This window comes from Microcaecilia unicolor, chromosome 14, assembly GCF_901765095.1.
Source record: "Microcaecilia unicolor chromosome 14, aMicUni1.1, whole genome shotgun sequence".
Classification (NCBI taxonomy): domain Eukaryota; kingdom Metazoa; phylum Chordata; class Amphibia; order Gymnophiona; family Siphonopidae; genus Microcaecilia; species Microcaecilia unicolor.
Genome location: NC_044044.1, coordinates 47,673,220 through 47,795,115, shown reverse-complemented (window position 1 = coordinate 47,795,115; position 121,896 = coordinate 47,673,220). Strand labels below are relative to the sequence as shown.

At 45.0% G+C, this 121,896-nt stretch overlaps 1 protein-coding gene across 2 annotated transcripts; it reads left to right on the top strand.

The window, feature by feature from the left end:
• Positions 1 to 243: 243 nt before the first annotated feature.
• LOC115457637 (SLAM family member 8-like) lies at positions 244 to 58,737 on the top strand. 2 transcript variants are annotated; one of them, XM_030187148.1, is made up of 6 exons: positions 245 to 404; positions 30,392 to 30,745; positions 44,490 to 44,780; positions 47,487 to 47,609; positions 54,126 to 54,214; positions 57,775 to 58,737. In XM_030187148.1, exons 1-6 carry the CDS (start codon positions 329 to 331, stop codon positions 57,889 to 57,891), a joined length of 1,050 nt encoding a protein of 349 aa, XP_030043008.1. In that variant the 5' UTR covers positions 245 to 328; the 3' UTR covers positions 57,892 to 58,737. The 2 variants fall into 2 exon arrangements, with proteins under 2 accessions (XP_030043009.1, XP_030043008.1); XM_030187149.1 differs by lacking the exon at positions 47,487 to 47,609 and having other exon boundaries at positions 244 to 404.
• Positions 58,738 to 121,896: the final 63,159 nt, after the last annotated feature.

Below are 121,896 nucleotides of genomic sequence, written 5' to 3'. Positions count from 1 at the left end.
AAGAATTACCGCCAGGCGCGTGCGCCCCTTAGATTGGCTTTTCCAGCGCTGGAGTTCTGTGCATCGCCCCCTGGAACAGAATAGATGTTGCCTCTGCATAACCCGTTATCCTATCTCTCTCTCTCTCTTCTGCTTTAAGGCTGTGCTATGAAGGATTTTGGAGTTTCTGGTTTTTTGATATTTATGACATGTGTTACTTCCCTCCTCCTCCTCCTCCTCCTCCTCCTCTTCCTCTTCCTCTTCTCCCCTCCTCTTTTCGATGGGAGTCGTTGCCTCATCACGACCAGCAGTGAATCTTTCTTGCTCGGCTCTGTCTCTCCAGTAGAAGATGACGTGGAAGTCCTTTGGCGGAGACCCAGCTCCGTCTGCTTTCGTCCTTTTCTCGACTATCAGCTTCTTTTCAGGTAAGCCGGAGCAATAGGAGAAAGAGACGCCTTTAGTTCATGTCAGAATTGCATGGTGGGTCCTGACGGTGCCTCCCCTCTTGGTTCCCCACCGTGCTCGGACCCTCTCGGAACAGCCGCAACTCAACGGGCGATGCAGAAGAATCATTGGACGGACTTTGCATTTGCGAGTTGTTGGTCGTTCTTTCCCGGTGGGGAAATAGGTTTTGCATGAAAAACACGGCGCAAGCTACAGATCCTTGCAAAATTCAAACTGCATTTCACTTTGCAAGGGGAAACTTTAAATCAGAAATTCAAGCATAATTAAAAAAAAATGTTTTTTTAAAACGGGGGGGGGGGGGGGGGGGGGGGGGAAGAAGGTACTTATCTCTGTCGAAAACATGTCACCATAAGATGCCAGCTCTGTAGATGAGGAGGGGGGCTTGGGCACCACACCCCAGTGCTGGCCAGTCTCCTACAGAGAGAGACAGTTTGTGTTGAGTTAATCCGGCCCCTACCCTCCAGTTATTCTGAATAAGTTCTTATACTAGAAGCAGCCTGTCCTCAGCAGTGCTAAAACTGGTCACCAGCAACCAGAAGGATGTCCGGGGCTGTCTGGAGACTTTGCAGATAAGACAGGGCTTCCTCCAGATGGGCAAGGAGTCCAAATTAGTGCTGAGGAGGCTGTAGAAGGGATCGTCAAGGAAAGTTTATCTGTAAAGTGCACAGTTGAAACCATTTTTTTTTTAAAGGCAGCTGCAGATCCGCAAGCTTTTCTTTTAGGGTCTGTGTAGTTTTCAGGATGGGCTTAGAAAAAAGAGGAGAAAGTGGTATAGATCATTTCTTAAATGAAAATATGCGTTACAGTTAGAGGTTGTGTTGTTGCAGAATGATTAGTGTATATGTTATATGTTGTGTATGATATGGTGTAAGTGTTAATTAAAACAAAACTTGAAAGAGTAGGTGATGGGGAGGGTCGATCGATACATTCACTTGGTGTTTGCTTGATGAATACACTTTATGTTGTTCAGTGGGAAAAATAAATTCAGTTATTAGCATATCGAGAAGAAAAGGTCCTGAGGCCTAATTGAACTTTTCTCCAGCTGAAATGACTTCCTTTTCTGTCCCTGCTTTCCTGAATAAACGATAATGGTGCAGTGTGTGGAAATCCTAAATACTGTATGATAATGGTGTGAAATTTAAAAGCAGGGTTGGGTGAGAAGAGTAAGGTGACATTTATTATGGTGTCTATACATTTGAATGAATGGGCTGTGTTGGCATTAGCGTGCGGCTTAGTAAATCGGGGGGAGTTAATTAACCTGACAATTATTTAGAAGTTATTGAAAGTCTGTAGACAGACCTACAGATCTGTGCAACTTAGACAAAATAATTGTGGACCTTTTTGTTCAAAAAGTGGTCTAGGAGAGAACTTTACAGAAAAAGCTGTTCTGATTTATATTTTAAAAGAGCTAAATTAGGACTAAATGTCAGAAAATTGCATCGAAACATTATATAAAAACAAGTACACTTTAAGCAACCAATACTAGAATTTTTACAGTTACTTATGATGCGCATATATTTATTAGGATTTATTTACCACCTTTTTGAAGGAATTCACTCGAGGCAGTGTACAGTAAAAATAGATCAAACATGAGAAATAGGCAATTACAGCAGTAAAAATATTCAAATAATACAAAGTATGGCATAGTCATCTTAGACTTCTCCCTCTCCTCTGCATATATTCAGCAGACAGCTAAAACCTGTCGTTTCTTTCTCTATAATATCAGCAAAATTCGCCCTTTCCTTTCTGAGCACACTACCAGAACCCTCATCCACACTCTTATCACCTCTCGCTTAGACTATTGCAACTTGCTCCTCACAGGTCTCCCACTTAGCCATCTCTCTCCTCTTCAATCTGTTCAAAATTCTGCTGTACGACCAATGTTCCACCAGTGTCGTTATGCTCATATTAGCCCTCTCCTCACTTCACTAACTAACTACCCTTCTCCATTGTGAATACTGCCCATTTAACCCCACTCTCTGTTTCCTTGTCAAACGCCTTTTGAAAATCCAGATACACAATATCAACCGGCTCCCCTTTGTCCACATGTTTGTTTTCTCCTTCAAAGAATTGAAGTAAATTGGTCAGGCAATATTTCCCCACACAAAAGCCGTGCTGACATTACTGAGACCAAGTCAGCATGGCTTTTGTGTGGGGAAATCTTGCCTGACCAATTTACTTCAATTCTTTAAAGGAGTAAATATGTGGACAAAGGGGAGCCGGTTGATATTGTGTATCTGGATTTTCAAAAGGCGGTTGACAAGGAAACAGAGTGGGGTTAAATGGGCAGTATTCACAATGGAGAAGGGTAGTTAGTGGGGTTCCTCAGGGGTCTGTGCTAGGACCGCTGCTTTTTAATATATTTATAAATGATTTAGAGATGGGAGTAACTAGCGAGGTAATTAAATTTGCTGATGACACAAAAGTTATTCAAAGTCGTTAACTCGCGACAGGATTGTGAAAAATTACAGAAGGACCTTACGAGACTGGGAGACTAAATGGCAGATGACGTTTAATGTGAGCAAGTGCAAGGTGATGCATGTGGGAAAAATGAACCCGAATTATAGCCACGTCATGCAAGGTTCCATGTTAGGAGTTACGGACCAAGAAAGGGATCTGGGTGTCATCGTTGATAATACACTGAAACCTTCTGCTCAGTGTGTTGTTGCGGCTCGGAAAGCGACTAGAATGTTGGGTATTATTAGGAAAGGTATGGAAAACAGGTGTGAGGATGTTATAATGCCGTTGTATCGCTCCATGGTGTGACCGCACCTTCAGTATTGTGTTCAATTCTGGTCGCCGCATCTCAAGAAAGATATAGTAGAATTGGAAAAGGTGCAGCGAAGGGCAACTAAAATGTTAGCGAGGATGGGACGACTTCCCTATGAAGAAAGACTAAGGAGGCTAGGGCTTTTCAGCTTGGAGAAGAGGCGGCTGAGGGGAGACATGATAGAGGTATATAAAATAATGAGTGGAGTGGAACAGGTGGATGTGAAGCGTCTGTTCACGCTTTCCAAAAATACTAGGACTAGGGGGCATGCGATGAAACTACAGTGTAGTAAATTTAAAACAAATCGGAGAAAATGTTTCTTCACCCAACGCGTAATTAAACTCAGGAATTCGTTGCCGGAGAACGTGGTGAAGGCGGTTAGCTTGGCAGAGTTTAAAAAGGGGTTGGACAGTTTCCTAAAGGACAAGTCCATAAACCGCTACTAAATGGACTTGGGAAAAATCCACAATTCCAGGAATAACATGTATAGAATGTTTGTAGGTTTGGGAAGCTCGCCAGGTGCCCTTGACCTGGATTGGCCGCTGTCATGGACAGGATGCTGGGCTCGATGGACCCTTGGTCTTTTCCCAGTGTGGCATTACTTATGTACTTATTCCTATCCGTTTCCGCATACAGTTCAGACTCCTCTTATTGACCTATGTGCATTCACTCTGCAGCTCCTCAGTACCTCTCCACTCTCATCTCTCCCTACATTCCTCCCCAGGAACTCCGTTCACTGGGTAAATCTCTCTTATCTGCACCCTTCTCCTCCACCGCTAACTCCAGACTCCGTTCCTTTTATCTTGCTGCACCATATGCCTGGAATAGACTTCCTGAGTTGGTACATCAATCTCCATCTCTGGCAGTCTTCAAATCTAAGCTAAAAGCCCACCTTTTTGATGCTGCTTTTAACTCCTAACCCTTATTCACTTGCTCAGAACCCTTATTTTGTCATCCTCACTTTAATATTCCCTTCTCTCTTATTTGTCCTGTTTGTCTGTCCTAATTAGATTGTAAGCTCTGTCGAGCAGTGACTCTCTCTTCATGTTCAAGTGTACAGTGCTGCGTACATCTATTAGCGCTTTAGAAATGATAAGTAGTAATAGTAGTTGTGCCCTGTTTGCACTAACAGACTATGGTTAACTATGATAAAGTAAGAGGTCAGTTCAGCAGAGTTGGATCTGGGGTTTCCTGCGGCAGCCTATGGCAAAACGCGGTCTTCAAAGCTAAGTGTATTTGCAAAGCACTGTTTAAGGCATTCTGTACTTTCGATGAACTGTATTCTTAATTTGGCAAGTATTCAGAGTGTGAAACACACACACACACATATATATATATATATATACACACACACATTTGTTTTGATAACACAGTGCATTTTGGGGACAATTAATGGTAAACATTGCATGCGATGATTGAGAAATAGAAGAGCTTAATGACCTAGGGTATTCAACCTGTGCTGGTCTCTTCTGTTTTTTTCTGAGCACATTCATAATATTTTTAAATATTTAATTATATTTGCATAAGTACAGCCATACTGGGTCAGACCCGAAAGTCCATCAAGCCCAGCATCCTGTTTCCAGCAGTGGCCAATCCAGGTCACAAGTACCTGGCAAGATCCCAAAACAGTACAATACATTTTATGCTGCTTAACTTAGAAATAAGCAGTGGATTTTCCCCTAATTCCATTTTAATAATGGTCTATGGACTTTTCATTTAGGAAGCCATCAAAACCTTTTTTAAACCTCGCTAAGCTAACTGCTTTTACTACATTCTCTGGCAACGAATTCCAGAGTTTAATTACACATCGACTGGCTTTGTTTTTTCAGTATTGAAGATGCACTAAGAGACTGGTACCTACTTGGTCTCAAAAGCTCTTGTCCAGCTTGATTTCTTAATAATTGTTGTGTTGCTCCCGTTAAAGGTGTCCCAATCTGCAGTGAATTCCTTTCTCAACTTTTATCATGTACATCTCGCTACGATCGTGTTATACCATTTTTAATACAGTTTCATTGGCTTTCCATTGCCTTTCAAATCAAACAGATCGTAAACCTTTCTTTTAAGAGTCTTCGTACTGGCTTCTCTTATTTAGCCTCAATTCTCACTACTTATGTACCTAATTGACTCCTTTTTTATGGAACAACCTCCTTTCTACTTTCACTATGTTCTACCAGCTATTGTAATTCTAGTTATGATTATGTTTTTCTGTTATGTCTTTTATGTTGTTTTTAAATTGTAAACTGGTTTTATGTCATTTTTATGTGTAAACCACCTCGATTGCTATGTAGAAAAGGTGATATACTAAGTATTTAATAAACATAAACATATAGATGGTTTGTTAAGGTAAGGTATACACAAAAAAGTGACACATTTCTTGGGCAGACTGGATGGACCGTGCAGGTCTTTTTCTGCCGTCATCTACTATGTTACTATCCACCTTATAATTGAAAGAGAAAAACGCCTAGATTTCGACCCAAATCGGGAGATAGACGTTTATCTCACAAAAACGAATAAATCGGTATAATGGAAAGCTGATTTTGGACGTTTTCAACTGCACTCCATCGCGGAAGCGTACAAAGTTGACGGGGGGGGGGGGTGTCGGAGGCGTGGCAAAGGTGGAACTGGGGCGTGGTTATCGGCCAAGGAGAGATGGGCGCCTTTCGCCGATAATGGACAAAAAAGTATGTGTTTGTAGCTAGAATTTAGGGCACTTTTCCTGGACCCTGTTTTTTCATGAATAAGGCCCCAAAAAGTGCCCTAAATGACCAGATTACCCCCAGAGGGAATCGGAGATGACCTCCCCTGACTCCCCCAGTGGTCACTAACCCCCTTTTTATTTTCACCCTCAAATGTCATACCCACCTCCCTGGCAGCAATATGCAGGTCCCTGGAGCAGTTGTTAGGGGGTGCAGTGGACTTCAGGCAGGTGGACCCAGGCCCATCCCCCCCTACCTGTTACAATTGTGCTGCTTAATGCTTAGTCGTCCAACCCCCCCCCCAAACCCACTGTACCCACATGTAGGTGCCCCCCCTTCACCCCTTAGGGCTATAGTAATGGTGTAGACTTGTGGGCAGTGGGTTTTGAGGGGATTTGGGGGGCTCAACACACAAGGGAAGGGTGCTATGCACCTGGGAGCTCTTTTACCTTTTTTTTTTTTTTTTTTTTTGCAAAAGTGCCCCCTAGGGTGCCCGGTTGGTGTCCTGGTATGTGAGGGGGACCAGTGCACTACGAATCCTGGCCCCTCCCACGAACAAATGCCTTGGATTTATTCGTTTTTGAGCTGGGCGCTTTCATTTTCCATTATCACTGAAAAACAAAAACGCCCAGCTCACAAATTGTCGAATAAAACATGGACGTCTATTTTTTTCGAAAATACGGTTCGGTCCGCCCCTTCACGGACCCGTTCTCGGAGATAAACGCCCATGGAGATAGACGTTTTCGTTCAATTATGCCCCTCCACGTTATGTTAATGTTTCATGGAAAGGCTAGATAATACAAGCAGTATATCTAATGTTTAACGTCCTACAATGTTTTATTACTTAGATGGCAGATGGCAGGTGCTACTGGAATATTTGTTCTAGGAAAGGCAGTGGCAACATCTCACAATCAGGTTGTTATCATTATTGAATGGACTAGGGGAAAATACACTATTTCTGGGGTAAGCAGTATAAAATGTTTTGTACTTTTTGGGGATCTTGCCAGGTATATTGTGACCTGAATTGGCCACTGTTTGTTTATTTATTTTGTTACATTTGTACCCCGCGCTTTCCCACTCATGGCAGGCTCAATGTGGCTTACATGGGGCAATGGAGGGTTAAGTGACCTGCCCAGAGTCACAAGGAGCTGCCTGTGCCTGAAGCGGGAATCGAACTCAGTTCCTCAGGACCAAAGTCCACCACCCTAACCACTAGGCCACTCCTCCACTGTTGCTACTATTTGAGATTCTACATGGAATGTTTCTAGTAGAATAGAAGTCGGCCCTTGCAGATCACCAATGTGGCCGCGCAGGCTTCTGCTTCTGTGAGTCTGACATCCTGGACGTCAGACTCACAGAAACAGAAGCCTACGCAGCCTTTTACATGGAATGTTGCTAGTGGAATAGCAACATTCCATGTAGAATCTCCAACAGTAGCAACATTCCATGTAGAATCTCCAATAGTATCTATTTTATTTTTGTTACATTTGTACCCTGCGCTTTCCCACTCATGGCAGGCTCAATGCGGCTTACATGGGGCAATGGAGGGTTAAGTGACTTGTCCAGAGTCACAAGGAGCTGCCTGTGCCTGAAGCGGGAATCGAACTCAGTTCCTCAGTTCCCCAAAGTCCACCACCCTAACCACTAGGCCACTCCTCCACTCCACTTGGAAACAGGATGCTGGGCTTGATGGACCTTTGGTCTTTCCCTGTATGGCATTACTTATGAACTATATGTATATCAACCTGCCAGCATAGGAACTGGGGAACAGTCTGCCACCCCTCCCGGGGAGCTCTGCTCAATGAGTAGTCGCTGCTATCTGTCCCCTTTTCCTCCACTGCCAACTTCATTCCATTTCACTGTGCCGTACAGCTGGAATAAACTTCCTTAAACAGTACGTCATGCTCTATCATTGGCCCTGTTCAGATATTGGGTACAAACCCACATTTTTGAGTCTGCTTTGAATCTTAACTCCTTATACACCTATTAAGTACCCATGTTTTAATCATTCTCTTAATACAGAGACTTTCTAATCCCTTCTTTGTCCTGTTTGTCTATTTTGAATAGACTGTAAACTCATTTGAGCAGGGACTGTCTTATTTGTGCGCAGTGCTGTGTACATCTATTAGAGCTATAGAACTAAGTAACGGTACTAGTAGACTGCGTCTCAGCAGGATTTCGGTAAAGAAGGATACGGAATCGCAGTGATATAGATTTAACAGACTCTATCAACTAGGGTTGAGAAACACTGCTCTCCAATGGTTCACGTTCTATCTATCCAGCCACTCTTCCACAGTACAAGCCAGTAGTTCTCTATCAAATTCTTCTTCACTCCCATCCGAGGTCCCACAGGGCTCAGACCTAACCCCACCCTCAACCTTTTTCTTGCTCCGCTCTCAACACTTTTACAATCCCTCGACTTTACCCCTTTCGTCTTTGCCGATGACATACAGATACTATGCACACGACCCATCAGACCCTATGCATATCCACTGTATTAATAATAGATGGACCAAAGTAACTGACTGGCTTAATGAAAAAATGCTTTGCTTCACAAATCAGCCTACCCCAACATTAGCTACTCAACTTTGCTCCACCTCGGTACCCTTAGTTCAAAGTGCAAAAATACTGGGGGTTATTTTTGACTCGGCACTTTCATGCGTCGCAGAGATCTCTGCTGTAGTTAAAACACTCACTCTTCAAACTCTGCGTCATCCATTCTATTAAAACCCTTTTACATCCCCCAGCAATCAATATCCTCATACATTCTCCAGTAATCAGTCAGCTTGATTACAGCAACGCTTTGTATAAAGCACCATGTTAAGGATCTTCAACGCCTACAGCTTGTACAGAACACAGCTATCAAGTTAATCACCAGCCATAATAAATTCGATATGTCACCCCACTATTAAAAGCAGCACACTGGCTCCCATCAGAAAACCTACAAATGACTAGTTCTAGTTTACAGTGAACCAGCCTACTTATCTCATCTTCTCACGCCTTTCTGGCCCTCTCGCATTCTCAGTTCTTCCCAACAAAACCAATCTATTTTACCCTCCTTTTATGAAATCAGATATGACACTATGCAACAGTCCATCTTCACTGTTCAAGGCTCCGAGCTCTGGAACAACTACCGACTCATTTCCATCGATCATCTTCTCTACAAAGATTTAAGACTGACTTAAAAACGTTCTTATATGCTGATGCCTATAGCTAACTCAATATATGCTGACTCCATGCTCTGTGGGTCCAGTAGCATCCTGGACATCACACTCCCTTTTTGTACTTTCAGCTTTCCTATAAATATTGTATTTCATTCAAAGTAACGTAGTAGATGATGGCCGATAAAGACCTGTGTGGTCTATCCAGTCTGCCCAACAAATTACATTCATTACCTAAGGTATGATATGATACTTCATATGTATATGTCCTTGTTCTAAAACTTCTGAAGTTGTTTTTCAAAATAGAGGATTGATTTACCCATTTACAAGTTAGCACTGGCGTCCCTGAGGAAGATTTTGAAACAGGGATTCTTGTTGGACGTTGGGAGCATTCAATGAAAAAAACGATTCATTGATTCAAGATAAGTTCACTCTTGTTTGCTCCATATTTTGGTGCTTTGGTTATATATGTGCCCTTGAATATATAGGCGCTGCTGTTTTTCACATTAGTGAGTCCTCTTGAATATATGGATGCTTAAAAATGTGGGGACCTTGATAGAGAGTACCCATGATGTATAGAGCTAGTCTCACTGAAATCTAGCTCGGATGAATGATCAACCTATACTGAGCTCTCTTTTGTCCCCCTTCCTTTTAGTAAAGTCCCATACTTGTAGGGGTTCTTCTCTAGGCATCCATAGCATAGTAACATAGTAGATGACGGCAGAAAAAGACCTGCACGGTCCATCCAGTCTGCCCAACAAGATAAACTCATGTGTATACCTTACCTTGATTTGTACTTGCCTTTTTCAGGGCACAGACCGTACAAGTCTGCCCAGCACTATCCCCGCCTCCCAACCACCAGTCCCGCCTCCCATCAACGGCTCTGGCACAGACCGTATAAGTCTGCCCAGCACTATCCCCGTCTCCCAACCACCAGTCCCGCCTCCCATCAATGGCTCTGGCACAGACCGTATAAGTCTGCCCAGCACTATCCCCTCCTCCCAACCACCAGTCCCGCCTCCCACCACCGGATCTGGCACGGACCTTATAAGTCTGCCCTCCACTATCCTCGCCTCCCAACCACCAACCTCTCTTCCCCCACCTGCTCCGATACATATTCTTATATATATTCTTTTGGGATTGACTCCTTTTACTTTTTGATATAGTTTTTGTCTCTCCCTATTTGGGATTTTATTATTTTGGTTCCTGAAAATGGCAAGGACAAATCAAGATCAGGTATACATATGAAGGATCACATCATAGCTTATGTAATGAGTGTATCTTGTTGGGTAGACTGGATGGACCGTACAGGTCTTTATCTGCCTTCATCTACTATAGAGAGAGAGAGAGTGTGTGAGTGTGTGTGTGTGTGTGTGTGTGTGTGTGCGTGTGTGTGTGCGTGCGTGTGCGTGTGTGCTTGTGTGTGTGTGTGTGTGTGTGCGTGTGTGTGTGTGTGTGTATTTCTGGAGCGAATTTCTTTTATGAGGAAGTGGGAAAGATATATGAGCCAAAGGAGAAATCTGTAGGGAACAATTATCAGTGTCTTGTGCCCTGAAAACGAGGTTAGCTGGTTGGCTTGTGATACCAATACAGCTAAGAACCTCTTAATCAAGTGTAGGAGAAACTCACAAGTAAAAGGACAAGAGGAAAAGGTTGAGCTCAGCATAAAGGCACCCAGGAACCTATCTTATAGATTTCTTTGTATGATCAAATGACTTGTATTGTATTATTGTTAATGTTTCCTGTTAGCCACATTGAACCCAAACTTGTTTGGGATAATGTGGGATATAAATGTCTCAAATAAATAAATAAAAGAGAAAGGGAGTATGATGTCCAGGACGCTACCATACCCACATTCCCTTCCTCTCTCACAGTCTGTTGTCAGTACACCCTCACTCCCCCTTTTTAACTCTCTGTGGGCCTCTTTTACAAAGCCGTGCTACCGTTTCTCGGTGCGACAACTGAGAGGAAACTCATTCAGTGCCTATGTGCTTCCTCTCATTTGCCACGTGGGAATTGCTAGTGTGGCTTTGTAAAAGAAACCCTCTATTCTGTAAGCCACTCAGCTATTATTCGATAGGTGGGATATAAGCCCCTAATAAACTTGGAAACTTGATGAGAACAGCAAATATATTTACAGAAAGCACAGTAACAACCTCTGGTGGAGGGTTTTTGGGTGTTTTTTTTTTTTAATTCTATGGTAGGAAGTTTTTTTTTTATATTGTATGGGGAAATGTACATCTCTGATATTTTTGAATTTCCTCTTGTATTGTGCAAAATGCATTCGCTTTCTGTTTTTTTATTTTTATTTTTTTTACTTCTTGTGGTTTCCAGGTCTTTTCTGCATATTTCTAGTTCTAATTGTGGTCACACAGTCTCAGTTTGGTGAGGGTCTCTCTGTGTTTTGTGTGTGACCGAGGTGAGAAACTCTGAAGCGTGTACGTAAGTGCTGCCATACTGGGACAAACCGAAGGCCCATCAAGCCCAGCATCCTCTTTCCCCAACAGTGGCCAATCCAGGTTAGCTGGCAAGATCCCAAAACAGTACAATACATTTTATGCTGCTTATTCTAGAAATAAGCTTTGGGTTTTCCCCAAGTCCATTTTAATAACGGTCTATGGACATTTCGTTTAGGAATCCATCCAAACCTTTTTTTTTTAAAACCCTGCTAAGCTAACTGCTTTTACTACATTCTCTGGCATTGAATTCCAGAGTTTAATTACACGTTGAGTGAAGAAATATTTTCTCTGATTCGTTTTAAATGTACTACTTTGTAGCTTCATTGTGTGCCCCCTAGTCCTAGTATTTTTGGAAAGAGTAAACAAGTGATTCATGTCTACCCGTTCCACTCCACTCGTTATTTTATAGACCTCTATCATATCTCCCCTCAGCCGTCTTTTCTTCAAGCTGAAGAGCCCTAGCCGCTTTAGCCTTTCCTCATAGGGAAGTTTACTTTGTGTAGAGGTGGGTAGCAGTCCAGCGTCTTCCATTTTCCCAGTAAGAGGTACTGGTCTTTGAGGGCCTGGTGCCCAGTGTAATATTTGCATTGCTGCATTTTCATAGGTAATCTTGTTGGGTTTTGAGTGTTAGTGCTGTTTTGGTGTAGCAGATTGTCCCCCGGTTGACTGTGGCTTTGTGGCTCTGAGGGGTTGCAGAAGTGAAAATTAATTTGGTTTTGAGTCCTGAGGCGCAGGGGAAGGGAACATCTTCAAGGTCATAGTGTACAAACAACTTCTCATCACAAACATGTCTTCTGATCTAACTCCCAAGAACCCACTTCACAAAGACACAATCACTCCGCTTATTGTGGTTAATATAATGATTCTCTGTGTGAATTAAAAGGAATTAGTTCACTTGTTACTTCACAGACACAAGTCAGAAGAAAAGAATGGAAATACAAATTAAAAAACAAAGCAAAAATAGATACTGGATATTTAGATTATGACATAAGCTACAACTGCAAAACAGTGGCGTAGCCACCCACTTTGGGCTCAGGCCCACCCAGTAGCAGCACACCTATGCTGATTCCCTAGCCCCACCAGCTGAAAACTCCCAACTACTGTCCCTCCTGCATACCTTGTAAATAGCAGATGGCATGCAGGTGAGACAAGGAGAGACCAGATCACCTGTGCGACAGGGAGGGGTTCTTCTGCCCACCCATCTTGAGTCCAGGCCCACCCAAAGTTGGGTGTCTGGCTACGCCCCTGCTGCAAAAGGAGTGAGCTAATCCAAAATCCCTCCCCTTCCTCTTGATTTCGCTTGACTTAACATTACGGTCAAGCTCCTCTGTTCCTCTCTTGGGTGATCCTCTGATAGTCTCTTCTCTTCCTCTTTAGGGATCTGTGAAATTAGTTGATGGTCCCTGAAGATGATCTATAATTGGCACTTTCCCTGCAAAATAAGACAGCACTTCCTGAATTAGCAGCTCTTCATGGATTTCTAGGCTCCTATGCATATGCAGTATTTTACCAAGAGGGATTCTCTTGCAGATAATGGGATGGATGGGATGTCCCTCCTATTTTTACCACAGAATCTCTTTTTCTATTTTCCCCTCTTCCCAGTGGGCATAGTGAGGGTCCACCCTCAACAGGACCCGAGACTTTGACTTCTTAAACCACAGCCTGGATGTTCAGAGGTATGAAACAGGTAACCTTGGAACAACCTCTGTATCCTTGTCCTGAACCTAATCCAGTACGTGGGACCCCACCGACTAGGGAGCCCAGCATTCCTCCAGACACCTTGACAGAAACAAGGTGGCAGAAAGACACGATTACCTCCAAAACACCCCTCCCTAGAATCTCTTAGAAATCACTCCTCAACTGGCTTTCCATGGAGAGAGCCAGCTAAAACGTTGACGGCTTCCTGAAGGAAAAGGCCATAGAATGTTATTAAATGGACGTAGGGAAAAATCCGCTATTCCTGGGACAAGCAGTACAAAATGCTTTGCTCCGTGGATCTTGTCAGGTGATTGTGACCTGGATGGGCCACTGTCGGAGACAGGGTGCTGGGCTAGATGGACCTTTGGTCTGTCCCATTGTGGTGATGCTTATGTCTTACGTCCTTTTACTAAGACGTGCTGAAAATGGCTTGCGGTAGTGTAGGCATGGGTTTTGGCTGCACGGAATCATTTTTCAGCACACCTGTAAAAAAGACCTCACGTTATTCACGAAAATAGACATGCAGCAAAATCAAAATTGCCGCGCGTCCAGTTTGGGTCTGAGACCTTCCAGCCATAGACCTTGCGGTAAAGAATTTGGGCAGTAATGACCCACGCGCATCAGATGACACTTGCCAGGAAATAAAAAATATTTGTCAGACGCACGTAGCGGACGCGCACCAAAGTTGAAATTACCGTAAGGGCCACGCGGTAACCGGGTGGTAACTCCAGTTGGGCGCGTGTGGGCGCCTGCGCGACTTAGTAAAAGGGGTGCTTATACTTTTATATAGGGACGGGGCAAGCGGTACCTCTGCCAGCTAGATCACTATCCTGATTTATCATAGAGAGATATTTCACAGAGTACCACCAGGACCTGCTAAAGCATCAGGCAGACTAGGCAAAGGGCGGCAGCTTGAGGGGGGGGGGGGGGGGGGGGGAGAGTGGCAAAGAGCTGATGCAGTCAAAGCAAAACAAAAGATCCTGACAGCCACAAAGAACCATCATTGCATGTTTTTCCTACAGAAAGAGAGGGTCATTTTCTAATCGCCCTCTAATCACCTCATCGATTAAGAACTGTGGGGTCTTTATTTTTCCATGAGGATTTTCAGGTCTTAGTACAGGGACTGATTTTCACCCAGCTTGATTGTTGTGCTCTATATGCTGGAATACAGCATAAACGTCTATACAGTGCCGTAGCGAGGGTGGCTGACACCCGGGGCGGGTCGCCGCTGCGCACGGCGCCCCCCCCCCCCCCCGGCGCGCACCCTCCCCCCTCCGGCGCCATTCTTACTCTAATTGGGAAGCGAGGGGCGGGCGAGAGGGCCGATCCGCCCCCGAGTGCACATCTCTGGGAGCTGCATCGGCTCCGCTGGTTCCTTGCTCTCTCTGCCCCGGAACAGGAACCTGTTCCAGGGCAGAGGGAGCAGGGAACCAGCGGATCCGACACCCCCCCAGCGCGTGCACCCAGGGCGGACCGCCCCACCGACCCCCCTTCCTACGCCACTGCTTCTATATAAACTCTTCTTCAGATTAGAGCGGCAAAATTAATTTATGTGATCGGGCATCTCCTTTACTGGGTAAACTACATTGGTTGCCTGTTTTAGCTAGGGTGGAGTTTAAGGTGGCATGTTGAGTGTATAAAATTATGGGAAATTGTTCACCATCTCTTACTGAATTATTACCTTTCCCCTCTACGAAACCTAGTTCTCATTTTAATTCTTTACTTAAACTGGGATTTCCATCGGTTAAGAATATTAAACTGAAGCAATTTCATGTAAGCGCTTTTTGTCCTTTGTCTAACAAGATTTGGAATATGGTACCTTTGCAAGTTAGGGGCCCTGTTTTCTAAGCCATGCTGTAGGTGCCCTAACGTTTTTAGCGCGTGCTAAAAATATATTCCTATGGGTGTCTCTAGCGTTAGTGCGCGCTAATTTTTAGAACGTGCTAAAAACTCTAGCGCACCTTAGTAAACAGGGCCCTAGATATTTGTCTAATTATTTTCAATTTTGTAAGGATTTAAAGACCTTTATTTTTAGTACATTTTATGATTTTAATTAGTGAATTTTAATTTTGATCTGTTTTTTTTTTTTCTTATGGTGAATTAGCTGCTTTGGTGTCTGCTTTATGTTACCCCCTTTGATTCTTGAGTAGATATAAGCAGGATGTAAGCACCAGATATATATATATATCTCCTGAAGTCACTTCACTGGCTCCCTATCCGTTTCCGTATAAAATTCAAGCTCCTCTTATTGACTTATAAGTGCGTTCACTCTGCAGCCCCTCACTACCTCTCCACTCTCATCTCTCCCTACACTCCCTCCCAGGAACTCCGTTCACTAGGCAAATCTCTCCTAATTGCACCCTTCTCCTCCATCGCTAACTCCAGACTCCGTTCCTTTTGTCTCACCACACCTTATGCCTGGAATAGGCTTCCTGAGCCGTTACGACTAGCTCCATCCCTGGCCGCCTTCAAATCCCGACTTGTTTGATGCTGCTTTTGACTCCTAACTTGTCACTTGCTTGTCACCTTTATCTTGTCTTCCTCTCTTCAATAGTCCCTTTCTATGTGTCCTTCTGTCTGTCTTACCCTTATCCTTATTGGTCCTGTCTGTCTGCCCTGATTTAGATTGTAAGTTCTTTTGAGCAGGGACTGTCTTTTCTTCATGTTGTGAAGCGCTGCGTACGATTAGTAGCGCTATAGAAATGATTTATAGTAGTCGTAGTAGTAATCTTTAATAAAAGTGATTAATAAATCCCCGTAAATAAATAAAATATACAGATCAATAGAAATAGGTGAAACAAAGCATAACACATCAGGATTTATATTCTGTTATTACCGTCACAGTTTTAAGTGGATTACAAACTGAAAGAGGCCAGAACAATATCTGGGATTTACAAAATAAATTAGTGATCTTCTATAACAAAAAATATAAAAACTAAAGTGATGCTATTCTGTGTTCAGCACATATCAATGAAAGAGAATTGGTTTTGTCCCCCTCCTAAAATCTAAATAGCCGTAAGAAATCTGGGAAACCTCGCACACCTCTTTTCCCAATTTAGCAGCTTGAAAGGCAAATAGAATTCCAGAAATGTTCTTTCTTATTTTGCCTTTAATGAGAGGGAAACTAAATGGGTTACAGGTACTTTTCTCTACGTGACCTACTATGACTAGTAAATTTAAAATGTTCACAGAAGTAAAGAACAGCTAACCCAAACAGTATTTTACACTGAATACAAAAACATTCTATAAGAAGCCAGTGCAAAGATACATAAAATTGTGAAATACCGTCACATTTCTTCAGAGAGAAAAGCCGACAAAACAGCAGTATTTTGAATGGATTGTAATTTTTTTCTCTGATTGTTTACAGCAACTTATATAACCAATATTGCAGTAATTCAATTGTGAAAAGAACAACAACAAAAAAATGATTTTCTTTGCAACCTTCAACTTCTGTTTTTGACCCTTCTCTTTGCTTTGCATTGGCTACCCGTCAGGAAATGCTGTGTTTTTAAAACGCTCCTGTGATAAATTGCCAATTGCCTGGGCAACCACAAAAAAATAACTACAAACAGAACAATCTTATCACGGTTAGCAACTGTTTATTCTTACAAAATTAGCAGCCAAGCAGAAACTAGTTTCTTAGCAAGAATAAGCAGGGGGGAAATTGGATACATAAGCACAAGGGAAAAACAACGAATGACGCACTTACTAAGAGGCAGATGCAGCAACCAAACGTAAAAAAATCTAAATCGTTAAAGTCCCTAACGATTTTCAAATAACGAAAAATGCACCAAAAAAAAAAAAGTCACACATGCTGAGATCGGTATTGAAACGTACAATGTATCAAAGAATCACAATACACATCGTTAATCGGCCCCCAAATCATGCGCAGAGCAGTCAAGCGTTATGTTAGCTGCTCTGCGCATGCCACAAACAGTCAAAACACAGTCAAATCACAAGCACATGGCTCCCAAATCAAAACAAAAATTAAAAAAAAAAGGGTCGGGAGGGGCAAAGGCGCTGGTCAGGAGCGTCCTGTGTGGCCGTCCTTGCCCCCCCCCCCACCCGTGGTCGCCGTTCCCCCCGCCCCACTTCCCCCTGCATTCTAAATTAAAAAGCAAGAAGAAAAGCAAACGTACCTTTAGCAGCTCCGGCCCCCCTCCCTTCCTCACTACTCTGTCTCCCCTCAGCTCCGCCTCCCGACATCCTCCGCCCTGTGCCCCGCCCCCTCTTGGGGTCGTCACCGCCATTCCCCTCCTCCATCGGGCCCCCCTCTTTCTTACCGGGCCCGTGCAGCGCCTCTGCCCTCTGTCTGAAGGCGCTGCTCGGGCAAGAAGAAAGCTGATGCCTGCCTTCGCCCAGCTTCTGTCGCGCGTCTCTCTCCTCCTGGGCCCGCCCCTGTCTGACGTCGGTAACCTACGTAGGTTACTGACATCAGACAGGGGCGGGCGCAGGAGGAGAGAGACGCGCGACCCGAAGCTGGGAGAAGGCAGGCATCAGCTTTCTTCTTGCCCGTGCAGCGCCTTCGGACAGAGGAGAGAGGCGCTGCACGGGCCCGGTAAGAGGGAGGGGGGCCCGATGGAGGAGGGGAATGGCGGCGACGACCCCGAGGGGGCGGGGCACAGGGCGGAGGATGTCGGGAGGCGGAGCTGAGGGGAGACAGAGTAGTGAGGAAGGGAAGGGGGGCCGGGGCTGCTAAAATTTTGCTTTTTTTTTGGGGGGGGGGGGGGAGCGGCGGAAAGTGGGGAGCAGCGGGGGGGGGGGGCAAGGCCGTCCATACAGGACGCTCCTGATGAGCGCCCTTGCCCCCTCCCGATCCTTTTTTAATTTTTTTTTTTTTATGTGTTTTCTGACGTCCTTTGGACCAATCACAGCGCTTTTAGCTCTGCTAATGCGCTGGGATTGGCTCAAAGTTTGTTTATTTTTTCACTTAATGATTTTTCCTGGCACAGACCTGTCCTAACGAGAGGTCCAGACCTCTCGTTAGATTTCCTGCCTTTTTCCTGCGTAAAGGCAATCGGAAAAGGTTAGTGCATGTCGTTTCAATGGGGTTTTCACACTAATTGCTCATCTCCATTCCGTTTTCGTTAGCTGCTGGCTTCCTCGGTAAAAGCCCTTTGATGCATGCAACGGATCAAATTTTCCTCGTTGGAGAGTCATTAAAGGCTCATTTAGCTTTAGTGCATCTGCCTCTAAGTCTCTGGCTCCCCAGAGACCCAGGACTGTCAGTACCCCCTTTGTCTTTCAGACCAGGCATTTATATCGAGTTTCTCAGCTCAAAGCACAAAAAATCTTGTTTTTCAGAAATACATCCTCTAGGATATGACATAATTGCCAAAAAGGTAAAAAAATTACAGTTCCTTAAAGAATACATTTCAGTCCTTTTGTTAATTAAAAATCACACTCAGATCAGATTCACTCCATGAATCACGAGGATAACTCAAAACATCCAGTGAATCAAAATAGTAGCGCTCCCACTTAAAAAAAAATAAATAAAGGAGGAAAAAGGCCTCTTACAACTGTGGCAAACAACGACGCAAAAGCAGGATCGCTGTATCAGTGAATCCACGTGCACACAGTTAAAACATTAATCACGGGTCAAAAAACCTCCACTCCAAAAATGAACAAAATAGAGCAAAAACTCTCACATTCAAATAAATCTTCAACACATTGGTGCCATGCAATTACAGTCATAATATATGAGCACTTATCTTTATAGTGCTGTGTCTGAATACACGGCTGCTCAGTCTTGACAGGATAACAAAAAACAGTGTGATCCCGATGGACCCGTTTCGCATCCAGCTTCTTCTGGAGACCAGGACTCAGATGCACTAAACTTTATGAGCCAGTAACGAGCCATTAACGAGCAAGTAGTAAACCCTGGCATGCACTAAACACTTTTTTCCGACGACACGGTAGCAGCTAACGAAAACGAAATGCAGATGAGCAAATTGTGCAGAAACCCTGTTGTAATGAGATGCACTAACCTTTTCCGATTGCCTTAATGGTGGAAAACGCCGGAAAATCTAAGGAGAGGTTGTACCTCTCGTTGGGGCCGCGCTGGATTGAAAAACTGTCAAATATGCTGCCCGAAGATGTCGCGCCGCTCCCCCCCCACCCCCCCCCCCCCCCCCCCCCCCGTTTTTCAATCAGCTGATATCGGAGAGTGCAGTTGAAAGCGTCCATCATAAAAATAGCCTTCCATTTTGGCCATTATTCACACCCAAATAATAAAAACGACTTTTTTGGCTGTGCTTCAGTCAGGTGAGAGACCTGGAGTAGGGGCTGTAGGTCTCTTATGATTTTCCTGAAAGAGATATTCCCATCCCCGCCAGTGCTGGCCTTCTGACAGCCACCAAACTTACTTATTTCAACATTTTTTTATTGATGATTCCACAACATAACAACATCCCACAAACTCATTTTACAGTAAGTTGCAAACACAACATAAACATCTGAGTAAACACAATAATTCTTTTCCTCATCAATCATTTTTTAAACCTTTTTCCCCCTCCCCTTTTACCCAGGCCCCCCCCCCCCAGGCTTAACATTCAACTGCTCCGCGACACCTGCTCCGAGGAACCTGCTGACAGTTCACTTCCTCTGGGCATCGGCAGTACATTATTTCACAGGGTCATGGTATCTCCTACTTTGCCCAGCTTTATGATTCAACAAAGACCATTTCCATGTCCTGATAATATATAAATTTGAGTACGATAATAAGAAGTCATGCACTACAGCTCATCATCATCCTTTTAACCTTTTCCCCCCTTCCCCCACCAGTCCCACCCCTCCCCCCGCCCTCTCTATGCCCCCATCTACCCTCCCCCTCCCCCCTACCTTCCCTCAATGCAACGCTCGAAGTATCGTGCAGTCTAAACTACTTTTGCCAGGGGAGTTTGTTCAAAATTTGACTACGTGCTCGTGGCGAGATGGTCAGCCACCAAACTTAAAACACAAGCTGATCAGGAGTAAACTCCCAACACAGACTGAAGGTGAAGAGAAGGGCACATTTCCCTGCAATACATCCAGCTGCAAGCTATGCCAAAACATTTCACAGGACCCCACAGTCATTCACAAGGGAAAAATATTCAACATAAAGGAATCTTTCACATGCTCATCTTCCAAAATGGTATATATCATTCAGTGTAAAAAATGTAACGAAGGATGCTATATTGGAGAAACAGGCCAGATGCTTAAGACAAGATTCAATCTGCACAGACATCACATGAAAATAGCCGGTGCCAGTCAAGCCCCCACCCCTGTGGGCCAACACTTTACAAGACCAGATCACTGCACCAGTGATTTCACAGTAAGAATACTGAAAGGTAATTTTAAAACAATACAGGAACATAAGACCTTTGAAATAAGAATGATTGAATATTTTGACACCCAACAAACAGGACTTAATAAGGATCTGGGTTTTCTAACCCATTATAAACCATAAAGCTGTATTTCTCTGTTTATTTCTCTGTTTATTACCCTCCTCTCACCTACCAACACCCATCCTGTTAGAATTGCAATGAAATGCTTTGATGTCCCCATGCACACCCCCACCCTCCCACTCTGTCAGACTGTCAAAGTAATGCTTTGATGTTTCTCTTATATATACTATCTGCTACCACATTTGCTTATTTCCGATCTGACGAAGGGCAACCTTCAAAAGCTAATCAAGAAATGTATTAAGTTATGTCCAATAAAAAAGGTATCATCTTATTTTCTTTTCCATGTTTTATTTTGTTTGATTTCTATAGATTCTACATGGAATGTTGCTATTCCACTAGCAACATTCCATGTAGAAGTCGGCCCTTGCAGATCAGCAATGTGGCCGCGCAGGCTTCTGCTTCTGTGAGTCTGACGTCCTGCACGTACACAGAAACAGAAGCCTGCGCAGCCTTCTACATGGAATGTTGCTAGTGGAATAGCAACATTCCATGTAGAATCTCCAATAGTAGCAACATTCCATGTAGAATCTCCAATGGTATCTATTTTACTGTCATAGTAATGCTTGAATGTTTTCACTTATATACACTGTCAGCTAGCACATTTGCTTATTTCCGATCTGACGAAGAAGGGCAACCTTCGAAAGCTAATCAAGAAATGTATTAAGTTATGTCCAATAAAAAAGGTATCATCTTATTTTCTTTTCCATGTTTTATTTTGTTTGATTTGTATTGATAACCTTTAAGAGTGGACTAACACGGCTACCACACCTCTCAACCAATTGAGAAACTGGAATAAAGGAGGGCTTGGGAAGAGTGGAGGATTGGAAAGGATCAACAGCAGGGACAGGCCTGGGCTAGTGTGGGGTTATAACATAGTTTCACAGAAATGAATGGGACAATTGTTATGTTACATATTCTTCCTCCCATTTAAATAATGATTATTGTTTTTAAAAAGAGAGCTGGGATGGGTAATTCAGAGAGGCCCTAGAGCAAGGAGAAACAGCCTCCAGATTATACCTCCACCCAGTATTTTCAAAGCATCTTTTGTAGCTCTTCAGTTGTTTGTCTGCAAGGTAAGACAGGCTTCGTAAGCTGTTGATAAAGTTTTTTTTAAGGAGGATGGGAAAAGGAAGGTTTTGAATAGCGATTTCATTTGTGAACCACTTAGATTGTTTTCATTAACGTGTAGGTGGTATATATAGTAGTAACATAGTACATGACGGCAGATAAAGACCTGTATGGTCCATCCAGTCTGCCCAACAAGATAAACTCATTTACATGGTATGTGATACTTTATATGTATACCTGAGTTTGATTTGTCCTTGCCTTTCTCAGGGCACAGACTGTAGAAGTCTGCCCAGCACTGTTCTTGTACTAAGTTCTGAAGCTAACATTGCAGCCCCTTAAAATTTACACTCCAGCCCATCCCTATCTATTCAGTCATGATCAGGGCATAGACCTTAGAAGTCTGCCCAGCTCCCACTTTGGTTCCCAATTACTGGTGTCGCCACCCAATCGCCGCTAAGATTCCACGGAACCATTCCTTCTAAACAGGATTCCTTTGTGTTTATCCCACGCATGCTTGAATTCCATTACCGTTTTCATCTCCACCACCTCCCGCGGGAGGGCATTCCACATATCCACCACCCTCTCCATGAAAAAATACTTCTTGACATTAGTCCTGAGTCTGCCCCCCTTCAACCTCAATTCATGTCCTTTAGTTCTACCGCCTTCCCGTCTCCGAAAAAGGTTCATTTGCGGATTAATACCTTTCAAATATTTGAACGTCTGTATCATGTCACCCGTTTCTCCTTTCCTCCAAGGTATACACGTTCAGGTCGGCAAGTCTCTTCTCATACAGTTTGCAACGCAAATCCCATACCATTTTCGTAGCTTTTCTTTGCACCGCTTCCAGTCTTTTTACATCTTCAGCGAGATACGGCCTCCAAAACTGAACACAATACTCCAAGTGGGGCCTCACCAACGACTTGTAGAGGGGCATCAACACCTCCTTCCTTCTGCTGGTTGTGCCCCTTTCTACGCAGCCTAGCATCCTTCTGGCCATGGCCGTCGCCTTGTCACATTGTTTCTTCACCTTCAGATCCTCAGACACCAACACCCCCAAGGTCTTTCTCCTGAGTCAAGCTTACTAATCTCTCCCCTCCTATTCGGTATCTCTCTTTCGGGTTTCTGCACCCCAAGTGCATCACTCTACACTTCTTGGCATCAAATTTTAACTATAATAACAAATGTTCCACCAGTGTATGCTCCTATCTTGTATGCACTATCCAAAATTTTTTTATTTTTTAATATGCAGTGCTCAGAAATTGCTAATGTGCCATATACCATATATTATGGGGTCAGCCAGCAGCATCAAACCATCATAGCACTGACCCTGCCTGCCACCTATCATATAAGGCCACACTCTTGGGCCACAGTTCGTTATAACATTGATAATAAGTAGATGAAATCACTTATCTTTAGGTGGTCAGTTCACTATCAATGATGGGACTAGTGCCTTTGCTGCAGGACGACTTCATCCTTTTGCAATAGTGCAATTAAAATCAGTGTTCCATCATTCCTACCAATCTTTTGAATATCTTCTATCAGATCCTTGTCTAACTAACTACTCCGTTTGCGCAGGAGGTCTGTAGATAACCCCCGTGTGGATACAGGTTCCGTCTTCTCTTTCCAGGACGATCCATAAAGCTTCTTCCTTTCCCCAGGTTCCCCGCATTTCAGCCGCTCTGATATAGTCTCTCACATACAGAGCCACTCTTCCACCTCTTCGGCCCTCTCTATCCTTCCTAAAAAGATTATAGCCCGGTTCGGTCACATCCCATTCATGGGAATCGTTGAACCACGTCTCCGTAATAGCAACAATATCCAAGTTTTCTTCAAACATCAGGGCTTGCAAGTCTTGAACCTTTTTACTTAGACTACGAGCATTTGTGCACATAGCTTTCCATGTGCTTAGTGAGTTTAGGTGGTTTACTATATTTACATGACCTTTCCCTCTGCCATCATGTTTATTCTGGGGGTGACTTTCCGAAATCCCTTGTTTCCTTTTGTCACCCCCACCCTCTAGTTTAAATGTCTACAAACATATTGTCTGAATTTCTCCCCAAGGATCCTTTTTTCCCATCACAGAAAGATGTAGCCCATCATTACAGTACAGCCTGTTATTTTTCCACGTATTAACCCATGCTCCTATGCATCTAAAACCTTCTTCTTTACACCAAGACTCAAGCCACCTACTGAATTTCTCTGTTTTGCGTAATCTTTCCTCTCCCCTCCCCCATGTAGGAATTACTTCAGAAAAAGCCACAGTTCGAACCAAAGATTTCAGTCCCTCCCCAAGCTTCTGGAACGCTCTCTGTGCTGTAAACTTGTTGGCCAGGTCCCCAGGTGAATTACAACATCAGCATTTGAAGCCTTGCTCTCTTCTTGGATCACTTTCAGTATTTGGTCTGTACATCTTGTAGCTGAAGATCCTGGAAGACATTTTACTAGGTTGGGAACCCCTGAACTGTGTTCCTAAGTTAATGCCTCTGATAATGGAGTCTCCGTGCAGTAAGAATTTTCTGCTTTTCACCATTCTGTCATTATTTGGGGGATGTTTCTTGGGTTGTGCTGCTTTCATTGCCTCTGGTTCTCCACAGTACTTCTTTTTTCACCATCGTAATGATGCAACACTGCAAAAGAATTTGACAGGGGCAAAGCTTGGGAGGGCGAGTGTTTCTGTGTCACAGATCTTAGTCTACCAGAGCCTACTGTGACCCGTCTATTCCTCTGATGTTTCATTCTCTGAGGCAGTGGTGGTGATAAATTAGCTGGGAAATGAGTAATCCTGGATGCTTCTTTAATTGTAGCTAATTCCTTCTTGAGTTTGTTGATCTCTTCTTTCAAGGCTGACATTTGGAGACAGGACAAACTCTAAGGTTCCAGATAGTTTTTTTTTTTTTGTTACATTTGTACCCCGCGCTTTCCCACTCATGGCAGGCTCAATGCGGCTTACATGGGGCAACGGAGGGTTAAGTGACTTGCCCAGAGTCACAAGGAGCTGCCTGTGCCTGAAGTGGGAATCCAACTCAGTTCCTCAGTTCCCCAGGACCAAAGTCCACCACCCTAACCACTAGGCCACTCCTCCACTCCCCCCCAGTTCCCAGATAGTTTTATATAATTAAAGTTATCCTGAATAAAAGAGATTGTTTTTGGTTGTGAAGCTGTTTCAGACTGTCTTCTTTACAGGCTGTCTTACAGGCTCATACATGCTATCACAGGCCTGAGGGATTGCCTACCAGTCAGTTTACTGCTGTCTGTGTTCTAATTAACCCAGAGTGATTAGGACATTTGTTCCCCACCATCTGTCGTCCTTTTGTCATTCTTGTTATGGTTCCTGGTTACCACTTCTTCTCCCAGATCTCTGTTTCAGTTCCTGTCTGCCTTGTGTTCTTCTTCCTACTCTGTTTGCCTTGATTCCTTGGTGTCCCTTAGCTCCTGACATGAGTCTGTTTTGACCTTGCCTTTCCCTAAGGACAGTTTGCTTTTTTTCCAGCATAAAGCTTCTCAATTCTGCGGTGGTGGGTTCATGTCAACAGAGGACCTAAGAGATCTCCTTTTCTAGTGGTCACCGACATCTCAGCAGGGGATTCCCCGCCATTCAGGTTTAATCGTATGACAAAAATGAATGTACTTATTAAAAAATCTTATAATTATAAATAAGAATCCTACAATTATATGCGCAGACACAGTTTAAAATTTGTGAACTTTCCAATGGTGAATTTGATTAGTCCACTAGATATGCTCAAAAGATATATGAAAGAGATTTTGGAAATACCGGAATCTAATGTTCTTCCACTTCTTCAGTCCTATTATATTCCACAGAAAGAGAAAGTTGCACAAGAACCACAACCATCCTTGAATATAACAGACTTTATTGAAACATCAATTACAGAGCAGACAATGACAGCAACTTTGGTTGCAGTTGTAGCTCTGCTACCAGACAAGCAGTGGTTATTTAGACTTTTCTTCCGACATAAAGCAAAATTATTTTGGGGACATAAAGTATTATTGTTTCCTGATGTTGCCAGGGATACTCAAAGAAAGAGGAAGCAATTCCTTTTATTAAAACCAGCCGTTTTACATCTAGGAGGAACATTTTATTTAAAGTTCCCATGCAAATGCATTGTGAATTATAATTCCCTTAAATATGTGTTACTACTACTACTACTTAACATTTCTAGAGCACTACTAGGGTTACGCAGCACTGTACAATTTAACAAAGAGAGACAGTCCCTGCTCAAAGAGCTTACAATCTAATAGATAAGAGTGAGACAAATATAGGACAATCAAGCCATTGTGACATCACTGATGAGGTTGGCTCTTAGGCATTGGTGGAATGAGGCATTATGACATCACAATCTCAGCTCTGGATACCAGAGACTGAAACTCTTCACACTAAGGGGGGGAAGTGGGCCAAGTATAGGACAGTCGAGCCATTGTGACATCACTGATGAGGTTGGCTCTTAGGCATTGGTGGAATGAGGCATTATGACATCACAATCTCAGCTCTGGTTAAATCACTGCTATATGTAATACTACTACTACTACTTAACATTTCTAGAGCGCTACTAGGGTTATGCAGCGCTGTACAAAATAAACAAAGAAGGACGGTCCCTGCTCAAATGAGCTTACAATCTAAAGAACGAAATGTCAAGTTGGGTAGTCTAGATTTCCTGGGTAGAGGTTAGGTGCCGAAGGCCTGCAGGAAAAACCTGTACCATTTGAAAGATGTTTTGCTTTGTTCCTCTCTCAGTGGCAACTACTATCTGGATGAAGAGAACATTCTTGCCAAATAATTACAAATATGTTGAGTTTGCAAAACTATGATTGCACCTATGACATTCATCGCTCAAAATGTCTAACAGAGCTGTCAGTGTTCAGTTCTTTGAAATGACAAATATGTCTATTTCTAGACTTCCATCTTTCAATTGCTACTATCACCTGTGTGTGCTCAGATTAATTTTCAGATGGGTGTAAAAAGGGGTAAGTGTTACAAGTAGGCTGTTTGTTGGGGAAAATTATAAAAATGCTGTTTGGTGGTGATTAATGAATAAGGGTTTACACCTTCACATGTCAGCAAGTAGGAGATGTTGGGGTCCTTTCTTAGCTAAAGCTTGTTAGCAGACATAAGTGAAATGCAACTGAAATAGTGAATGAATATTCCAAGGATGCATACATTAGTTGTGAAAAGACCTTACTTTGACAACACTAACTTCTTATAAAGGAGCACTAGTGTTTAGCGTATGCTAGTCAGCGCGCACTAAAACCGCAAGCGTGCCTTTGTAAAAGACCCTCTCAGAGATGAATATTCAACAGAGAAAAAGATGAGAAAGTGCCCGAGCCAATTGTCAGCATTTGTGGCTTCAAAAAATGCTATTGGAGTTCAATGAGGATAGCTCTGAAATAGCTTTGCTGTATGCCTTATTTTCTTGGTGTTTTTTTTCCTTTTTCTCCTATTTAAATCTTGGAATCCTAGTAATGAGGACTTAAGTGTTATCACTTATTAATGATGATTACCTACTTATTATTTTTCTTTTTCTTAGAGATTGTGAAGTTATAACACTTTCCTATTCAAGTGTATTCTTGGAAATGTAATTTGAAATTGTTAAATAAAAAAATTAAAAAAGATTCCTATAATGATGCAAAGTATTATCTCCATGAAGATAAATCAATGAGAAAATTGCACACTCTTCAGAAAATGTATGTCACACCCCTGTTCAAATAGCCAAGAGTTTAATTGGTGTCCGCTCAAAACCATGATCTCTCAGGAATTTTTTTGGACTCAAGCTACTAAAAAAACATAAAGTACAAATATTTTATTGTGTCCACGTTTACAAGTGTATATTTTTCATATTTTTTTGAGTACAGTGGGTTATATATCTGAGGGTACTCAAAAAAATATGAAAAATATACACTTGTAAACGTGGACACAATAAAATATTTGTACTTTATGTTTTTTTAGTAGCTTGAGTCCAAAAAAATTGCTTCAAGAGGTCTATTTTCAAAAAGAAAGCTTGACTACACTGTTTGGCTAAACCAGTTGTGTGTATTTTTATTTGGCAGTTGCGATGATTTAAATTTTATAATTTTCTTTCTCTCTTTTAGTGCTTGTCTCAGGCTGATTTATTGTTTTTTTTTTTTTTTTTTTTTTTTTTTTTTTTTTTTTTTTTTTTTTTTTTTTTTTTTTTTTTGCTGGCATTATTAATGGAAATTTATTAATGTCCTTGACAGGTAGATTTTTTTTTAGCACATGTTAATTTAAACAAAACAGTAACAAGAATTAAAGGTAGGCAGAAAAATACCTCAGAGAGCTCAGAAGGAACAAAAACAATAACTTACCTCCATTATGGATCAGTTCTCTACCACTGGTCAATTAAAAAAAAAAAACTATATTCAGGTGCTCATATTTTAAGTTTTTTTTTTCTTTTTAAAGCATTTTATTAAAAATGTGCAACTGGAAATGGGAAGGGTTTAGTTTTTAGTAGACTAATGGTAGAGAAGTGACTCCATATAGAGTTAATAAGTTATTGCATTTATTGCATGTGACATCACTGAGGTCTTTTTTTTTTTTTTTTTTTTTTTTTAATTTAAGTTTTATTAATTGTTATAACAAAGGTAAACAACGTAACATATTCATAACATCATACATACCACGGTTAAACTATACAACATATAAAGTTCCTTCCCCCCCCCCCCCACATCCCCTCCAACCCCCCCAACCCCTCCTCCCCCCTAGTATATAGTCTCGGGAACCTTCTTACTGCTAACTGAGTGGTTACAAGTAAATGCATCAGAACCATGTCATACCATCCTCAATGAGCATTAATAAGCAAGCTTCTACCCCTTGGGCTGAGCACTTGAAGATAAGGCATCCATATCTGAAGAAATTGTTTCCTACGTTTAGGTGATAATTTTGAATCTCTAGCCTCCCAAGAAGCTAAATGGTGCACCTGATTGCGCCAATGCCAGTAGGCAGGCGCTTCCGGCGAGGTCCAATATTGCATTATACACTTGTTTTATTTTTATTTTTTTGTTATTTTTTAAATAACTGTTTGTGTTTTTCTTGTGACCCACAGATTGTTTGAATAATATGGGACAGAAATCTGATAAATAAATAAAAGAGAGTTTCTCCCTTATATGGTAGATAGGCCCCGCCCAGTGCATCCCAGGGATGAGGTGCCGCCATTTTGAAGATGACACTCCTGCCTCTCAGTTACAGAGGCAGGGAGGGCCTCCGGGGGGGGGGGGGAGCATTAGGCTACCAGGGAGTTTTTATTAGGGGGGGGGGAGACCACTACATTACCAGGGACTTCTGTGTGTGAGTGGGTGGGAGGGAGGGGGCCTGAGGGCCATTAGACCACCCAGGAATATTTTTTTTATTTAATATTGGGGCCGGGGCAGGTTGGCCATGTGATATTTTTTTTTTGTTTTCTTCTTTTTTTAATGTCAGCTTTCTTGTCAGTGGCTGAGTCAGTCACGGCTAATTTTTGCACTAAGTTCACGGTACATTCTCCACTGAACCTTTGAGCATCAGCCTCTCAGAGAGCTGCCCTGCTTTCAAAATCCCTTTGACTACGAATTTCTTCTTTTCCTTCTGTTTCTGAAAACCCCTTCCTTTGGGGGTGGGGGGGTTCAAAGATATTTATTAGATGGAATGGTTTGTCTTCTTTCTAACTTGAAGGCTGATTTCATTTAACAACATGCATGAAGACATTGTTTCTTTAAGCTTGTTCACTTCTAATCAAATCCTGCAGTCTCTGTTTTGTGTTTCTTCGGGATGTGGAGGAATAAGGTTTTAGTATTTCTTTTCCGGTACTGGAGAGCTCAGAAAAACTAATGTGTGGATTAATATAAACAGGAAATGGGCCTTTGGATGGCTGATGCATTTCCCATCCTTAAACATTTCTGATTAAAAATATCCCCTCCCTGACTGGATAAATCTCTGTGCATAGAATTGCAGGGTTCACAGATTTAGAGGGTTAAAAAAGGGGGCATCTCAGAAGGTGTCCCCATAAGGGGTTGGGTTCAGTTTAGCAGAGCAGCGAATATTTTCAGTACTAACCAACTAAATTTATGTGGAGAACTCTGGTCACACAAGTGGCTTTCCTAAATCATGTCTGGCTAAACTCAACAGAATTTTCATCCACAAATAAAGCTATCTAGATGTGGCTGAACTTTGGCTAAAAGATAATTATTCAGTTATACCCACTCAGGGGCTTTTGAAAATTGAAGCTTTATTGTGTTAACTTCTCAAATTTCTCACCTGTCTTGGTTGAATTCTCTGCAGGCTGTAATCCCTTTTATTGAACCAATCTATTATCTAAAGGCACTGATGATTCAAGGATTTTCCAGGCCTCATGTCTTGAGAGCTCATGTCCTACAGCTGCACTGCAGGTGTAATAAAAGGTATCACAGTCTGCAGAGAGTCCAGATTTTTCAGAATTTACCCAGCTACTGAGCAGTCACAATAAGCAGTGACAGGATCCTGTGGGTCCAGCTTTTCTAACAGAATAGGAGCCTGGGCTGAAGTTGAAAAGAGCTGGTTACTGTGATGTGGCCAACATGATGGCTTGTCCCCTTTTCTTGGTTCCACTCAGTAAGATACTGACCCGCTAATGTAATTCTGAGGTTCTGCTTCTTTCATTTCTTCCAGATGTGATTATCCAAGCACAGGATTTTCCTCCTCCTCCTCCTCCTCCTCCTCCTCGCTGGGTGAATGGGATTCTGGGAGGATCTGTCCTTCTCCCTCTGGATGTGACTCCAGAACATATTCTTAACATAGAATGGCGCTTTGGTTCTGGAGCACTAATACCACTTGGACAATTCAAAAACAGAATATTTAATGAATTCAATTTTAGTACCAGATTTCACCAGCGACTACAGATGTACAATGAGACAACGCTGAGGGTTGATGGACTGGAGATGAGGGACACGGGGACCTTTGAAGCTCATATAACATTTACAACAGGATATTTAGTAAAACAAGATTTTCACCTCACTGTTTATGGTAAGTGCATTATTCCAAACTATAATTTTTAGCTGAATTTTCTTCCTCGCTGAAACACAACCCATAATCCCAAGCAGTCTTGGAACCTAAGCAAAGCAAGCCAGCTGTCTGGTCAAGAGACTTTCTTCCATAGCTAAGAAAGTGGTCCCACTTTTTCCTTCTTCCTCTTTATCAGCAGGGCCGTGGAGTCGGTACACCAAACCTTCGACTCCAACTCTAACTCCTCTCATTTTCTACGTCCCAACGGCAGCTCCTGTTCATATTAGGTGTTAAGGGTTCCTTTTACTAAGCTGCGGGAAAAATGGCTCTGCGGTAGCGGTGGGGGCTATTTTTCCAGCACGCCAAGGCCCTTTTTACTGCAGTGGGTAAAAAGCTCCCCCCCCCCAAAAAAAAAATGGCCATGTGGTGGGGAGCACCATTGAGGTGGCAAAAAGGGCTCCCGTACTACCCTGGTGGTAACTGGGCACTGATTACCGCCAGGTAACCCCTTGCACTGAATTTTTTTTTAATTCAGCAGCGCTGGAAATGGTGCATGCTGGAGGTGGAACTACCACTGGTGGCTATATTGGTCTGGCGGTAGTTCCGGGTTGCTGTGCAACAAGCCCGTTGCCACACGGCAACCCTTTAGTAAAATGACAGAGAGAAAGTGAGAGATGTAAAATGATAAAGTTTCTTTTTTATTTTGTAGCTGGAGTTGGAAATACCATGGTGGATCAATTCAAACTTATCTTACTGACCTTTAAGTGTATCCATTCTGCAGCTCCCCCTTACCTCTCCACTCTCATCTCTCCCTACATTCCTCCCCATGATCTCCGCTCAATGGACAAATCTCTCTTGTCGTCCCCCTTCTCCTCCACTGCTAACTCCAGGCTTCGTTCCTTTTTCCTCGCGCCACCCTATGCCTGGAATAAACTTCCTGAGCCTGTACGTCTAGCTCGGTAGCTCCATCTCTACCTGTTTTCAAATCTATGCTGAAAACCCACCTTTTCACCACTGCTTTTGGCTCCTAGCTACTACTCAATTGCCTCCCCCCTTGTTCCTTCTCACCCAGTACTTCCCTCGCCCTTAATTGTCTTGTCTGTCTGTATTTTTAGATTGTAAGCTCTATTGAGCAGGGACTGTCTCTCTATGTCAGGTGTTCAGCGCTGCGTGTGTCTGGTAGCGCTATACAAATGTTAATAATAATAGTAATCAGGGCCGTGCCAATGCGGTAAGCCAGGTAAGCAATGCAGGGGGGCGCCTGCCTTCGAGGGGCGCTGCTGCCCTGCGGTCCCTGCCTTCCACTCACTTGCAAAATCTTTTAGCTGAAGTTGCGATCGCCCCTGCCCTCCTCCTTTTCATGGCAAACGGGAAGTGAAAGCAACAGCAGTATTCACTGAGGCAGGCAGGCAGGCTCTTCAAGTTATTTTAAAGAATGCAACCAAATTGCTATATATGCTGTGGTTTGGGGCTAATTCCTCACTCAGGGTGAGCTTCAGAGCTTGAACCGCATTCAAATTAAAGACAACCTGAAATTTTAAAAGTGCTAAAAATAAGTTTTAAAAGTATTTGTATTAAATCTAATCGCAGAATTCAGGTGCTGGGAGTCTGTACTTGGTTGTCATATGCTCAGATTTGTTTAAATCGTATGCAAATTAGTCCGTTTTTGGGAGGTTCTCATTTGCATATTTATGAATAAAAAAAATGATGGAAGTGTTTACAGCCTTAATGTTAGGGCATGGCTCTGATCAAAAGTGTGAAGTTTGGTCCAAAAACGAAGGGTTTATCTAGTGTTTTTCACTAAAAATTCCCATTACAGTGTCTGTATGTTAATCTGCATTCAAATAGAGCTCTCTGATTGGATGATCAGCTTTTGTTAGAAATCTGCCGGGAAGGGAACAGAGTGAGACTGGACAGCAACTGACTGTCGGTTTGGCCAAGAGAGACATGCAGCTGTGAGTTCCTGTGTGTGTTGACTGAAATTATAAAAGACTGCCAGATTATGTGGTAAATGAGAAAATATGAATGAAAAGAGGTTGGTGGAGATTGAAGTTTGAGATTTCTCTAGTGAAAAAGGATCTGAATATTTCAGGATTACTTGAAGTTTATGAAGAATAGAAAAGGGTGAATTTCAGTTTAAGAGTGTTTAAATCCTATAAGCTATATAAAGGCTAGGTAGATTTAAGTGACTGTAAGCAAGGAAACCTTAATATTTAATCTGAAATAAATATTTGATCTGAGATAGTTGATCAGAGACAAATGTTTGATCTGAATTATATCCTTTGGTGCAAAGGAGATTAGAAAAAGAATCGTTGGAAACTAAGAGGACTTTGCTCACATTTTGAATTAGCATTCCTATTTTGAGTTGGAAATCTTTGAAGTGTTACGAAAATACATTTTGCTTTAATGAAATTGCTAAACTTTAGAGTCAGAGACTTATCAATGAGGGATACATACAGTGCTATTTTTTTCCTGAGGTCCAGCTTACTTGCCTGCTCCCTTCTGTTCCTGCTCTGCTAGACGGAGGGGGTGGGGGCGCCAACTGATAGTCTGCAGGGGGGCACCAGAGACCCTAGGCACGGCCCTGATAGTAATACTTGGCAGAACTTAAATATACTTTCTCCTTTTTGAATTCATCCCTCTCCGAACCATTATTATTATGCATTCTTTCTTATTCACAACACATTACCCAACTTACACCCTCTTCCCGTTCCCTACCTCTACCACCTTACTCCCTTATCCTTTTTTAGTCCACCTCTTTATATACTATATTTAGTTGTTTTATCCATTTAGTGTTATCTTGTAAATTTGTTATATTATGTAAGCCGCATTGAGCCTGCTAACAAGTGGTAAAGCGCGGGTTATAAATGTTACAGTACAATACAATACAGTACAGCCCTGCTTAACGGGACAAATATCCACAGACATCAGATGCAGGAATATACAGTGATTGAAGGGATTTATTTAAGTAGATAAATGCAGTTTCTCTCCCTTCTCTCTGCTTCTGAACGTACCACACAGGCAGAAGTCTACTACAAAGCATAAACCCTGGCGGTGGCTGCGTGGTATCTGTTCATTGTGGCTGTTTGAATGAAATAAGCCATATAAATGCAAAATAATTTATCACATTGCTGTATCATAAAGTGCAAAAAAGCATGAATATAATGCACCAAACCTCATTCCAGCTCCAGATTTGACCAATAGGAGGATGAGCAGAGATAGATCCAGAGCCAGCTGGTGAGGGCCACGTGGCTGCCAAAAACCAAGTCCATTTAGTAGTGGTTTATGGACTTGTTCTTTAGGAAACCGTCTAACCCCTTTTTAAACTCTGCCAAGCTAACCGCCTTCACCACGTTCTCCGGAAACGAATTCCAGAGTTTAATTATGCGTTGGGTGAAGAAAAACTGTGTTTATGGTGCTGCCTCTCCTAGGTAGGTATTTGACTAGTTGCTCGACTCCTGTAAATTAGTGCTATTATATTCTGGTAGAATTGCTCTGTAGGTCCTGGGTGACATTTGTAGTGTTTTGTATTACTTCACTGTATGATAGATGCTAGATTTTGGATTTAGATCACACCATTCTTAGCAGTAGCTCAAGGCGAGTTACCTTAAGGTACAGTAGGTACTTTCCTGTCCCTGGACTGTTTACTGCCTAGTTTGTACCTGAGGTAATGGAGGATCAGGGGCTTCTTTTACTAAGCTGCATTAGCAATTTCTGGCGCAGCAAATGAGAGCAAGCCCATTCAATTCCTGTGGGCTTCTTCTCATTTGCAATGCAGGAATCGTTACAGGAGACAGTCTGGAGAAGCTGCTGAGCCGGACCACAGTAAGAAAAGGTGAGTCGGGACACGGAGGCACAGCCATGGCTGGGACACATGGACATGATCTGCATTGAGTCAGGAAGTGAGCAGCAGCATTTTGAACCAGCTGCAGAGCCTGAACAACATATACCAGCAGAGCAAGGTAAATTGCTTGCAAGAATCTAGACACATAAGCTGCAGAGAATGTAAAACCATCTGCAGACAGATACACTCTTCAGCGCCAAATAAACTGTAATTTATAAAATGCGGAAGAGACCAAATGGACAGTTGAGGACCCAATATTCAAAACACTTTAAGTGAGCTGGGGAAGCTCCTGCCCTGATCACCACTGGGCCACCACGGAACTTAAGGTAGACTCGGTGGAGGGGCCTACTGGCACACGGATGGGGAGTCCATGTATGGCGTCAGGATATGTTGGGGGAGTTACTTCTGTTAGAGGGAGTGCCTGGGACAGGGTATGGACACGTTTTTGGGGGGACCTCTATTGCTAGGACAGAAGGGGTGGATCTGATATTCCCTTATGCAGGTCCAGGCCAAATATTGGCTGGGACCTGCCTAACTGCCCATGGCCAGGACATGCCCAATGAGAGTCAGATATACAATGCCAATGTGTGGACGTGGCTTGGCATTGAATCTCCAGGTCTAATTTAGCCATTGAGAGTTGGTGTTTAAAAGATTGCTAAGTTCCGCCAGCTGAGCATAGACTGGCAAGGTTTTTTGTGCAGTGGTTGATATAGTTACAATCTCCTTTTTTCTCTTTTATACATTAATCTATCAGCAGGATGGAGCAGATGAGTGTGCTGACTTTATATTGCACAAGGAACCAGCAAAGAAGTTTTTAGAGGACAGGGGTAAGGTAAACATAGTAGATGACAGCAGAAAAAGACCTGCACGGTCCATCCAGTCTGCCCAAGAAGATAAATTCATATGTGCTACTTTTTTATTTGTACTGTCCTCTTCAGTGCACAGACTGTATAAGTCTGGCCAGCCCTATCCCCGCCTCCCAACCACCAACCCCGCCTCTCACCAGCAGCTCTGGCACAGACCCTATACGTCTGCCCAGCACTATCCCCGCCTCCCAACTACCAGTCCCGCCTCCCACCACCAGCTCTGGCACAGACCATATAAGTCTGCCCAGCACTATCTCCGCCTCTCAACCACCAGCCCCGCCTCCCACCACCGGCTCTGGCACAGACCGTATAAGTCTGCCCAGCACTATCTCCGCCTCTCAACCACCAGCCCCGCCTCCCACCACCGGCTCTGGCACAGACCGTATAAGTCTGCCCAGCACTATCCCCGCCTCCCAACTACCAGTCCCGCCTCCCACCACCAGCTCTGGCACAGACCATATAAGTCTGCCCAGCACTATCCCTGCCTCCCACCACCGGCTCTGGCACAGACCGTATAAGTCTGCCCAGCACTAGCCCCGCCTCCCAACCACCAGCTCTGCCACCCATTCTAGGCTAAGTGGCTTTTACCGAACCATGTTGCCCCTTTAAAAGATAGCAGTGGAAACTCTCCCTGTGGGATCTGGTCACACCTCCTGTCAAAAAAGATAAAGCGGAATGGAAGATACAGAGAAAAGTGAGAAAAATGATAAAGGGGATAGAACGACTCCCCTGTGAGGAGGGGTTAAAGAGGTTATGATTCTTCAGCTTGGAGAGGGGATATGATAGAGGTTTATAGAACTGTGAGTGGTGGAACCTTTTCTAGGATTAAAAGATACTCCATAAAACTAATTTGTTTGGAGGATGAAGTTTAAGAAACCAAACATAGATTTAAAAGGAGGTTTTTTAAGTTCTTGAAGAAAAAGTTCATAAGCATTTATTAGCCAAATAGACCTGGAGAAAACCACTGTTAATCCCAGTGTGTTGTAGATTTTGGCATCATCCATAAAAGCACAAACCTTTCTGGGCAGCTTGTCTGCAATATCATGTATGAAATTTTGGAAAGAACTGAAAAAAGAACCAATCCCTGTGGCACACCACTGGTAACATCCTTATTCTCTGAGTGAACTCCATTTACCACTACCCTCTGTCACCTTCCACTCAACCTCTTCCTAACCCAGTCAGTCACTTTAGGGTATTCAGTTTATTTATTAGTCATCTATGCAGAACTGTGTCAAAGGCTTTGCTGAAATCTAAAGGTTATCAATAGAAATCAAACAAAATAAAACATGGAAAAGAAAATAAGATGATACCTTTTTTATTGGACATAACTTAATACATTTCTTGATTAGCTTTCAAAGGTTGCCCTTCTTCCTCAGATCAGAAATAAGCAAATGTGCTAGCTGACAGTGTATATAAGTGAAAACATTCAAGCATTACTATGACAGTCTGACAGGGTGGGAGGATGGGGGTGAGTCGGAGGTATGCATGGGGACATCAAAGCATATCATTGATATTCTAACAGGATGGGTGTGGATACCTGCATACCTCCTACCCACCCCCATCCTCCCACCCTGTCAGACTGTCATAGTAATGCTTGAATGTTTTCACTTATATACACTGTCAGCTAGCACATTTGCTTATTTCCGATCTGAGGAAGAAGGGCAACCTTCGAAAGCTAATCAAGAAATGTATTAAGTTATGTCCAATAAAAAAGGTATCATCTTATTTTCTTTTCCATGTTTTATTTTGTTTGATTTCTATTGATAACCTTAAGAGTGGACTAACATGGCTACCACACTCCTCTACTGAAATCTAAATACACCACATCTAGCGCTCTCTCTCAATCCAACTGTCTGGTCACCTAGATAAAAAAATTAATCGGATTTGACTGACAAGACCTGCCTCTAGTGAAACCATGTTGCCTTGGGTCCTGTAATCCACTGGATTCCAAAAGCTTTACTATTCTCTGTTTTAAAAGCATTTCCATGAATTTACTTACCATAGAGGTCAGTCTAACTGGCCTGTAGTTTCCAACCTCATCCTTACTTCCACTTTTGTGATCACATTCTGCACACAAAGTTTAAAATTCTACACAGAATTTTTTGAAATTTCTGTGCTCTCTTTCTTTTTAAAATTGTGCGGTCTTTTTTGTAATTTTGTTTGTGTGGAGAAGTCCCTTGTCCTTAAGGCCAGGCTCCTTTGTGCCCCAGGCCTGACTTCTCCCCTCAGATTTGTCCTTGCTCAGATTCAGCCCCCTCCCCCAGCAATACCTCTTCCCCAACTAGTTTGACCCCCTTCCTGAACTTGATCTCCCTCCCCCACTGACCCCTGCCAGGTTCAGTCCCTTCTGCTCCCTTTCCAAGTTGGACCCTAGCTCTCTTTCTTTGTTTCCCTGGATGGGTGCTGCAAAGGATCAGGATGTCGGACAGCAAATACAGAAGAAAGCGGACCTCCGCAATGGAAAACCCAAGAAAAGAACACAGCAAAGGTGACAAGATGGATGATGCCAGACAAACTTCTACTGGACTCAGTAAAAGTTCACAGCAAGAGTTTATTCTTAAAAACCTGGACTCGACACGAGTCGTGTTTCGGCCGTTCAGGCCTGCCTCAGGAGTCCCTGTATGGCAAAATGCTATTAGTTCTCTTAAGGAAAGTCTCGTCCAAATGCTGGATTTTATTAACAATACCTTGAGAACGTGGAGAAAAGAACATCTAACCTTCTTGATACCAGTGTGAGCGTCACTGTTCTCGAAGTGTGAAAAAAGGATCAGGATGTGACTGTTACGTCTGTGTTCACCTCACCCTCTGGTGGCCAGAACCAGTGACTGCTGTGGACCGTCACCCGAGCCAGATTTCAGCCCAGTCCGGTCCGGATCTTCCAGGCTGTTTGAGCCTGCACAGCACCCGTAGCTGCCTGGTGATTGCAGCAGCTGAGTTCCAACTGCTTCTGGGCTTATCAGCCATCTTGGAACATTTCTGCATTGCGTCTAAGGTCCCTGGTTTGTTGGTGCTGTGCTGCACTTCTGCCTAGTCTGATTTCCTGATTCTGGCTTTGACTCTGCTTGTCTACTGGACTATTCTTCTGCCTGCCGCCTGCCTAGACCCGGATTGTTATTGGACTTTTCTTCTGCCTGCTGCCTGCCTAGACCCGGGTTGTTACTGGACTATTCTTGCTGCCCGCCTAAGAGACCTTGCCTGGATTTGCCGGTACGTTTGTTCTGCCTTGCTTCTGGTGTGAGGTGGTTTTGCCTGCCGCTGCTGCCCCTCAGAAGTGGCCCAAGGGCTCACTAACCTAGGTTCCAGCTTTGTAAACGTGACAGTGACACAGATGTCTTGCAGGATCTAAGCTTGTTCTGATGTGGTGCCCATTTTTGGGTTGCAGGAAAGACTCTGCTGCATGTTGAATATATGGGCAGTGGTGGAAACCTTCCTCAAAGCTCCCCATTATGAAATGCACCTGACCCAATATTGGCATCGTTCCTGGCAGGATATCTACCAGTCTATTCATTTGAATTTCTCTCTGTCTGTCAGAACCACATACGAAAAGCCTCACCAGGGCCATCGTTAAGAGGTGGCAAACAGGGCAATTGCCCTGAGCCCCATACCATAGGGGGCCCCAAGCCTGCCTCAAGCCGAAGGAGGCATAGGCAGAAGGCCAGCTTTCAGGCCCTCTCCATAGTTTCTGCCATGGGCCCCTGAATGTCTAACACCAGCCCTGAGCCTCACGTACACTTAACCTTAATACACTTACTTCGGGACTCCTTGGTTGGTGGTCCAGGTATTTGTTCCTTGGGGTGCCTTGGCGGGGGTGTTGGGGTCGGGTCTGCATCGGGAGCTGTCAAATGTATTTGACAGCTGAGTTGCAAACAGTGACCAATTCACAATGCACAAAGGGGGATCCGTTGTTCAATAGTCCATAAGTTAACATTTGCTTTAGACTGCAAACATTTTAGTGCATCAGGCCCCGAGTGTGTATTTTGGGTGGGGAAGGGTGTGCAGTATGTTCTGCTAATGCTTATATTGTACATAAAATTCTCTCTTTGTTATCCACTGGCCACAATTGTCACAAGCACAAAAAGTCAAAAAGAAAGAGATATAGGCAAACAGATACACACACACTACATCCCCTGTGGCTTTTCTTTGTGACATTTCACATACACACTAAATCCTCTGTGGCTTTTCTTTGTGACATTTCACTTCACACCCACAAGAACCAATGGTGGTTCTGAGGAAAATATCATTCTAACTGAAACTGTTCCTGTTCTGTTTCTGATTAATGTCAGGGGAACTGCTTATCTGTTGAACAAGGAGCAGACTCAGACTTGCTGGTTGGGGGAAGGTGGGAGCATTTAAAATGCAAGAAACCTGCTTATCAGCCACATGGACAGCACAGTTTTCAAAGTGGTCTGAAGTAAACTCAAAGGAAGAGTGGGACTCACTAAAATACATAAACTGACTGTTAAAATGAGGGAGGGTGTACATGTCTTAAAGAGCCAGCAGCAGGGTAAGAAGATCTTTGTGAAAGAGACCAGTGAACTTAACTAAAGAAGCAATAGTAAGGAAAAAATGTAATTGTTAGGAAAGTAAATAAGAGGAAAAAAAGAGACTGATATAGTTATCTAAACAGGTAGCTGAAAAAAACTCAGGGTAAAAAGATTAACAAAGGGTTTGGACAGACTATCTGGGAAAGCTGAAAGAAACAAGGAAGGTAGTCAGGATGGTGAAGGTGAGAGTGGAAGAAAAGATACTAAGATTTTTATTTATTTATTTATTGCATTTGTATCCCACATTTTCCCACCTATTTCAGGCTCAATGTGGCTTACAGAGTTTTGTTATGACATAGTCATTCCAGGATATCAGATACAATTAGTAATATACAGAGATTAAGAAAGGGAAGAGAGAAGGAAGGTGAGGTGGCGAGACCCTTTTCAGTTTTTATGAAAGGAGGAAAGGTAGAGGTGGAAAGAGGAACCAGGGAAAAGGATTTTTGTTAAACAAATACTTTTGTTCAGCATTGGCCAAACAAAGGACTGAGGAAGGGTCACCGATAGTTGACAGGGTTCATACTGGAGTAATATAAGAACATAAGAATAGTCATACTGAGTTAGACCAATGGTTCATCTCGTCCAGTATCCTTTTTCCAACAGTGGCCAATTCAGGTCACAAGTACCTGACAAAATCCCAGATAGTAGCAAGATTCATGCTACCTATCTCAGGAACAAACAGTGAATTTCCCCATGTCTATCTCAATAGCAGACTATGGACTTTTCCTCCAGCAACTTGTCCGAACCTTTTTTTTAAACCCAGATACACTATCCGCTGATACCACATCCTCTGGTAATGAGTTCCAGAGCTTAACTATTCATTGAGTGAAAAAATATTTTCTCCTATTCGTTGTAGAAATAGTACCATGCAACTCCATTGAGTGTCCCCTAGTCTTTGTACTTTTTCAAAGAGTAAAAAGCAATTCATATTTACCCGTTCTGAGTATTTTATACACCTCTATCATATCCCCTCTCAGCCGTCTCTTTTCCAGCTGAAGAGCCCTAACCTCTTTAGCCTTTCCTCATACGAGAGGAGTTCCATCCCCTTTATCATTTTGGTTGCTCTTCTTTGAACCTTTTCTAATTCCACCACATCTTTTTTGAGATACGGTGACCAGAATTGAAAACAATAGTCAAGGTGTGGTCGCACCACGGAGCGATACAGAATCATTATAATATTCTTTGTCTTATTTTCTATCCCTTTCCTAATAATTCCTATCATTCTGTTTGATTTTCTGGCCACCAACACACACTCGGCAGATGATTTCAATGTATTGTCCATGATGGTACCTAGATCTTTTTCTTGGGCGCTGACTCCTAGGATGGAAACTAGCATCAAATAACTATGATTTGGATTATTCTTCCCAATGTGCATCACTTTGCACTTGTCCACATTAAATCTCACCTGCCATTTGGATACCATCTTCCAACTTCCTAAGGTCTTACTACTACTACTTAACATTTTTAAAGCGCTACTAGGGTTACGCAGCGCTGTACAGTTTAACAAAGAAGGATAGTCCCTGCTCAAAGGAGCTTACAATCTAACGGACGAAATGTCAAGTTGGGGCAGTCTAGATATCCTGAATGGAGGTATAATGGTTATGTGCCGAAGGTGACATTGAAGAGGTGGGCTTTGAGTAAGGTTTTGAAGATGGGCAGGGAGGGGGCTTGGCGTATGGGCTCAGGGAGTTTATTCCAAGCATAGGGTGAGGCAAGGCAGAAAGGGCGGAGCCTGGAGTTGGCGGTGGTGGAGAAGGGTACTGAGAGTAGGGATTTGACCAGTGAGCGGAGGTTTCGGGTAGGGACGTAAGGGGAGATGAGGGTAGAGAGGTAAGGAGGGGCTGCAGATCGAGTGCATTTGTAGGTTACTAGGAGAAGCTTGAACTGTATGCGGTACCTGATGGGAAGCCAGTGAAGTGACTTGAGGAGAGGGGTGATATGGGCATATCGGTCCAGGCGGAAGATAAGACGGGCAGCAGAGTTCTGAACGGATTGAAGGGGGGATAGATGGTTAAGTGGGAGGCCAGTGAGGAGTAGCTTGCAGTAGTCAAGGCGAGAGGTAATGAGAGAGTGGATGAGAGTTCGGGTGGTGTGCTCAGAGAGGAAAGGGCGAATTTTGCTGATGTTATAGAGAAAGAAGCGACAGGTCTTGGCTGTCTGCTGGATATGCGCAGAGAAGGAGAGGGAGGAGTCGAAGATGACTCCAAGGTTGCGGGCAGATGAGATAGGGAGGATGAGGGTGCAATTTTTCACAATCTGCAGGTATTTGAACAACTTTGAATAGTTTTGTGTTGTCTGCACTCATCATTTTTTTTCCCATATTCTGAAAGCTGTTATTTTGGCTCTAATAGCCTTTTCCATTTCTCCCTTTAACCATACTGGCTGTCTTTGCTCTTCTTTCCACCTTTATCAATATGTGGAATACATCTGGTCTGGGCTTCCAAATGGTATTTTTAAACAGCATCCATGCCTGATTTGAAGTCCTAACCTTTGCAGCTGAGCCTTTCAGTTTGTTTTTAACCATTTTCTTCATTTTATCATAGCTACCCTTTTGAAAATTAAACACTGCTACAGTAGATTTCCTTAGTGACTGCACTCCAGTTATTAAGTCAGATTTGATCATATTATGATCACTGTTTCACCAGCGAACCCCAAATCCAAAAACAGGGGAAAGCAGTGCTTCCAGAACAGTCCATCAAAAGAAAAAAAAAAAGAGTGGAAGACTGTAAAGGAGGTTCCAAGATAACCAAACACATACATACCTAGAATTGTCAACACATCCTGTATCAAATCTCTGGGAAAATAAACTTTTATATGTTTTAAAAAGCCATTGACTTCTGCGTTTGGTTATCTTTGAACCTCCTTTGGAGTCTTCCACTCTGTTTTTTTTTTTTGTTTCACCAGCGGACCCAATACAGTTACCACTTGTACTAAGTCCTGCATTCCACTAAGGACTAGATCTAAAATACCACATCTCAAAAAAGATATACAGCGGAATTCAAAAAGGTGCGGAGAAGGGTGACGAAAATTATAAAAGGGGATGGGATGACTTCCCGATGAGAAGGTTTTTCAGCTTGGAGAAGAGACAGGTGAGGGGAGATATGATAGTGGTCTATAAAATACTGGTTGGAGTGTAACGTGTAGACGTGATTCTGTTGTTTACTCTTTGGAAAAAAATGATTCAAGTATCGAAGTTTGCTTATATTTGCTATCTACAGTCGTGCCATCTAGGCACCTTACAGACTAGATAGTAGAATAAAAGGAATGTGGGATATCATAATACAATTCGGAGATGGAAGGGGGTAGAACTACGATTATAATAGGAAATTGGGGGAGAGCCAAACAAAAGGTTGTACCAATGTTATCCAGTGATTGCTCGAATGGGTAGGTCGGCAGTGAGCAGGGGATTTAAGAAAAAAGACTAGGGAAAGGGGGCATGCAATGAAATTACTAAGTAGTAAATGTAAAGCAAACCGGAGAAAATATTTCTTTACTCAACATGTAATTAAACTCTGGAATTTGTCATCAGAGAATGTGGTAAAAGAAGTTATCTTAGGATTTAAAGAAGGCTTGGATAATTTCCTAAAAGAAAAATCCATAAGCCATTATTAAGATGGACTTGGGAGAATCAGCTGCTTATTTCTAGGATAAGCAGCATTAAATCTATTTTACTGTTCTGGGATCTTGCCAGGTACATGTGACCTGGATTGGCCAGTGTTGAAAACAGGAAACTGGGCTTGATGGACCTTCGGTCTGTTCCAGTATGGCAACACTTCTGTTCTTATGTTGTTATGAGATTTTTGCACCCAGTAGCAAGTCCAAAAATGAATTTAGTCCAGTCAAAGATTTCTTTTTATATTTTTTGTTTCACTTTTATTTGTTAACCTTTAAATAAATAGATCTTTGAAACTGCAAGTTCTGCTTGCAAGTCAAATTCATTTTCTGGGACTTGGCATTTTTTTCTCGAAGGTGGGGTTGATAGTGATATGCACAGTTGAAGAACCAGTCTGTACGTCTAAGGGAGCCTCTGACATCCACAAAAGAGTCTGGTCTGTACTATCCAGTAAACAATTTACCATGATTCACCAATACCATTTTGACTTTCTTGATTATAATACTCGTTAAACGTTACAGATTATCCCTCATATGTGTCTGTCACCCTTCCAAGCCTTTTTTTACATGGGTTTTCCCATGGGAGGGGTGGAGAATGATCCCCATCACATCACTGGAGAGGGAACATGCTCTTTTTAGAATCCAGTGAATATCTGAAATAAAACACAGGGCAGACTGGATGGGCCGTTCGTCCGCCATCATGTTTCTCTGTTTTAGAAATGCATTCAAGGTACTGCTTGAATAGGCCACTTACTGGACAACCCAAAGGAGATGTGAGATTTTACCACTCTGTGTGCTAAAGAGTTCATTTACGCTTTTAGGAGGACAAATGGCCTTATACAGCTTGTGACCCAGAAAGAATTACTGGAATTTGTTATAACTATTTTGTCCTCATGCAGAGCCTGTCCCTACTCCAGAAATACGGAAATTAACCACGAGCCGTGATAGCTGGAATATAACCTTGGAATGCATGGTCTCACCCCAAGCTGATGTTAATATTACTTGGATAGCAGGAGCTTTACCAGCAGGAGTGGAGGAGCTGCAACAGCACTGGCAGAATCCAAACAGAAACAGTCGGATCATTTCATTAAACTGCAACGCAACGGACAGACCCCTCTTCTGTGTCGTTAGTAATCCTGTTGATATGAAGAACACCTCCTATAATTTAAGCAGTGAGTGTACAGAGCAAGGTAAGCCTCAGCATTTATGGTCCTCTGGTTTCTTTAATTAATAATGGGGGGTTTAAGCATCCCATATATGCAGGTAATCTATACGGAACACTCTAGCTGTCCTGCAATCTTAGCTGAGCTGTAGATACACAATCTGGAGAATGTGGCCACTCTTCACTGGCTTCCTCCTGGGGAATTAACCTCCTGATTTCTTAGTTGCAGTGATTCACATAGACTACAGTACATTGTCCAACCATGTTGCACTGCTCAATCCTACAGACTGAAGGTCAGTTTTGGAGATTGACTAGTTCCACAGTTGATTAAATCAAAAGAAGGCCAAAGGTTCACCATATCTAGCAGTGTCTGATTGGCCTCAGGAGATCTCCACAAGGCCCTTCATTTAGTGTTTTTAAAACCTTTAAGGTCCAATCGTGATACACAGAACAACCAAGTCAATTCAATAATTGTTGATGTGGTCCAGAAGAGGCCTCTGACATGTACTAACTCAGGCTTGTCCTACCTATGGCCCGCAAGGCCAGAACCTGGCCCACCAAGTGCTTTTTTCTGGCCCTTGGAAGCTTGGTAAATCTTGTGGTGCTTACAGCGGGATTCCTGCTTCTCTACCTTGATTCGGCTCTCTACAAGCTTCAGCCATGAGGTGCCGGAAGTTCAGATTGGTTTCATGTTTTTAAGTCTCGCGAGACCTGAAACTGTGAGACCAACTCAAACTTCCAGCACCGCAGTGCTCATACTTGCAGAGAGCCAAGTCCTGGTGGGGAAGCAGGAATCCAGCTGTTTCTTCTGCAAAGCCAGGTGAGAGAAAAGAGACTGAGTGAAAGATGTGTGTGTGTGTGGGGGGGGGGGGGGGGGGGGGGGGTGGGGGTTATATGAGCAAGAGAGATTGAGTGAAAGCTGGGAAGAGGATGATACACCATCATATTTTGCCACTACTTGACAAAATACAGCAAAAAGCACCAACAGCATTCAGACATGGGACACAGTTCTTTATTGGCGAAAATCAGTGTTCCAATATAGACCCAACACAGGCCGTGTTTCGGCGCACAACGCCTGCGTCTGAGGTTGACTATGTTCAGATGCCAAGCTTCTTCCCTACGAAATATGGAGATAGTCTGTTTGGTTAGTAAGTAGTTACTCAATGTGACAAGAAGAAGTTTGGCATCCGAACATAGTTGACCCCTGACACAGGCTTCCAGGAAATTCACTATCCTTTCCTTCAGCATCGCTTCCATTACTTTTCCAATAACTGATGTGAGGCTTACAGGCCTGGGATAAGGGAGGAGACATTTTTAATCTGACTGCAACCACCATACATCTAGAGACGAAAACTGGGTTTTTTTATGAAATGTGAGAAGAGGGGGGCAGGAGAGTGATGGGAAAGGTCAGTGGGGCACAGTCTGGGCAGTTCACCTGGTTCTTGATCAGGCTTTCTGGCCGGATACAGACAGTCAGGGCCCTGTGGCAATGCTAAACATTCTAGCAGGGACATTAAGGGAGCAATTCTTAAACTGGCATCTCCATTTGGGCGCTGATGTAAAACACTGAGCACCAGTTCTACAAGATAAAGGTCCAAACAAAAGCCTTCTAAAAGCGGGGGAACAGAAAGCAAAACTAATCAAAAATATTCCCAGCAGTCAAATAGTCTAGAACATTTTTCTTTTACGAATGTTGTTTAGGACCAGTCAACGGTGGTTGCTCCCATATAGTATCTTATAGGGAAAAGCAATAAACTCACTAAGTATCGTCATCGATCTGATTTTTAGGTTCTCTTTTTTTTTTTTTTTACATCACTCGATGTGTCAACAATTCACAAAATTATTTTACTGTCAAGATTTCCACTTACGTTCGCATATCTTGTTCTTAGCATGTCTTGCTTATGTCATTCAGCAGTCATCAGGAGAACAGCGGCAACATAACTTTGTTTCGTTGTGTGCCTCAGAGCATTCAGTCTCCTTTGCTGGTCCTAAAAAAACTTTTCTCAGATGAATTACTGAGTGCTGCCATTTGTTAAAAAATGTTTTACACTATTTAAACGCTGGGAATGATTTTGATTTATTATACGATACGAGTATAAGTCAGCATGAGATTGCCTCAGTTCAGACATGACCATTTACGTCATGTTAGTGTGTCAAATGACGCACGTAACCGATAACATTCTATAAGTTACACACCTCACTTGACGACAGGGCCGTACTCCGCCCATCTATACGCTCCCCTCAACTGTGTGTTGTAGAAGTTAGGTGCTCCTTTATAGAATACCAGCTACTCCACAGTGGCACGAAAGGTTCTCCACCCAGTCCTCGGGACACACCTACAGCTACCTCCAAAAAACAGAAGCCAAAATCAGGATATCCCACTGTATCCAGGTATGTAATACCTGGGTTTCATTGCCAAGTCTGGTTTTCTGTTCGTTTCCCAGAGCTGGAAATGCTGGAGGAGGGGGAGAGTTGACGTCCCAGCCATTGTACAGTGGCGCACCACCTAGTGGCTAAAGTTCATGATTCTGGAAGGGGCCCCAGTACGGGGCCCTGGCTGATGACTAGTAAATTGAGAAGTGATATGACATTTGGGGGACAGCCCCCAGGTAGTTACAGACAAAGGTTCTGGTGTTGGAATTCGGCCCCAGTTCGGACTGAACTGGAAGCCCTGCAGTGTAGAAGGAAAGAGCCAAGTCAAACCAAACAAATACCTGTTCACCTTTAATTCCAGGTGGAAAACTAGTATCGAGGACTCTGCTGTTCACTTTCCTGCCCATTACTTTCATTGCAATCATCGTAATAACTCTGCTCACGTTCTTCTATTGGAAGAAGAAGAAGAAAAGGAAGCACAACGGTAGGTGGTGTCACCTCTATAAGCCTTGAGCCCCCTTATCCTTTAACACCCTCCCCTTTTCTAAATAAAACACCAAAGACAGCCCTTAAACGGATCTGTAGGAAACAGACACATTCAAAGGTCAACTGGGGAAGGGCCCATCCAGGTCTGTTTTACTGTCTTCCAAGGTTCCCTCCAAAGCCATTCAGCCATCTTAGGGCTTTTTAGGTTGAGCTGTTTTAATGTGGGAGAGGATTAGTTTGGATTTGGAGAGCCAGATCCTGTTCAGCTCAGAGCACTCCCCCCTTCCCCAGACAGATTTGTTTTGGAACAGCTGATTCGGGTGAAGAGTGCCAAATGACCTGTTAAGTCATCGTATCCCATCAACACCCTTTTTCACCAAGGCCATAGCCCAGAACCATCTGGGAATTCAGTGGGACAGGGGTTGCTTAAAAAAGGCAGTTTAAAAAATGCATGACGCCTGTTGAAGTCTGCAGGGTTGTCACTGTATTTTTTAAACGATGGCCACAGAGCTTAAAAATAGGTATAATCTTGTTTCTGCTATGTAACTGGTTTGGTGGATTGTTCCCGTTCTCATTAATGTGGACTATTATTTCTTATTCTTATTTGTTTGTATTATTCAAAATTATTCAATAAAAACTATCCACCTGATATTCAAAGCCATTTAAATGGTCAACAGCTGTATATATAGTGTCAATATCAGTGGAGTAAAGGAAGGGGCGACCCAAGGCAACATGCCGCCTCTACCAGACTGAGATACGCCCCCACCTGGGCCGAGATGTTGTCCCCCTTCCTTCCTCCACCTCATACATGGAGTTTACTTTCAGGCTTATTTTCGAAAGAGAAGGGCGCCCATCTTTCGACGCAAATCGGAAGATGGGCGTCCTTCTCACAGGATCGCCCGAATTGGCATAATCGAAAGCCACGTGTCGGAAGCATAGCGAAGGCGGGACTGGGGCGTGCTATGGACTTTTCCTTTAAGAAGCCAGCCAAACCTTTTTTTAAACCCCCGCTAAGCTAACTGCTTTTACTACATTCTCTGGCACATTGAGTGTGTATGTGTGTCTCCCTGTCTCTGTCTTCTGCAAATAACATTACACATTTTTTTTGCAATGAATAAAGTGAGCTACATAGGGCTATGATCCTCAAAGTCAATGAGTCTAATATTGAACCACAGCAGTCAGCGGTTAAGTAAAGTGCCAGCCACCACAGTTAAAATAAAACTGGATATTCAATGACAATACCCTGATACCGACCAGCACTGTTGCTTCAATGCCAACCCATCAGGATTTACACTGGATGCAAGGATGCAAGGAACAATTATTAAAGAAACTGCAAACAGCACAAAATACAGCTGCAAGACTAATATTCGGCAAGAATCGATTCGAAAGTGTAAAACCGCTGCTTCAAAACCTACACTGGCTACCCATCAAAGCACGTATATCTTTCAAGATTATTCTATAGGCCAGAGAACGTATCTTCGGTCTCATATAAGTACATAAGTAATGCCATACTGGGAAAAGACCAAGGGTCCATCGAGCCCAGCAATCCTGTCCACGACAGCAGCCAATCCAGGCCAAGGGCACCTGGCAAGCTTCCCAAACGTACAAACATTCTATACATGTTATTCCTGGAATTGTGGATTTTTCCAAGTCCGTTTAGTAGCGGTTTATGGACTTGTCCTTTAGGTAACCGTCCAACCCCTTTTTAAACTCTGCTAAGCTAACCGCCTTCACCACTTTCTCCGGCAACGAATTCCATAGTTTAATTACACGTTGGGTGAAGAAACATTTTCTCCGATTTGTTTTAAATTTACTACACTGTAGTTTCATCGCATGCCCCCTAGTCCTAGTATTTTTGGAAAGTGTGAACAGACGCTTCACATCCACCTGTTCCACTCCACTCATTATTTTATATACCTCTATCATGTCTCCCCTCAGCCGTCTCTTCTCCAAGCTGTATAGCCCTAGCCTCCTTAGTCTTTCTTCATAGGGAAGTCGTCCCATCCCCGCTATCATTTTAGTCGCCCTTCGCTGCACCTTTTCCAATTCTACTATATCTTTCTTGAGATGCGGCGACCAGAATTGAACACAATACTCAAGGTGCGGTCGCACCATGGAGCGATACAACGGCATTATAACATCCTCACACCTCGCGCTGGAATACATGACAAGCCTCATAGAAAAACCTATGCACAATGCAATAAAAGGTGCAAGGACCTACCTTACCCTACACTTTCCCAGATACCAAAGCCTAAAATACAAATCTTCATACTCAACCAGCTTCACATACATCTGCCCCAAGATATGGAATGCGTTACCGAAAGTCTTAAAATACACAAACAACTACATAACCTTCCGAAAATACCTGAAAGCCCACTTAAGAAAATTTTTCTTCGATGAACCCACATAACCAACCTGAACAGCAGTCAACGCACCACGATGCTCGATCACTAACAGAGACTGAAAATGGCACTCGGCTAACACATTCAACCAAAGTAAACTGTAAGACACATCGAACCAACAACTTGATTGGAAAATGTGGGGTATAAATGTTGGCAGAAATAAATAAATAAGAACAGCCCTACTGGGTCAGACCAGCAGTGGCCAATCCAGGTCACAAGTACCTGGCAGAAACCCAAATAGTACCAGCATTCCATGCTACCAATCCCAGGGCAAGCAGCGGCTTCCCCCATGTCTAACTCAATAGCAGACTATGGACTTTTCCTCCCGGAACTTGTACAAATCTTTTTCAAACCTAGATATACTGGCCATGGATACCACATCCTCTGGCAGCAAGTTCCAGAGCTTTAACTATTTGTGGAGTGAAAAAAGTATTTCCTCCGGTTCGTTTGAAAAGTAGTACCATGTAACATCCTTGAGTGTCCCCTACTCTTTGTACCTTTTGCAAGAGAAGAAAATCAATTTATGTTTATCGATTCTACACCACTAACCAGTTGGCAGCAATAATCAAACCGCTCACTGGACAGCTAATCAGATTTGGCCTTTTTGCTGCTCTAACTTTACCTGGTTTATTATACGATTAGTGGTCTGAATTTGGTCACTAATTACACAGTCTCTGGCTCCACCCACAGACCTTCCTGTCACTTCCAGATATTGCTGGGGCAGACAGAGGAAATATTCATAGCATTGTCAATTAGTGCCACTGAACATCCCTTTCGCTGGCACTTTTCTGGTTAACAGCACCTGCTAGTCATGTAAACGCCTATGAATATTGGACTCAATCCCCTCCGAATTCTGTATATTTGCACCAAATTTGGGTGCGTATCTCAGATTCATGCCTAAATAATTTGTCAATTAGGTACTAACAGTTATTGGTGTTCACAAGTACTTAATTTGGCAGTAGTTAGGAGTTAAGCATGAATCTGCCCTACCCACTATTCCGTAACATGTGCACCTAAATTTCACAGCGTGCAGTTCAAAAAGGGGTGCAGCCATGGGAAGGGCACGGTTAGGTTGAGATGTTCTCAGAAATTAGGTGCAATGTTATAGAATACCTGCATTTATGCACTTAACTGCCATGAGTTGAGTGCAAACGTTTACACCAGCTTTTTGGCAGTCGTAAATGCTCATGCCCAAAGTTTAGGCGCAAGAAGCACGTCAAGGTAGTGTTCTGGAAAGGGCGCTCTGCGCAGAGCATCTTTCACAGAATAGTAGCTTAGCACAGATCACAAATTTGGGTCCCTCTTTCTGAATCTGCCCCTCTGTTGGATCTGTTATGTGGAGGAGTGGCCTAGTGGTTAGGGTGGTGGACTTTGGTCCTGGGGAACTAAGGAACGGAGTTTGATTCCCACTTCAGGCACAGGCAGCTCCTTGTGACTCTGGGCAAGTCACTTAACCCTCCATTGCCCCATGTAAGCCGCATTGAGCCTGCCATGAGTGGGAAAGCGCAGGGTACAAATGTAACAAAAATAAAATAGATACTATTGGAGATTCTACATGGAATATTGCTACTATTGGAGATTCTATATGGAATGTTGCTACTATTGGAGATTTTACATGGAATGTTGCTACTATTGGAGATTCTACATGGAATGTTGCTATTCCACTAGCAACATTCCATGTAGAAGGCTGTGCAGCCTTCTGTTTCTGTGAGTCTGACGTCCTGCACGTATGTGCAGGACGTCAGACTCACAGAAGCAGAAGCCTGCGCAGCCACATTGCTAATCTGCAAGGGCCGACTTCTACATGGAATGTTGCTAGTGGAATAGCAACATTCCATGTAGAATCTCAAATAGTAGGAACAGTGGAGGAGTGGACTAGTGGTTAGGGTGGTGGACTTTGGTCCTGGGGAACTGAGGAACTGAGTTCGATTCCCACTTCAGGCACAGGCAGCTCCTTGTGACTCTGGGCAAGTCACTTAACCCTCCATTGCCCCATGTAAGCCGCATTGAGCCTGCCATGAGTGGGAAAGCGTGGGGTACAAATGTAACAAACTGTGCTGGTTTTGTGTTGGCTTGAAATTCTGCCCGTAACTGGGGTCAGAGGTGGAGGAAGGACAGCTGCAGCCAGCGTCAGTAAAGACAGGATCTTTCACTGTTTCCCAATTTCCCTGGCAGGCAAATCTATACAAATGAAGCTTAACTTCCTTTTGAAGAAAAGAAGAAAACAAGCACCGAATGTGGGTGATTTGCATTTTCTTTTTGCATCTCAGAAAAGATTTACATAAAGTAGTGAGCACAGGTCACAGAGCTGAAGAGGTATAAAGTATGTGCAAGCCAACGTGGATGAAGAAAGATCCGGAGAAAGATAAATTTGACAAATCGTGACTGTACAGACTGCGTCTACTACTACTACTACTACTTAACATTTCTAAAGCGCTACTAGGGTTACGCAGCGCTGTACAATTTAACATAGAAGGACAGTCCCTGCTCAAAGGAGCTTACAATCTAAAGGACAAATGTACAGTCAGTCAAATAGGGGCAGTCTAGATTTCCTGAAAGGTATAAAGGTTAGGTGCCGAAAGCAACATTGAAGAGGTGGGCTTTGAGCAAGGATTTGAAGATGGGTAGGGAGGGGGCTTGGCGTAAGGGCTCAGGAAGTTGATTCCAAGCATAGGGTGAGGCGAGGCAGAATGAGCGGAGCCTGGAGTTGGCGGTGGTGGAGAAGGGTACTGAGAGGAGGGATTTGTCCTGTGAGCAGAGGTTACGGGCGGGAACGTAAGGGGAAATGAGGGTAGAGAGGTAATGAGGGGCTGCAGACTGAGTGCATTTGTAGGTAAGAAGGAGAAGCTTGAACTGTATGCGGTATTTGATTGGAAGCCAGTGAAGTGACCTGAGAAGAGGGGTGATATGAGTATATCGGTTCAGGCGGAATATAAGACGTGCGTCTTGAGGAAATTCTTGTTGTGGACTGTGTGAATCATAAATTTTCTGACTGGTTGAGGCTTGTGTAGGAAGCACTAGACATCTATGTGTTTGAGTTCCCTTTTCTCATCTCCACAATCTGGGTTTTTCCCTGAGACCCTCATATCTTCCATACCATGTCCTAGATTGGAGAAGTGCTCTCTGCTGGTGTGGCTGTGACCTGGTTTCTGACAAAGTTTCCTTTGTTCTTTCTGAGTGTTTGTTTCATTTCACCTGCACAAACTACACTCTGTGGGCCTTTGACTCTTTTGGCAGTGTTTGGGGCTGATGAGTCATATGAGGTGATCACATGACCACACGCGAGTCAGCTATTTCTCATAGCCCCTGAAGAAGTTAGAAAGCAGAACATGAAGGGGAGGAAAGTTACATGACTTTAGCATAGCTTGCAGAAAATCCAAGTGTCTCCTTCCAGATTTAGAAGTGAAAGGTCATCACATCGAAACAGATCTGTTGATGTCAGTACTATTGTTGTCACTGGTCTATGTGTATATGGGAGCTACCAATGTTGAAACAGGATATTGTGAGAGAGAATGAGGAAAATGCTTTTAATTCCTCAGAGAACTACAGAGAATTACAAGAATTTATTTTAAGAACAGAGCTCAGTTGGTCAAGATTTTATCCATATTGGAGGACTTTCCCTACTAGTAGCTGTTCAATTAAATATACACTCCTAGAAGCATCTTTTTGGTCCAAGAGTTGCCTCGCACATCTGTACAGAAGGACATGAATCCTGACAAAAGAGGAAGAGAGTTCTGATTTCTAAGGAGATGGCTGTGTACAACCCCTTAAAAAGTCTCGCTTGCTCTTTTTCAAGATGCTCTCCTCCACTATGGATAAAATTTACAAGCCACTATCAAGTTGACTCCCACCTCAACCAAATCCTATCTCAAGAGATGTCGACTGTAGACCTGGGATATCATTCACACCCTGTGAATAAAAATGAAACGAATCAAATCCAGATCCAACTCAATTTGATACAGCCATTCTGTAGGTCACCAAGTCATTAGTGACCATGGCCAGAGGCTATGATTGTGCAGACTTGACTGTACCTAGTGTCCAGCTGCCTCCATTTAATCTTACTTGTCTCCATGACTGAGATGCTGATGTATGTTTCTTTTTTGTCTTGTAAGATTCTGCTTCTAGAAACCAAGTACTGGAAAGTTCCTCATCTGTTCAGTACGCGGTGATACAGAGGATACCTCCAGAAGGAAATGATCAGGTAAGGTCCTAGGTGCGTGCCTTTGTATCCTTGTATGTTATGGAGCTAATTTTCAAAACAGAAAAATGGCAGAAAGTGGCAGATGGATGTTTTTCTCGGAAAAACGTCCAAATCCTGATTTTCAAAACTCGTATTTGAGACATTTTTCTCTGCAGTTCATCTAAATTGCAAGGGGGTATGTTGGATGCGTGTTTTGGGCGGGACTAGGATGGGCTTACGATATAGATGTTTTTCTGCATTAATGGAGCATTGTAAAAAAAATCCAGGGCAAAAAATAGGATGTTTATGGCTAGACCTCTTTCAATTACGACTAAGGGGCCCTTTTATTAAGCGGCAGTAAGCCCACAGCAGGCTTGCCGTGCAGCAATCCGGAACTACCACCGGCCCAACGCGAGTGTCGGCGGTAGTTCCGCCCCCAGTGTGTGGCATTTCCGAATTTCCCAGAAAACTTTATACCGTAGGGGGTTACCACCAGGTTTACTTGCCCACACGGCAAGTGCGAACTTACTGTATGGCCATTTCTGTTACTGGCCTTTTTACCCGCTGCAGTAAAAGGGGCCCTAGCATGCGGCAAAAACGGCCACCGCCAGTAGCGCAGGAAGGGCCTTTTATACTGCAGCTTAGTAAAAGGGTCCCTAATTGCCAAAAAGGTGCCCAAACTGACCAGATGACCATTGCAGAGATAAAGGCATGACCCCCCCTTTAATCCCCCAGTGGTCATTGACCCCCCCACCCACCCCTCTAAGAGGTAAAAGTGACAGTACATATCAGGTTCTATGACAGCGGCAGATATAACTACTACTACTAATCATTTCTTTAGCGCTACTAGACGTACGCAGCGCTGTACACTTGAACGCGAAAAGACAGTCGCTGCTCGACAGAGCTTACAATCTAATTGGACAGACAGGACAAATAAGGACAAAAAGTAGTAAGATTCCAAAATACCGAAGAGCAGCAAGATTCCGGAATCCCAAAGAGCAGCAAGATTCCGGAATCCCAAAGACTACTACTACTACTTACCATTTCTATAGCACTACAAGTCGTACACAGTGATGCACACTTGAACATGACGAGAGATAATGGTCATTCCTGTTAGGGCAGCAAGCAGGTTCATGGAGTAGCCTAGTGGTAGGTGCAGTGACCTGTAGAGAAGGGGACCCAGGCCCATATCCCACTCTTAACTACTACATTTGTGGTGGAAAGTGAGAGTGCCCCCCCAAGCCACAAAATATAGGTGACATCTGCAGGTGTAAGGGCTATTGCAGTTGGGTACAGTACATTTTTTGCTATTCCTGGAGGGCTCACCATACAATATAAAGGGGTTATGGTGAGATGTGTACTTGGGACCTTTTGTGTGAAGTCCACTGCAGTGCCCTGTAGGCTGCCTCACTCACTGCTCTGCTAGGATGTCTGTGTGGCCAGTATACTAAGAATCATGGCCCCCAGACACCCCAGTGGCTTATTTTTGTTGGTTTTTCCCTTGGACGTTTTCTTCCAAACATGGTACCAAAAGGTAGATGCACTGAGCACAAAAATGTCTGGAAAATGTTGATTTCTGAAACAAAAAGATAGGTGTTTTTCTGGTTTGAAAATCGCTATGTTCGCTACTCAGTTTTTGGATGTTTTCAGCATAGTAACATAGTAACATAGTAGATGACGGCAGAAAAAGACCTGCATGGTCCATCCAGTCTGCCCAAGACAAACTCATATGTGTATACCTTACCTTGAATTTGTACCTGTCCTTTTCAGACCATATAAGTCTGCCCAGCAGTATTTCCCGCCTCCCAACCACCAGTCCCGCCTCCCATCACCGGCTCTGGTACAGACCGTATAAGTCTGCCCTCCCCTATCCTTGCCTCCCAACCACCACCCCCTCTTCCCCCCACCTGCTCCGCCACCCAATTTCAGCTAAGCTTCTGAGGATCCATTCCTTCTGCACAGGATACCTCTATGCATATCCCACGCATGTTTGAACTCCGTTACCGTTTTCATCTCCACCACCTCCCGCGGGAGGGCATTCCAAGCGTCCACCACCCTCTCCGTGAAAAAATACGTCCTGACATCTTTCCTGAGTCTGCCCCCCTTCAATCTCATTTCATGTCCTCTCGTTCTACCGCCTTCCCATCTCCGTCTGTATCATATCACCCCTGTTCCTCCTTTCCTCCAGGGTGTACATGTTCAGGTCAGCAAGCCTCTCTTCATACGTCTTGGAACGTAAAACATCCTGACTCAGACTTAGATGTCATATTGAGTGGAGGAGTAGCCTAGTGGTTACTGCAGCATGCTTCGATCCTTGTGAACTGGGTTCAGTTCCTACTGTAGCTCCTTCTGACTCTGGACAAGTCACTTAACCCTCCATCACCCCAGGTACAAAATAAGTAACTATGCATAATATGAAAACCACTTTGATTGTAACCACAGAAATGCAGTATATCAAGTCTCATCCCTTTATGTAAAGATCACAGGTGTGGTGTGAACTGACAGCTCACTTAGACTGTACACTCCAATAAGATAAACTCACATGTGCCATTTTTTGTGTATACCTTACCTTGATTTGTACCTGTCCTCTTCAGGGCACAGACTGTATAAGTTTGCCCAGCACTATCCCCGCCTCCCAACCACTGGCTCTGGCACAGACCGTATAAGTCTGCCCAGCACTATCCCCGCCTCCCAACCACCAGCCCCGCCTCCCACCACCGGCTCTGGCACAGACAGTATAAGTCTGCCCAGCACTTTCCCCACCTCCCAACCACCAGCCCTGCCTCCCACCGCTGGCTAAGTTGATTTATATTTGAGGCCTTTGCAGCTGGGATAATGCAGATAACCCCTTGTACTTTACTGTGTATCTTAGGGTTGCATGCATTCTGTTATCATTAAGCAAACACTTTCCAGCTCAGCTCGGCTACAATCTGGTACAAGAACACACTGTATATATACAATGACAGTAGTGGGACAGGCTCGCAATCCCGCTGCCCATTAAACTAAGTGCAAAGAATGTAAACTGTAAACTCTAACATATTAGAGCTGGATTGTAAAAATTCTGTGATCTACCTTGAGCATTAATTGGAAGTGCAGGCTAAGAAAATAGTAGATTCATATTGGAGGGAATCTGCAGAGTATTTTAATGTTCAGCTAAGTTTTTCAAGGGTTTATGGAAGTCTAATATTTAGAGGGCATTCCAAGCGTTACCTTCGAAACTAATCAAAAAATGTATTAAGTTAGTCCAATAAAAAAGGTATGTCTTGGAGTTTTTTTTCCTTCTGTAAAATAAACATGGAGGATTGGGGGGAGTTGGGGGGGAGGTGGTAATAGTTTAAAAATAACAGGTTGATGACGGTTATGTCTAGATATTGTGACTTTGTATGGTATGCTTTACTAATGAGATTCTTCGATTTCTGTATATGCACCGGGTTGTCATCAATAAAAATTGTTGAAAGATATCATCTTATTTTCTTTTCTCTGTTTTGTTTTATTTCTATTTATAACCTTAATTATTCCTGAAATCTGTTAAAGATGGCGTTACCAATTTGTTCTTAATACCCTTTATTTTTTATTCTCAGATTCATGCGAACCTTGAGACCAACCTGATGGAGCATAAGCCCCGGCCACGAAAGGTGCAGACTGTCTACGATGAAGTAAAATTTGTCCCAAAGGACAGATCTATGGAAGCCATGTAAAGGGGACAGTTGAGCCCAGCAGGGAATGAATCTGAAGCAGACGTGACCCAGTGTTTAGAGTCAGTAAAGAAGTTCGGAGCCTCCCAGGTTTTGCAGGACTCAGCTGGAAGTTTTCTGATTGTGTTGGGCAGAGGGACAGTAACAATGAAATGTCACACACTTGGTAAAATATTGAATTTAAAGCATTTAGAGACTATAATACAAAGAATACACACACATTAACAGTAAGCATGGAAAACGAGACCAAAGAAAGACTCCTTAGCTTTCTTACGAAGAGAAAGGAAATCATCTTCCATCCGAATGAACCCAACACAAGCGCCCTTCTGCCCCACGCTTACTGAAACATTTCTGTGTGCAACATTCCTTCCCTTTGCTTTCAGTTTTCATTGGATTGGGCTTTGTTTCTGCACTGTTATGGCACTATGGGAAGGGTGCTGATGGCTTTAATGCCAGAGCTTTGAACATTACGCCTCAAGCCTTACAGTATTGTAATGTCAGACTTCATTTGTACTCTCCTTATCACCTCTTATTCTCACTGTCAATCCTGAGGGTGTGAAGGGTAGATTATTTGCTTTCTAGCCTCCAAAGGCTGACCCCCCACCCCCACCCCGTGCTGTTTGAGCTCCAGGAGAAATTACCTGCCCTCGGCCTCTGGTTCTCCTACTGAGTGCTGTGGGCTCCAGTCAGACTTGTACACGCGGTTGCCAGACCCGCTGCGGGAAATTTCTGACTGCTGCGGGCTGCGGTTTTTTTTTTCTCCGCTAGCACTGTGGTTTTTTGCCCCGCAGGGGGCGTGGTTAGTGACGTTGGGGGAGTGGTTAATGACGTCGGGAGCGGGGCTGGTGACGTCGGGGTGGGGCTGGCGGGGGCGCAGCTGATGACGGCGGGGGTGGGGTTGATGACAGCGGGGGCGGGGTTGAAATTTTGGGCAGGTTTTGGAACTGGTTAATTGGCAACACTGCTTTTACATATTATTCCAAGTGAGGAGGGGAGAGCGAAACATTATCTCTGTTCTCTTACTGATACCTTTGCTTATGCAACTGGTCACCCTGTTTAATTTTCCCATTGACTTTGCTCCAGTGACTGGCTACTTTCATATCATCTGAGATTACGATTCCCAGGCGTCTCTAGTCTGAGTTTCTAGCTTGCATCCTTCTAAATGCTTAGTTGCTAATGGATTTTTGTGTTATCCAAATACATGAGTTTACTTTTTTATATCACTGAAGCTCAGATTTCCCAAACTCTTCACTGTGCTTCCCGTTTTGTCAAGCTCTCTTCTATTTTTCTCACCCCTTTCAGCATGACGACCAGAGGCGTAGCCAGATGGACAATTTTGGGTGGGCCTGAGCCCGAGCCCAAGGTGAGTGGGCATAGAATTCTAAGTAACTTGAATTTTGACAGCACTGGGCTACAAAAGAAACAGATGTTTTCTCAACAGCAACAATGGGAACCAGAAGTCTCAGCTTTTCCCCATAGAGCCATAAAACCAGAATAATTCACCAGGATAATGAAGGTCCCTCACTCTGTAGGCAAAAATCTACTGCATGTCTGGAGCTCCGCAGTCATTCCACCCTTCAAGATAATGGTCCGGCCTTCTTAACCATCTCCCAGGGGAGAGGGGAGGGGGTCCTTCAGCTGAATTCTTGCCTTTTAACCAAGTTAAGTAAAACTTTTAGCCTTTGCTGTTTCAGGTCCAGATCATTTCAATTAATGTTAATTATACAATCTATAAATATTTATATATCCTGTATACTTGACCTTACTTTATTTATATCCTTTCCATCAGCCTTAAGTACTTTTCCATGTTGTTGTATCTGTCTGCATCAGTAAATTTTCCTGTAATGCAGAGCTGCCAAGTTACCCAGTTCCGACAGGGAGATTTTAGGTCAGCCCTGGATTTCAAGCAACCCTTACTCTACTGCACTGTCACGAGACATGCAAGCACTGATTACAGTCAGGGTTGGCCTAACCATTAGGCAAGTCTAGGCAGTTGGCTACGACAGCAGCTTCTGGAGGGGCAGAAAAAGCAAAACAAGTCCTGACAGCCAGAGAAACTCAAAGAAGCATCAGTGCGTATTTCTACCATGAAGCAAAGCTGAATATTTAAAAGTGTGATGTCAAATTACCCCCCCCCCCCCCTTTTACAAAGCCACACTAGTGGTTGCTGATGCATTAATGCTGACATACATAGCCCGTTAACTGAATGGGCTGTGTCGGCATTGCCGTGCAGCATCCGCAAGTGGGGCTTTGTAAAATGGGGGTTATGTGTTTTTATATCACTGTAGGATGATTATGGTTGTAGATTTTAATTAGCAGAACTTTGGAGGGTGGAACGGATGAGGTGAGACCTGAAAATGAAATGTGGGGAGGAGAGTATATGGCTGAAGATTCACTAAAATACTCTTGCACCAGGAGTGGAGGAGGTGCCTAATGGTTGGTGCTACAGATTGAGATCCTGGGGAATTGGGCTTAATTCCCACTGCAGCCACGTGTGACTCTGCCCCAGGTATCAAAACTTAAGGGATCCTTTTACTAAGGTGCACTGAAAAACGGACTGCGGTAATGTAGGTGTGGGTTTTGGGTGCACGCGCAATCATTTTTCAGCGCGCCTTTAAAAAAAGGCCTTTTTAAAATTTTTGCCGAAAGTGGATGTGCAGCATAATGAAAATTGCTGCGTGTCCATTTTGGGTCTGAGACCTTACCGTCAGCCATTGACCTAGCGGTAAAGACTCACCTGGTAACTGGGCAGTAATGACCTATGCACGCCAAAAATGAGATTACTGCAAGGGCCACGCGGTAGCCAGCAGTAACTTGGAATTGGCGCAAGTTGGTGCCCGTAGGTGCTTACATGGCTTATTAAAAGGCCCCCTTAGATTGTGAGCCCTCTAAGGACAGAGAAAGTACCTGCATATAATGTGTACAGCACTGTGTACATCTAGTAGCAAGGGCTCAGGCCCACCCAACAGTAGTATACGTTTAGCAGTAGCTGGTGGGGATCCCAATCTCTGCCAGCTGAAGACTTCCCCCTGATGGTAACGAAAATGCTGCTCTCCACGATACTGGCACCTACGCATGCTCAGTTTTCAGCGCATGTCTGCTGTAGACTGCCAAGATGGCGAGAAGCATTTTTCCACCAGCTGAGATATTTTTTTGGTGCGATGGAAAACACTTGGTGCCCACCCACTTCTTGCCTAGGCCCACCCAAAATCTACTGTCTGGCTACGCCCCTGTCTAGTAGTACTATAAAAATAATTCGTGGTAGTAACACCAGTCCTGATTTAAGTGGGTGGAATCAAGGACTACATCTCCCACACTGCTTTTGGGATATAAGGTCAAAAGCATGGCTAGCTAAAAAGTCTCTCTCCTGGAACTGGGTAACTTGGGAGCTCTGCACATTTCAGCCATCTTGGTTCAATGTAGCAATGCTTTTTAACTCCTGAAGGAGCTGAAAACTGAATGGGTCAGTTACCGAGTCTAATGTAGTTATTTTATGCTTGAAAGAAAGCCGCCTTGTAATGGATTCACAATCTTTGCTATTTATAGTAATGATAAAGTATTTATTTCCAGATATAAGTACTATCAAATATTTGTAGCCTGGTGCCCAGAGAAAGGGCAGCTTATGCAGTTAGTGTGAGTGTGCGTCTGTCTCCCCTCGACTTTCTTGGTCATTCTTCTGTCAACACCAGAGAGGTGCTTTTTTTTTTTCTGGATCCACATCCCCCTGACTATGCAGATAAAGTTTTCAACCCTAAATAACGTTTGTTTTGCATCTGTTCTGTATCCAATCCAAACCCAATTTTTACCACACGGCAGGGGTCACATGACACCACCAGATTGACTAGAAATTGCAGCGTTTTGCAGTAAGTCCCTTTTATACACTATTTTATTTACATGGGGTGTATATTGCAGATCTGACCATCGTTAATGTGGTGGTTCATTAGTTCTAGTATGGTGGCATGTTAGTTTTATCTTTCCCATGCCTCTGCATTAGCATGCAATATATATGTACAATAGTGCACATAAGCACCGCCATGCTGGGAAACGACCAAAGGTTCATCAAGCCCAGCATCCTGTCTCCAACAGCGGCCACTCCAGGCCTCAAGAACCCGGCAAAACCCCCAAAATGTTAATTTAATAATGATCAGTGGACTTTTCCTTCAGGAATCTGTCCAAACCCCCTTTAAACTCGGCAAGGCCAGCTGCTGTCACTACATTCTCAGGCAGTGAGTTCCAGACTCCAACTACGCGCTGAGTAAAGAAAAACTTTCTCCGATTTGTTTTAAGTCTACCACATTCTAGCTTCATCTTGTGTCCCCTGGTTCTAGTGTTGTTAGAAAGTGTAAACAAATGCTTCACATCTGTCCGCTCCACCCCACTCATTATCTTGTAGACTTCTATCATATCACCCCTCAGCCGCCTTTTCTCCAAGCTAAAGAGCCCTAGCTGTCTTAACCTTTCCTCATAGGGAAGTTGTCCCATCCCTTTTATCATTTTCGGCGCCCTTCTCTGCACCTTCTCCAATTCCTTTATATCTGCAAAAAAACAGAAGAAACCAGTCTTCGCAAAAATCGTCAATGAAAACAAATTAATAGCGAAGATGACTCGGCAATAGGAAGGAGAACGTATCGAGTTGATATCCAGTTAAAAACAAATTTATTAGTAGCTAGACAAACAGTGCTCTGCTGTGGCTAAGAAAGGAAAGGAATGGAAAACAAAAATGAGGATGTCATAATGCCTTTGTATTGCACCATGGTGCGATCACACCTCGAATATTGTGTTCAATTCTGGTCGCCGCATCTCAAAAAAGATATAGTGGAATTAGAAAAGGTGCAGAGAAGGGCGACAAAAATGATAAAGGGGATGGGACGACTTCCGTATGAGGAAAGGCTAAAGTGGCTAGGGCTCTTCAGCTTGGAGAAAAGCCGGCTGAGGGGAGATATGATAGAGGTCTATAAAATAATGAAACTTCCTGTTTCCTGCTGCAGAAGTCGGACATTAGAGAGGGCTCCAGTTACAAACTGGAGCAGAGCAGAGTGTGGTTAATGTGGTAGGAGAGAAAAATGTGTACAGGAGGGAGGAAGAGAGTCACGGGATGGTAGGAAAGAAAAGAAAAGGCTGTTGGTGGTGGTGGGGGGGGGGGGGGGGTAGGAGAGAATGCAGAGCAGGTGCACAGAAAACGCTGCAGGAGCTCCAGGGGGGGGGGGGGGATATGAGAGTGTGCTAATGGAGAGGAGAAAAAGGGAAAGAATTTGATGAGATGCTGCCTATAGACTGGAAGGGAAGAGAAGAGAGCTGGTGCCCATAGAGTGCTGTGGAGCGGGTGAAGGTAAATCGATTTTTCACTCTTTCAAAAAGTACAAAGACCAAGGGACACTCACACGAAACTGCATGGAAATACTTTTAAAAGAAATTGGAAGAAATATTTTTTCACTCAAGGAATTGCTAAGCTCTGGAACTTGTTGCCGGAGGATGTAGTAACAGCAGTTAGCGCGTCTGGGTTTAAAAAAGGTTTGGACAGGTTCCTGGAGGAAAAGTCCATAATCTGCTATTGAGACAGACATGGGGAATCCGCTGCTTGCTCTGGGATTGGTAGCATGGAGTGTTGCCACAATTATACTTGTGACCTGGATTGGCCACTGTTGGAAAGAGGATACTGGGCTAGATGGACCCAGTATGGCTACTCTTATGTTCTTATGAATTTTGAAGGATCCAGTTGTTCTAGGAATATATGTTCACATTTGTACAGCTGATCCGCACACGTTTTCTGGAGATGTCTGGTGGTTAAGAACATAGAACATACTCAGGCAAACCAATAGTCCATCAAGCCCAGTATCCTGCTTCCAGCAGTGGCCAAACCAACTACCCTGCTTACTAAGCCATGTTAGTGGTTGCTGCACTGCAGTGCCGACACGGCCTATTCAAAGTGAATGGGCTGTGTCGGCATTAGCGCACGACAGCCGCTAGCATGGTTTAGTAAACAGGAGGGTAAGTCAGAAGTATCATTAGTCCACAAAATCATTCACGGCGAAGCCCCAGCCTACATGTCTGAGTTAATAGACTTACCACCCAGAAACGCCAAAAGATCATCCCGAACCTTCCTTAACCTCCACTTCCCCAATTGCAAGGGCGTGAAATACAAAGCGCTACACGCGTCAACCTTTTCTCACATGAGCACGCAGTATTGGAATACACTGCCACGCAACTTAAGAACAATCAACGAGCAAGCTTCCTTCCGCAGATTATTGAAGACCCATCTCTTTGAAAAAATTTACGGAAATAACCAAAACACATAAAGTCCACACTTACTGTTCACTAATGCATCATACATTCACCTCTGAACTCTCATTCCCATACGATCACATCTTTCGTACCTTTACTCACAGAAAGACATATACCATATGTCTTCATGCCTTTTTATCGCTCTCTAAGCTCCCATTGTTCCCTTCCAAAGTTTCAATGTTTGCATTCCATTGTTCCATTCCTTAACGACACCTCAATTGTTTCGCATAACTCTGCACAATGTAATCCATAACCAATCTGTAACAAATTGTATTTCCAACTTTTATCTCATATTGTAAGCCACACTGAACCCGCAAAAAGGTGGGAAAATGTGGGATACAAATGCAATAAATAAATAAATAAAATCTGGCACTAGTTGACAAAGATCATGACATTGTCTTATCTAAATGTACATAGATGCATAATTCACAATAAGTCGGTTGTAATTAAACAAAACCATTACGAGAAACTTTATTAAGTGTACTTAATCCTTAAAATGTTATCAAGGTACTCACAAATTTTCTATGGGGAAGTCTGCAGCCCTCCCTTTACACTGTGGAATGGTTTTAGCCCTGTTACCCTATTCTCTGAGAACAGTGCGCGGCTTTTCTCTGAGAAATCTCGTATTTCAGCAGGTTTCCCCGGGGCTGTGAGAAGGGAAGGTACTAACTGACTGCATGTTTTTTTGTTAGTGGACAAACCGGATAAGGCAGCAATGTGCAGATGACCTGATGATTGGATCTGCTGTGCAAGAGCCCAGAAGGTAAGCCAGAGAAGTGCTGCTGTGATTGGAGGTTGTGCTATGGGTGGTGCTTTGGGTGGAGCCGGTGGTGGGAGGCGGGGCTAGTGCTGGGCAGACTTCTAGGGTCTATGCCCTGAAAATGACAGATACAAATCAAGGTAAGGTATACACAAAAAGTAGCACATATGAGTTTATCTTGTTGGGCAGACTGGATGGACCGTGCAGGTCTTTTTCTGCTGTCATCTACTATGTTACATTGAGGCATATTTTCAAAGCACTTAGCCTTCCAAAGTTCCATAGGTTTCTATGGAACTTTGGAAGGCTAAGTGCTTTGAAAATATGCCTCTATGTATGTTACTATGCTTTCTTTGCCAATGGGCAGTTTTGCCAGTGTGAAGGGTGGCACCAGAAGAGCAGGCCAGTTCCAGTTGAGTTGGAAGTACGTTCCCTTTTATTTACTTTTTAGGCCCAATAGTTTCGTCCTGTTCCTTTGTGCTTCCAACTCATTTGGAACCAGGGCTAGGATCTGGTAACCACCTGAGGATTTTTTAACGCTGTAGTATATCACCTAACACACTCATTGCAGCAAAGGCCCTTGGGTGGTGGCCATGCCTCAAAGCTTCTTCTGGAATCCCACAACTGTGGTCCCTAAATCTGTCCACTAGGTGTCACTGTTTCATGGCATTAAGAACAATGACTGGACCAGAAAACCGGAGAACTGAACTGGGGCTTGAACCCAGGTCTTCCACATGGCAGTGCACAGAGCACTGCCACTGGCCTAGCCTGAAAATGAGTGTTATTTATAGATTTTCTCAACTCAGGAGTTTTCATTCCCTACTACTTGGGGAGTTTCCCCCAGTGGATCTAGTCTGGTCATTGCGGCAGAGATCCCAGAAACCATGGCCTCAATCTAGAACCCTGCAATCGTGTGCCATGAATCTGGTCACTAGGTGTCAGTCTTGAGCAGTGTTTCCCAAGTCAGTCCTGGAGTTACCCCCTTGCCAGTCACGTTTTCAGGATATCCACAATAAATATGCATGACATGCATACACTGTATCTGTTTCATACATATTCATTGTGGATATCCTGAAAACCTGATTGGCAAGGGGGTACTCCAGGACTGACTTGGGAAACACTACTACTACTACTTAACATTTCTAGAGCGCTACTAGGGTTACACAGCGCTGTACAATTTAACAAAGAGAGACAGTCCCTGCTCAAAGAGCTTACAATCTAATAGACTGGTCTTGTGCATTTACCGTGGCTCCTCCTGTCTTTCCCTGGTGGCTGTCAACACTACCTGCATAGCCCCAGCCAACCCAGGAAGATGAAGGCCTGAGAATGGAATCATACACTTGTCAACATACATCATAGACTGCCCCCCTTCTCTTGTAATATAATGACTGTGTGAAATTTACTTTAGTTTATATTTAGTGATAGATTTGGAGATATGTAACATCTTTTGTGTAACTTTGAAAGGCTTTTTTTCCCCATCATGCATTGTGAAGTATGGTCCATAAATATTTAAAATGCCATTAGATTAGATTCCTCTCTGTTTTGAGATAAGGTTCCTGTGTTGTAAATCAACCTGGTGGTGCTGTGGCACCAGGATGCGAGTTATATTCCTGGGCTAGGCGACTGGGGAGGGGAGTCACAACTATTAGTTAATGGTGACACCTTGTGAATGGATTTAAGTCTCATGATTATAGGCCTCTAGCCAAAGCGTCTGGTTGCAATGAGATGGGAAGCAATAGAAAACAGTGTATAAAATCCCCAGGTAGTTGTGACCGGAAATCCTATGGTGCTGTAGCCCAGTAGTTCCCAAACTGGGTTTTGCGACCTCTCTTCAGGGGTTCCCCACCAGTGCAAGTTCTAGTCAGGGCAGGACTGATCCTCATTCGCTCCTGCCCACGCCGGCTCCACTGATAAAATGGCTGCCAGAACCGCCTACCGCAGTCTTGTTATAGATTTTTATGTATGATTGGATTTTTTTTAGTTGTGAATTACTTTGTTGCTAAGGAAGTGGTTTATAAAGTTTTATAAATAAATGATAGACTTGACTTTACTACAGTCTATACAGAAGGGTCAAACAATGGGTAACTCATAGACATTAGTATACTGGGGAATCCAATCCGTAAGGCTCCCTCACAGGCCACTGGATGGAGAGGGATGCTTGAGGGTCTCTCCCTGTGTTGGTACCTGCTTTTATATATGCAGACTTCTGTGGTATAAGCAGTGAACACTGAAGTTTTCTCGTAAAGAGATTCCTTTCACCAGCATGTCTAAAGTCATTTTCAAATCTGCCAGAATGGAGCTAATTTCCCGAAGAGTATTGGGATCATACCATCTCAATAACAGACTATGGATTTTTCCTCCAAGAACTTGTTCAAACCTTTTTCAAACCCAGATGCGCTAACCACCATTACCACATCCTTCCAGAGCTTAACTATTCTTTGAGTGAAAAAAATATTTCTTCCAATTTGTTTTCGAAGTATTTCCATGCAGTTCCATCGAGGGTACCTTAGTCTTTGCACTTTTTGAAAGAGTGAAAAATCTGTTTACCTCCACCCGCTCCACACCACTCAGGGTTTTGTAGACTTCAGTCTCATCCCCCCATAGCCCTCTCTTTTCCAAACTGAAGACCTCTAACCTGTTTAGCCTTTCCTCATATGGGAGCAGTTCCGTCTCCTCTATCATTTTGGTTACTCTTCTTTCAACCTTTTCTAATTCCACTATACTCAAGGTGAGGTTGTGCCATGGAGCAATACAGAGGTATTATAATATTTTTGGTCTTATTTTGCATCCCTCTCCTAATAATTTATTTATTTAGGCATTTTTATCCCACATTTTTCCAATATAGCATTGTTTCAATGTGGCTCAAACAAAAAAAATGAATATTCAAGAGAGAGGCTTCCATGCACTGCCTCCAGGGCCGCCGAGAGGGGGGGACAGGGGGGACAAAAGTCCCGGGGCCCGGGCCTCCAGGGGGGCCCAGCGCCACCGCCGCCTGGCCCACCCTCTGTCGCCGCCTGGCCCGCCCTCCGTCACTCCCAGAACTAACCTTAAACCTCCTTTCACTTCGCAGCAAGCAGCAGCAGGTCAGGCCACTCCTTCCTTCCATGTCCCGCCCTCACCTGACGTAACGTCCACGAGGGCAGGGCACGGAAGGAAGGAGGAGAGGTCTGCCCTGCCGCTGCTTGCTGCGAAGTGAAAGGAGGCTTAAGGTTAGTTCCGAGGGCCCGGCCCGATAGCGGGTGGGGGGGGGGGGGCGGCTCCGGCTCTAGGCGGCCCTGACTACCTCCACTGCATGCAACTCTCGCTGATGAATATTCATTGTGGATATCCTGAAAGCCTGACTGGCCGGGGTGCCTCCAGGATTAGGTTTGGTAACTGCTCGTCTAGGTCCTTAAGTACAGATGGGAAGGCAAAAGTTCCCAGCTCTGAGCATTGGCTTTCTGGCATCCATCACAGAGATTATGTTTGATAAAAAAATATATATATATACAAAGCTCCCTCTGAAATGAAGGGACTTTCCAGGAGCAAATGAGTAGAATTTGATAAGTCCTCTCATTTCCTCTCCAGGGTAACAGGAATCCCAGTTGGAAGAGAAATAACCTGGAGCTCTGTGGTGGGCCTGGAATTACCCTTTACAGGGAGCCTTTGTATTAATTTGCCTTTTGTTCAGTGTTTTCAACCTACGCAATCACATTCAAGGCCCTCCATGGCACCTTCCTGAGAAGCAGGGGTCCCCCTCCAAAGTCAAAAGAAATACATATAGTAACATACAGTAACATAGTAGATGACGGCAGAAAAAGACCTGCACGGTCCATCCAGTCTGCCAAACAAGATAAACTCATATGTGCTACTTTTTGTGTATACCTTACCTTGATTTGTACCTGTCCTTTTCAGGGCACAGACCGTATAAGTCTGCCCAGCACTAGCCCCGCCTCCCGCCACCAGCTCTGCCACCCAATCTCGGCTAAGCTCCTTAGGATCCATTCCTTCTGCACAGGATTCCTTTATGTTTATCCCACGCATTTTTGAATTCCGTTACCGTTTTCCTCTCCACCTCCTCCCACAGGAGGGCATTCCAAGTATCCACCACTCTCTCTGTGAAAAAATACTTCCTGACATTTTTCTTGAGTGAATGAGAAATGAGAGGGACTGTCCCCCTCCAAAGATCTGATTCTTATCCTCAGTGCTAAGTCAGCCTAAGAGCCCCTACACCTTTAAAAAGAAACACCCTGGACTGTCTAATTCCCCCCCCCCCCCCCCCCCCCCCACTTCCCCGGTCAAAGATGCAAGGATTGTATGAACAGTGACATACGGGACAGTGGCAAATATGCCACAGATCCCTTACTAGGAAACATGGCTCCATCATGGATGTCGTGATTAAGAACAGAGGAGGAGTCTTGTGTACAGACACACACCCAGTAGGTGGAGTCTAAATGATGACAGGCATAATAAAATCAGAGCACAGAAGGTTCTGGGCTCTCTCTTGTTCACTTCTGTATATAAGTCCAGGGTTTGAGGCCCTGGGACTCAAGAGAAGGTCTGAAGAACCTGTGAGGGGCTTCAGGTTCAAATCTAAATGGACTTCTTATTTAGAAGGGATGCCCCAATCCTATATTCTTGTTATCCTCAGATTCATCCTCACCAGTGTGTTTGAAAGCGGTGGAATAACAGGGAGAGATCCATGTGAGAGTCTGCAGCTGTGAAAGCTCTATTACCCAGGAAAGTAGCCAGAATAGTTCCCTCCCCCCCCTACCACCCAAGGTGAAATATTAGTGAAACATAAGGACAGAGAGAGCTCAAGGTGAAGGCAAACTCATTCGTTATCAAGATCCCAACAGAGGCTTTTGAAGCAAGGTTAGCATGAATACAGCTGAAGAGTGTCCTTCATTACACCCCCTCTGCAGAAGCCACACTAATACATGTAAAGCACATAGGCAGCTGATGAGTACATGGAAGGTGGAGCTAGCTCTCAGCATGGAAGGACTGATGGAGTGATCTCTGACTGCCAGAGACAAATTAAAGAATAGAAATTTTTTATTTAATTTTTTTTGTTTCATTTGTACCCCTCGCTTTCCCACTCATGGCAAGCTCAATGCGGCTTACATGGGGCAATGGAGCAGAGTTATATTTTAATGCACATTACTGTGATGTGTATGTCACGTTTCATTTTGATTATCATCCCCTGCAATCGAAAGAGTTATGATCTATTTATTCTATTACTACTGAGGAAACATGACCCTAGTGGTAGTTGTGTGAGACTACCACTAGGGGTGCCATTTTGCAAAAGGTACTGAACTAGGCAGGAGAAACTGGGCATTGCTCCTGCCTGGAGACCACCCCTAGACCACCAATGAGATACCTGGCTGCCCCTTTAGGGGTATTTTCACATGTGGGGGTGGGGGGCATTGGATCTTTTAGGGGTGGAGGGCTTGATTGGGAGGACTTCCTCAGGAGGATAAGGGAGAGCATTGGGGAGCGGCCCTTTTAAAATTCAGCCAGGAGCATAGGGCTGTGGCTTTGCACCCCAATACTCCAGACCACTAGAATAATAATGCTTGTGGGATGGTTCGCAAGCAGCATTATTCATTTACCACGCTAGTCATCAATCTCTAGGACTAACATAGTAACATAGTAGATGATGGCAGAAAAAGACCTGCATGGTCCACCCAGTCTGCCCAACAAGATAAACTCACATGTGCCATTTTTTGTGTATACCTTACCTTGATTTGTACCTATCTTTTTCAGGGCACATACCGTATAAGTCTGCCCAGCACTATCCCCGCCTCCCAACCACCAGCCCCGCCTCCCACCACCGGCTCTGGCACAGACTGTATAAGTCTGCCCAGCACTATCCCCGCCTCCAAACCACCAGTCCCGCCTCCCACCACCGGCTCTGGCACAGACCGTATAAGTCTGCCCAGCACTATCCCTGCCTCCCACCACCGGCTCTGGCACAGACCGTATAAGTCTGCCCAGCACTATCCCCGCCCCCCAACCACCAGCCCCGCCTCCCACCACCGGCTCTAGCACAGACCGTATAAGTCTGCCCAGCACTATCCCCACCTCCCAACCACCAGCCCTGCCTCCCACCACCGGCTAAGCTTCTGGGGATCCCTGCCTTCTGAGGAGGATTCTTTTATGTTTATCCCACTGTTATACCACATCCAAATGCAGCTTTATGCCACTTATTAGACGGTTTTCTCTTTCGAAAATGATCTCCATAGGCAAATATTTGGCAAAATCTTAAGCTGTCTGTAACTTCTGACGTTTATATTGTGCCATATACAGTGTTAGTGGACACATTGTTTTATTTTCAGTATTTGTTGTTCTTTGTTTATTTTTCTTTGTATTATTGAGTTGTTTTCCCCTGTGTTCATTAAATCAACAAAATATATAGAAAAAAAAGAAAAGTAGAAACATTTGAGAATCCGTACAACAAATTTTACATGTATTAATTTCTGAAAAAAACGTTAAAAATCTCCAAAAATTAGCCAGAAAATCCAGAAAGGATCAGAAAATATCTGTGCACCCCCTTTACCCCCCCCCCCCCCCCCCGGTACATGGATGTTTGTTATGCAAATATTAAACTGCCATTGACAGTTTAACTGAACGCTTTTCAAGAGATGCCAAATGGCTTCAAGTAGTGAGCAGGTGGACTTGATGTGGACAAAATACTGTAGTTGACAAAAGAAGCTGACATTCAGGGACGTATATTGATTAATTAATATGGTATATGTTATTCAATACAGACAATGTGCAGAGGGGGGTCAGAAAAAAATCTCCAAAGGCACAAGAGCACAGAGAACAACACAGGTGGTGATGTGGGTGTTTTTCTAGATCAGATTGTTTAATTCATTTATTTATTTAGACCTTACACTTTTTCCTGCTGAAGCTCAAGGCAAGTTAGATTCAGGTACTACATATATTTTGTTACATTCATAACCAGGATACTGAAAGGTAAATTCACCCCCTCATAAGACATCTGGAATTTATAAACAACAGTTGTACAGAATATTATTCCTTCTTATATTTTAATAAAAAGATTTAAATATAAAATCATAAGTGTTCAAGGCTTGAGCAGATGTGGACAGAGCCTTTGGGGACAAGGTGGGGACAGAGACAGAGCCCATGGGAATGTGGCGAGGAAGGGGACAGAGCCCACAGGGATGAGGAGGGGAAAAACTTTGTCCCCATATCATTCTCTACTCCTCGCCTCTTTCCAACTGAGGCCCAGATGCACTAAACTTTAACGACCCTTTAACGAAGACATTTTCAACCGTAGCATGCATTAAAGGCCATTTTCCGACGACGCTAGCAGCTAACGAAAACGGAATGCAAACGAGTAACTACCATTGCAATGTGGACAATTCGGGATGCACTAACCATACCGACGATTGCACCGAATCATTTACCGCGATATATTTAACGTGAGGTCAGGCCTGTCGTTAAGGCCTGAGCTGTCATATGCGCCGCTGCTCCCCGCTTCCCCCTGCAGCATAAAAATCCAAGTTGCAACCTTCGAAAGCTAATCAAGAAATGTATTAAGTTATGTCCAATAAAAAAGGTATCATCTTATTTTCTTTTCCATGTTTTATTTTGTTTGATTTCTATTGATAACCTTTAAGAGTGGACTAACACGGCTACCACACTCCTCTACTTAAGATGTGAGTGTAGAAAGAACCAGCACTGTGTAGTGGATGAACAAGAAAATAAGTGTCAATTTAGTGTTGGAAATGCTCCTTGATGCCAGCACAATGGATGAGTCTGTTGCAGTAACATTAAGATGCTTGAACAACTGAGCACTTGATGGAAGGACGTTGTAGATGGTAGGCGTCTGATCAGCAGACATGAGTCTTTTCGCCACATCAAAGTTAGACAAGGCACAAATGATGTCATTTAACAGTGCTTCATGTAAATCCAAAAGCAGCTTCTGCAGTTTATCACTGAATTCAGTTGTCTAAGACGTGTTAAGTTTTTACATATTGACACTTACATTTTATAGATGCTGTTCCCAGTGATGATCCTAGGTCGGCTGCCACCTGGGGTGGATCACCATTGCACAACCCCCCCCCCCCCTCCCCCCACCCCGGGTGCATTTTTAGCTGCTGGGAGGAGCCACACAGCTCTCAGATCCGCTGGCTCCCTGCTCCCTCTGCCCCGGAACAGGAAGTAACCTGTTCCGGAGCAGAAGGAGCAGGGAACCAGCGGAGCCGACAGGCGCGCGGCTGCTCTCTGCACCCCCCCTAGCAGCGTGCACGTGAGGCAGACCGCCCCCACCGCCCCGTTCTTGGCACACCGCTGGCTGTTCCATCTAGTTGGAACAGCCAGTTTAAGGCTAGTCTTAAGCTTTTAGAGAATGACATGGAGACAAAGTTTGTCTCTGTCCCCATGGGATCTGCCCCCTTCCCCGTGTCATTCTCTAGCAAGGAGCTTAGGGGCACTTTTACTAAGGCATGTAGACGTCTACGCTCATACAACTTGCATCAAATTAGAACTACCGCCCAGCTAGTGCGTGCCTCTAATTTCAACTCCCGTCCAAAACGCGTGGCAGAAAATCATTTCTATTTTCCACCGCGTGGCGTTAACCGGGCAGTAATCGGCAGTATGCACTGACGATTACCGCCCAGTTAACGCGTGAGACCTTACCACTAAGTCAGTGGGTGGCACTAAGGTCTCAGGCCCAAAATGGATGTGTATCAATTTGTATTTTGCTGCACGTCCATTTTCGGTAAAAAAAAAAGGGCCTTTTTTTGCAGGTGTGCCGAAAAATGGACCTGCGCACGTCCAATACATGTGCCTACACCAGTTCAGGTTATTTTTTGGTACGCCTTAGAAAAATACAGGCATAATTACGGAGAAAGGGTTTAGGAACACCTGTCTTTGTTTGCACATCTGAAGTGTACCAGGTAGTATCAGTCTTAAAGCTAACATCTTTCTTTCATTCACTAGCTTACCATCTGCTCTTGCTGCGCTAACTACATGCATGTTTTTGATAAGGGTATTTATAATGGATCCTCTTTCTCAGTTTGAAGATATATATATATTCTAGTGGAACCATGCCCGTTTCCTCAACAATGAAACGGGCCTTAGGAAAGCTATCATGTAAGCTTTTTATTCCCTCTCTCCCCTCCCCTCCATGTCCAGCGATTCTCCTGTTCCCTGCCCTCCCATCCGTGTCCCGCGATTCTCTCCTCTACTGTCCTCCCCTCCCCTCCCTCCCTCCCCTCGATGTCCCGCGATTCTCTCCGCCCCTCAATTTGTACCTGAATGTTCTCTAGCTGGCTGGTGCTGGCTTCCGTTCCGTTCGTAACATCCCTCCTGACGTCTGCTCGCCTCCAGCGCTCCCTTCCCTCTCACTGTTCCGGCCTCTGATGTCATTATGTCTTGACGCGAGAGCGGGACAGTGAGGGGGAATGGAACGCTGGAGGCTGGCTGACGTCGGGAGATGTTACGAACCCAGGCTTGTTTTATCTCTCTCTCTGATCTAACCCAGCTCATCCCAGTCCTGATTTCATCACCAGTCTTATCTCCATACCTGTACCAGACTGGCCAAATTGCCCAGTCCAGGTTTTGAACTCACATCCTGACGTAGTGTGGGATTTGTAGTCCCCGGTTGTAGCCACTGAAATCAGTCCTGCAGATCTCATAATGCACAAGGAGGGGTTTGTCAGAATTCCAGGACTGACCTAAAATAATATTCCTGGAACTGGCTAAAGTTGCCGCAATGCTGTGCTTTCTTGCTTATCTTAGAGCCAAACTGGAGCTACAAGCTTTTCGGAAGGGGTGGGAGGAGGATAATGTTTGAAATTAGCCATTGCACAGTCACCAGAAAAGGGGAGAGGTGTAGGATGGGAAAGCCAGGGCTGACTCCCCCTTGCTAGCAGCTCAGAGCTAGAAATCCAAGCAGATGCATATCAGACTGATGCTAAATTCCTCTGGAACTTCAGCCTTTTCCTCTTGGTGCCAGTAGACCCTTGTCCATGTGTTTATCATCCTGTCAGTTTCCTAACTGCCTCTAGCGCTGTTCCCAATTCTAGAAGTGGAAATATATAAAGCCCTTCCCCCCCCCCCCCCCCCCCCCCCCCCCGTATATCACGAGACTGCTAGCTCCACCCTCAGCATTCCACATTTCTTCCTGGCTTCAGGCCTCATGTCTATTTATAGGAAAGTTCTTGCAAAAGTCAGAGCTGCCAAGTTTCCCAGTTCCAAGAGGATTGCAGGCCAGTCCTAGATTTGTCGACCCCATCCTGATGCATTATGGGACCTGCAGCACTGATTTCAATGGGCAGATTCAGAAACGTAACAACCCCGCATTGCTTTGAGATGTGAGTTCCATAACAGTGACCAGCCGAACAATCTCCCTACTGAAAGCAGGTAAGTTGTGTTAAGAGATTGGAGAAGTAGCCTTGTGAGTAGATCAGTGGGTCAGGGTTCAAGTCCTGCTTCTTCTGCTTCTCCCCTTATGGTCTTGAGCAAGTCGCTTCACTTTCCCTTGCCTCAATTATAACTTAGATTGTAAACCCGTTTGTGTACCTGAATGTAATTTGCTTTCAGTTTGGAGTTGGAAAAGATGATGAATTAAACCTAAAAATCCAAATGATTCAGCAGTGTCTGTGGGCTAAATCTTTCAGAAAGCAGAGGGACTAGCTCCAGGGGTCGTAATACTAGCTTCCCCTTTCTTTTGGTCTTATTCCCAAATCCCTTTTCCTTTGTCTTAATATATTTGTTTTTATTTACAGATTGGAAATGGCTACTTCTTGCACAGCTGAATATAAACTGCCCAGTGAGCATTGATGGGTATACTTAGCTGCTCTTCCTGCATAATTTCCCGAAAGGTTAGGTCTCAAAGTCTACCAGCTAGACTCTGCAAAGTACATCTTAGATGGCGACTCCAGCTGTGAAGAGCTAAGTCCAGTGCCGGGCAGACTTCTACAGTCTGTGATCTGTATATGGTAACACAGTTACATAAGTTGTGACAAGGCTACCACCAGGGCGGCTAGGATGAAGCAGTTAGACCCTGGAATACAAGTACCAGAATCCATTGCAAGGAGGGAGGCAGAGAGTAGTCTGAAGACAAGGGAATGGACTCCCAGCTCCAGCAGCAGAGGGAGCCAGGGGGATAGCCAGGCTGAGCCTATAATTTCATCACCCACTAGGGGGAGGCGGAGGGAAGAAGCTCAGTTCCCCTGGATATGCAATCAATATATCATGAGGCCCAGCTGGAATAGAGAGGGGCCCATGGAGAGGGAAGAAGATGATTGGATGGATTATATGGAAGGGGGGGGGGGGTAGATCAGATGGGGAAGGAATTTCAGGAAGGGGAAGAAGCCTCTATGGAGTGGGAGAGTTCCAAGGCAGGGATGGCCAGCTCCTGAGGGTTTGGAAGTGGTGTTAAGAGGTGAGAGCAACCTGCTTCACTGGAAGCCTGACTTATTTGGAAGCCTGCTTTAAGATCGTATGAATAAACATTATTCCAAGGATGGTTGTTAAGGCGTGGCTTTCCAAGCCAATCCAGGTGACTCGTACTCAGGCAGCTTGGTTTTCAAGATATCTAGAATTAAAGTGCATGCGAGAATTTTGCATATACTGGGTCTATAATGTATGCAAATTTATCTCATATCTATTCATTGTGGATTTCTTGCAGACCCAACAGTTTGGGGAGGGGGGGGGTCACCAGAGCAGATTTGGAAAGACGCATCTAAAGAGCTCAAGAAGCAGAGGGACTGTTTTCTCACCAGCCCATCGCCAACGATCAGTTTTAATTCTCTGCAGATTTTCAGTTTCAGCAAGAGACTGACCCGTCTGATTAATGATACTTTCTAAAGTGACTTTTGTTATAAAGATTTGGGTCCTTTTACCACCATTCCAATATTCATACATATCCCGGGAAAGGATTGGAATGATAAAAGACCAAGGCCACGTATGAGAAAAGTAATTTATTAGCTTACCTTCTCCCCCACTGCTAATTCCCGGCTCAGTTCTTTCTATCTCGCTGCTCCCTATGCCTGGAATAGATTCCCTGAGCCAGTACGTCAGGCTCAGTCTCTGGCTGTCTTCAAGTCTAGGCTTAAAGCCCACCTCTTTGCTACTGCTTTCGACTCCTAACCATGACTCTCTTACTCAACACCCTCACTTATCACCCCTACCACTGCAATTTCCCCACCCCTAGCTGTCTGTTCGTCTGTCCAATTTAGATTGGTGATCTGCAAGGGCAGACTTCTACATGGAATGTTGCTAGTGGAATAGCAACATTCCATGTAGAATCTCAAATAGTAGCAACAGTGGAGGTAAATGTTCGCTGGGTAAATGTCTCCTGTCGTCCCCCTTCTCCCCCCACTGCTAATTCCCGGCTCCGTTCCTTCTATCTCGCTGCTCCCTATGCCTGGAATAGACTCCCTGAGCCAGTACGTCAGGCTCAGTCTCTGGCTGTCTTCAAGTCTAGACTTAAAGCCCACCTCTTTGCTACTGCTTTCGACTCCTAACCATGACTCTCTTACTCAACACCCTCACTTATCACCCCTACCACTGCAATTTCCCCACCCCTAGCTGTCTGTTCGTCTGTCCAATTTAGATTGTAAGCTCTGTTGAGCAGGGACTGTCTTTTCATGTTCATTTGTACAGCGCTGCGTAAGTCTAGTAGCGCTATAGAAATGTTTAATAGTAGCAGTACCAATAGAGTATACAGAGTCAAAACTTTCTCATAGGAGTACAGTTTGCTTATACAAAAGTATTGGCTAAAATCTGTCTCAAACATTTACTTAATTATGCTGCTACTTATATACTGTTTCTGCACAAAGCCCTTTCATAAAACATGACTTCATTCTTTTCACTTATCATCTTTTTCTCTTGTGTTGTGCAGCCAGAAAACTCCCTGCTACTTTGTCTATTACCTCATGTTCTATTTCCTGAACTCCTGTGCATGTACCAGTCTGGTCTGTCAGTTTGGTCAGCCTTCACCTTTAACAACATCCGTTGATCCGTAACCATGCTGCTTTTTTTTTCACCTTTCACTTGCTTCATGCTGGAGCATCTCACAGAAGCTGCTCACTGCTTCCTGCTCTGTGCCGAGTGGTTAAAAGCCACAGGGTGGCCATAGCTAACGCCTGTGCACGCCTTTGCCCCTATTTCAAGACCCATGTGGTTGGACGTGCGTGCAACATACGAAGTGGGGGTCGAGGTCCTGAGGTCGGCAGCACCACTGCACAGAAAGCAAAACCAAAATGTTCATCTATGTGAACTTTAAAAGCAATAATCATTTGGAGGAAAGAAGCAGATACTTTTATAGGAAGTTAACTATGGCAGTAGCAACAGTGAATCTAGGTGCCGATGATCAAAAACTCTGGCACCATTCTGAATACTAAAATAATATCAACGGAAGACCACAAAATATACAATACCAAGTCTGCAACCTCACTACCTACTATACCTTGGATAAACAATATACTTTTTAATTTTTTATAATGGATACAGAAAGTGAAAGTGCCTTGGTGCTTTGTAGCTTTTACTACATGAGACGTGGGGTAAGGAATAATATATTGTAGAGGAATATATTCGAGTTATTCCCCAAGTTTTCCACGTCATCACTGTGACCCCTGACGCAGGTGCTAGTCACCGAAACACGGCCCGTGTCGGGTCTTTTTGTCAAGGCTCATTCATTAAAGAACTGTGTTCCATTTTTAAAGGCCCGTGGTGCTGGTTTTTTTGTGAGGTCACAGATGGAACCATCATTGCACATTTGGTGTTCCACCTCCTTACCGTGTATGTACGTACATCTAGGCTGATTCTGAACTCTTACGCATATAGCATAGATTAAACCAAAGAACCTTCTGTATATAGCATATATTCAATATATTAAAAGAACATATTCACAATGCCCTAAATTCAAAATATACATAAGTCTCCTCACTAATGGACTAATGAGCTCAAACAAATGTAACCTTCAAATCTACATGCTATAGCTACCTAGCGTGTTCAAAAAGAGGTACAGTGCACTTGATGACATTGCATATATAACCCACATACGGTTCTTAAGATTCTCCCAAAACAAATCATACCCAAATAAACAGATCTGTTTTACCACTTCCCTTGGAGGATATATCGTGCTCGCATAAGTGCTGTTAAAACCAAATCAGTCCATTCAACAAATTATTCTAGCCAGCTCCATTCTGAATAGTGCCATAAAAATACCGTGGGAACAGCGCAGAAGAACAAACGCCCTAATGCTCAAAGATAATGAGATGCAAATATAGGCGCACTCGTAGCTTTCAGCATTAGGGAGTTTGGCAGGAGGATTGTGCTTGGCACATGCACAGAAGAGTCTCCCCCCCCCACCCCCACCCCTTGGTGCTAGAATTTTCTTTCCATTGAAAAAGCTTTTCTTCTTATTCATTATTAATAGTTTTCAGGTATATAGACGTCCTCTCGCATTTTCTCTGTATCTCTGCTGGAGGATTCTGTAGGGATCCCTGGGCCTGAGATTCAGGCTGTGGAGCTCAGTGGTTTTTACAGATCCAGATATTCAATGCCAGGTCTGCACGGCCATCAGAATTTGTTTGGGTGCTGGCCAATATTCACACTGGTTCCTGAATAGAGAGAGGTAGGACAGCCTTTTTACTGGCCTAACTTCATACAGGCAATTATCTGGTTATTATTATTTGTTGCATTTGTATCCCACATTTTCCCACCTATTTGCAGGCTCAACGTGGCTTACAAAGACCTGTCATGGCATCGCCATTCCAGGATATCAGATTGAAAGTTGCCACTAATGATATAAATCCCAGCTCCACTCCAACAGTACCCCTACACCATCCCTGCAGAAGATGGTCTCTACAGATTTTCAGTACCACTGTCCAGTTCTGTGCCACTGAAAATCTAGGGATCACCCAGTCAGCACAATTTAACTGGAAAGCAGCTTCTCCTGACTGGTTCGATTGTCTGAAATATTGTGTTCAATTCTGGTCACCGCACCTCAAAACAAATATAGTGGAATTGGAAAAGGTGCAGACAAGGGCGACAAAGATGATTCAGGGGATGGGACGACTTCCCTATGAGGAAAGGCCGAAGAGGCTGGGGCTCTTCAGCTTGGAGAAAAGGTGGCTGAGGGGAGATATGATAGAGGTCTATAAGATAATGAGTGGAATGGAACGGGTCGATGTGGAGCGTTTGTTTACGCTTTCCAAAAATACTAGCACAAGGGGGCATGCGATGAAGCTGTAGTGTAGTAAATTTAAAACAAATCGGAGGAAGTTTTTCTTCACTCAATGTGTGGTTAGACTCTGGAATTCATTGCCAGAGAAGGTGGTTGGCGCAGTTGGCTTAGCGGAGTTTTAAAAAAGGTTGGACTGCTTCCTGGAGGAAAACGACATACAATGTTATTGAATGGACGTAGGAATAATCCACTATTTCTGGGATGGGCGGGACGAAATGCTTGTTCTTTTGGCCGCTGTCGGAGACAGGGTGCTGGGCTCGATGGACCCTTGGTCTGTCTCAGCATGGCGATGCTTATGATGCTTATGTCTTAATAGAGGGGTACACACACCATGTAGAGATATTTAAAGCAGTGTCTCCCAACCTTTCCAAGCCCAAGGCACCCCAGCCTTTGGGAAGCAGGCCATGTGAAGGGAGAGGGGGATTCATGGCCCCACCCTAGCCCAGGGCCACTGAGACAAAGCCGGGCACAGGGCAAACACCCCCCATACGTGCCCCCCCCAGGCGCCCCTGGGCCTGCTTACTTGCTTGTCTCCTCCTGCTCCACTTTGCTGCATAGTTCTTTCTTTCTGCCACGTCCAAACAGGAAGTACTTCACACAGGAAGCGAGGCGAGGCAGGAAGAAGGACCTGTGGCCAGCAGAGCAGACACCAGAGTTAACATGTTAACTCAGCACTGCTGCGGCACACAGGAGCAGGAGAAACCATTTGAGCCAAGTCAGCACCGGGTAGGCCTCCCTTGGAGGCCGGGCCCTGGAGAATTTTGCCCCCCCCCCCCCCCCCCGCCTCCTCACTCTCGAAAGCCCTGCCCTAGCCTAAAAGGACTAAAAGGAGGGAAGCTCAGGACTGGGAAGAGGAGAAGGTGCAGTATAGAATGTGCACAATGCAATAATGTGGGTATTTATTTTTATATATTTATTGGGATTTATTAACCGCCTTTATGAAGAGATTCACTGAAGGGAGGTGTACAGCAGGTACAGTTTTAACAGCATAACAACAGTAAAAAAAAAATGACCAAATATAAACATAAATACAATAAATGAGGTAAAATACTTCTGAAAATAAAACTTTTCTCAGCAGAAACCCAAGATGAGGGTTGATTATATGGAAAATGGCGACCAAAGGCAGCAGCTTGAGTTCATCTCTGGCGCCTCTCCCTCCTCCCAGGGAGGGGTCAACCACACAACAATACAAATCACATAGGGCAGATTCTATAAATGGTGACAAAAATTTGGTGCTCAACGTTTTTCTATAAAGGTGTTTCAGGATGAGCATTCTAGAATAGCGTTGAGGTTAGGGCTCTTCAGTTTGGAAAAGAGACGGATGAGGGGAGATATGATTGAGGTCTACAAAATCCTGAGTGGTGTAGAATGAGTAGAAGTAAATCAATTTTTTAATTGTTCCAAAAGTACAAAGACTAGGGGACACTCGAGGAAGTTACATGGAAATACTTTTAAAACAAATAAGAGGAAATATTTTTTCACTCAACAAATAGTTAAGCTCGGGAACTCTTTGCCAGAGGATGTGGTAACAGCGGTTAGTGTATCTGGTTTTAAAAACAGTTTGGACAAATTCCTGGAGGAAAAGTCCATAGTCTGCTGTTGGGACAGACATGGGAAGCAACTGCTTGCCCTGGGATTTGTAGAATGGAGTGTTGCCGCAATTTGGGTTTTTGGCCACTGTTTGGAAAACAGGATACTGGGCTAGATGGACCATTGGTCTTGACCCAATATGGCTACTCTTATGTTCTTATGAGCACCAAATTCAGTGGTTAACTTTGGATGCGTGGACATATGCCAGCTGAAACCTGGTGTAAATCCTGGTGTGCAGATTGGGCGTGGATCACCATTATTCTGTAACATTGCGCGCATCTTATGTGAACACCCCTGAGTTGCCCATGCCCTCCCTTAGCCACACCCCCTTTTCAGTTGCACGCCATCCAATTTAGTCACCCATTGTTACAGAATAGTGCATAACCAGATCAGCATCCAAATCATAATTAGTGCCAATTAAGTGCTTATTCACTCCAATAATCAAATCATTGGAGCTCATTTATTATTTTGGGTGCCAATCTGGAATCAATGCTCATAAGAACATAAGAGTAGCCATACTGGGTCAGATCAATGGTCCATCTAGCCCAGTATCCTGTTTTCCAAACAATGGCCAAGCCAGGTCACAAGTACCTGGCAGAAACCCAAATTGTGGCAACATTCCATGTAGAACCCCAAAGAATAGCAAGATTCTGGAATCCTAAAGAGTGACAAGATTCCATGCAGAATCTCAAAGAGTAGCAACATTCCATGTAGAACCCCAAAGAATAGCAAAACTCTGGAATCCTAAAGAGTGACAAGATTCCATGCAGAATCTCAAAGAGTAGCAACATTCCATGTGGAACCCAAAGAATAGCAAGGCTCTGGAATCCTAAAGAGTGACAAGATTCCTGGCAGAATCTCAGAGTAGCAACATTCCATGTAGAGTAGAACCCCAAAGAATAGCAAGACTCTGGAATCCTAAAGAGTGACAAGATTCCATGCAGAATCTCAAAGAGTAGCAACATTCCATGCTACCAATCCCGGGACAAGCAGTTGCTTCCTATGTCTGCATCAATAGCAGACTTTGGACTTTTCCTCCAGCTCAGTTTTGGGCGACTTTATAGTATCTGGGGCCCTGTCTGCATTGGGTAAATTCAGGGAATGTTGCAAATGACAGGGGTCAGATGTCACGTTCCTACACAACAAAGGCAGCCTGTTTCCTTCCTTAGGGGTGTACAAAGAGTTCTCTTTGTTTCTCTGGCAGTGTTACCTTGTTGGTTTCTGCAGACTTTTGTCTAGTTCTTCCTGCCCAGGTCATGTTACCATAAACGTACAATAAAGTTGTGTACAATGAAAACAGGAGTAGGTGGATTATATACAAAGAGCACAAAATCAAAGCAAGCTGAAATGAACTTTACACTTTAAATGGGGCATAGACAGATGTAAGCCGCATGGAACCAGTTTAATTAAATGATGTTCGACGGCAGAGCACAAAATCTTTTGAAGTCTCTAAAAAAAAAATCAGGCAACATTGATGAATTAATGCAAGTCTATTTCTTGGATCTGTGCAAAGGGGGAAATTTCATTTTTGTGAATACGGTTTATTCTTCATGCAAAACCTTTCATACACATCTACCACTATAAAGGATCAGAGAGTTACATGTATTATGGAAATGATTAAAACAACATGGGTATTGAACAGGTGAATAAGAGGTAAGAGTTAAAAGCCTGGATCAGAATTGGGCCAGAGAGGGAGCACGATGTACCGACTCAAGAAGTCTATTCCAGACTACGGCACAAAAAGATGGAAGGAACAGAGTCTGTATTTGGTGGTGCAAAAGACTGGGACAGAGAGAGAGAGAGAGATTTACTTGACGAACTGTCCTCCTGTGACTTCCCACTTGATTTAGACAGCATTATGTGAGCTCATTTCCTGTCAGGGTTTTGGAATCTAGTACCCTGGCTCTTTTGGATGACTTTAATGTTCATACAACTGATCCTGGTATGTACCTTGGGTGAATAGCATGTCCGGAGCCTGCACTTAATGGAGTGGAGGAGTGGCCTAGTGGTTAGAGCACCGGTCTTGAAATCCAGAGGTGGCCCGTTGAAATCCCACTGCTGCTCCTTGTGATCTTGGGCAAGTATTGCCTCAGGTACAAACTTAGATTGTGAGCCCTCCTGGGACAGAGAAATATCCAGAGTACCTGAATGGAACTCACCTTGAGCCAATACTGAAAAAGGTGCGAGCAAAATCCAAATAAATAAATGGGGGGACAAGCCAACCCACTTTTTCGCTCAGGCCAGGCCTCCTGGGGTCAGGAAGGGAAGGCGAACCTTAACACAGGCTACGCCCAGTGCTTGGGAGCGTTATTAGCCCTCATTGGGCGGTCGTGTTTAAAATCTTGCTCGCGAGAATCACCTACCAATGGGGATGTGATTCCAGCAGGGGGAGGGAGGGTTTAGCAGCACCAATATAAGGCCGGCCCCTCCGAGTACAAGAATCCTTCCTGTTCCGTGGAGGTAACTTGTTCACCTGCCTATTCTACCCTTTGCTTTCCTAGGAGCCTGCGAGAATGCCGGTTGTTTAGCTTTGTCACAGTTTAAGGGGAGGGGGTACCCAAGCTAGATCATGTGCAGAAGGAAGTCCTTCTGGACAGGGCCACAGTGCAAAACAGATGTAGAGGTCCCCTTCTTGATGGTTTAGCCTAGCTGGCATGGCAGGTTAAGGCTGTCATGTCCCCTACCTCAACGCAAGCGGTGTCCTCGGGCTGCGCAGGGTCCCATCGACACACACACTTGACTGGCACAGCCCTGAGCCATGTGTGTGTAGTTATTCTCCGAGGACAAGCAGGCTGCTTGTTCTCACGACTGGGTTGACGTCCGCGGCAGCCCCCACCAACAGGAAAAAGCTTCGCGGGACGGTCGGCACGCAGGGCACGCCCACCGCGCATGCGCGGCCGTCTTCCCGCCCGTGCGCGACCGCTCCCGCCAGTTACTTTTTTTCCCGCGACTGAGAGAGTCGTGTTTTTGCAACTCTCTCGTTTCAGCCGCCGGAATTTTCGACCGCGTTTACGCGGGTCGTCGCTCTTGGCCTTTTCGGCCTCTTCTTCTTTCGTTTCGTTTTGTTATCCAAAAAAAAAAAAAAAAAAAAAGAATTTTGCGCGTGTGGAGCACGCGCTCCTCCCTTTTCCCTCGCTTTCTAGCGGGGACGCCTCGTTGCGGCCTAGTGGCCGCTCGGTCGGTTTCAATTTTCGTGGTGTGATTTTAGCCACCATTGCCGACTTTGACTTCGCCGACGCGATTTTTCCGTCGATGTCCTCGAAGGTCCCGAGTGGATTTAAAAAGTGTGGTCGCTGCGGCCGGCCGATCTCGCAGACCGACACCCACGCTTGGTGCCTCCAGTGCCTCGGGCCGGAGCACAATCTCAAGTCGTGTGCTTTGTGTCTCGGTCTCCGGAAACGGACTCAGGTTGCGAGGCAAGTTCTGCGGGACCGTCTTTTTGGAACTTGCGCCGGCCCCTCGACGTCGACCTCGACGGCATCGGTATCGAAGGCCGGTTCTTCGGTACCGGTATCGATGCCCGAGACATCGGCACCGATGGCAGCGACCCCAGGAGAACAGGTCCCGTCGGCCCGCCGGTCCGCCGGCGAGAGTGGGGTAGAGAGACCGCGTGGGCAGTCGGCCCCGGTCACTCCCTCAACTCGTGAGCCACGGGACCGAACCCTGTCGGACCCGGTACCTCGAGACCGAGGGGGATCGACCTCCTCCTCCTCCATGCCCTCCGGCACCGGTGACGTGCACCGGAAGAAGGACAAGAAGCGCCGTCACCGGGAGCCCTCGGTGCCTGAAGAGGAGTCGACGCCGAAGCGTCATCACAGAGAGGAGAGATCTCCGTCGGTGGTGGAGGTACCGACGCGTCGGGGTTCCGGCACCTCGGTGCCGTCTCCTGGCCCCCAGCAGCTTCTGGCACCGACACCCTTACCGGCCCCACCGCCTTTCTCGGCAGCGGGCCTGGACGAGTGCCTCAGAGCCATCCTTCCGGGGCTCCTGGAAGGGCTGATGCGCCAGGCTGTGCCGGCGCCGGGGGTGCTTGCGCCCTCGGCGCCGATGACTGTGGCGCCGGCGAGCTCTAGCCCGGCGCCGGGGCAGTCGACACCGCCGCCGCTTGCGGTGCCGGTCTCGACAGCCACGCAGGTGGAGTCCCCGTCGACGTCGATGGAGGGAGCTCCGTCCCCGCCGGCGCGGGAGTCCACCGCTCGACGACACCGAGGCCTCGGTGCCTCGACGTCGAGCCGGGCCCGGTACCGGACTCAGCTACATGAGCTAATGTCCGATACCGAGGATGAGGACTCGTGGGGGGAAGAGGAGGACCCGAGATATTTCTCCTCAGAGGAGTCTACGGGCCTTCCCTCGGACCCCACGCCGTCACCGGAGAGGAAGCTCTCACCTCCTGAGAGTCTCTCCTTTGCCTCCTTTGTGCGGGATATGTCTATAAGCATTCCCTTTCCCGTGGTCTCTGTGGAAGAGCCGAGGGCCGAGATGCTCGAGGTCCTCGACTATCCATCACCACCTAGAGAGTCCTCCACGGTACCGCTGCACAATGTCCTGAAGGAGACGCTGCTCCGGAACTGGGTGCGACCATTAACTAATCCCACCATTCCCAAGAAAGCAGAGTCCCAGTACAGGATCCACTCTGACCCAGAGCTCATGCGGCCCCAGTTGCCCCATGACTCAGCGGTCGTGGATTCTGCTCTCAAGAGGGCACGGAGTTCGAGGGATACCGCCTCGGCGCCCCCGGGGCGGGAGTCTCGCACTCTGGACTCATTTGGGAGGAAGGCCTACCAGTCCTCCATGCTCGTGACCCGCATCCAATCTTACCTGCTCTATATGAGCATCCACATGCGGACCAATGTGCAACAGCTGGCGGACCTGGTCGATAAGCTCCCGCCGGAGCAGTCCAGGCCTTATCAGGAGGTGGTCAGGCAGCTGAAGGCGTGCAGAAAGTTCCTGTCCAGGGGGATTTTTGACACCTGTGACGTGGCATCTCGTGCTGCGGCCCAAGGTATAGTGATGCGCAGGCTCTCATGGCTGCGTGCCTCTGACCTGGACAACCGCACCCAGCAGAGACTGGCTGACGTCCCTTGCCGGGGGGATAACATTTTCGGTGAGAAGGTCGAGCAGATGGTGGACCAACTGCATCAGCGGGAAACCGCTCTCGACAAGCTCTCCCACCGGGCGCCTTCAGCACCCGCCCCCACGGGTGGGCGTTTTTCCCGGGCACGGCAGGCTGCACCCTATTCTTTTGCAAAGCGTAGGTACAACCAGCCGGCCCGAAGGCCTCGTCAGGCACAGGGACAGCCCCAGCGCGCTCGTTCTCGTCAACAGCGTGCGCCTAAGCAGCCCCCTGCGCCTCCACAGCAAAAGCCGGGGACGGGCTTTTGACTGGATCCACGGGAACATAGCCGCCCTACAAGTGTCCGTACCGGACGATCTGCCGGTCGGAGGGAGGTTAAAATTTTTTCACCAAAGGTGGCCTCTCATAACCTCCGACCAGTGGGTTCTCCAAATAGTGCGGTGCGGATACGCCCTGAATTTGGCCTCCCTGCCTCCAAATTGTCCTCCAGGAGCTCAGTCTTTCAGCTCCCATCACAAGCAGGTACTTGCAGAGGAACTCTCCGCCCTTCTCAGCGCCAATGCGGTCGAGCCCGTACCACCCGGGCAGGAAGGGCAGGGATTCTATTCCAGGTACTTCCTTGTGGAAAAGAAAACAGGGGGGATGCGTCCCATCCTAGACCTGAGAGGCCTGAACAAATTCCTGGTCAAAGAAAAGTTCAGGATGCTTTCCTTGGGCACCCTTCTGCCAATGATTCAGAAAAACGATTGGCTATGTTCCCTGGATTTAAAGGACGCATACACTCACATCCCGATACTGCCAGCTCACAGACAGTATCTCAGATTCCGCCTGGGCGCACGGCACTTTCAGTATTGTGTGCTGCCCTTTGGGCTCGCCTCTGCCCCACGAGTGTTTACAAAGTGCCTCGTGGTGGTAGCGGCCTACCTACGCAAGCTGGGAGTGCACGTGTTCCCATATCTCGACGATTGGCTGGTCAAGAACACCTCGGAGGCAGGAGCCCTCCGGTCCATGCAGTGCACTATTCAACTTCTGGAGCTGCTGGGGTTTGTGATAAATTACCCAAAGTCCCATCTCCAGCCAACTCAATCTCTGGAATTCATAGGAGCGCTGCTGAATTCCCAGACAGCTCAGGCCTACCTTCCCGAAGCGAGGGCCACCAATCTCTTGGCCCTGGCTTCGCAGACCAGAGCGTCTCAGCAGATCACAGCTCGGCAGATGTTGAGACTTCTGGGTCATATGGCCTCCACAGTTCATGTGACTCCCATGGCTCGTCTTCACATGAGATCTGCTCAATGGACCCTAGCTTCCCAGTGGTTCCAAGCCACCGGGAATCTAGAAGATGTCATCCGCCTCTCCACCAGTTGTCGCACTTCACTGCTCTGGTGGACCATCCGGACCAATTTGACCCTGGGACGTCCATTCCAAATTCCGCAGCCCACGAAAGTGCTGACGACGGATGCATCTCGCCTGGGGTGGGGAGCCCATGTCGATGGGCTCCACACTCAGGGTCTGTGGTCCCTCCAGGAAAAGGATCTGCAGATCAACCTCCTGGAGCTCCGAGCGATCTGGAACGCACTGAAGGCTTTCAGAGATCGGCTGTCCTGTCAAATTATCCAAATTCGGACAGACAATCAGGTTGCAATGTATTACGTCAACAAGCAGGGGGGCACCGGATCTCGCCCCCTGTGCCAGGAGGCCGTCGGGATGTGGCGTTGGGCGTGTCGGTTCGGCATGCTCCTCCAAGCCACATACCTGGCAGGCGTAAACAACAGTCTGGCCGACAGACTGAGCAGAGTCATGCAACCACACGAGTGGTCGCTCCATGCCAGAGTGGTACGCAAGATCTTCCGAGCGTGGGGCACCCCCTCGGTGGACCTTTTCGCCTCTCAGACCAACCACAAGCTGCCTCTGTTCTGTTCCAGACTTCAGGCACACGGCAGGCTAGCGTCGGATGCCTTTCTCCTCCATTGGGGGACCGGCCTCCTGTATGCTTATCCTCCCATACCTTTGGTGGGGAAGACCTTACTGAAGCTCAAGCAAGACCGCGGCACCATGATTCTGATAGCGCCCTTTTGGCCCCGTCAGATCTGGTTCCCTCTTCTTCTGGAGTTGTCCTCCGAAGAACCGTGGAGATTGGAGTGTTTTCCGACTCTCATTTCGCAGAACGACGGAGCGTTGCTGCACCCCAACCTTCAGTCTCTGGCTCTCACGGCCTGGATGTTGAGGGCGTAGACTTCACTGCGTTGGGTCTGTCTGAGGGTGTCTCCCGGGTCTTGCTTGCCTCTAGGAAGGATTCCACTAAAAGAGTTACTTTTTCAAGTGGAGGAGGTTTGTCGTGTGGTGTGAGAGCATGGCCCTAGAACCTCGTTCTTGCCCTGCACAGAACCTGCTTGAATACCTTCTGCACTTATCAGAGTCTGGCCTCAAGACCAACTCAGTAAGGAATCACCTTAGTGCGATTAGTGCTTACCATTATCGTGTGGAAGGTAAAGCCATCTCTGGAGAGCCTTTAGTCGTTCGATTCATGAGAGGCTTGCTTTTGTCAAAGCCCCCTATCAAGCCTCCTACTGTGTCATGGGATCTCAACGTCGTCCTCACCCAGCTGATGAAACCTCCTTTTGAGCCACTGAATACCTGCCATCTGAAGTACTTGACCTGGAAGGTCATTTTCTTGGTGGCAGTTACTTCAGCTCGTAGGGTCAGTGAGCTTCAAGCCCTAGTAGCTCATGCTCCATATACTAAATTTCATCACAACAGAGTAGTGCTCCGCACTCACCCAAAGTTCCTGCCGAAGGTGGTGTCGGAGTTCCATCTTAACCAGTCAATTGTCTTGCCAACATTCTTCCCCAGGCCGCATACCCGCCCTGCTGAACGTCAGTTGCACACATTGGACTGCAAGAGAGCATTGGCCTTCTACTTGGAGCGGACACAGCCCAACAGACAGTCCGCCCAATTGTTTATTTCTTTCGACCCTAACAGGCTAGGGGTCGCTGTCGGGAAACGCACCATCTCTAATTGGCTAGCAGATTGCATTTCCTTCACTTACGCCCAGGCTGGGCTGACTCTTGAGGGTCATGTCACGGCTCATAGTGTCAGAGCCATGGCAGCGTCGGTGGCCCACTTGAAGTCAGCCACTATTGAAGAGATCTGCAAGGCTGCGACGTGGTCATCTGTCCACACATTCACATCTCATTACTGCCTCCAGCAGGATACCCGACGCGATAGTCGGTTCGGGCAGTCGGTGCTGCAGAATCTGTTTGGGGTGTAATCCAACTCCACCCTCCAGGACCCGAATTTATTCTGGTCAGGCTGCACTCTCAGTTAGTTGTTCTTCGTAGGTCAATTTCTGTTGTTTCCTCGCCGTTGCGAGGTTCCATTGACCTGGGTTCTTGTTTTGAGTGAGCCTGAGAGCTAGGGATACCCCAGTCGTGAGAACAAGCAGCCTGCTTGTCCTCGGAGAAAGGGTATGATACATACCTGTAGCAGTTGTTCTCCGAGGACAGCAGGCTGATTGTTCTCACCTACCCTCCCTCCTCCCCTTTGGAGTTGTGTTTTATACTTTATTGCTTGTCATTCAACTGGCGGGAGCGGTCGCGCACGGGCGGGAAGACGGCCGCGCATGCGCGGTGGGCGTGCCCTGCGTGCCGACCGTCCCGCGAAGCTTTTTCCGGTTGGTGGGGGCTGCCGCGGACGTCAACCCAGTCGTGAGAACAATCAGCCTGCTGTCCTCGGAGAACAACTGCTACAGGTATGTATCATACCCTTTCTCTAGCTGCAGGCTCCTTGATTGCTTTGCTTCCACCCAACTGGGTCTGCTCTTCCTCTGCTTGGCTTCCCTTGCTTCTCTCCTATTGGTCTTCCGGTTCCTCCTTCCCCTGCTCTTGTCCTATGGCTGTGCCCCTTGTCCCTGCTGATGTCAGACGCCAACACTTTATCAGCTGGGCTCTCCCTTGACTCCTTGCTTTGGCTTCTACTTTGGTAGGTGTTACTTGCTCAGTAGTGTGCTTCTCCTCTACTTTGTTCTTCATTGCTGACTCTGCCTGTACCTGGATTACTCTTGTGTCTGCTGTCTGCCTACTGACCTTGCCTGTACCTGGATTACTCTTGTGTCTGCTGTCTGCCTACTGACCTTGCCTGTACCTGGATTACTCTTGTGTCTGCTGTCTGCCTACTGACCTTGCCTGTACCTGTATTACTCTCGTGTCTACTGCCTGCCTACTGACTCTGCCTGTACCTGGATCACTCTCTTGCCTGCTGCCTGTCTGGCCGTCACGTTCATCACCCCGCTTCCTGCTCCATCTCATAAGCCTTGCAGGCCGCCCGCACCTAAGGGCTCAACCTCTGGGGAACGGCGGTCAGCGCAGGTGAAACCTGGGGTTGTCCGGCCGCCAAGCAGAACCTGGTCTGAGTACCGGGCTCGGCAGCGCTCTACTTGGTACAAGAACTCACAGGTCTGAGAAAGGCATTGTTCTCAAGGCAGGACCTTAAGGTTCACCTGGTGGTGTACATTGGGCCCCAACTCAATACAGACATGGAGGTACACGTCTTGAGAGTTAAGCCTTACTGATATGGTGGTTAAGGAATTGTGGTTTTAATGCTTTGGCTACAGCCTAGTTGTTAAATGGCAGGTAATCAAGTGTTGCTACTGAATAAAAAAATGTTATCTGTTCTTTATTAGCTCAGGTTCTATATGTCACCAATAAACAAAGCTGCAGCCAAAACCAAGTTGTTGGTCTTAATTGTGTTGGCATTACAGTTATAATTATATCTGCGGAAAAAGGTGGGTGATGTGTCTCGTATCCCTCCATTATAGTGTAACACATTAATTCCTGTCAGTTATCCAGGATTTAGGTCTAACCAGTTAATGACTCTGTCTGCCTTAGACCTGATATTTACCAATGACCACTGTATTTCTGCTATTCAAAACTTGTCTGCTAAATTTATCCCTTGGACTGACCCGTTCTCTTCCATGGGTCTCCTCCTCTATTCCTACCATTGCTTCTGAACCCTCTTGCTTCACTCAGAAGCTGGATATTAACCCTGGATTCCTTGTCGGCGGATCAGCAGGTACATTTGTGGAATATTATCCACATTCAGCCTTCTTTTGATTCACTATGTAAATCCATCCGATCCAACACAGATGTAAAGCCAAGTCAGGACTGTCTCTGTGAGGTTGCCAGATGCTTTCCAAGCATCATTTGATATTAAACCCGGATAAGACAATAGCTTCCTGGGTAACAGGATGTAGTCCTGTACCACCCTTAATTTCAACATTATTTGACAGGCAGATTGCTCTGGTGCAGTCTTTTAGACATGTGAGTGTGGTTATAGATAAACACTCCCTACGTACTCTAGCATACGCCTATATTACAACGTGATTTGATCACTGTAATATTATTTATACAGGTATCACAAAAACTAATCTAAAACATTTACAAACTGTTCAGAACACAGTTGCCCGTATTATCTGTCAAGCCTCAAAATATGATAGGGCCACTCGCCTCTTTTACACCGTCTTCACTAGATTCCAATAGAGTTAAGAGTAAAATTTAAGGTTCTCATTCTGACATATAAAGCACTTTATACGGCAACCCCCATCTTTCCTTGCAAACCTAACTATTCCATACACACCGACGCAAATGCTCTGTTCAGTCCCAGACAATAGACGTGATACCACTACCTTCAAGGGCTAGATGGGAATCAACCCGTGTGTCAGCATTTTTCTTTTTGTCCCCAGTGTCACGGTCGTGGCTGTGCCCTTGTGTCCAGACTCACCTTTTTTTCAGTGATCTGGCTCTGTGGATTCTCCGGACTGCCTTGTCCCTGCATTGATGCATGTGCTGCCTGCTTTCCTGCTATCCAAGCCTGGCTCTGGTGTTCCTGCTATCCAAGCCTCTATTCAAGCCTAATTCCAAGTTGTGACATCATCGGCAAAGTCCTTTATAAAGCGCCTTGGAATTCTCATGCTTTGCCTTTGCAAGCAGTCTCTTAACCTTGTCTTTGTGTTCCCTGTTTGGATCCAATTTCTTCTTGGCTTTATTCCTGCTTGCCTTGTTTCCTGCCTAGCTTTGTTCCTGTGAGTCTTACCCCTGAATGTCTTGTTTCTGAACCTTGTACCTGAAAGCCTGGCTTCTGTAAACCTTGTTCTTGAAGCTTTACTCTTCTTCCTGCTTAACTGTGTTTCTATGAGTCTTGTACCTGAAAGCCTTAGGGCTATGGTAATGGTGTAGAGTTGTGGGCAGTGGGTTTTGGGGGGGGGGGGGGATTTGAGGGGCTCAGCACCCAAAGGAAGGGAGCTATGGACTTGGGAGGTATTTAATTTTTGTTTTTACTTTTTACAAGTGCTCCCTAGGGTGCCCGGTTGGTGTCCTGGCATATGAGGGGGACCAGTGCACTACGAATCCTGGCCTCTCCCACGACCCAATGCCTTGGATTTCTTCGTTTTTGAGCGGGGCGCCTTCGGTTTCCATTATCGCTGAAAAACGATACCGCCCAGCTCAAATCCGCACAAATCTGATGCATTTGCCCGGCACAAACCGTATTATCGAAAAAAAAGATGGACGCCCATTTTTTTCAAAAATACAGTCTGTCCCGCCTCTTCCCGTACCCGTTTTCGGACATAGACGCCCGTGGAGATGGGCGTTCGCGTTCGATTATGCCCCTCAATGTGTACTTTCAAGATGGACATGCACAAAGGCAGAGTCTGAGCGAAGCCTGGGTGCGTCTTATGCGTGTAACTTTAAGAGTACAATATCTTCAAAGCATATCGTCAGCACTAAGGCGTGAACACTCACGTCAGCCCTGTGACTGGCAGTAAGTGACCGTATTTAACTTATCTGCACGTGTCTACCCTGTTAAGGTAATATTCTGTCATGAAAAGACAGCAGCTACTTTCCTTCACAGAATAAGGTCCTACCAGGTGCTCATTTATAGAAGTGCTCTCATTGTGGCCGTGTTACATGAAACGTGCTCTATAAATCTGCATTATTGTGATTGATATTACTTTTACCAACTGGCTACAAAGGTGCCTGAAAAATGAAAAGCAAAGTAAATAATACTGCAGCCCCATCTGGTGGTGAGAAATGGGAAGTGCAATCCTATAGCTACACTGCACAATACATCAAGTAGAAGAAAATGGCAAGTAAAATTAAAGGGCCCGATATTCAAAATCGATTTCACCAATTGGTAATGGCCATTGACCTGTTAAATTGCACATAACTTGTTATTGTGAATATTCAGCTGGAGGTAACCAGTTATCTCTGCTGAATATTCGCAGTTAGTGCATAACCAGGAGTTGGCTAACTCGGTGGTGTTCTGGGTCACTCTTAGGACCCAATGGTCAACGCTAACTGGGCAAGGTTAGTGCATAAATTGGACCGCATAAATAGCTGTCCGATCTTTATGTGGCTAGCTGATGGCCGGTTAGCCCTGAATAGATTAACTGGTTATCAGCTAGCAGCCAAAAATGAAACCAGATATTCAATGCCAGTCAATGTGCTTAAGTGGAAGGAGGAAGAAGGTAGTGGTAAATGGAGTTCACCCCAAGGAAAAGGAATCAGTGGTGTTCCTCAGGGATTCGTCCTTTGGCTGGCTTTTTTAAACATCTTTCAATGATTTTGCAGAAGGGCTGCCTGGTAAGGTTTGCCTCTTTGCAGGTGACATCAAACTCTGTAATAGGGTAGACACCCCAGAGGGTGTGGATGGCATGTGGAGGGATTTAGCCAAGGACATAAGCACCGCCACGCTGGGAAAAGACCAAAGGTTCATCAAGCCCAGCACTCTGTCTCCGACTGTGGCCAATCCAGGCCCCAAGAACCTGGCAAAAACCCCAAAATTTAATAACGATCAATAGTCCAGAAATTGGCAACAAAGCTTCAATGCTAAAAGAAAATGTAGGGTCATGCACTCGGGCTGGAAAAATCCAAGGGGGCGGTAAAGTATTTATTTATTTATCCATTCTTATATCCCACTGTTATCCAAAAACAAGTTTCGGTTGAAAGTGGCTGGCAGTTAACAGTTAAATGAAATTGTAATGATGTGTTACAGATACATCATTAGTGTGAGTTCTTAGCCATTGAATTTCCTGACAAGGTAGGTCTTTAGGTCTTTCTGGAACTGAAGATAGTTTGCAATGCTTCTTGTGGCCTTGGGTATTGAATTCCGCCATTCGGAGCCTAGAGAGCTAAATCCAGCCGTATAGGTGGATTTGAAAATTGTGTGTTTGCAGTTGAATAGGTGAAGCAGTAAATAACTTCTGGTCTCTAGGCTTGTGTTTCTTCAGGATAGTTCAATCAAGTCCAGCATGTAGTTTTGAAGATGAGAGTGCTGGTTTTGAAAATAGTCTGGCTTTGGTTGTTAGTGTAGCATTTCTAGTAGTGGGGTTGGTCTTTCATATTTTGATATTTTGAGGATCAGTCTTGCTGCCATGTTTTGAACAGTTTGCAATGATTTTAGCGTGTTTTCTTTGCTTCCTTTGTTTGTTGTATTGCAGTAGTCTAACTGGGATAAGATCAGTGATTGTACTATGAGTCAAAATGATTGTCTTGGGAAGTAGTCTTTGATCCTTCTCAGTTTCCATAGAGTTTTGAAACACTTTGATGTGACTTCTGATATTTGGTTTTCAAGGGTTAGGTGTTTGTCAAGGACGATTCCTAATATTTTTAGTTGGGTTTCGAATTGGTACATCTGTTGGTTGATGGTGAAATTTTGGTTTGAAATGGGATTGTGCTGGTTAGATAGGACCAGCAATTTGGTTTTGTCTGTGTTGAGTTTGAGCTTGAAGATTCTGGCCCATTGTTCCATAAGGTCCAGATCTTTTTTCACTTCATCCAGAATCTCTGTTATGTTATTGTCGAAAAGTATAGTGACATCATCGGCATATATAAATGGGTTGTTGCAGTTTTTTTCTGAGTGGAGCCATCATGATGTTGAATAGTATAGGTGACATTGGGGAGCCTTGTGGCACCCTGCACTCAGAGATCCAGAGGGCTGATAGTTGATTGGACATCTTTACAACGTATGATCTGGTTTTTAGAAACCTGCTGAACCAGGCTGCTATTGCACTGCTAATTCCTATGTGGTCAAGCAGGGTTGATAGGTTGTGTGGTCTACTAGGGAGTATAGGGAGTGAAGTACTTCTGTGTATGAAAGAAGAGTGGGATTTGAGGGTGATTATGTCTGATGAGCTTAAGGTGGCCAGACAGGTAGAAAAGTCGATGGCCAAAGCCAGAAGGATGCTCAGGTGCATAGAGAGAGGAATGACCTACAGGAAAAAAAGAAGTGATAGTGCCCTTGTTTGAGTCTCTAGTGAAGCCCTATTTAGAAAATTGAGTGCAGTTCTAGAGACCACAGATGTAAACAAGATGGAGTCAATCCAGAGGGCGACTACAAAATGGTCAATAGTTTCCGTCATAAAGCGAATGGGGACAGACTTGTAGACGGTGTTGTATAGTAACTAAGTAAGTGTAACTAGCTACTGTACTTAAAAAAAATGTTTTGTCACTTTTACTTGTCAAGAACTACAGGAAACATTTGTTACTTTTATCAAAGCAACAATTTTACCAAATTTTAGTACTTTTACTCAGTACAGTTAAGTAAAAGTGAGACGTTTATGAGAATTCCTCAGTAAACAAAATGAAACAGCAAAACCAGGAACAGGATTTTGCTGTTGTAAACTTCGTCCCACAAACGGTGGATCATCTCATCTTTCATTGGTGCTGTTCAGTGAATACAGCCTAGGAGTTGCCTGTGTTTATTGAACTGGTTACTGGTCTCCAGCTGAACAGGACAGTGATGAGTTAGGTCACTTTTGAAGTGGAGATGAAGCTGAAACTGGATCCCATTCTTGGAGAACAGATATACGTCTCTACCACAGCAGACTGATGGTCATCCCATGGAAAATTTTACAGTGCGGTGACTGCCCACTAAATTTATAGTGTCTTTAGAGAGGAAGTCTGCTTGCCTGGTCTTAAGACTGAAGGGTTCCCACACACATGACGTTATTGCTTCAGTTCGCAAAGATATTCGAATAGAGTTTGCCATCGGACAAAAACTTGTTAGAAAAACAGGCAATGATTTCAACTTTGCGAAAGCCTAATTGGACAGCATGACAATGATAACAAAGATGAAAATGAAGATGCAAGTGATGAATTAATCAGCACTAATTCTAATGGACATGATAATGAAAATGTTGATGATAAAGCATTCTTAGCTATAAGGAAGTCAAGTGTTTTAGACAGAGATTCTCTTGATCAATGTCTGCAGACCCAGTCAGAAGACATCGGTAATATTGGCCTGGCCTGATTTGAAGGAACTTTTTAACAGACTGAATACCCCCCTTCCTGCTAGTGCAGGTGTTTAACACCTTTTTAGCTGTGCTGGTTGAATAATGAGTCACTAGTGCACTCGAGCGTCGGTCATTTTCAAAATTTAGGGGTCCTTTTACTGAGATGCGCTGAAAAATGGCCTGCAGTAGTGTAGGAGCATGTTTCGGGTGCCTGCAAAAAATGCCTTTTAAAATTTTTTTGACAAAAACGGACGTGCGACAAAATCAAAATTGGCACGCGTTCATTTTGGGTCTGAGACCTTGCCGCCAGCCATTGACCTAGCGGTAAATTCTCACGTGGTAACCAGGCGGTAGTGACCTACGCGCGTCAAGCGGACGCACTCCAGAAAATAAAAATTTATTTTTGGGACACGCGTATCAGACATGGACCAAAAGTGAAATTACCGCAAGAGCCACACAGTAGCCAGGTGGTAACTCCATTTTGGAGTGCATTGGGCGCGCGTAGACGCTTACACAGCTTAGTAAAAGGGTCCCTTAGTTTTACTAAAAGCAAAGTGGATTGAATTGTAGAGCAATGAAGTTGTTGGCATAGAATCATCATTAACAATAATTGCATTCATTGTAGTTGCAGTACTTATTACTCAAAAAGTGTATTTGGCAATAACTTTTTTACTTTCACGTAAGTATATTTTTAATGTGTTCTTCACTGTACTTTTACTTAAATATTAAAAAATACATATATTTTTACTTAAGTACTTTGACCTAAATATGAATACTTTGGAAGAAAGGTGAGAGACAGGGGATATGATGGAGACACTTAAATATCTCAGTGGCATTAATGTACAGGAGGCAAGTCTGTTTCCATTGAAAGAGAACTCTGGAACGATAGGGCATAGGATGAAGTTAAAAGAATGTAGGCTCAGGAGTAATCTAAGGAAATACTTTTTTTACAGAAAAAGGATGGTGGATACGTGGAATGTCCTCCTGGTGGAGGTGATGGAGACCAAGACTGTATCTGGATTCAAGAAAGTGGGGGGGGGGGGGGGGGAGATCTCTTAGGGAGGAAAGTAAATAGTGGGATGTTGTGGATGGGCAGAGTGGGTGGGCCATTTGACCTTTATCTGCTGTCATGTTTCTATGTCAGTGGCTGGGTTCCGTTTCATAACATGATTACTGGGCTCAGTAGTAGTCAATGATCACTCAGATTCAGTGGCGTACCAAGATGGGGGCGGTCTGCCCCGGGTGCACGCCGCTGGGGGGGGGGGGTGCCGCGCGCCTGCTGGCCGAGTCCGCTCGTTCCCTCCCTGCTGCTCCCTCTGCGCGGAACAGGTTACTTCCTGTTCGGGGCAGAGGGAGCAGCAGGGAGGGAATGAGCGGACTCGGCCAACAGGCACGCGGCACCCCCCCCCCCCCAAGCAGGTAAAAATGCACCCGGGGGGAGGGTGTAATTTCGCCGGTGTGGGGGGGGGGGGGAATTTCACCAGGGGGAGAGGGTGTAATTTTGCCAGGGGGGGCGCTGCACTGGGGGGGGAGCGCATCGGCGATCCGCCCCGGGTGTCAGGCAGCCTAGGAACGCCACTGGTCAGATTATAGTGTGAAGAAAAGATTATAGTGTGGGTGAAGAAAAGTATAAAGGGGTCATGGATTTGTTATACTGCCTTTCTGTGGTACAATCAAAGCAGTTTACATTTATTATATGCAGGTACTTTCTCTGTCCCTAGTAGGCTCACAATCTAAATTTTTGTACTTGGGTCAATGGAGGGTTAAAGTGATTGTCCTGGGGTCACAAGGAGCAATAGTGGGAATCAAAGCAAGTTCTCCAGGTTCTTAGCCCACTGCAGTAAACATTAGGGCTGCTCCTCCCCTTGCTAAGAACTGCCTCCTGAGAAACACATTGGTCAAGGCTGACTGTATCCCGCTGAGGACTGTCAACTATTCTACTACTACTACTATTACTACTATTTAGCATTTCTATAGCGCTACAAGGCGTACACAGTGCTGCACAAACATGTCCTCATTGCACATTTTGGGGTTGTATACAGAGAGCTAAACCCAAATTCAGCTTGGTCAGGAGCTGCTAAGAGTCCTAAGAACATGTCTGCCTGATTTCTTGGTAAAAAACAATGCAGAGATGCCAAGTTACCCAGTTCCAGGCTTGAGATTTTGGGATGGTCCTGGATTTCTGACCACCCCATCCTGGTGCATTATGGGATTTGCAGCACTGATTTCATGAGCAGAATCCAGCACTACAAATCCCACACTGCTTTGGGATATAAATAGGACTGGCCCAAAATCTCCAGCCTGGAATTGGGTAACGGCATCTCTGCCAATGCTTTCTGAAAACTCTGGAGAGAAAGATACATAAGTACATAAGTATTGCCATACTGGGACAGACCAAAGGTCCATCAAGCCCAGCATCCTGTTTCCAACAGTGGCCAATCCAGGTCACAAATACCCGGCAAGATCCCAAAAATGTACAAAACATTTCATACTGCTTATCCCAGAAATAGTGGATTTTCCCCAAGTCCATTTAATAACGGTCTATGAACTTTTCCTTTAGGAAGCCATCCAAACCTTTTTTTAAACTCCGCTAAGCTAACCGCCTTTACCATATTCTCTGGCAACGAATTCCAGAGTTTAATTACACGCATGCTCCCTAGTCTTAGTATTTTTAAAAGCGTAAGCAGACGCTTCACATCTACCCATTCAATTCCACTCATTATTTTGTAGGCCTCTATTATATCTCCCCTCAGCCGCCTTTTCTCCAAGCCGAAGAGCCCTAGCCGCTTTAGCCTTTTCTCATAGGGAAGTCGTCCCATCCCCTTTATCATTTTCATCGCCCTTCTCTGCACCTTTTCTAATTCCACTATATTTAATTTTGGAAAGCATGAACAGACGCTTCACATCTACCCGTTCAACTCCACTCATTATTTTATAGACCTCTATCATATCTCCCCTCAGCCGCCTTCAGAGATTAGTCCCATAAAAGAGAATGCAGACTCCGATTCAGGGGTGAAAATTTCCATGATTCTCTGGCACCTGTCACCTGCCTAAGATCTACCCTCCAGTAAGAAATCAGGATAAAAAGAGTCAATGCTAGAGAACCAAAGTGGATGTGGATGCTGGTATTCTTTGCAGCCAGCAGGTGGCAGTAGAAATATACAAGAGAGATTAAAAGCAGCAGTAAAACCTCAAAGAACGTTTGAGGATTACAAGGCTTCCTTTTAAGGCTTAGATCCAGGGATTTACCAAACAAATGGCTGTCAGTCTCTGGTCTTTCTGGTGGAAATGACTGTTAACCCAAACAAGGTTACACTGAAATGTGATGGTTCCACGAAGATGGAATAGCCAATTTTGAGTGAGCAATACATCACATGCCCTTATGTAAAACTAGTAAAACATGCCCGTTTCTTGCGTTAATGAAACGGGCGCTAGCACGGTTTCCTTCCGAACCTCCCCCCTCCCTACTCACCCCTTTTGGTGTGCTGATGGCACCGGCCGCCATTGTTGCGGTCCTCGGCACGCCACCTTCAATCTGCTGCGTAGTTGGTTGTGAACCACTGACGACATTGCTCCGCCCTCGACGTCATCACGTTTGACGCGAGGGCGGGGCCCCAACACAGTGTTTTCGGTGGCTTCACCACCACGAAGGCTTCGAACCGGAAGGAAGTGCCCGGAGGACCTGACAGTGACGTCAGTGTCCTCAGAACGCTGAGGGTGAGTTTTATTATATAGGATGACAGCCACAATACATGTAGAATTCTAGCAGCTTTTAGTTTCCAGTTTATGTTTAAATCATTTTTATTGATGACAAAAATCAGAGTAACTACTAGTAACAAAGCAGTCAACAGTCATCAGAAAACATTTTGTTTAAAGAATTCTTCTCCCCTCCAGCCCAAATACCACATATTCAAGCTTTAATCCATAAACAGAAGGCCTGTACTCTTATGACCTTCTAACTTTATCCCTATCATATTTGGTCATTTGGCCAACAATAGTATGCATTATTCATGACACTGTACATTAAACTCCTTATATCTACCTTCTCTACTTTCGTTACCCCTTCTCCCCTTCCTTACTCCCCTTTCCCATCCCTCTCCATTCCTCCCATTAGTTTCCAGTTTAAAATAAAACTTGAAAAGAGTCACCTATGTTAGTCTGTTATAACAAAATCAACAGAAGCAGGTGGCATAGAACAACCAAATTGTTGAGGCCTGAGCCTTTGAGAACCAGAGACCCTTTCCTCACTGAGCACACCACCCGAACTCTCGTCCACGCCCTCATTACTTCTCGCCTCGACTACTGCAACCTACTCCTCACTGGCCTCCCACTCAGCCATCTATCCCCCCTTCAATCCGTTCAGAACTCTGCCGCACGTCTTATATTCCGCCAAAACCGTAATTCTTATATCACCCCTCTCCTCAGGTCACTTCACTGGCTTCCGATCAGATACCGCATACAATTCAAGCTTCTCCTCCTTACTTACAAATGCACTCACTCTGCTGCTCCTCACTACCTCTCTACCCTCATCTCCCCCTACGTTCCTGCCCGTAACCTCCGCTCACATGACAAATCCCTCCTCTCAGTACCCTTCTCCACCACTGCCCACTCCAGGCTCCGCCCATTTTACCTTGCCTCACCCTATGCCTGGAACAATCTTCCTGAACCCCTACGCCAAATCCCCTCCCTACCCATCTTCAAATCCTTGCTTAAAGCTCACCTCTTCAATGCTGCTTTCGGAACCTAACCTTTCAAACATATAGGCTGCCCCAATCTGCCTGACCTATCAGATTGACTGTACATTTGTCTTTTAGATTGTAAGCTCCTTGAGCAGGGACTGTCCTTCCATGTTAAATTGTACAGCGCTGCGTAACCCTAGTAGCGCTTTAGAAATGTTAAGTAGTAGTAGCAAAGTGGACTCTGGTCCTTGAAAGCTCATGCCTCAGTAACTTGATTAGTCTAGAAGGTAATAATAATAATTTATTTATAACCCGTATAGAAGATCTAAGCAAGGAACAAATCACATACATAATAAAAATAACATCACAAAAGACAATCATATTACAAAGTTCCATAAAATCACATCATCGATGCTCTTGACAGCAGTATAATCAAAAGTTCACATGATATACTACAAGTGATATCTGCATTGTTCCACTGGCCCATATACTTGGAGAAAAAAAAAATAACTTTTCAATTCCGTCTTCATTTGTGTTATGTTTTGAATTATACAAGTTTCAATGAGCAAAGTATTCCACAATTTGGGGCCTTTAATTAAAACAAATGGAAGATCTATACTCCTCCAATCGCACAAACCAGAAAGATGGCACATCAAGGAGGCTCTTCGGACTGGACCTCAAGAAACTTGGTAAAATCTCACAGTCGTAGGAGCTGACTCTGTGGGTGCTATGGGTGCTTGAGCACCCCCAATATTGAGAACATTCCTTGTATGTGTCCAGGGAGGGGTTATTTCCACTGGGCTTAGAACCCCCAATAATTTTTAAAAGTTGGCGCCTATGCTCACAGTAGAACATAGTGTAAGGGAAACATAGTTTTAAGACCCTTAAAAACAAGCAAATTTTAAACTCAATGCGCCATTGAATAGGTAACCAGTGTAATAATGATTTTAGAACTGGAGCGATATGATGAAAACGAGAAGTACCTGTAATCATCCTAGCTGTAGAATTTCGAGCAACCTAGAGAGCTCTGAGGGGCTGTTTTACTAAGCCACGTAAGTGTCTACACGAGCCCAACGTGCACCAAATTGGAGTTACCGCCCGGCTACCGCGTGGCTCTCGCATTAATTTCATTTTTGGCGGGCGTCCGATACGTGCGTCCGAAAAATAATTTATTTTCAGATGCATGTATTGGGCGTGCGCCATGTGGTATTTGACATGCGTAAGTCATTACCGCTAGGTCAATGGCTGGCGGTAAGGTCTCAGACCCAAAATGGACACACAGCAATTTTCATTTTGCCACACGTCCATTTTTGGCGAAAACGTTAAAAAAGGCATTTTTTTTTACAGGTGCACTGAAAATGATTCTGCACATGCCCAAAACACGTGTCTACACTACCGCAGGCCATTTTTCAGCACGCCTTTGTAAAAGGGCCCCTGATAGAATTCTTTGTAATCCCCATGAGCAGGGACTGTCTTTCTTCTATGTTTGTGCAGCGCTGCGTACGCCTTGTAGCGCTATAGAAATGCTAAATAGTAGTAGTAGTAGTAATAGTTTGAACTATCTTATGGAAATTTAGGTAAGTGATATAAGGTTTAACTTGCCTAACTATTCTCAGCTTATATAAAACTTTACGAATCACTCTGAAAACTTGCTTTTTATAGCGAGTGCAGAGTCCAGCTGGACTTCAAAGTCCCTAATCTCATTCAATCTCGATAGAATTCATTTTACATAAACTGGGAGCATCAATCACAGGAGAACCTGAGACAGAATTTACGTTTAGAAATATTCAGTTTTAGATGGTTGCCCTCCATCCATTGATTAATACTAATGAGATATACATGCAACATGGCAAAGGTGTCATCAAAAAAATTCTCAACTGGAATTAAAAATTGTATATCATCCGCCCGCCTCTGTCAGTTCAGTTTGGCAAAGTTCTGTTCCTCAAGTTCATTGCCGCTTTCTAGGCATACAAAGTGGAGGGACTGATGTCCCAACCTCTATGATGACCTGATCTGTACAGCATGATCCTTCTAAGAGCAAATTGAAAAGCCAGGTGTAGGAGCTGGATAGAAATCTGGACTTTTTTCAAATCTTTGGGAGCTTTTCAAGTGAGACGTTACTCTGGCAGCTGCTTCCTCATGCGACTTCTACTGAATAATAAAATGGAGATCTCCAGAGGGGATGAAAGAATGTGAACAGAGGTTAAATGGTTGAAAGGAGGTCTATAAAATAATGAGTGGAGTGGAAGAGGTAAATGTGAATCGTTTGTTTACTCTTTCCAAACATAAGAAACTCCCTTATATGGTGTGTAGCCCCGCCCAGCGCATTCCAAGATACACTGGGCAGGGCTGGGCACCGCCATTTTGCAGCGTCGAAGGAAGAGGAGGGAGGCAGGCTACCTTCCTCCTCCAACCCACAAGGTAGGGGGGTTGGGTAGGCAACCAGATCTCCAGCTCTCCCTGAATCTTGGGGGGGGGGGAAATCGTCAGGGGGGACCGGCTGTCCAGCGGACCTCCAGCCCCCTGGTGCTGTGGGGTGGGGGGGGGCTTGGTCACCCACTGGGTCACCAGGGAATGGTTGCACATGTTGAGGGGAGTTAGGGGGGACTAGAAACCCACCAGATCTCCAGCCTTCCCTGAACCTGGAGGGGGGGACTGGAGGTCCGATGGACCTCCTGCCCCCATTGCTTGGGGCAGGGGTAGTTGGGGCCTGGTGGTCCCATGGACCTCCAGCCCTTGTGTTTGAATCAGCAACAGCCAGAGCATGTAAGAAAGGTTAACCAAAGGATGTAACACTAACATTAATGAGAAGCTCCAGGACCAGCAGTGAACACAGACCATTATAACAGATTAACAGCCTGCAGTACTAGCAATGGTCCCAATATGTCAGTAAATTGTATAAATTATAATCTGTACCACCAGCAGTGCATACAGGGCATAACAGAATAGTTAGAGGCAGCGCTCAGCCATAAGGAGTCAGTACAATGGACTAATTAGGGCTGCAATGCCGGTAGTGGCCACTTTGTGTCAGTGAATAATATTTACATGCTGTAATACTTGCAGTGGGCACAAGGTGTCAGTATAAATTATTAATCAGAGGTTGCAATATCAACCTGATCACAGGGTCTCAATATATTGCATTGCTCACGGGCTGCAATTGTAGCAGTGGACACCAGAAGCTCAAAGAGGGGCCCTTTTACAGAGTGGCGGTAAGTCCAACGCGGGCTTACTGCTCGCTCTTTCGGGACTAGCACCGGTCCAACGCGGCCGCTGGCGGTAGTCTTGCCCTGAGCGCGTGCGATTACCGCCAGGTTACTGCCGTGCAAGGGCTTCCCGTCGCATGGCCATGCGGTACGAGTTCTCTTACCACATGGCCATGTGTGCCTGGGATCGTTTTACCCGCTGCGGTAAAACAGACCCTGGCGCACGTGAGAAAGGGCCCCTCTCACCAGCGCAGGGCCTTTTTTTCCCACAGCTTGGTAAAACGGCCCCTTAGAGATTTACTGTGCCACCTGTGGTCGTGTCAGTATATCAGATTAATCAGAGTGGAGGCGTGGCCTAGTGGTTAGGGTGGTGGACTTTGGTCCTGGGGAACTGAGGAACTGAGTTCGATTCCCAGCACAGGCAGCTCCTTGTGACTCTGGGCAAGTCACTTAACCCTCCATTGCCCCATGTAAGCCGCACTGAGCCTGCCATGAGTGGGAAAGCGTGGGGTACAAATGTAACAAAAATAAAATAGATACTATTGGAGATTCTACATGGAATGTTGCTACTATTGGAGATTCTACATGGAATGTTGCTATTCCACTAGCAACATTCCATGTAGAAGCCTGCGCGGCCACATTGGTGATCTGCAAGGGCCGACTTCTACATGGAATGTTGCTATTCCACTAGCAACATTCCATGTAGAAGGCTGCGCAGGCTTCTGTTTCTGTGAGTCTGACATCCTGCACGATTGGTGATCTGCAAGGGCTGACATCTACATTCCATGTAGAATCTCAAATAGTAGCAACAGTGGAGGAGTGGCCTAGTGGTTAGGGTGGTGGACTTTGGTCCTGAGGAACTGAGTTTGATTCCCACTTCAGGCACAGGCAGCTCCTTGTGACTCTGGGCAAGTCACGTAACCCTCCATTGCCCCATGTAAGCCGCATTGAGCCTGCCATGAGTGGGAAAGCGCGGGGTACAAATGTAACAAAAATTAAATATAAACATACATAATTAAAATACCATCAAAATAGAAAGTGGGAATAGTTCTGTCTTTCCAGTGTTTAGCCCCAGTATAATGAGCACCTAATAAAACATGGCAAATAAGCTTGAGTTAGCTTTTTGAAAGTTATCCCATATATTCTTTTCCCCCAAACAAAAAATATCAAAGGGGAATAAGTACCCCAGAAATATTGTGAACAGAGCTTTGAATTTCAGTCCAATAACCTTGAACTGCAGAGCCATTTCACCATATATGATGAAAGATCCCTTTCAACACACTGGTGAGGTCACGGTGTCCCACTTGCTAATCTGTAAGGGAGGTATGATCTTATTAAAACACATGTCTGTACTGTGACTAGATTTAAAGAGAGAAAAACTTTGGCAGTATAATTCCACAGTTTTGTCAAGTTTTTATTGTTACCCTATAATTTCTTCCTATTGTGATTCATAGGTTATTTTGTCCCATATATCCAGAAGTGCTACATTTAATTAGATATGAGACCCATTATCTTATTCCCTATAAAATAAGTAGAGTCTTTTCTACTATAAATCCACATATGCATCCAGCTTCTCCTACATAAGCGCGCAACTATGGAACGCTTTACCAAAGGCCATAAAAACAATGCACGACCTAACAATTTTCCGAAAACTACTGAAAACCAACCTGTTCAAGAAGGCAGACCATAATGATCCATCCTAAAGTCTAGACAACTAGACTTTACGTGAACTAGGTGCAGCGAAGGGCGACTAAAATGATAGCGGGGATGGGACGACTTCCCTATGAAGAAAGACTAAGGAGGCTAGGGCTATACAGCTTGGAGAAGAGACGGCTGAGGGGAGACATGATAGAGGTATATAAAATAATGAGTGGAGTGGAACAGGTGGATGTGAAGCGTCTGTTCACGCTTTCCAAAAATACTAGGACTAGGGGGCATGCGATGAAACTACAGTGTAGTCAATTTAAAACAAATCGAAGAAAAGTTTTCTTCACCCAACGTGTAACTAAACTCTGGAATTCGTTGCCGGAGAAAGTGGTGAAGGCGGTTAGCTTAGCAGAGTTTAAAAAGGGGTTGGATGGTTTCCTAAAGGACAAGTCCATAAACCGCTACTAAACGGACTTGGAAAACTCCCAAATTCCAGGAATAACATGTATACTACTACTTAACATTTCTAGAGCGCTACTAGGGTTACGCAGCGCTGTACAATTTAACAAAGAGAGACAGTCCCTGCTCAAAGAGCTTACAATCTAATAGACAAGTGAACGGTCGGTCCGATCGGGGCAGTCAAATTGGGGCAGTCTGGATTCACTGAACGGTAAGGGTTAGGTGCCGAACGCAGCATTGAAGAGGTGGGCTTTAAGCAAAGACTTGAAGATGGCAGGGAGGGGGCTTGGCGTAAGGGTTCAGGAAGGTTGTTCCAAGCATAGGGTGAGGCGAGGCAGAATGAGCGGAGCCTGAGTTGGCGGTGGTGGAGAAGGGTACTGAGAGGAGGGATTTATCCTGTGAACGGAGGTTACGGGCGGGAACGTAAGGGGAGATGAGGGTAGAGAGGTAGTGAGGGGCAGCAGACTGAGTGCATTTGTAGGTAAGAAGGAGAAGCTTGATTGAATGCGGGTATCTGATCGGAAGCCAGTGAAGTGACCTGAGGAGAGGGGTGATATGAGTATATCGGTTCTGGCGGAATATGAGACGTGCAGCAGAGTTCTGAACAGACTGAAGGGGGGATAGATGGCTAAGTGGGAGGCCGGTGAGGAGTAAGTTGCAGTAGTCCAGAGAGTATAGAATGTTTGTACGTTTGGGAAGCTCGCCAGGTGCCCTTGGCCTGGATTGGCCGCTGTCATGGACAGGATGCTGGGCTTGATGGACCCTTGGTCTTTTCCCAGTATGGCATTACTTATGTCTTATGTCTTAACCAAACTCTTTCCACTAGACTGATAACCTTCGCTGCCACTAATGAAAGCTAGGCGATACGCACTGCCGCTTTATTTCTCATGTGGGAAATGAACTCTCTATAGTTGATTCTCTAACTTATTCTATATCTCTCTCTATCATTCAGGAACTTTAATGCAATATCACTTTGTATTCTACTTTAATATTTACACGCCTTTAATGCAATAACACTTGTAATTCTCTACCCGTAAATAGCGATCGCCACTACGGCATAACATAAGCCACATTGAGCCTGCAAATTGGTGGGAAAATGTGAGATACAAATGCAACAAATAAAAAAAGATTCTCTGGGCAGAAACAAGGTGTTTAATCTGGAAATGTTGAAAAATGAGAGAATTATTTTCCAAAAGGTTCTGTTAACTGTGGGTTCAGACAGAAAAAGGATCCCTAAAGAGTTCCTGAAAGGTACGAGTACCCAATTTACTACTACTACAAATCATTTCTATAGCGCTACCAGTCATATGCAGCGCTTCACAATTGAACATGAAGAAAAGACAGTCCCTGATCAAAAGAGCTTACAATTTAAATCAGGACAGACGGACAGGACAAATAAAGGATAAGGGAAGGACAGACAGATAGGACACATAGGGAAAAGGGACTATTGAAGAGAGGAAGACAAGATAAAGGTTACGAGCAGGTGACAGGTTAGGAACTGAAAGCAGCATCAAACAGGTAGGCCTTTAGCCCAGATTTGAAGGCGGCCAGGGATGGAGCTTGATGTAATGGCTCAGGAAGTTTATTCCAGGCATAAGGTGCGGCGAGATAAAAGGAACGGAGTCTGGAGTTAGCGATGGAGGAGAAGGGTGCAATTAGGAGAGATTTGCCTAGTGAACGGAGTTCTAGGGAAGGAGTGTAGGGAGAGATGAGGGTGGAGAGGTAGTGAGGGGCTGCAGAGTGAATGCACTTATAGGTCAACAAGAGGAGCTTGAATTGTATACGGAAACGGATAGGGAACCAGTGACGTGATTTCAGGAGAGGGCTGATATGGGCATAGCGACTTTGGCGAAATATTAGTCGTGCGGCAGAGTTTTGAACAGGTTGAAGAGGAGAGAGGTGGCGGTGAGAAGCAATTTGCAGTAGTCCAAGCGAGAGGTGATGAGAGTGTGGACGAGGGTTCTGATAGCGTGTTCAGAAAGGAGAAGGCAAATTTTGGCGATATTATAGAGGAAGAAACGACAGATTTTAGCAATCTGTTGAATATGTGCAGAGAAGGAGAGGGAGGAGTCGAAGATGACTCCAAGGTTACGAGCAGAAGAGACAGGAAGAATGAGCGTGTTGTCGACAGAAATAGAGAGTGGGGGAAGGGGAAGGGGAGAGTTTGGTTTAGGTGGGAAGATAAGGAGCTCAATTTTTTCCATAAACTCCTTTTCCTGTATCTCGAATAAAAGTTTGAGTGGAAATTGAGGTAAAGGGACACAAAAAAGGGAACATGCCAGTGTGTTTGCGTATTCCATATTCAATAAAGCTGCAAGAAATGGATGTTCTAGGTCATTTTTAATAACTTCTGGGTCTGAAATAAATACTAAAGCTTTGAGGAGCCAACTTTGTATCCATCTGGCTTCTGGTTTAATCCAAACTGGTTTAGGTTTTCATTTTTTAGTATTTGATAAACAGCTCTCAGCCAGGCACTCCAGGGCTTTCCGACTGATTGCAGTTGAGTGGTGGGATAAGTTACCTGAAGTGCTGAAAGGTGAAGGGTTTTGTTTTTTTTATAAAAGGTCTTTTAAGCAGTCTTTTTTCCTTTGGCTTAGAAATATTTGTTAATTTTATGTGTTATTTATTAACTAATGTACATCATTTTGACTGGGCTTCCAAGAAACATAGGTGCCCTTTTACTAAGGTACGATAGGCACCTACGTGCATCCGATATGCGTCAAATTTTTTTTTTATTATTAGGATTTATTTACCGCCTTTTTGAAGGAATTCACTCAAGGCGGTGTACTGCCTGGCTACCTCGTGCCCCGGGTGGTGATCCCATTTTTGGTGCACGCCTAAAACACGCAGTAGAAAATATTTTCTATTTTCTACCACGTGGCGCTTACCCGGCGATAATCAGCAGTTTATGCGCATTAAACCCTTACCGCCTGGTTAGTGCGTGAGACCTTAATGCTAAGTCAATGGGTGGTGGTAAAGTCTCAGGCTGAAAACTGTATACGCCGGTTTTAATTTTGCCACACGTCCATTTCTGGCGCAAAAAATGCCTTTTTTCCAGGCATGCTGAGGAAATGGACCAGCGAGCGTTCAAACACACGCCTACACCAGCGCACCCCACTTGTAGGCACGCCTTAGTAAAAGGGCCCCATAGAAAATGATGGCAGATAAGACCATAAGGCCTATCCTGTCTGCCCTTCCATATCATCTACTATAAGTACATAAGTAATGCCACACTGGGAAAAGACCAAGGGTCCATCGAGCCCAGCATCCTGTCCACGACAGCGGCCAATCCAGGCCAAGGGCACCTGGCAAGGAACTTCTGCTCAGATCAGTTCCCCTGAAGACGCCAATATCTCGGCGAAACATGGCCCATGTAGGAAACCATGAACATGAACAATGGACACTAGATTGGTGAAGTCACTGAGTGATTTTGAATTATAACGTTTTACACCGATCCGGGGCTCGCATCATTCTTGAACTGCAACATCCCACTGAATATGCAAAGCAGGCTTCCCTCCTAAGTCAACTCAAGCTAAGTAGCTGATTCTTTTTTTGAGACTGTTACAATCTGGTACACCATAATCGGCAGGAGTGGAGGTAGGGAGTGCTATGATGGTAGAATGGTGTTTTTACATATCACGAGTCTTTGGGTCGCTGTAATACACCAAAAAAACTAAGCACAAATCATAATTTTATATTTTATAGATATTTTTAGCATTAAAAATTTCTCACACAAAAACTTATGTTATGGGAATCCCGGGGGGGCAAGACTTTCGCCAAAAAGGCAGTTGAGATTTTTGACCATATAGCAGCAATATTTAAACAAAGTATCTCCAAGAGCACGTAGCCAAGTCCTGAATAGATTACCATGGGGATCCCCGGAGAGAAAAGAGCCTTAAAGATTGGTTTATGCATGCAGGACTTGGGAGGGTGGGTGGGATAATAGGAGTGGGGATGGGAAGGAAGGAAGGGAGGGTGAGAAAGGGTCTAGGCATATGGAAATTGTTGAATTGTTTACGTGGTTGGATCCTTAATAACAAGTGTTGGGAATGATGCAGTAGGTGGAGTTGGGATAGAGGTGGGGCAGGAGGGAGGGGAGAAAAATGTTAAAACTATTGATGGCGAGCCCAATATATGGTGCTCATTAAGTTGAGATGTGTCTAACTTGGTGTAAACTGAGCTTGTCGGTTGTATTTTCTGTTGTGTTATCAATAAAAAATTGTTGAAACATACAAAATTTCTCAAAGAAATTTTTACACACTTTTGATAATATACTTTCTTTGGTTTCTTTAATATTTTTCAGCTTTACTGACTAGAAACCGAAATTCTCTTAAAACCCAGAATATTTAAGAAGATTAAATTTGAACTGCCAGACCCTCGACCATTCTTCTAACGTTCGGAGATCCCTTCTCATCGTCTCTACTCCCTCCAGGGTATCCACTCTATTGGCTATTTTCGTGTCATCCGCAAAAAGGCACACCTTTCCTTCCAACCCTTCAGCAATATCTCCCACAAATATATTAAACAGAATAGGCCCCAGCACCGACCCCTGAGGAACTCCACTGCTCACCTTCCTTTCCTCTGAGCGGATTCCATTTACCACCACCCTCTGCCACCTGTCAGTCAACCAGTTTCTTATCCATTTTTTGTACCAAGTTTGACCTACACTATGTAAAAAAAAAAAACTGCCCTGCGTTCAACTTGTGAGAAAAGCCTGTGCTAAATCCAAGGCGAGTTACATTCAACTACAGGGAGGTATGTTCCTGTGCTCAGAGAGGTCACAGTAAGTTTGTACAGGCAAGGGATGGTTAAAAAAGGTCGAGAAGTATTTTTTCACAGAGTGGGTGGTGGATATGTGGAATGCACTCCCGTGGGAGGTGGTGGAGATGAAAACGGTAATGGAATTTACGTGTGCATGGGATAAAAACAAAGGATCCTGTTTAGAAGGAATGGTTCCATGGAATCTTACTGGAGATTGGGTGGCGATGCCGGTAATTGGGAAACAAAATGGGAGCTGGGCAAGACTTCTACGGTCTATGGGGTCTATGCCACAACTGTGACTGAATAGACAGGGATGGGCTGGAGTGTAAATTTTAAGGGGGTTCAACATTAGCTTCAGAACAGTGCTGGACAGACTTCTACAGTCTGTGCCCTGAGAATGGCAAGGACAAATCAAACTCTGGTATAAAGTATCACATGTAAATGAGTTTATGTTGTTGGGCAGACTGGATGGACCGTACAGGTCCTTTATCTGCCATCATTTACTCTGTTACTCTTTGGGGTTCTAGATGGAATGTTGCTAACTGGGATTTCGGAATCTTGTAACTCTTTAGGATTCCGGAATCTTCAGAACTTTTAGTAAAAGAACAGTGCTGGGCAGACTTCTACGGTCTACGTCTACACTCTGATCGAGACTGAATAGATAGGGATGGGCTGGAGTGTAAATTTTAAGGGGCTTCGATGTTAGCTTCAGAACTTTGTGCCAAATCAAACTCGGGTATAAATATAAAGTATCACATACCATGTAACTGAGTTTATGGGTGTTGTGCAGACTGGATGGACCATGTACAGGTTTTTATCTGCTGTCATTTGCTAACTATATGCTACTGTGTTAAATACTACTACGACTACTACTTAACATTTCTACAGCGCTACTAGGGTTACGCAGCGCTGTACAAATTAACAATTAAGGACGGTCCCTGCTCGGAAGAGCTTACAATCTAGTGGACGAAATGTCAAGTTGGGGTACGCTAAGTTTCCTGAGAAGTGGTGTAGTGATTAGGAGCCGAAGGCGACATTGAAGAGTGGGCTTTGAGCATGATTTGAAGATGGGTAGGGAGGGGGCACGGCGTATGGGCTCAGGGAGTGTGTTCCAGGCATGGGGTGAGGCGAGATAGAAGGGACGGAGCGGGAGGTTGGTGGAGAAGGGCTGGCCCAAGAACATGAGGAGCCACATCAGAATTTTGTTCTCGTGTTATTTATATAAAAGCTTCAATCACTGCACAACAAAAAAATAAAAGTTACACTTATTGCAATAACATTTTTTTTTTATTGAATTTGGTAATATAGGTGTAACAAAACATTGATGAAATTAGAATAGGCACAAACATGCAATCATGTGCACAAAGAGAGTTGTGCTCTGGGTCCATATCTCAAAGTATATCATGTACAAAAATGTTATTCATAATAACTTTCTTCGCCTGTGTTGATCACTGTTGGCATCATTAAGCTCTTCTTCCCCTCCTGGGTGACTATGAATGCCAGGGGGGGGGGAGGGGAGATTCCCTGGCTGTCACTGCTTCTAAAGGGCATTTGGGTTAGCAAGGATTCATGCACCGCAGTTGCCTCCGTCCCTGCTTCCCGGTGCATCATTAAAAACCTGCAAATCATAACCCCAGCCCGCGCGCGACCCCCTTAAACCGCGACATCCCGCCGCTCATACCAAGCAGAGCCTGGCCCTGACGTCACATCCGGGCGGTGCAGGCGCTTTCTGCGCAAGCGCCTCCACACCACCAAGCCGAACCTTCAAACAGGTGGCTGGAGCGAGAGGGCTGGGGGGAGGGGTTCGAGGTCTCTAACCTGCATTGAAAGGAGCTCCGCCTCCCCTTCGCGTCTCGTTTCGTCACAGTCGTCGAGCAGCCGTCAGCGTCCCTCACGTCTTGCGAACGTGCCCCTCCCCGCCCCACGCCTCTTCAGCCTCCTCCGCAGAGCGAGGGCGGAAGTGAGGCCAGGGAATGGGGCGGGGCTTCGGCTGCTGGCGGCTCGTGAGGGGGGGAGGTCGTGACGGCGCGTAACCGGAAGTGGCATTAAAAAGCGGTGGCACTTCCTGCTTGTGTGTGTGAGGAACGCTGGAGAGGAGTTCGGCGCTGAGGCCCGTGGAGCAGGTGAGATTGGGATCTCGGCCTGAAGAACAGCCGAGGAGCAGTTTGGGTCCCGAGTGCCTCCACCGTCTGTCTTATCCCCCCCCCCCATGTGCTGACTTATCTATTCCCTCGGCGTTTAGCTCTTCCTCCTCTGGTCTTTGCCTCCAACTCCCCTCTCCTACCTCCGTCCTTAAGTCCTGCTTATTCCCTGCTCTCAAATGATACACGTCTCGTGGTGCCAGGCAGTTTTTCTCTCTCTCTTTCCCTCCTCCCCGTTTTTCCGTTTGTCAGATTCTTCTAACCCATTCCATCAACCTGTCAGATTCTCCCCCCCCCCCCCCATCTACTGGCAGGTTCAACTAACCTCCCCACCCCCATCTTTGTCTGGTTCTTCTATCCCCTCCCCCCATCCGTCGGCCACATTCTTCTAACCCCCCCCCCCCCCCCACCCGCCCATCTTTCTGTTTGTCAGATTCTTTTGTCCCCTGCTGTCTTGGTTAGATTTTTCTTGTCCCCTCTTCTGTTGGATTTTTCTGTCCATCTCATCCCTCCCGTTTGCCATATTCATCTGTCCGTCAGATTCTTCTGGCCGTCTCCCCACCTTGTCTGTCTGTCAGATTCTTCTGTCCGCCTCGTCTTCCCCCACCCCTTGTCTGTCAGATTCTTCTGTCCGTCTCGTCGTCCCCACCCCCTTGTCTGTCAGATTCTTCTGTCCGTCTCGTCGTCCCCCACCCCCTTGTCTGTCTGTCAGATTCTTCTGTCCGTCTCCCCACCTTGTCTGTCTGTCAGATTCTTCTGCCCGCCTCGTCTTCCCCCACCCCCTTGTCTGTCTGTCAGATTCTTCTGCCCGCCTCGTCTTCCCCACCCCCTTGTCTGTCTGTTTCTTCTGTCCGTCTCGTCTTCCCCCCCCCCCTTGTCTGTCAGATTCTTCTGTCCGTCTCGTCTTCCCCCACCCCCTTGTCTGTCAGATTCTTCTGCCCGCCTCGTCTTCCCCCCACCCCCTTGTCTGCTGTCAGATTCTTCTGCCCGTCTCGTCTTCCCCCACCCCCTTGTCTGTCTGTCAGATTCTTCTGCCCCTCGTCTTCCCCCACCCCCTTGTCTGTCTGTCAGATTCTTCTGCCCCTCGTCTTCCCCCTCCCCCTTGTCTGTCAGATTCTTCTGTCCGTCTCGTCGTCCCCCACCCCCTTGTCTGTCAGATTCTTCTGTCCGTCTCGTCTTCCCCCACCCCCTTGTCTGTCTGTCAGATTCTTCTGTCCGCCTCGTCTTCCCCCCCCCCCCCTTGTCTGTCAGATTCTTCTGCCCGTCTTGTCTTCCCCCACCCCCTTGTCTGTCAGATTCTTCTGTCCGTCTCGTCTTCCCCCCCCCCCTTGTCTGTCAGATTCTTCTGTCCGCCTCGTCTTCCCCCACCCCCTTGTCTCCTGTCAGATTCTTCTGCCCGCCTCGTCTTCCCCCACCCCCTTGTCTGTCAGATTCTTCTGCCCGCCTCGTCTTCCCCCCCCCCTTGTCTGTCTGTCAGATTCTTCTGCCCGCCTCGTCTTCCCCCCCCCCTTGTCTGTCTGTCAGATTCTTCTGTCCGCCTCGTCTTCCCCCACCCCCTTGTCTGTCTGTCAGATTCTTCTGTCCCCTCGTCTTCCCCCCCACCCCCTTGTCTGTCAGATTCTTCTGCCCGTCTCGTCTTCCCCCACCCCCTTGTCTGTCAGATTCTTCTGTCCGTCTCGTCTTCCCCCACCCCCTTGTCTGTCAGATTCTTCTGTCCGCCTCGTCTTCCCCCACCCCCTTGTCTGTCTGTCAGATTCTTCTGCCCGCCTCGTCTTCCCCCACCCCCTTGTCTGTCTGTCAGATTCTTCTGCCCGCCTCGTCTTCCCCCACCCCCTTGTCTGTCTGTCAGATTCTTCTGCCCGCCTCGTCTTCCCCCCACCCCCTTGTCTGTCTGTCAGATTCTTCTGTCCGCCTCGTCTTCCCCCCACCCCCTTGTCTGTCTGTCAGATTCTTCTGCCCGCCTCGTCTTCCCCCACCCCCTTGTCTGTCTGTCAGATTCTTCTGCCCGCCTCGTCTTCCCCCACCCCCTTGTCTGTCTGTCAGATTCTTCTGCCCGCCTCGTCTTCCCCCACCCCTTGTCTGTCTGTCAGATTCTTCTGCCCGCCTCGTCTTCCCCCCCCCCCTTGTCTGTCTGTCAGATTCTTCTGCCCGCCTCGTCTTCCCCCACCCCCTTGTCTGTCTGTCAGATTCTTCTGCCCGCCTCGTCTTCCCCCACCCCCTTGTCTGTCTGTCATTCTTCTGCCCGCCTCGTCTTCCCCACCCCCTTGTCTGTCTGTCAGATTCTTCTGCCCCCTCGTCTTCCCCCACCCCCTTGTCTGTCTGTCAGATTCTTCTGTCCGCCTCGTCTTCCCCCACCCCCTTGTCTGTCTGTCAGATTCTTCTGTCCGCCTCGTCTTCCCCCCACCCCCTTGTCTGTCTGTCAGATTCTTCTGTCCGCCTCGTCTTCCCCCACCCCCTTGTCTGTCTGTCAGATTCTTCAATTCTTCTGTCCCCTCGTCTTCCCCCCACCCCCTTGTCTGTCTGTCAGATTCTTCTGTCCGCCTCGTCTTCCCCCCCCCCCCTTGTCTGTCTGTCAGATTCTTCTGTCCGCCTCGTCTTCCCCCCCACCCCCTTGTCTGTCTGTCAGATTCTTCTGTCCGCCTCGTCTTCCCCCCACCCCCTTGTCTGTCTGTCAGATTCTTCTGTCCCCTCGTCTTCCCCCCACCCCCTTGTCTGTCTGTCAGATTCTTCTGTCCGCCTCGTCTTCCCCCCCACCCCCTTGTCTGTCTGTCAGATTCTTCTGTCCGCCTCGTCTTCCCCCCCACCCCCTTGTCTGTCTGTCAGATTCTTCTGTCCGCCTCGCCTTCCCCCACCCCCTTGTCTGTCTGTCAGATTCTTCTGTCCGCCCCACCCACCCCTTGTCTGTCTGTCTCAGATTTTTTCTGCCCATCTCCTCTCCCTCCCAATATATGTCTGCCTGCCTCTCTGACCCCTCCCTCCCCCATCTTTCTCCCCCTCTGGGAATCTGGCAGATTCCACCTCCTCCCCCCTATTTCTTTCTGTATTCTGCTCCCTCGCTCACCGTTTGAGGCTTTGGGGAACCGTTCGGAAACCCTTCTTGTGGTGGTGGGTGGCAACATGTGTTTGGCATCTCTAGCTCCCCATTCTCCTCCCAGGCTGGCTCTGTTATTATTTCCAGGCATCCCTGCTGAGATTTTCAGGCTCCAGTTTGGGTTATTTTTAGACATCTTGGTTTCATGATGCAGGGAAATTCTCACAATTGGATCCTGCTATTGTTTTTTTCTTCCTTTTGCAGAACTGAAACTTTGCTATTTTAGTTGTCCTACTGTGTTGGGGGGTGGGCGGAGATGTTTCTCTTCTCCTACTGAACTGTACTAGGAAAAGGATAAAAAAAAATCTTCCAGATTGACCCCTGAAGGCCAGGCACAGGCTGTTAAGTAACATTTCTCCATATGTTATACAATGGTAGAATGGAGAGCAAACAGCAGGCCACCAGATTTCTGAGCAAAAGGTTTTTGCTCCAGTGAGTAGCATCAAAACAAATATTCATGTACTGGTTACTTAAGTCTTTCATATGCAATTTATTTATTTATTTTGACATTTACACCCCACATTATCCTGAACATACTCGAGTTCAGTGTGGCTAACAGTAAATAAACAACAGACAAGGTTTACAAAGTCATAAACAAAATATCAACTATAGAGATGGATGGCCAGTTGCAATCTAAGATACGCTATTAATGGATAGAAACCTCTTGAAAATGAGAGTTTTAGTCTTTTACACAGATTTAAGTTTTATGCTGTTTGTTTTTAAACAGCAGCGGGATAATATTCTGAAACTATTTCTTCTGCATTTTCAGTGGTTTTAGAGCTTGCAAAATGTTCCATATGTGTCACCTTGGAAGTATTTGGTTGCTGTTGAAGTCAGGGTAGGATTTCAGATTTGGAGGTGTAAGATTACAGGTTTTGAAAGTGAAATGCTACTTCTTTTCAGGATTTTTTGAGAAGAACTTTTGGTAAGAATCTCTACAGTGGGAATATTACTAAAGCTTCTGTACCGCTTTTCTAAAGGCACAAAGTTGGATACAACTGCTATAGTGTGTTGTGTTTTAGATTTTATTACCTGAGATTTTGCGTGAAAAAATTAAGAGGCTCATTTTCAAAACACATAGACTTACAAAGTTACATTGGTTACTGTGAGATGTATTTTCAAAAGCACTTAGACTTACAACGTTCTATAGTAACCTATGGAAATTTGTAAGTCTGAGTGCTTTGAAAATGAGCCTCTATGGGACTCATTTTCAAAGCACTTGTCAGATGTACAGAGTATCATAGTAACATATAGTACTTTGAGTGTTTAAGTGCTTTGAAAATGAGCCCCCATGTAACTTTGTAAGTCAGTGTGCTTTGAAAATGAGCAATTTTTAAATGTACTTGTCAGGTTTCCTCTTAATATTTACCAGGCCTCTAACTCGTACCTGTGTCTACAAGCAAATGTTTTAAATATCTGGTTAAAGGAGTCATTCAGATTAAACCAAACGGTGTTGCTAGGAATATTTGAGCATTTTGCTATGGTTAAGTAATGTAATAGTGAGTTACAGGTGAATCAGCAGCAGATTCCTCAGCTAATGTATGTTTGGGACTCCTAATGATGGGAAGGGTTTGTCCTCATTTGGGTGTGATGCTAGGTTAGTCAAGAATCTAAGCAGGGAAATGCTTCCTTCAAATTGTTTTTTTTTGTCTTGTGGAATGGGAGCTGAAGAGTTACCTTGGCATGCAGTGTTAGAGTGTCTTTTGTAGGTTGTGATTCCTTTTGAGACCTTTCAGAGCTCTTCAAGTGGCTGAAGAAAGGGCATGTGAAATACTGGAAGCTCTCACACTACAATTTTTTGGTTGGTCTTTCTAAAAGATCTCACAACCTACCATGACTCGAGTTTAGCTGTAGGAACAGTATGACTGCTGGGACTCTGTACTATTTTTCTGTAGAATGATATTTGAAGTGGACATCAGATCTTTTTATTATGTGGCATCGTTTTAATGGTCCATATTTTCTTTCTTCTATCAAACCTTTGTCTGAGGCTGGTATGTATGTCGATTAGATGATAGTGCGCTGCTCAAGGGCAGTTTTGAGTTTGGATACTTTTGAGGACCAAAAAAAAAAACCAAGTTCCAATTAAGCAGTGATCATTCTTGTCTATGTTCGGCTTTTGGATTCCTATCTGACTGTCTCTCTAGATATCTCTCTGGATAACCCATTACCAATTAACCAGGCCTGACCCCACCACTGTTATCTCCTGTAATTGTTTATGAAAATGACTATGTTTGTCAGTTAAAGTGTGTCTGGATTTATTGTCCTTCCTTATCTGTTCCTCTGGTTAGGATTTCAAGTTGGAAAGGAAGAGAACTACCCTGAGTCCTCAGTTTGGGTTTATTTATTTCTCCTTCCTGTCGCCTTCCCCGTTTCCAGCCAGCTCCCAATTGAGCTTTTGAAATCTGCTCTCTGATGAAAATGCTGACACCACAAATCTGAATTAAAATCACATTGTGTTAAGTATGTATTTTCTTGTTGCATGAAGTCCAATTTAGTTAAATATTTGCTGATGCAAAAATACAATTTAAAAAAGCATCCCCGGTGTAGAAATGTTTGACAAGCCAGCCACCGCCAGCATTGTCTGAATTGTGGAATTTTTTTCCTGATATATATTTTTATTTGCTTTGATTCTTTGCTCGCCATCTGCCTTCCTTTGCTGTGCGTCTCTCTGTTTCTATTCTTTCTCTGTTCTCGGCCTCTATTCCCATCTTCCTTCATGCTAGACTCTTCTGTAATGTAGTGTATTAGCCAACTGAACGGGCATCTCCAGTTCATTTTGCTCTGTTGAACGTATGTACTTCTCTAAGAACCCCCCCCCCCTCTAATTCTATGCATGCAATAGGCAAAACCAGGGCAGGGTCAGACCATTGGGTTGAAATGGGCCACAATGGAAGACCTAGCCAATGGTTTCACAAGCTCTGCCACAGACATGAGAGCCCAGTAGTGACAGCCCCTTGGTCATTGGATCTAACATCAGATTTTAGGTGATCTGCTGTCTGAGCTTTTACCAGACCTTGGTGAAAGTGTCTTGCTTCAAGGTTTATGCTCTGGACTGTATTGGCAGGGATGGGTTGTTTTTTTTTTTTTTTTTAACCTTGTTGAAATGCAGCATCGGGATCCTAAGAGAAGCCATGTGGGTAAGGCCAAAGATCCATCAAGAATAACATCCTAGTTACTAGGAAATAATCCTGCAGATCTCAAAGCATCTTAAGTTCTTTATGGCTTATCACCTTAGAGAAAAGAGAACTGACAGAGGACACGATAGAAGTTTGTAAACCCATGGTCAAGGTGGAACTTATAAGGAAAGGGGATAGAATTTGATATACCACATTTCTGTGGTTACAATCAGAGCGGTTCACATATTATATACAGGTACTTTATTTTGTACCTGGGATAGTGGAGGGTTAAGTGACTTGCCCAGAGTCACAAGGAACTGAGGTGGGAATCGAACCCGTTGTCAGGCCACTGCACTATTTCTACCTTCAAACTATACAAGGTAGAAAATGACACTGGGACGGGGACCCGCGGTAACCATGGGGATGAGGACAGAGCCCATGGGGACAGGGACAAACTTTGTCCCCGTATCACTTTCTGCTTTGAAGCCTGTTAATGAACTGGACTGTTATTTATGTTTGAGTGATGCAGACTTTGATTTTTTTGGAACATGCTGCCACAACTAGCAACATTTTCATGGGGGATCCTGTACATCCTGCTACCAGCACATCTTCTATTGCAGGAAGGATTTTGGAAGGCAGGAGAGCTAGACTGAATCCTGAGATGTTGGTGACTTCTTGTACATCCACAAAATAAAAAATCATAACAATGCTTATAGAGCATATTTCTCCCCCGCTAGGGCATGCAGAGGGGTTGTATTTTGTAGTCCTGGACATTTTAACAAGGTAGATTAGGGTTCTTTGAGCTAGTAGAAGCCAGCTATTGTTGGGGTTGGAAGGGTAGAGGGTGGGGGTTATTATAGATGCTCATTGTTATTACTGTTTTCTGTTTGCAATTTATACACAACAGTTGCACAGCATATTGTTCCTTTTTATAGTTTAGTAAAAAGTTTTAAATATAAAATCGTAAGTGTTCAAGGCTTCTGCAGATGAAGACAGAGCCCACGGGGATGGGATGGAGCAGAGACAGAGACGGGGTCTATGGGGGATGGGACAGGGACAAACTTAGTCCCCATGTCATTCTCTAATACCAGGACAGGGGATGCTCATGAAACTAACAGATTTAAAATAAGTTGAAGAAATCCTTGCTCAAAGCCCACCTCTTCAATGTCGCTTTCGGCACCTAACCATTATTCATCTATTCAGGAAATCTAGACTGCCCCAATTTGATTGACTGCACTTTTTGTCCTTTAGATTGTAAGTTCCTTCGAGCAGGGACTGTCCTCTGTGTTAAATTGTATAGCGCTGCGTAACCCTGGTAGCGCTTTATAAATGTTTAGTAGTAGTAGGGTTTTTTTTGGGGGGGGGGGGGCTTACCCCCTGAACAATCAAACTGGAATTTTGTCAGAGGATACAGCCAGACATTTAACACAGCTAAGTTTAGAAGAGGTTTGGACAAATTCCTTGAGGAGAAGTCCATAAATAATTAGCCAGGTAAATCTTAGAATGCTACCACTCATCTCGGGGAGGGAACTGCAGGAAATGATCTATTTCTTTTTAAAATGTACAGTATAGCCCTGGCTAGATAAGTCTGTTAATCATATGGGGAAACGAATTGTGTGTTGTCAGATATCTGTGCTAAATGTTGCATGAGATTTTATGTAAACACCTAGTACTGTACATCTTTAGAAGTCAAACTCTGTTGCTTTGATGTGCTG

What these genes read in the sequence shown, in the direction of transcription:
- LOC115457637 (XM_030187148.1), top strand. Translation starts at nt 329, where the DNA reads ATGACGTGGAAGTCCTTTGGCGGAGACCCAGCTCCGTCTGCTTTCGTC. An exon ending in TTTTCACCTCACTGTTTATG is followed by an intron (nt 30,746 to 44,489) that starts GTAAGTGCATTA and finishes GTCCTCATGCAG; the next exon opens with AGCCTGTCCCTACTCCAGAA. An exon ending in CTCCAGAAGGAAATGATCAG is followed by an intron (nt 54,215 to 57,774) that starts GTAAGGTCCTAG and finishes TTTTATTCTCAG; the next exon opens with ATTCATGCGAACCTTGAGAC.